Genomic DNA, 144179 nt, shown 5'->3' with positions numbered 1-144179 from the left:
CATGCATCAAAGGAAAGTGATCACAATAGTGCAGCAACTTTAAGTTTTGAATATTTTTTGAATCTAAGCAAATTCATGTAACTAGTATCTCCAGACATTTCCCACATGTCCCCTTTTAGTCATTATTTTCCATATCCCTGCCAAGGATAACCTTTATCATTATTTCCAGAACCATAGATCACCTGGTTTTGAGCTTATGGAAAGGACCTAATACTGTGTATATTTTTCTCTCACCACACAGCAGTTCACTTTCACACAGCAGCAAAGAGATTCCTATCCTTCTGCCATACAACTCACATAAGGTAACAACCAGGGTCATGATTATCCCATCACCCTTGTCATATGATATGATCTAATTAAGAGAGTGACAATGTTCATTGTATTCACAGTTCCTGCTGACACTGAAGTGGAGGGGATTGTATTGGATATGTATATTAGGGTACAAGAATATTGGGAGGCATCTGAGAATTTGACTTATCACAAGAAGAGTACCACTGTTTTACAGTTTTGCAAATTAATTTAATAGCTAGTAAATTATAAGACATCTGGAGTCACATCAATCTGTTACAGTATGCTATTTTGGTTGATTGTATGAAGAAAAAATGGGTTCGAAGTTGAGAAATAATGAGATTGTTTTCAACATCTTAGTATTGTGAGCATCACCTATGAGAATGACATATATTAAAATGACCCCCAATAAGTACTAAGGAGGTTGTAGAGAAAAAAGAATCATAACATATTTTGTTGGGAATAGAAACTGGTACAGTTTTAGATCATCCTTAGAAAACTAAAAATGGAAATGCTGTATGATCCAGCAATCCCACTTTTGGTAATCTATTTGAGGAACATGAAACAATCAACTAAAAAAATGATATGCTCAACAATGTTTATTACAACACTATGTGTAATATCAGAATTTGGAAGCAACCTAATTACACACTGACAGAGGATTATGTCAAGACAATGTGGCATATCCACACAAGGAATACTACATAGCTAAAATGAAAGAAGAATTGTTGCCATTTATATCAAAATGGAAGAAGTTTGAGGAAATTATGTATGGTAAATTAAATCAGGACAATAAAGGTAAATATTGGACATTTTATATATACATGTGTGTAAAACAAGGAATACTACTGGATGAACTGACAAAGTGAGGTTTCTGAGTTAAAAAGGAAGGAGGAATGATCAAAGGAGTTGGAGGGATAAAGATCAATTAATGGTTAAATTTTTCCATTGAATTAACTGTTTATTACATATTATGCTGTTCCTCCTTTTCCTATGTATATGGAAAATACAGTTTCTAAAATATATAGAGATGTTCATTTATTGGTAGGATTTTTTATTCATATGTAACATTTTCTCATTAAAATACATTTCTCTTTCTGAAAAGCAAATAGTTATTGGTTAAAAGTAAAATTTTATTAACTATCTGAAGATTTACTTAAAATACATTTTCAATTAGTTTCATATTATGTTAGAAATAATTTAAATAAGTTATTTCTATACAGTTCTGTAAATAGTCTTAAAATTCTACTTCATGTCTCAAGCTACATAAGTCTAATGAGCCACGTGTAGGCCACCATTCTCTATGTGATTATGTGGTAATTTCCTGATTAATACTAATTAATGACATGTCACTGTTCATTTAAAATGAATGATTAAAATGATTATTCAGCCCTGATATTAAAATCACTCAGCAACTTGGCACCAGATCTCTATGTCAGGAGGCAGTACCAGGCTTATGATGCCTTTATGTTATTTCTACTTTCTGCTACAGTAAACTGAAATTAAATGATGTTTGTTTTTAGGTAGAGTAGGGCTCTAAAGGCATGATAGATGATTTAGCTTGCTTTCATAGCTTCTGTTTGATTTATTTATAAATGACTTTGGGTGGTAAATTAGGTAAGCTGCATAGCCTCAGAACAGCTAAGGAGTACTTGCTTAACAAAGGAGTTCAGAAGTACAGACCTTTATTGAACATCACTACCACCTGTCTCTGTCATCTTATTGGACTTTCATGCCTCCTAGGATTCTCTTTACTGGAAGGGAGATAAGGAAAACTCAGATGAGAGTTTTCACCACTTAGACTGCCTAATGTCTCTTTTCCCTATGGTTACTAATTTAGTAACAATCAAGTTAACTATACAATAATTTGCCAATTTGGAAAATATCATGTGTGTATGTGTGTGTGGCAAGTTTATAGAGAAAATAGTAATGTTTGTTTAGTAATAGTATAGTTTGGGTAAAAGGACAACCAACTTCAGCAAATTTAACATTTTATCTCTAAGACTTCTGCTTTTAAATTGCTGACAGTAGGCACACATCAGCTAAATAAACTAAAAAGAAGGATAGCATCTAGATTCCTACAAAGGTCACCAACAAAGCATGTGCCAATAAATAAACAGGATTTATTCATATTCTTTCTGGCAATGGAACATGCTATTAAGAAGAGAGTTTCATGCTCTGTTTTCCACCAGGTGAGGATGCAAGGAGAAGTTTGCATCCCATAAGAAAACCCTCACCAGATCCTGACCCACTCGCACCTTGATCACCAGTTCCGTATCCAGAACTGTGAGGATAGATTTCTGTTTTTCATAAGCTATCCACTCTACTGTGCTTTGTTGTAATATCTTGGACTTACTGAAGTAGAAATTGGTACTGAGACTGGGGTGCTGCTGTAAAAAATACCTGAAAATACATAAGTGGCTTTAGAAATGGGTAATGAACAGAGGCTAGAAGAGTTTTGAATGGCATGTTAGAAATTAATTGAGGCACATGCTTTAAATTGAATATTAATATTTATGTTTAGCTCAAGAGTTTTCTGAGCAAAGTGTTGAAAGTGTTGTTTGATTCTAAGGTGCATGCTAGAAATAGGTATATTAAGGATGATTCTGGTCTTAGAAAGAAAAGAGGAGAACTAAGGAAAGCCTTAACTTTTTAGGAAATACATAAGTGATCAAGAACAGAATTTGGTAGAAACATGGACATCAAAGGCCATTCTGATGATATCTCAGGCATAAATGTGGGACATTTGAAACTAGAGGAAAGGCAATCCTTATTATACAATGACAAAAAATATGACTCAACTGTGTTTGAGTTCTAGTGTTTTTGAAAAGTAGAACTTGTGAGCAGTGAAATTGAATATATAACTGAAGAGATTTCTAAGCAAAGTGTTGAAAGTGTTTGATTAGTTTGATTGCTCTTGACTGCTTATAGTAAAATGCAAGAAGAGAGAAATGACTTAAAGATGGAATTGCTAAGCAAATAGGAAACAGAACATAAAGATTTGGAAATTTCACAGCCTATCCATATTTGAAATAAATGAGAGCACTAAAGATATGGCCAAGTGAGTTTGATAAGATCAGTTAGAATCAGCAGTATCCATAGCAACCAGGCACTATGCTACAACACAATGGAAAAATGGCCTTGAAGGTGTTTCAAACTCATCAGGACTGCCACTGTCATTCCAGGGCAGTGTACTTGGATATGTGCAGCATGGATGCTTTCATCTAGTTTTCAAAGACTGGCTACCCAGCAAAGCCAAACGCTCAGAAACCCAACCCAGATAGCCAGAGGACTCTAGCAGAGAACGGATACATGGCCATCCTACCAAATCATGGGAGAGATGTTGTACCATCAGTGACCCAAAAGAGTGGGTCCCATGCCCTTTAGAGAAAGAATTCACTAGAGAGTGTTAGGTGTAACTGAACAAGGCAAGGCTGTATTAGAGACGTGCATTCTGAACCAGGGCCAGTAAGAATAATTTAGCGTGGTTCCATGTAAGTAGTTCCGATGAGGCACTTAAAGGGTAGACCCATGAGATGGGCAGGAGGAGAATAGCACCACAGTTGCTCTGGATTGGCTATGCCCACACATGAATAGACTACAGGACTACATGCTTTTGATATTCTCCCTCAAGGAAATTATGAGATAATAATTAGTCAGGATCTAATATTCTTTGTCTAAGCTGACACCTATGATCAGTGTGGGTGTTCAAATTATTTGGAAAGGATGTTGGGTTAAGGCTGACCAGTCCATTATTTAGTCTACCTGTTTAAACAAGACTGGGGCAACCCTTAACTTACCAACTCATAATTACTTTACTAAACTCTCTAAATATTGCCACTCCAGTGGGTCTTAAAGGAAAAACATGAAAGCAAAAATTATTCTCCAGCCTTACATAGCATGGAATTTGCCTTGCTTGGTTTTGCACTGGGTTAGGACCTGTCACTCTTTACTTCTTCCGTACTTCTTTCTTTTGATATGGGAGAGTTTACACCATCATTGTATTTTTAAAACCTATAACTTGTCTGGTCTCTTTTTTCAATATTTACACACACATATACACACATGTATTTTACATCGTTGTTCATTTTTGTACAATGTTTGATTTCTCCTTTCAGGTATAGTCCCCATATAATTCCCACCACCAAGTGACCTGTGAACCATCACCATAGTCTTTTATGCTCTTTCCACCCCAGTTTTAACCCTTCTCCTCCCCTTCCCATGCTGAATGTTGCCAATATAGTTACTGCTAGTTTTGTCTTTCCCCAACCCTTACACCTTATTTGGTTCCCCTATATTCCTCCTATAAGTGAATCCAATATATTTCTTTTTTTCCCTTCTGACTTACTTCACTGAGCATAATCCCTTCCAGCTTCATCCATGGTGCTGCAAAGGGCATGAATTTATCTTTTTGATTGATGAATAATATTCCACTGTATGCGTGTGTGTCTATATATACTCCCCACATCTTCTTTATCCAGTCATCTATTATTGGGCATTTAGTTATTTTCATATCTTAGCTATTGTAAATTGTGCTGCAGCAAACATAGCAGTGCAGTTTTCCTTTTGAATTAATTTTTTTTGTGTCCTTTGGGTAGATTCCCACTTGTCTGGTTTCATAGGTTCACAACTAGAGGAAAATTTTACCACAAGACGAGTCATACCTTGATTCTCACTCATGTTTGCTTTAGGATGCTATTTAGGTAAAACTGTGGAGTTTGTAATTAATGCTTGGCATGAGTTAAGACTGAGATTTTCAAGATGAAATGAATGTATTTTTATGCAAGAAGGACATAAATTTTTGACAGCTAAGGACAGAATATTAAGGATTGAATGTTTCTTCCTAAAATTCATACATTGAAACACTACATCCCAATATGATGATATTAGGAAATGATACCTTTGGGGTATAATTAAAATAAAGAGATCATGAAAGTGAAAGCCCCTTGAATGAAATTAGTACCCTTATAAAATCACTATAGAACTTTCTTCTTCTATCTTCCATGTGAAAATAATGACTATTTCACCAATCCAGAACCTGAAAGTTGCCCCTCATCATAATAGACCATGATGACATGTTGATGTTAGACTTTTAGCCTTCAGAACTATGATAAATACATTTCTGTTGTATATCCACTCTATGGTAATTTGCTATAGCAATCAGAACTAAGTGTGTTCCTTCAAATGTTATTGTTAGAAAACCAAATGGGGTAGTTGTCTTATGCATTTTACTGTGATGAAAGGAAGTTCAGAAATCTTTGGCAAATATTGAAAATAGACTTACTAGAAAAATATGAGGAACAAATAAAATTTCAAAGGCACATGGAAAATAATATATCAATTGAGCTATCTGAGACTGAAGGCAAAAGACCTGTGTGGTGAAAGGTAGAAAATGTATCTGGGCATCTCAAAGTATCAGCTGAGGTCTAAATCTGCTAATTTGTTATCAGGAAGCAAGTCAGACAGCAGCCAGATCAGTCCAAGAATAACTCATTCCATATTATTTTAGTAAGTTGCCTTCAGAAACCTGTATGTTTCTATTATTAAGGTTTCTATCTCCACGAATTGAGACTGTGGTGGATTTTAAGCCAGGAGCCAGTGTGCCAAATTAAGCCAAGAGAACAGATTTCAACCCCCATGTGTAGGTTTTGCTGAGCTAGATAAAGTGGTTGGTATTAAGCAAATTACCTAATATTCTGATTACTTTTTATCTCAGAAAATTTTGGTTATATTAAAAATCCTAGAAATACTTATTAGAAATAAAGGTATAGTATCTTCCCATGACACGCCATGTGCACTAACTTGAGAGGACAGTATACTATATAGGACTTCTGTGTTTTGAAACATACTTGTAAATTTCTTGAATTAGGAAATATATGACTTAAAGGGATGTCTAGCTCCTCTGCTGATTGCTGAACTATAGTAATTAGGATTTCCAAGGCTTTGAGAGTCTCTTGGAAAATATGAGATGACTACATCAGACAAAGAGTATATGCCCAGAATTTCCATTGGTGAATAGATTTGGTTCTTAATCAAAACTCATTCATCCTTTTCTTGAATAAAGTTATTGGATGATCTCTCTTTTTTTCCTTAAATTAACTTTTATTGACTTACAAGTTTATGACAAAACTTTATTGGCTTACAATATTACATACATTTTAATAATACAGTTTCACACCTTAATATATGTATTTATCACACCACACACAACACTGAAGTTCCAGTGCTATTCAGACTATCACATTTACTCCCTCTCCCCACTCCTCCCTGCCTTTTTCTCTTCTGTTAATGTGAAATACACACTAGGATTCATTACTTAATAAAGAAGAAATTAGCATAATATCATATCGGTTATATATTAAAATTATTTTATTGGGGGCGCATTTACTTAAAGTATATTATTAGAATTAATTGAACTGATCAAACATTTTGTTTCATGTTTTTATGTGGCAGTAGGAAAATTTAAAAAATACATATTTGATTAATTTTTGTAATTTGATTATAATTTCACTGAACAGTCATATTTCAACAGTTTATACTTTATATTAGAAGTTTTGAACTAAATAATTATGTACTTGCTATCCAGCCTGGTATTTTCTTTGATCAACCTTTAAGTTAATGCCACCATAGAATTATTAAGTCAGGAATTGTGTTTATGAATATTGTACAGAATTTTTTTTAAAGATTTATTTTATTTATTGATGCATGCAAGAGCTGAGATATAGACCAGAGATGTAGGGGGTGAGAGGATTCACCAAGGACAGAGTGGGGAGCAGAACAGGTAGCCCTACTGAAATACACTGCTCAGGGGAGCAGCAGGCAAGACAGGAGAGTTCTGCTCTGCCATGTTGGGTCAGTTCCCTGGCTAGTGATGAGGGCTAGAACTCATGCTGCAGGGGCTGGTGATAGCTTGATATTGCTGGGACTTTAACTCTGCACCATCAGGTTGGCCCTGTATGGAATTTTTGAGGTAAATGTGTTCCCACACCTTATGGAAAAATACCTCAAGGGAGGCTGCTGGGTCACATGGTAAATGCATGTTTATCATTATGAGAAGTTGCCAAAGTATTTTCTCAAATGGTGAGCTATTTTGTATTCTCAATTGTAGTATAAAAGATTACCACTTGCTGTACTTCCTTACCAAAATTTGATATTTTCAGTCTCTAACTTTTAAAATTTATTCTAGTGGTTAAAAATTGGTGTCTTTGGGCCTCCCCGGTGGCGCAGCAGTTGCATGCTGGGCTGCGAAGCTGCCCACAGCCTCTACAGCGCCAGTTCGATCCCTGGCTGCTGGGTGAGGGTCCCACATGGTGCGCAGACCTCTCCTGCCGCCCACTGCTTCCCTCAGCAGTGTGCTTCGGTCCTTCTGCCTGCTCTGCTCCCCGCTCTGGCTCTGGTGAATTCTCTCACCCTTCCGTGCTTCTGACTGTACCCAATGCTTGTATAAATAAATAAATGAATCTTTAAAAAAATAAAAAAAATAAAAAATGAAAACTGTACATTTAAAAAAAAAGAATTGGTGTCTTACTGTGTTTTTTTTAATTTATTTTATATATATTTTTACATCATTTTTCATTTTTTGCACAATGTATGCATTTTTGTCTTGGTTATATTCCCCATAAAATTCCCATCCCTCTCTCCTTATTTTGACCCTAATCGTTCTCCCCCCCGCAATAGTGTGTCTCTGGTTTATAGTTGCTTGTTGATTTTGATTTTTACTGTGGTTCTAATCTGTATTTCCTGAAGAGCTATGTTGTTGTGGATCTTTCAAAGTGCTTAGGTCTCATCCATATCTCTTCTCTGATGAAATGTTGTTTAACTCTTTTACTCATTTTCATTTGGTTGTCACCTTATTATTGAGTTGAACATTTAAAAATATATATTATGGATTAAGTACTCTATCAGACATGTTTTCCATTAGTCAGTGGTTTATAATTTCATTTCCTTAACTGTCTTCAAAAACATTTTTTTTACATTTCTTTGTCTTTCAAAAAATTTTTTTGCATTTTGATAAAACAGATTATCAATTATTTTACTTTAGTATTTGCTGTTTTGTCCTGTTTAAGAAATCTTTATTGACTTTATGACTGCAGAAGAATTTCTACTACATTTAATTTGGAACATTTTATAGCTTTCCCTTCTATATTTATGTCTGTGATTAAATTTGAGTTAATTTTCATGTATGATGTGAGGGAAAGATCAAAGTTCATTTCCCACCAGATATATTCACTTATTCTAGACTATTTACTGACAAAAGTATTCTTTCTCCACTGAATTTTCTTGTATACAATTTGATGACAAAATGTTAATTTATTTATTCTATGTTTAGTTCCATTATTCTATGTACCTAGTCTTGTCCCAATACCATATTAACATTATTGCCATATTTCTAGAGTGAGTGTTAAAATCAAATGGGATTCCCCACTTTTACTTACTCAAAATTTTGTTTTTTGTCAGTTCTTTAACTTCATGTAAAAAAATAACCAATTTATTTACACACACACAAAACTAGAATTTCGATAGTGTTTGAGTTGCATTAATAGATTAATTTTATGGAGAATTTCCATCATAATAATATTGAGTCTTCCAATTTTGAACATAGCATAGTTCTCCAATTTTGTTTTCTTCATTGTTCAGGTCTAGCACACATGTTACTAAATTTATCTCAAAGTAATTGTTTTTAATGCAATTTTAAATATGGTTCTTTAATACTTGATTATTCTTTTATTTTTTTTTATAAATTTTATTGTTATATTCCCCATACAATTGCAGCCCCCCCATTCTGACCCCAGTCCCTCCCCTCCCGCCCCCGCCCCCCTAAAAGTGTCTCTGGATCATAGTTTTTTGTTGATTTTGATTTTCACTTTCTTATATTCATTTTCCTGGTCCCTTATTTAAGTTTTCTAGATTCCTGCTATGAGTGAGACCATCCGGTATTTTTCTTTTTCTTTTTGGCTTATTTCGCTGAGCATGATCCCTTCCAGCGCCATCCATGTTGATGCAAATTGCATGTGTTTATCTTTTTTGAATGCTGAGTAATATTCCATGGTATATATGTACCACATCTTCTTGATCCAGTCATCTGTTTTTGGGCATTTGGGTTGTTTCCAAAGCTTAGCTATTGTAAACAGTGCTGCTATAAACATAGGGGTGCAGGTGCTCTTTGGAATTGATGTTTCTGTGTCCTTTGGGTAAATACCTAGGAGTGGAATTGCTGGATCATATGGAAGCTCTATGTTTAGTAGGTCCAGAAATCTCCACACAGCTTTCCACAGTGGTTGGACCAGTTTGCACTCCCACCAACAGTGCAGAAGAGTTCCTTTTTCTCCACACCCTCGCCAACATTTGTTGTTGCTAGTTGTTTAAATATGTGCCATTCTCACTGGTGTAAGATGGTATCTCATGGTAGTTTTGATTTGCATTTCCCTGATGGCAAGTGATGTTGAACATTTTATCATATGCCTGTTGGCCATTTGCACTTCCTCTTCAGAGAAGTTTCTTTTTAGCTCTTCTGCCCATTTTTTGAGTGGATTATTTTCTTTGTTGTTGTTGAGTCTCATCAGCTCTTTGCAGATTTTTGTGATCAGTCCTTTATCATTAGTGTTGGGTGCAAAAATGTTCTCCCAGTTGGTGGGGTTTCTCTTTGTTTTTGTTATTGTCTCTTTTGTTGTGCAGAAGCTCTTTAATTTGATGTAGTCCCAGCTGTTTATCTTTGCTTTCACTATCACTGCTTTGGGTGATGTGTCTGTAAAGATGTCTTTGATGTGCAAATCCCGTAGTGTTTTGCCTATATTTCCTTCTATATATTTTATGGTTTCAGGTCTTATGTCTAGTTCTTTAATCCATTTTGAGTTGATTTTTGTGTATGGTGTGAGGTAGTGGTCAAGCTTCATTCTTTTGCATGTAGCGACCCAGTTTTCCCAGCACCATTTATTGAACAAACTTTCTTTGCTCCAATGCATATTCTTTGCTCCTTTGTCAAAGATTAGTTGACCATAAATCTGTGGGTTTATTTCTGGATTTTCTATTCGATTCCATTGGTCTGTATGTCTGTTCTTGTTCCAATACCATGCAGTTTTGATGATTATGGCTTTGTAGTATAGTTTGAAGTCTGGGAGTGTGATGCCTCCATTCCCTTCTTTTTTTTTCAGGAGAGCTTTGGCTATTCGGGGTTTTTTGTGATTCCATATGAATTTCATCAATAATTGTTCTATTTCTTTGAGGAATGACATTGAAATTTTGATTGGAATAGCATTGAATCTGTATATTGCTTTTGGAAGGATGGCCATTTTAATAATGTTTATTCTTCCAATCCATGAGCAGGGATGTCTCTCCATTTCTTTGTGTCTTCTTCTATTTCTTTTAACAGTGTTTTATAGTTTTCTTTGTATAGGTCCTTTACCTCTTTTGTTAGATTTATTCCCAAATATTTGATTATTTTGTTTCAATAACAAAAGGCATGTTTTTTTTGATTTCTTCTTCTTCAGATTTATTGTTTGTGTATAGGAAGGCTACTGACTTTTGCGTGTTGATTTTGTATCCTGCCACTTTACTGAACTGATTGATGAGTTGAATTAGCTTTTCTGTGGAGTTTTTGGGGTTCTCTATGTATAATATCATATCGTCTGCAAATAGTGATAGTTTGACTTCTTCTTTTCCTATTTGGATTCCTTGGATGTCTTTCTCTTGTCTTATTGCCCTGGCTAGGACTTCCAGTATTATATTGAAAAGCAGTGGTGAGAGTGGACATCCTTGTCTTGTTCCAGATCTTAATGGAATTGCTTTCAGCTTTTCACCATTGAGAATGATACTGGCTGTTGGCTTGTCATAGATGGCCTTCATGATGTTGAGGTATGTTCCTTGTATCCCAAGAATTTCAAGGGCTTTTATCATGAATGGGTGTTGCACTTTGTCGAAAGATTTCTCAGCATCTATTGATATTATCATATGGTTTTTATATTTCTTTTTGTTGATATGTTGGATAACATTGATTGATTTTCGGATGTTAAACCATCCTTGTGTCCCTGGAATGAATCCTACTTGGTCGTGGTGAATTATCTTATGGATACATTGTTGGATTCTGATAGCTAAAATTTTATTGAGGATTTTTGCATCAGTGTTCATTAGGGAGATTGGCCTGTAGTTTTCCTTTTTTGTGTTGTCCTTGTTCGGTTTTGGTATTAGTGTAATGTTGGCTTCATAGAACGTGTTTGGTATTGTCCCTTCCTTCTCAATTTTTTGGAAGAGTTTGTGAAGGATAGGCACTAATTCGTCTCTGAATGTTTGGTAGAATTCATTTGTAAATCCATCAGGTCCTGGGCTTTTGTTTTTGGGGAGGTTTTTGATTACCATTTCAATTTCGCTAATTGTAATTGGTCTGTTTAGGTGTTCTATTTCTTCTTTATCTAGCTTTGGGTGATTGTAGAGTTGTAGGAATTTGTCCATCTCCTCTAGATTGTTGAACTTGTTTCCATATATCTGTTCATAGTAGTTACTGATTATTCTTTTGATTTCTGCTGTGTCCGTTGTGATTTCTCCTCTTTCATTGATGATCCTGTTTATTTGTGCTTTCTCCCTTTTTTCCTTTGTGAGCCTGGCTAGGGGTTTGTCTATTTTATTGATTTTTTCAAAGAACCAGCTCTTGGTTTCATTGATCTTTTGGATTGTTTTTTTAGTTTCAATTTCATTTATTTCTGCTTTGGTTTTTATTATTTCTTTTCTTCTACTGGTTTTGGGGTTTTTTTATTGTTCTTTTTCTAGATCTTTGAGCTTCGAGATAAGGTTGTTTCTTTGAGTTCTTTCTTGTTTCTTGATGTGAGCTTCTATTGCTATATATTTTCCTCTTATTATTGCTTTTGCTGCATCCCATACATTTAGGATATTGGTGTCCTCCTTGTCGTTCAATTCAAAAAATTTTTTAATTTCTTCTTTGATCTCCTCATTAGTCCAATGGTCTTCCAGTAGTGTGGCTTTTAATCTCCATGAGGTAGGAAAGTTCCTTGCCTTCTTTTTATGGTTTATTTCTAGTTTGATGCCTTCATGGTCAGAAAAGATGGTTGATATGATTTCAATCTTGGTGTATCTGTTGATCTTTGTCTTGTGCCCCAGTATGTGATCGATCCTGGAGAATGATCCGTGTGCGCTTGAGAAAAATGTGTATTCTGTTTTTTTGGGGTTTAGTGTTCTATAGATGTCTGTTAAGCCCAATAGCTCTAGGTCCTTATTTAGAGCTTTGGTTTCTTTACTTATTTTTTGTCTTGTTGATCTATCCATTGTTGATAGTGGTGTGTTGAAGTCTCCCACTACGTATGTGTTTTCTTCGATGTCTGTTTTCAGAGAGGACAACAGTTGTCTGATATATTTTGGTGCTCCTTCGTTTGGTGAGTATATGTTAATGAGTGTTATTTCTTCTTGAAGTATTGTCCCCTTGATCATAATGTAGTGACCTTTGGGGTCTCTTTTTATCTTTTTGAGTTTGAAATCTGTTTTATCTGATATAAGTATAGCTGTTCCTGCTTTCTTTTTTGGTCCATTTGCTTGTAGGATTGTTTTCCATCCTTTAACTTTGAGCCTATTTTTATCTTTTGTAGCTAAATGTGTTTCCTGGAGACAGCAAAAGGTTGGGTTTTGTTTCCTAATCCAGGCTGCAACTCTGTGTCTTTTTATTGAAGAGTTTAGTCCATTTACATTTAGAGTTAATATTGATATGTTAACATCTGTATTTGCCATTGTGTTTGTCTTTCCTTTGATTTTATTTATTCTTTTAATAACTTTTTTTTTTTTGGCCTTCTTTCATTGTTATTCGTCCCTCTGAGGTTCTGGCTTTAGGACTCCTTGTAGTATTTTTTGGAGTGGGGGTTTAGTTGCAATGAAATTCCGGAGTTTCTGTTTGTCTGGGAAGGTCCATATTCTTTCTTCAAAGAGGAAGGAGAGCTTTGCGGGATAGAGTATTCTTGGTTGGCATCTGTTTTCTTGGAGTCTGTTGACTATGTCCCTCCACTCTCTCCTTGCCCGTAGTGTTTCTTCGGAGAAGTCTGATGTCAGCCTGATTGGTTTTCCTTTGAATGTTATCTGTTTCTTCCCTCTTGCCAGCTTCATTATTTTTTCCTTGTCCTGGATTCTTGGGAGCTTTACTATTATGTGTCTTGCTGTATTTTTCCTTTCGTCGTGGAAGTTTGGTGTTCTTCTTGCTTCTTGTATATTAATTTTCAGCTCCTTCTTCACATTTGGGAAGTTCTCTTCAATTATCTCTTTGAATATTTTGTCTGTTCCTACATCTCTCTCCTCTCCTTCTGGTATTCCTATAACTCTTATATTTCCTTTCCTCATGGAGTCAGATAGTTCCCGAAGTCTTTCCTCGTTCTTTTTCCTTCGTACTTCTCTTTCATTTTCTGTTTTGGTTCCTTTTATTTCTGTGTCTTCAAGATTACTTATTCGTTCTTCCATTTCATCTATTCTGCTTTCATTGCTTTCCCCAGAATTCTTTAGTTCTTCCATTAATTCTTTGATCTCCTGCATTTCTTTTACTTCCCTCTTTAGGGACTAAATTTCTTTCTTCTGACCATTGTTTTCCCTCTCTAGGGACTCAATTGCATTCTTCTGATCGTTGATTATTTTTCCCTTATCATTGTTTTCCTTTATGAGTTCTGTCAGTTTTTTAATCACGGCAATTTTAAATTCTCTTTCTGGAAGGCTCAGAAATTCTTCCAAGTTATTGTCGTTGCAATCTGGGGGCTGGTTTTCTTTTTGTGGTGTGCTTTTTCTCTGGAGAGTTGCTAGGTTGCGTGTGGTTCTTCTCCTCCCTACTGTCTGTTTTCTAATTTGCCGTATGCTTTGGGACACTGTGTTGTTGGGACTGGCCGGCATCTTGGGTGGGCTTCTCTGCTCCCCTCTGGTTCCTCCAGGAGTCATCTGTCAGTTTCAAGCAGCCTTTACTGGAGAAAGGTCCCTGTTCTAAAATGCCGCTCTGGGGACACACTCCCCTGTGCGCCTGGTCTGCCCCGGCGGTGGGTTCCTGCTCCCCCTCTGGGCTTGGACTGCAGGCCAGAGGGGGTCTGGTGTGGGCGAACTTCCCCCGCTCACCTCTGGCTCCTGAGGAAGACTTCTGCAGGTAGTCTTTACTGAAGAAGTGTCCCTGTTCTAAAATGGTGATGTGGGACACACTCCCTGCGTGTCTGGTCTCAGGCACACTCTTCTGTGTGCCTGGTCTGCCCCGGCTGTGGGTGCTCGCTCTCCCTGTGTGCTCAGACTTCTTGTTCGGAAGGGGCCCGGTGTGGGCTAACTCCCCAGCTGGCCACTAGCTCCTTCAGGAGCCTGTGCTGGCTTCAAGTCGCTAGGTGGCGCCAGAGATCTCTCCTAGAGCCGTTGGGTAGCTGATTTTCCACCCCGTGGGACAGGGAGCAGAGTGGGGATGGTAGGGTACACCTCAACGGCTTTGGGGTGCTGTGTCTGCCTTGTGCCCCACCGTCGTGGGGAACCCACGCCCCTAATTTCGTGCCCCTGGTCTCAGTTCCAAAGCCCTCAGTTCCAGGACGCGGGCTGTAGCCCAGATCAGTGGCGCGGGAATGGCGCCTTTTGAATCCCGCTTCCCTGCCTGGGCGCCTTGTCCCTGCTCACTCAGGGAGGGCCTCCGCGGTCTCCCTGCAAGCCTAGGTCGCAGGCGTGGGGACCTGGGCAGCTGCGATCCGATCCGGATCAGCGCGCTGCTTTCTGAGCAAGCTTACCAGGCGGGAGGCTGGGGCTGTGTGCTGGTGCTGGTCTCCTCCTGGGGGGCGGGGCTCTCTTTAATGGTGCCTGGAGCTCACCTCCGCGGCGGGTCCTGCAGGGTTCTCCACAGCTCCCATTCACGGGGTGTGGTGGCTGAAATAGTTCCTTTCCACTCACAGTCCCACTTGCTGCGTCCGTTTTTCTTGTTGGCCGTTTTGGTTTGCTGTTTCCCTCCTCTCTGCTGGTCGGAGAGTGCCGAATTTGAGGGCGGGGGAGGGGAGCAGGGTTCTGTGCTTCCCTCCCTTCTGGTCCTCTTTTATGGCAACTTTCTTCTTTGGGTAGTTTGCTGGAGTCGTCAGTTTATCTTCTGTGTCCCCGTTCTCACTGGGACCTGCCGCTTTTCCTCCCTATTAACTTTTTTTAATGGGAGATCTTACTCGCAGCATCTCCTCGCAGCCATGTTGCTCCGCCCCTCCCTAATACTTGATTATTCTTGATATGGAAGTACAATTTTTTGTTTTTTTTGTTTGCCTTTGGTTTTGCAAGATTGCTAAACTCTCTTTTTAGTTTAAGCAGCATTTTTTTGCAGAGTTAATACTCTGCATAATTGATTAATGTACTTGCAAATGTTTTTATTTTTTATTTCTAATTTATATGCCTTCATTCTTTTTATTGCATTCTTTGAATTCTACCTTGAAGAAATCAGTCAGGAAAAGTTTGTAGCTGTTAATATGGCTAGGTTATGAATTATCTGATGTTTTTTAGCCATAGGTATTCTTAAGGACAGTCAAGTCTTCAATTTTGTTTTGAGGCTCACATAGCAGTTATAAAAGATCACTAAGTTGGTTTATATAGGACTGTACATAGGACGTTTTATGGGATTGGGATTGTTAGACTTATAATTTATAATTTCTGAGGTGAGGTTTCTAAAGCAGAGAATGTATAACAACTGCCTAAAATGGCAAACTGAAGTGACTGTTACTTGTCTGGAGGAAGCAGAATAAAACTTTTATGCAGACTGCTTACTGAAACTTTACTCTCTTATCTTTTCAGAACAGTTATGACATGGGGCTAATTCATGCTTGTTTTTCAGTTTGGCAGATTTCCATTTGTTCGATATTCAAGCTCAAATACATTACTCAAATTGAATTGTAAGCTTGTTTCATACTGCATAGACAGGTATAAGACTATCTCCACACCATTTGTAGTATTCAGTTCTTATTAATTCAATTGGGAAAGAATTTTATTGTCTAGACAAAGTGCACTAGATATACATTATGACTAAACATTATTATAAAACTCCTGGAAGACTGAATGAGAAAAAAAATTAAAAATTCACTTTTTTTGTTCTATATATGATGTTGGGGCTGAACTACCAGTGTTAAGAGAGTAGCTGCCATCAAAAGTTGATTAGATGACCCAGAAAGATGACAAAAAAACAAAACAAAATGTTTTATATGATTTAAACAGATATTTTGCATCTCTTGTTTACTGTCATAAAAATTTCTGTTCTGGAAATTATAGGGACTCAACATAAGACATATCTATTATCTAATAGCAATACTCTTTTTAGTTAGAAAATAACCAGCTTCAAATTCAGACAACAGGCATAGCAACATATCTTCAATTCTAAATATTTGTTAAATTTTTGGTTATTGTCATGCTTAAGTCTTTTGAATATCAGAGCCAATATTCTTGGTTATAGTTATTATTCATCAGTTTTATAACCAAAGCTCGGTAAATTAATATATGCTATAGGATTACAGGCTTGTGTCTATCATTTAGACTGTTTTTGTTCTTATGAATGTAAAAGGCCTTAAGCAACAAGATCTTTCTATTTGATTAAGTCCCAGAGGAAATAGAAGTTCAAAATTTTTTCTTTGCACTTGTGTAGAAAGCTGGGTGTTAAAATGAAAAACATAATTTACTGTAAAAGGTTAACTGAAATTATTCACTGGAAGAATATACCGAAATTATTCATTGAAAGAATTAAGGTATATTTACAGTGTCTCTTCTTTCAGGTTTAGTATTCACCTACTTTATTCAGCTATGTTTCTGAGGACAGAATATTATTGTATTTCTACATCTTCTCCTTAAGGAAACAGTGACTTAATGTTCATAATTTGCTGTTATCCTTCTAGTTTTGAAAGCATAATGCAATGCATACTGACCTGAATAGAACAGCTTATATGCATCTGCATTTATTGTTATCTCTTTTATCATCATCCTTTCTTGCCTTTGGAAATATCTTATGGCAGTATTTGAATATGGAAATCTGCCTTCCATGTTTTCAGTGTAACAAAAATGCAATGTCATTTGTGATAGACTCGTAAGAGGAAAGGACTGCATGCTGCCTAAAGCTCTTTGACTCAAGAACAAAATGAGAAGCATGTTCACTGGACAAAGAGAAGAGGAGAATAATCACCTGGCAATAAGAAATCATGTTTTACTTTTGAGTTAATTTTGGATTTATTTTTTCATGTCATTGACTATTAATATAGTTTCATGCATAGAGAAAAGTCACAAGAATAATACAAAACTCATATCAATTGTTCAATATTTAGAAATTTCTTTTTATACATTTTTAATTTTATAATCTTTTTATTGAGGTAACATTGGTTTACAGCAATGTGTATGATTTAGGGGCATAGATTTGTACTTCTTCAGATGTATGCAACTATTCCACAGCCCACATTAAAGCACCACACTCTTCAGCCATATTCCATTGTTCCCTTTTCCCCTTTTGTCCCCCACTCCTACACTATCCTCTGGAAACTTCAAATCTTCAGTCAGGTTTGTAGGGTTTGTTTCGGTTTAGTTTTATCTGTTTCTTGGCTTTGTTTATCTATATTCTATATATGAGTGAAATCATCTAGTATTTATCATGTCTTTTAAATTTTATTAAGATTAGAATAGTTTGTCAACCTTTCATTGTCTTCCTGGATCTTGATATTTTTGAAAAGTTGAAGCATTATTTTCTAGAATAGCCCTGGCAGTAGGTTGAAGGATGGCTCTTCCTTGATGAGATTCAGATTATATATTTTTGGAAAAAATGCTATGTCCTTCTCAGTGCATTGTATCAGCAACACATAGTATCACTTGTCCCAAACTGATAGTCAGTGTTGGTCAGTAGGTTATTTGATGGTCACCTGGTTTCTCCACTGTAAATATACTGTTTTTTACCTTGCAATTTTAAGGAAGATGCTTTGAGACTCTGTACATATCCTGTTCCTAATCAATTTTCCACTCACTGATTTTGAGTCATTATAATTTTCCATCATTTTTTCTGGGTGTGTCTCTAAAGATGTTTCCTGATGAAATTAGCATTTGAATCAAAGAATTCAGTCATGCAGTTTGCCCTCTCAAGTGTGGGTGTACATCACACAATCCACTGATGGCCTGAATAGCACAAAAATGCAGAGGAAGGAACTAGCTAGCCCTTCCTGTTTGATAGTTTGAGCTGGGAATTTGATATCCCCCTGCCTTCCCAACTCCTGGTTCTCAAGCCTTTGTATCCATACTGCAATCCATGTCATCAACTCTCCTGCTTTTTTGACTATTTGGATTCAGAGTAAATTACACCATGGTCTTTCCTTGGTCTCCAGTTTACAGGCAGCATGTGATGGACTTCTCGGCCTTGATTATTACATGAGGTAATTCCTTAGAATAAACCTCTTCATACACTCATGCTTTGTTTTGCTGAAGAACTTTAATAGTTTTATCTATCTTCACTGCCAGAAGCAAGCAAGCACCTTTAGATTCTTTTCACCATAGACTGTTTTACTTGTTCTCATTCATAAAAATGGGCTTATATGGCATAACCACTTTGTTCCCGGCTTCTTTAGCTTGACATAATGTCTCAGAGATTCATCAATTGATTGACCAACAATAAATTTTTTCTACTATTGAGTAATATTCTGTTTTATGACTATCACAAAACTGAAAAAAATAACTGAGTATGTGATCACATAATAGGTTTTTGGCAGATCCTTCAATCCCTAGTATAATTTCTAAAATGATATAAGAAAATTCATTTTTTCTGTCTTAAGAAAAAATAACAATTTTGAAAAAGAAATTATGGAGATTCATAGGGGAAAGTTGTTAATACAAATTCAAGTAAATCTTTTACTGGCAATGGGTCTTAAACTATGTGATGCCTCAGGGAGAATTTTTCAGTGTCATTTGCTATAATTTAGAATGAAAAGAATTGCATCTAAAAGCAAAAAACCTAAATACTTCAAAAGTAGTTCTTAGTAGTCATGATTGATTAACCTATATCCTATCCTCCCCATGACTGACTGATTGATATATTCCCATTCCCTGAGCTTCAATTGTACTATGTGTAAACAGGGTAATAGTAAAATTTCATCATACATAGAAATGATGATCAGATGAGTTTGGTAAACTGTAATGAACTATGCAGTCTTGCAATATTTGCCAAAAATAGAGTTAAATTAGCAATTTTATGAATTGAGCAGCATCAGTCATTTTGCATTCATTTTTTTCCAGCTCTGTGGAGGTATAATTCACAAATAAAAATTGTATACATTTATCCTGAACAGCATGATGTGTCAATGTACATATACATTGTGAAATGATTACTACATCAAGCTAATCAACGTATCTATCACCTCATTAATACATCCATTTTTCTATTTTCTATTTGGATGATGTAATTTCCATTTTGTTTCCCAACATAATAATTTTAAATTTGAGGTCTTCTATAAATTCATGGTTATCATACAGCTTTTTCTTCTTTCAAATTTATAACAATTTGTCTTTTTCATGGATATACCTTTTCTCCTAGAACATGTTATATTTACACCAAGAATTTGTTTTGTTTTTTGTTTTTCCCTGTTTCTGCATGGTTGATGTATTCATCAATTTTTATGAGATTGCAATATGGTAGTGAACAGTCCCCAAATTGCAAAAGTTTATAGCAACACAGCTTTATTTTACATGAAGCATGCAAATGGACTGTGAGATCTTTCCCAATTCTGTCATACTGGGATCCAGGATGAAAGTGAAATTCTTAGGTGTTTATTAATCTCTTGGCAGAGGGAAAAGAGCTAAGATGGAACTGTTTCCTGGCAAAGTGTCTAAAAATTGTCATTAGGTCAGAACCTCTTTCAACAGTTATGGATCCAGCCACCTGCCTCCACAAATGTAAACTAAGGGCTTTTGGTTAAGCAAAAAAGAAAAAAAAAATAACCAATTTATTCTAGCCAAGTAAAAGGAAAGGGAGAACGAGCGGGCTAGAGAAAGAGAGAGAGAAGGTCCAATTATCAATCACTGGTGAGAGACAGAGATTCAGCTAGAGGAGTTGCAGAGTGGGGTTCTGCTACAGAGATGGGGGGCTCCACTGAGAGGGCAGGGGTGATAGTCTGCTATGTGTGGCATCTCTGAGGACAGAGATAATATGACTTGCTCCCTTTGAAAGCTTCCCCCAAAAATGACTCCTGAATTCCATCCCCTTTCCAGCAGTCCTTCCTACACTAGAGGTCAGGGACAGAGTTGCCACTGTGATGCTGCACAGGCATTCTCCAAACTTGGATAGTTTCCAGACACCAGGGGATGGTGTTCGGCCCCTCATTTGCTTTATGCTGCTTCCACAGATGATGATGGAAAAATTATAACTTTTGGTTGGGTGTAGCTTACCTCATTTATACACACATTCCACTGGGAGAAATCAAGTATATTGGGGCAGAAAGCAGACTCCTCCCTATGGTAGAGGTACCAGGAAGAACTTTCTCGAAAGTCTTTATGACTTTCATCTGTGTTTATATTTCAAGTTCAGGCACTCTCTGTAATATCTTATTGGATGTTTTCTCTGTTAAAGGAAACTTGTCAGTTGGTATGCTTCCCAACGGGGTGGTCATTTCAATATGGAGTACTGAAAAAAACGGCATCTGTGTGTATCTCTGCAGGACACCTTTCTTATGTGTGATAGTATAAACTATCCTGTGATAGTATAGTATAAACCACCTGTGATAGTATAAACCAAGCTACCAGCATTTGAGGAAAAGTAGAAAAACTTGGAGGCAGGAGCAACATGCAATGTGCAAACTTCTATTTCACTTGCCTAGTTTCAGAATATTATCCAATTCTATCCAGTTATGTCTCAAGGTTTCAATTCAGATCCTCCATCTTTCAACTTCAGAAAGAAAAACCTCCCATCTTCTGCTAGTGTCAGGTGATAATGGAAAGTGCAGCTGGGGGTACAACTCCTCATTAACTAGGCTTTTAAATAATGCTCCGTCTTACATGCTGCACGTCATATATTTTCGGATGAAAATCAGCTTGTTTTTCTTTATCTTCCCTTCCCACACCTTGTAGGCAATTACAATTTAGATTTTATTCGACTTTGATATTCTAAAATCAGCTACATTGATTAGATTTTATTATATATTGATAAAATGTTATATAGAATACTTTGTTTCAGCTCTTATGGCATGCATGACAGATATATTTCATCTACAATGAGATAACAGGAAAAGGTAGCCCTAATAACTAAATGAATCTGCAGGTGTTTTTTTTATGAGGTCTGTACTATATGCTTATGCATACTTTTCCCTCATCTTTATCTTCTTTCCTTATAGGTTGACCCATTGGTGGACAGCATATTTAGTTACAACTTATCTATTTGTATCTTTATATTTGATTTTTAAAATTGAAACTCAATCTTTTGAAAAGTATTTTGAGTAAGCCCACATCTAAGAATGTTTGATGTTATTCAACTTGAATACCACTGTGTTTCTCTATGGGGGTTGGTGTCCAGAAATGACTAAAGTCATACAAGAAGGGTCAGTGTGAATCACAGTCACTTTTGTACTTGCCATAATTATGTAGGGTAAAATTTTTCCAACAATGTAATACCTAAAGAGAAATATGATTGTGTCAGAAAAGTCATATGGATCATGTACTCAGTTGTAAAAAGAAGAATACAGTACTTCATTAAGAAAAGTAGATATTGTAGCTCACATTTTGTCAAGTAAGTTTTGGGTAAGCAAAGCCTTGATACAATCTATGGATGGGATCTGTATGTGAAATGAACTCTAGCAAATGCAATGAGTAAAGCCATGTGCAAATAGAAGAGTCCTAAAATAAGCAAACAACCTTTCTTAGAGTATGTAATCACAATGTAAAATTATTTGGGATCCTGTCCCTGTCTAACAAACCATCTTCACAGGCTGCATCTTGTATGCAGTAATCTACTTTCCTTGAAGGTGAAGTTAGTCTTTTCAAATAAGAACAAAACAAAACAATAATTTAACAATGGGGCACCCACCTTTGAATCTCTAGAGGGGAGAAGATTGGATCCTGTATCGCCTTCTCTAGCATCATTATATCTCTGGATCTGGATAATTTAGAGCCTGAAGCACTTCCAATCAAGAATAGTTATGATCTCGCTGTCCATGAGTCACTGTTTCTGCCTATATAAATTAGATTCAGCCTTGTGTTTGACTAGGCAGCTCTCACACAGCTGACAGTGTCCTGCTCACTTTGATGATCTAATAAACTCTTTGTCTAACTATACCTGATACTTTATTTTTCAGTAGCAAATAAATCGGTTATAAGAATAGCAGTGGATATAAAAATTTGGTTCTGTAAAATCTGGAAGAAGAATCTAGAATGAAAAAAAAATCCTATGGAGTAATTAGATCCTTAGTGAAGAGGAACTGTATCCTATGTGCACACACACATATACATAAATGCATGTATACACCAGGGGTCATGTATCTCTATTGTGGTTGCATATATGTCTATGTGCTAATTCATAATCAATACTTCAATTAGTATCTGGAATACAACTTAGTCTTAATAAATCATTTTGCTGTCCTCTTAAATTCTAAGGTAAAACTAACTCTATTAGCACTGTCTTTCTTGAGTAATCTCTTACTATCATTATACAGACATTTTTCTGAACAAAAGATATATCTCTGATAAAAGTCATAAATGCCAGTCTGATTTCCAGTCCTAAAGCCCTTATCTCTGCCAGGTCTGTAAAATTGGGGTCATTTAGTTCATACCTGTCAGCTCACCTGGGACTAACTCTATCTGAGAGAAATCCATTTCTCTTTTAGGAAAATTGAAACTCTACCTGATGAAGCTGAGAAGCATGAGTTTTACAATTGATCTGAGGATGGTTTTAGTGTGTTGAGATAGGTTTTGGTATATTTTACTCACACAGTGCAAACAGTACAATAAAACTGATATTTGCCTGGCTAATTTGCTCTCCTAAATACCAGCAACAGGTACATAATTTGTGAAGCCATAGGGTGATTATAATTTGTAATTAGCAAAGTTTTCTTTTGTTTTTGTTTTTGTTTTTTGTGGATGCCTGTTGCTTTAGAACATAAAAGAACATACCACCAGTCCCTTTTCTGATGAAACCCTAGCTGATAGCATGGAAGTTTGCAATCATTGACAAAACAATTTCATCAACATTGTAAACTCATTCAGGTAATAAATAGTATACAGAAATGGCTTCTCTGGGGGTAAGGGGAGAGGGGAACAATTGCAGCTACATGGTTTGCTGATTGCTTTTTAAATAGATTCCTCAAGAGATCTAATGTCATATGTCATTTTGAAACACTATAGCCACTATTCAGGAAAACAAAACACTGTACGCAGTTCAGACACTTGCATCAGCTCATGAAAGACCTTTGCATTTTCCATTGACACTGCCTAGAGAGGATATATTTTGACCTTTTCGTGGAAAATTATTTACTAAAAGCACATTCTAAGGTTTTATATTTATTCAAATTTATTTCATTGAGTTTTGTATCTGGTTGCTCTGTGATGGGATCTTTTGACCTATCCAAGCTTATTGTTCTGGTTTACATGTTGATATGTTTCTGCTTCTAGGCCATTTTCTCACACTTCCTTTGCAACTTCAAAAATACTTATTTCAGGAAACTTTTCTAATTGGTCTCATTTGATCATTTCTGCCACCAGACTTAGTCACATACATAATTAATAATCTGTTCATTTGTGTTCTTGAATGCATCACTTTGTAATTATTCTTCAACTTTTTATTATTCATATGATAATTTCAACTTATTTCAATATTTATCATACTTCTATTACATCTTAATGATAAGATGTAGAGAGAAATCTAGTGACTGAACTAAGATTAGATGGAGTAGACATGATTAGATAAGATGGTATATCTAGACCTACATTGTTAATTTCAGTTCTCAGATTTATGCATGAGCTCTGAAACTGATCACTTTAACAGTTGATATTTGAAGTCTGATACTTTGGCATTGATTGAATCTCAGATCTCTTAAGTGGTGCAGCAATACATAGCTGATTTTCCCAAATAAAGGTATTTGTTATGTAGTTTCTGGAAAATAGATAATCAATAGATTATAAAAACAGAATAGGATCCTTCTATAAACTGAGACCAATGAAAAATATGAGATGTGTTTGAAAATAAATTTTAAAAATAGAGCAAAATTTAAAAAAGAAAATAAATTTTAAAATGATCTAAAAAATAGGAAGTGCCAATATCAAATACTTAGACTTTGCAACATAAATCTAGATGGGAAAAAAAACATTCTCTGACTTATTTAGTAAGCAGGTGCTTATGAATAGACATTATTTCATATCCTACTTCTATAGGATCCTTTGAGAAAAAGCTCATTGCAGATGGTTACCTAGAAGACCCTAAAGGAAACACAAGTTCTTTAGAAGTATCTTAAAGAAAAAAGATTTCTTTTTTAGCCAAAGAATGGAAAAAGTATAAACAGGGTATCCATTGTAATAATATATACCTGCTCTGCTTGGAAAACATACAAAGAAAATATAACAAATTTGTTGTAGTTTCATTAGCATTAGATATTATATGTAGTCAAAGGCAACATAATTGATATTATTAGCAACTTCGAGTAATTGAACATTTGTGTGCATTATTCTATAGTATCTTTATTTTTTAAGATTTATTTATTTTATTTATTTATACAAGCACTGGGTATAGTCAGAAGCACGGGAGGGTGAGAGAATTCACCAGAGCCAGAGCAGGGAGCAGAACAGGCAGAAGGACCGAACTACACTGCTGAGGGGAGCAGCGGGCAGCAGGAGAGGTCTGCTCGTCATGTGGGACCCACCTCCGGTGGCCCGGGAGCAGCTGGGGATCAAACAGGCGCTGCAGAAGCTGCGGGCAGCTTCACAACCCAGCGCTCAACCGCTGCACCACCGGGGAGGCCCAGTATCTTTATTTTTTTAAAGATTTATTTATCTATGCATACAAGAACTGGGGTACAGCCCAGAGGTGTGGGAGGTGAGAGGATTCACCAGAGACAGAGTGGGGAACAGAACAGGCAGATTGACTGAAGTACACTGCTGAGGGGAGCAATGGGCGAGAAAGGAGAGGTCTGCTGCACCATGTGGGTAGCTCCCTGGCTGGGAATCAAACTCATGCTGCAATGGCTGCAGATAGCTTCATAAGTTGTATCTTAACCCCTTGCACCACCAGGGAGGCCCCTATTCTGTAGTACCTTTATATATAATTTCCTTTCGTACACAGAATTGTTCTTTAAGTTAGTTTTATGTTATCCCTATTTTGCAGATGATTAAATAAATTGCCCAAATCACCAAGCTAGAAAGCCATAGAGCAAGAAATCTTATCTTTTTCATCTGATCTAAACCCAAAGCTCTATAACTTTTGTGCAATATTACCTTGTAGTTTTTTTTTTTTTAATATTTATTTATTTATTTATTTATTTATTGTTTATTTATACAAGCACTGGGTACATTCAGAAGCACAGGAGGGTGAGAGAATTAACCAGAGCCAGAGGGGAGAGCAGAGCAGACAGACTGACGAAATACACTGCTGAGAGGAGCAGCGGGCAGCAAGAGAGGTCTGTGTGCCATGTGGGACCCTCGCCTGGCGGCCGGGGATCGAACCAGCACTGCAGAGGCTGCAGGCAGCTTTGCAACCCAGCGCTCAACCGCTGCACCATCGGGGAGGCCCTATTACCTTGTAGTTTTATTAGCAGTTTGGAATATCCCATTAACACATTACAATTGGGTCACAGGATGTTTTAAAGAATAAAATTTACAGAATGAGTTTAAACCCTTTCCAAGAAATTTCTATTCTACCTTAACAAATAGGTAGTTTTTCTCTGAGAAATGTCTTGAAGAAAATTATTCTAGACAGAATTTTTGACACCTAAGTTTTGGACTTTACTGATTGTATGACTAGCTAAGAGTAACTAAGTAGCTAAGATTCTTATAATTTATACAATTCACATGTATTTGTAGGTGATTATGTGTACTTTGGTCATTTAATATTGTATTGCATTTAGCTTTTTAATTGCTAGGCAATTTACTGCCCCTTCTAAGATTGTCAATGCTAGAATAAAATAGAAACAGTAGTTGTACTGCCTTAACATGATTCTTGCTGTGATTAAAAAAGCAATTACGTTCTTTAGTGGACAACATAACCTAAAACTAATAGGATTACTACATATTACTGCCTCTTTCTTAGATTATATCTTGTTTAAAACAGGTTAATAAAAAAAATAGGGTGAATTGTTTAAAAAATATGTCGTCATTCAGTTGTATGACTCACCTGTCAGTGGCAATCATCTGGTTAAACACTAGGTGACAATTTTAAAATGAGAGTTTTGTTGGAATATTGTACACATAATTGTATATGTTCATACTTTTTCATTCAGCAAAGACATCTATATTCTACTCTCAAGATAAACTACTTAAACTAAGATTTGAAAGCAGAATTGAGCATGGGTTTTGGGAATGTCTACCTGGGTTTCTATCAAGTTCCAATTTATTAGCCAGGTGACATTGGCTAACTCAGTACATGCCTCTGTGGCCAACTTTCCTTAGTTAATTGGAAAAAAATAGCAGTAAGGTAGTATAATAGTTTAATTCTGTATTTCAGTCTATTCCATTACATAGAATAATGCCTGCCTTATAGTCCATGTTAATAAGTGCTTGGTATTATACATGTATAATGATTATTGCTATTGTTAATGTTACAACATTCTGATGGAGTTTATAGTGAATTTATAGTGAATTTTTAGTGAATTGACATAAGTCATTGGACTAGCAATGATTGATTGTCCATTGCTTACGGTTTCAGTTATCCCTTTGAAAATTTCCATGCTAACAAAAATAAATGTACACATATTATGTGCTAAATAAATATTATGCAAAGATTTTTAACATAAGCATTCTAATATTCATATAATTCGTCTTACTCTGATTAGGTTGCTGTAATGGAACACCATAGACTGGGTAGATTATAAGAGAAGTTTATTTCTTATAATTCTGGAGGCTGATAAGTTTAAGATCCAGGAGACAGCAGATTCTGAGCTCAATTTCTAGTCCATAGACATCTGACTTCTAACTGTGTTCTGTTCTCTCATATGGCAAAAGAGTGTGAGAACTCTCAAGGCTCTCTTTTATAAGGTCACGAATCCCATTCATGAGGACCCCACCCTTATGATCTAATCACACCTCAAATATCTTATGTCTTTATACCATCACATTAGGGGGTAGGATTTCAACCTATGAACTTTGGGAATATACAGGCATTTAGTTCCATAGCACAATACTAAGAAGAAAGTGATATTTAGGAATTTTTTTCATGAAGAAGCAGAAACTGCAATTGAGAAAACTAATAACTTTTCCCAAATCATATTGCTATGAATGTTGGAAGCTATACATGAATTGAGGACTCTTGAAACCAAAACCCAAGCCTATAATCAGTTATTTTTTTTACTAGAAAGTAGTCATCTTTTTCTTCCAAAGGATTTATATCATAACAAATATCATTTTAACCTTTTTCCCTAAAGGACAGAATTTATATCAACCACAGAATGAGTTTTTCCAATAAATTTATTTAATATTGGAAACACGAAGAGAAGATGTGAGAGAGTGAAATCATTTCTCTCAAATGTGTATATATATATTTATATATACACTATATATATATATTGCAATACACTCTAGACTTTGAGTTTCTTTTCTTTTTTTTTTTTTTTTTAAAGATTTATTTATTTATACAAGCACTGGGTACAGTCAGAAGCGCGGGAGGGTAAGAGAATTCACCAGAGCTAGAGCAGGGAGCAGAACAGGCAGACTGACGAAGTACACTGCTGAGGGGAGCAGTGGTCATGGCACAAGAGGTCTGCGCGCCATGTGGGACCCTCACCCGGTGACCGGGAATTGAACCAGCGCTGCAGACGCTGCGGGCAGCTTCACAACACAACGCTCAACCGCTGCACCACTGGGGAGTCCCGGCTTTGAGTTTCTTATAACCACAGGCATTTACTACAGAGTAGAATGAATTGGTTCAAAATATTTCTTTTAAAAAAAAAATATTTTGTGTGTAGAAATCCGGGGTGTTGGCCAGAGGTTCAGGGGGTGAGAGGAGCCACCAGAGACCGAGTGGGGAGCAGAACAGGTGGATCTACTGAAAAATACTGCTGAGGGGAACACTGGGAGAGACAGGAGAGGTCTGCTGCACTAATATGGATTAGCTCCCTGGTTGGGCATCGAACTTAGGCCGCAGTGGTGACAGCACTGAGAGTTAACCCTTAGCTACCAGGGAGGCCCTCTATTTCATGTAAAGATAAATTAGAAAATTGGAAAAGAAAATCACAATTTTCCTTTGTTCTTAAATTTCCCTTTTTAATGACAATGAGTAAAGTTACCACAACTCTTATCATCAGCTGACAGGGGCAAACCTGAGGAGAAAAATGAACATGTACTGATTGTACTCTATTGGTTATTTTAATTTTCAGTATAATAGGGGAAGGGAGTTCCTTTCTGAAATGTGAGTTTTTTTTTTTTCCTTTCCTTTCTTTTGTTTCTCAGTTAACAAAGAAGCAAGCTGACTGACTTTTGTTGGTTCCGACAAAAACATAACCACCAACCAAAACTACAATAACTTCAGAGTTTGGACCTCTTTTGTTTGTTTGAAATTATTTGCTTCAAAAACAATAAATGTTTCAATAACTTGACAGCAAAAAATACTTAATAGAAATTTTGATTTTCATCTTCTGATCTAATTCATTTCACAGTGAGGTGTGGGCTTAATATAGGAACCTTTTCTTTTGTTTATGACATTTTCACACCTACAGATATTTGCAGGCACACGGAGGGACTGCAAGCAGCTGATTGTTTCTGAAATTAGCTCAGAACAGACACAGAGCAGTGCCTGAGAATAACTTGTGTTGTAAAAGTGAAAATTCCAAAGAGTAAGGCTTTTTTGTAAAGGAAATCTTGATAGTCCTTTTTAATGAATTTTAACTTTTATATTTATGGATTTATTTATAAAATCTACTTGATAGTTCATTTAAGGTTTAAATTTAAGTATCTTTAATTTTAAGAGAGTTGTTTTAGCCTTGGTTGAAGAAGAGACATGAAATTAATAGGATTGACAGTTTCTAATTTAAAAATATATGTACCCAATATACATTTAATAAGAAGTAAACATTTTTCTTTAAGTATTTTGCATTTAGTCATTGTGAAATTTGCTTCTAGATTCTGGGTTCTCAGCAAGAACAGAACACAGTTTAGCACATAAAAAGCAAATTATGAGCTACTTTTTTGCTTAGCATAGATGAACTGGGGTGTAGGCCAGAGGTGTGGGGTGTGAGAGGATTCACCAGAGACAGAGTGGGGATCAGAACAGTCTGATTGACTGAAATACACTACTGAGGGAAGCAGTGGGTGAGGTAGGAGAGGTCTGCTGCATCATATGTGGGTTCACTCCCTGACCAGGGATTAAACTGAGGCTATAGAAGTGATATCCCTGAAACTTAACCCCTAGGCCTTATAAGTTACTTTGTAATAATACTGTCTAGAATGACTTACATCCCTAGACATACTCAAGAGGAAACTTATTTCTCTAGCATAAAATTTACTCCACTTGTATTTTACAGCTCTGTGCTATTTTAAATATTACTATTAAATTTGAAATTTTTAATTTTTAACACAATGATTTGTGTTACCTAAGGGCTAGAGATGTGGAATAACAAAGTATTGTTCCTAGTGGAAAATACCTACAGATCATAAAATAAGCTTCTTTTCCCATCATGCTGTACTTACAGAATAAATAGATGATTAAATATTAAAGGTTATCATATGCTTTAAATGAGTAAATAGTAGTTATTATCCTTTATTACATATATGATTTGAAAACCACAGTTTACATACAGAAAGCACATTCACTCCATTCAATATTCAGTTAATCAATAATTCTTATTTTAATGCTGAATCTTTCAAATAATTTACCTCCTTCTAACTTTAATTTTAGAGAGTCTCTTTCCTAAAGTCAGACCAAATGTTTAAAGCTGGCAATAAACTTAACAACTATGTACCCTCCACAAGGAGAGATCTTTGGAAATGATCTGTCCATTATTTGTCCTAAATTCATAATGAATAATTAATTTTATATAAAATGTTTTTAACATGGTTTTAATCATGCAACAATGACATGCCACATTTACAAAGGAATATGGAGATAGTTCCTTGTTTTCCTGCTCTATTCTGTCAAGTGAACATTGAAGTTGTCTTCAACAACTTACTCACTTTTATTTTTAGCTTGTTAGTTTCCAGAAAGCATGGAATTAAAGTTGCAAAAGTCACATTTGACATAATTTCCTTGAAGAATTCAAGAAATATTATTATTAGGCAAAAATAATATTTTGCTTATGTGTGTTGTTATATATTATTGTCTCAGCTGACTTGAGTTACTTTCTGACACACAATATCAATGTGAATTTTTTAATGTATCTGATGTGATCTTGCAGTATAACAATGTTAAAGAAAAGCAGATAGATGATAGATGTATGATTGACAGGTTAGATAGAGAGGTAGAGAGGTAGATAGGCAGATAGATAGATAGAAACATACTCACTTATGAAACTAAATTTAGTCTCTTATGGTATTTGTCTCTTTTAAATAAGGCATCTTGAAGATTTCCTCTTCCTTGCTTTTTCCCAAGTGATGTTTATGTGGCGGGGAACTATGTGACCTGTCAGCAAGGAAGGCAGTTCACTTCTCAATATATCTAAGATTTTTGCTGGGTTTTCTGGCATACCTGGTAGTTGAATGCTCTGCTAACATCTCTGACTATAACAGGAAACTCTTGCCTTGTAGTTAGTAGGTTAGATAAGGGTCCTTCCTTCTGACTTGTCTCCTCCTCAATCCCCTATGAAATAATACTGAAACTTCTCTTTGATCCCCAACCTTGAATCTCCCATGAAGACTTTAGATACTGGTTAATTATCTCTTATTGTTGTGACCCCTCTTCCCCCACCCAACACACAAACTTGTCAATAGTTTTGGTGCCAAATGGGAGTCTAGGGAGAATAGAGTAGGGGAGGCTAGCACTCCATCCCCATGACCCCGGGGTTACCCTGGTTTTAAAATACTCTATGAAACTGGTTTCCCTAATTGTTACAAGTGGAAAGCAGCACAGGACCCTTTATTCAATACTATTCTTCTTAATCTGTTAAACACTGCCCCCATCTTTATGTTTTTATTGCTAGAGGAGGGATCAGGAACTCCATGACTTCTTAACTATTTTCCATCAACTTTCTCATCTTCATCTCACAAACACCAAGGGAAGACTTGAGCTTTCCTCTCGCTTTTCTTTGATTCAATAATGACAGATGGAACATAGGTATTTCAAAAATATTTTCCCTCTTACCCTTCAGTTAGATGTTGAATACAAGAATGTGGTACATGTGCTGTGAATTCGACTTATTTGTGAGATCACCATCCTTTTCTGGTTCTTGTTAACAAAATGGAAATGCTATTTTAACTTTTCCTAAAGTCGCCCTAGGAAATCTGGACACTATCAATAGAACTGAGTTTGTTATATCCTAGTGATCCATACCACATGGCCATCAGAGTCTTCATTTAACTTATATTTTACATATTTACATAGTTTTTTGTACAGGAGTGGCATTTAGTAGCCCAAATGTCACTAAGCCATTTTAGTTTGAGTCTGTATTTTATTTCCCTTCCAATCTGTTGTCCATCACTAGCATATGACCCCTACTTAGTGATAGCCACAACTGGTTGTGAATGACACTTGGACACTAGACTACAACTCTTTGCCCTGAAATTCATTTGACCAAAAATGAACAGGAAATGAGTCTCACATAGTGCAATTTCATCAGTAAAGTGTAGTCTTGAACTATTGGAACTCCCTGCTTTTATTTATCTCTCCCCTTAACATGCTCCTACTAGGTATGCTTAGTCCTCACTTCCTATGAGACTCTGTAATACAGGGATTGAGTAACTCCCTTCACATTTTATGGGATAGAAATTCAGGATTATAGTCTCCCTGAAGTAGCTGACTGACAGAATTTTCCTTAAGTTCTTTACATAGGTAGCAAAACTGGGATTGTTATCTCTGTCTCTTCCTGCCAAAATGGGACTTGGTGAAAACAAAATTTGAGTTCTCCTCTCATGAAACCTTTCTCTGTAGGTGAGCTGATGGAGACAGATTCTTGTCTGACAGTAGACTAGCTTCTAATGGTGCTACAGCCCCTTACTTATCAAAGGAAAGAGAAGCAACTTGCTGAAACTAGAGGATCCCCACCTCCACCTCTGCCCATTAAAGTTGATGAATTGGTACACCACAGTTGAATTGCTGGAGTCAAATATGAGATAGTGGAGGGACTGTACAAAGTATGCCTCAGGGCAGAACTATTCCAACATGAAGAGAGAAGACTTATCTACTGTGGCATCTGAGCTGAGAAATGTTGAACGTGGATATCTTTTAGGAACAGAGAAAACATCTAATCTCTGACAAGCCACCTACAGAAGGATCTGAACAAATTTCATGTTGGCTAGGTGGCTGTGACCTGCTGCTTTAGAGAAAGGGTCTGGAAGTCTGACATGTGCAGCCAGTACTGGGATACTAACTTGGATTCCATGGCAGCTTTGGACAAATACATGAGAGGTAAACCCCAGATCAAGTTGTTCAGTAGCATAGTGCCAGTGGACCCTGGACTCTTTTAAATGTAGGCTGGTGTCTTCTTAACACTCTCTTCTCAATGAAGTGGCAGGACATTTTGGCTCTCTGCCATTTGACAGGAAGAGGAATCTTGGAATATGTGCATAAACAAGAAGAATACAGTATTGGTTTCCAAGATTTCTATAACAAAGTTTCACCACTGGATGGTTTAAAACAATAAAAATGTATCTTTTTATATTCCAGAGATTTGAAGTCTGAAATTAAGATGTCAACAGCACCATGTTCCCTTTTTAGTTTCTGGGGAAAAAGTCTCCCTCATCTTTACTTAATTTCTGACAATCCTTAGCATTCTTTGGCATGTAGATGTGTGGTTTTTTCACATCATCTTCTCTGTGTCTCTATGTGTTCAGATGATCTTGTGTCCTTGTAAGGACACTAGTTATCAGATTAAGGCCCATATAGTTCAGTATGGCCTCAGATCATAGAACCATATCTACAAAGATCCTTTTTCCAAATAAGATCACATTTTTAGGTTTTGATTGGACATGAATTGGTGGGAGGGGCAGGGACACAAATGCGACCCAAAATAATCTCCATTCCATAATATAGATAATTATTTGAAAATTATTGATTTTCAATCTCAGTAAAGTCTCTTGTTCTCTCCTAGTAAAATTAAATTCTAACCTTGGGACCAAAAGATAAGTATTTAACTGCCAACAGTGTATGGCAAACACTGTGTTTCTCAGTGACTACTTTTGTAGTCACACTAATTCCTACAAATCTCTTGTCATAGTTCTTTTCTATCAGTTCTTCTGAATCCTTGATCTTCTAAAAATGATGTCACACTCACCTCTTATACTTACCTTCCTTCCTCTTTTTTCCCCTACATAGCTACCATCTTTCTCTGACATATTTTGTAGTCATTTTAGAAATTATTTTCCATAACCTAAATGGCCAATAACACCTGAATGGATTAGGTTGTGATACATATACACAACAGAATACTACCCAGCTGTTTACAAAACATGATATTTTGGGGCCTCCCTGGTGGCACAGTGGGTTGAGCGCAGCACTGTGAAGCTGTCTGCAGCCTCTGCATCACGCGTTTGATTCCCGGCCAGCCAGGGAGCTACCCACATGGTGCAGCAGACCTCTCCTATCATGCCCGCTGTTCCCCTCAGCGGTGCTTTCCATCCGTCTGCCTGTTCCACTCCCCCCTCTGTCTCTGGTGAATCCTCTCACCCTTCCATGCCTCTGGCCTGTGCCCCAGCTATTGTATAAATAAAAAATAAATCTAAAAAAAAAACGTGAAATTTTGCAATTTGCAACAACATGCAGGGAACTGGAGGGAGTTATGTTAAGCAAAATAAGTGCGAGGAAGAAAGACAAATGTCAGATGCTTTCACTTGTATGGGGAATATAAAATAACTCTATTAAACAAAACAAAAAAACATACAGAAAAAAACTACAACAACCCCTTGAAATCTGACTGTAGAACTGAGGCCACCAGTGCGCCCAGAGGGAGTGAGAACAAAAGAAGTGGCCTGTGGTGGAGGCTTAGTGGTGCCACACGTGTAGAGGTGTAAAATTATATCCCTAAAACATACACAGGCTGTAAATCAACATTACCTGAATAATAATTATAAAAAAAATTCTCCTCCCCTATACTAAATGAATTTTCTTGAACACAACAAGCTTGAGTCCATATCCCTAATAGCTAGGACAGTGACTGACATATAGGAAGAACCCTTAAAGTCTCTGTTGAATATATTTGTGTGTTGTAGGAAAAAATCATGACCAGGGCCTGCTGGGAGGCATGCTTGCCCCTGTGCAAGGAGACTGTCCGGGGAGGAGAGAATGAGTATCATGTAAAGAGAAAGGCGAAGTGAGATGAACTATGAGCATGGGCAGATAGGGACAGTATTGCTGGTGATGGATCCATTGATTTTTTTTTTTTTTGGTGGGACCCTCGTCAGTGGCCTGGGATGGAACTGGCGCTGCAGAGGCTGTGGGCAGTCTCGCAACCCAATGCTCAACCGCTACGCCACCAGGGGAGGCCCCCACTGATTTTGTTTCTAAAGCCATTCGAGTCTGTTTTTGCCTTGGGCACTCTAGCCAGTAAACTGCGGCTTTGCTTTTGAGTTTTATTTCTGAAGCTTTTGATAGAAGACTGATAAACCAGTCACCACTTGACATTGAAGCCGTCATTTCATTCATCTACATGAAATCCCTTTTTTGGATATTCAAATAGGAGGCTTATTATAAAAAGGGAAGGAAAGTTAAGGATGTTTGCACAGACACAAGCAGGCAGAAAGAGCTGCCTTGGATAGGGACAGGTTTGTTAAAAGAGAGGCCTGCATGGGCATGGGTGGGCAGCCAGGGCGGAGAGGTCCTCTGCTGCTATGCAAAGGGAGACGGTTGGTAAAGAGAAACACCTGTACAGTCACAGGTGGGCAGGAGAGCTGCTTCCATGAAGTTCCTTTCTTGATGATGAACAAACCACCAGGAACTTTCTGTTTTGTGACGCCCACTCTAAGCATAGAAAATTTGATTTAAAATGGACCAGAAATAATGTAGCAGTTCATAGCTATATCCCAGAAACTCAAGGAACCCACTTTGAAAATGATCAACATTTCACTGGTACAAAGAACACTCAGAGAGATTGTGAAGGGAATGGTCCTCCTTAAACTTTGAAACACCAGGGCAGCAGCAGTTTGAAAATGACCACATTTTTCTAGGTAATTTGAGGAGGAAGGAGGGGCAGCCGAGTGAAGCATGAAGGGCACTCAGTAAGACTGCAAAAGCCCATTTTCAGATTTCACACAATCTGAGAGGCACATGAGCTCTGAATCTCTTTCTTCCCCACCAGAGGTGTGGATTTGTAGTGAACCTGAGACAAATTAAACATTTTTAACACCCTGAAGTTCACAGTGCTGGCTGACATTGAGGTCCTTCCGTCTTTGTGCCTTGAGATTCTCACAGAACATGTTTTTAATCTTCCAAACATTTTCTCTGATGCAAATAAATGTGACTTTAACCAAATTAGGGAAATTGTTGTGAGCTATGAAGAGAAAAATAAAGTCAGTAGGAGCAGAAAATGAAGCACTATTTATGATGTTATCTTTGCGATGTCAAGAGTGATATAAACATAAATCTTTGTTATTTTACTGCAGACTGTTTTAAACATTTTTTTTTTTTTGATAACAGAAGACAATGCAGAGATTAAAGGGTCATTATTTTGAGTGGTACTTAATAGGAACATTTTCTGTTAGAGTTTGTTTGCTACCCTAGGGATTGATTTCCCCTATAATGGAGTCAAGAAGGAAATGCACAGATAGTTACAGTTATTAGGAACATGGGGAAGCAAATATGGGCCACCCTGTAATGCTTCTTAGCGTCTTGGGAAGAATGTAGAAAGTCCATTATTGTGTCTTCAAAAGTAATTTTAAAATGCAAATACAGGTGCTAACAGGTTCTTGTCTCCATAAGATTGTCAATTTTCTTGCCCTACACTCATTTATTTTTCATAAAGAGTGAAATATGGGGCAGACATTTATTTGTTGACAGTTACCAGGACTAACTCAGTCTCAACTCTGACCTAAATTCTTCCCGCATAGAAGCAGTGAAGTAGAAAATAATGAGAACTGAGTTATTTCTGAAAAGTAAAACCTGAAATTACCAGAAATTATTCAAGTTCCTTGAAAGTAGAGAGTTCAGAGGTTTTTTTTTTTTTGGTTGAACTACTCTTTAATGGTCGGTGATGCTTGGTGTTTTAGTTTATTCTGCTTTAATGTTAAATCCAGGCTTATCACTAATACTCCTAAATTAAATTGCATGTTCCAAATTCTGTTTTCTGTTTTTATTTTCACTCTGTTTTCAAGAATGTTACTGCACAATATACTTTTTTCTCCTGCAATTAACTTGGAAATGCTAAAACTTAGAATGCTCTGAGGTTAGTTTCTATAATACTCAGATGTCTGATCTAATTTCTAAGAGATGCTGAATTTGAAAGAACTATTTATTTAAAATCTTATTTATTGATTGATTTAAATGATATTAACATTAGAAAGCAAAATTAAAAAGTGAGCCAGGCAGAAAATATGATAGATCACATAATGAATTTACATTTACCTTATTAAGTTGCCTAAATCTTATCAGCTGTTATAATCTCATAGATTGTTAAGAGTAATGTTAAACTACAGTTCTCATATCTATGCTCAGTGTATACTTTTTGGTAATGTCAAGACTCCTATATAAGGAGGAAAAGTCAATACTTGATATATATATATATATGAGATACATTATATCCATCTATTCTAAATAATAATTAATATTTTGGATATTTTAGATAAATTTTCCAAGGAAAGGAATCTATGATAAGTCAATGAATTTTGAATTTAGGTGACTCAGTTCTTTTTTCTGTTTCTTAGACTAGTAATTAGATTCCTTACCCCTTCTCAATCTGCTTTACCCCTCATCCCTCATCCAGCAGATCTCAGAATCCCAACTTCCTGTGTTTTCTGTTTTATTGCTTCATTTATTTTCTCCATCCATTTTTTTCTTTTTAAGAAATGATTTGACTCTTAATTGAATAATGTGTAGAGCACCATTTTCCAAACACTGCTATAGATTTGAGAGATGTCAGGCAAGTTTGATCTGGTAACATTGTAATCCATACTCCCAAATGCTTGGGGAGGATGCATTCTAAATCCTCCCCTTGGAATTTCAAAATGCATGCTATGTGTGAAAGTTTCTGAAAGTAAAAAAGGAAACTTATTCCATTTTGATTTATAATTAAACACACAAAGTCATTTGCTAAAGGCAGACTAATCTAGCTTTATCTATTACTAACACTGAATATCTACATCTCTGAACAATTTAAGAGGGGCTAACATCTGTCAAGAAGGAAAGGTAAAGTATATCCCTGAAAACATAGCTTAGCAATAGCCTTCTAATTTCATCTAAGCTGTCATAAATTCATGCCTAAATCGGAAAATATTCCCTGAGATGGGAGTGTGTTCATTTGATACAGATAAACATGTTGTTAGAGATGTGATTGGGGTCAGATCATAAGCAGCAGCAGCAGTAACAGTAACAACAACAACACAATCTTATAAATAGTTCAGCATTATTCCATTCGAACTGGGCAACCATCAAAGGTGCATATAAAGATCAGTGTTATCAAAAATAATTGGATGACAAAGTAAATAAATTATGGGAGGGGGAATATGACTCAGACAGCCAATTTTAGGTTGTTTTAGTAATTCTGGTAGGATTGTTGAGGTCCAGAACTGACATCACACAAATGAGAAGTTGAGAAACACACTTGAAGAAGAATTCAAATAAGAAAACAGAGAAAAAAAAATATGCATGATGACTCAGTGTTCTGACTTGGGTTGATAATGGCAATGTGATTAAGTGTACAGAAAATAAAGTAGAAGAAAAGGTTGGGAGAATGGAGGGTAAGAGTTAATAAGTTTGGTTCTGTCATACATAAGTAATGAAAACCATGAGATACCATCTTACACCAGTGAGAATGGCACATATTAAAAAAACTAGCAACAACAAATGTTGGCGAGGGTGTGGAGAAAAAGGAACTCTTCTGCACTGTTGGTGGGAGTGCAAACTGGTCCAACCACTGTGGAAAGCTGTATGGAGATTTCTGGACCTACTAAACATAGAGCTTCCATATGATCCAGCAATTCCACTCCTAGGTATTTACCCAAAGGACACAGAAACATCAATTCCAAAGAACACCTGCACCCCTATGTTTATAGCAGCACTGTTTACAATAGCTAAGCTTTGGAAACAACCCAAATGCCCAAAAATAGATGACTGGATCAAGAAGATGTGGTACATATATACCATGGAATATTACTCAGCATTCAAAAAAAGATAAACACATGCAATTTGCAGCAACATGGATGGCGCTGGAAGGGATCATGCTCAGCGAAATAAGCCAAAAAGAAAAAGAAAAATACCGGATGGTCTCACTCATAGCAGGAATCTAGAAAACTTAAATAAGGGACCAGGAAAATGAATAACTATAAGAAAGTGAAAATCAAAATCAACAAAAAACTATGAACCAGAGACACTTTTAGGGGGGCGGGGGTGGGAGGGGAGGGATTGGGGTCAGAATGGGGGGGCTGCAATTGTATGGGGAATATAACAACAAAATTTATTAAAAAAAAAAATAAGTAATGAGAACAAGCCACTTTATGTGAAACTATACTTTCTAGAAAGGTTGAAATGGGCAGTGAAATATTCTTGCTAGGCATCTCACTAGTGTCAGTGGACCCCAGTCTTATTGATTGCCTAGGTAACACTAAGACAAAACACTTCCAGGCTTTGCCTTATAGGGTTCTGTCTATCGGTTAAAGTTTTCTTTCAGTCATAGTGAGGGAAAGACCAGAACAACATTATTTAAAGGGGAAAAAATATCTTACAGAAACACAGCTTTAACTTCAATCCATAAATAAAAATAACAAGGCTGTTGGTGCAATCAAAACTTATACTGTTTCTTTGAAAACAGGTTTGGTTTTTAAGGCTAAAACTATCAGAGAGCAAATGTGTAGTCCTTTCTAAATGGGGTAATTGTTAAGAAGACTCTTAAATATGAACTTACATGACGCCTCTTTGAGACAGAGACAGAAAGTGAACACAAGTGCAACAGTGCAGTTTGACAAGGAGGCTGCTTATTTAATGTAATGTGAAGTACTAACCAAAGGGCTCTCGAAAACATAGATCTTCAGCTTGTTCCAGAAGCAAAATCATAAATCCTAGTTTTAGATGTAGAGTGGCAGGTATAAAATTGTCCCCACTAAGACATAAAGAGATAAAATGAGTTTTAGTGTTGGTTGTATCAAGGACTCTGTGACTTCAAATAAGTCAATTAACTTTTGAAGTTCATTACCTTCATTTAAAAAAAATGGCATACTAATAGTTTCCTTGCTTTTATCACAAGACGATTATAACTATCAACTGAGATTATATGTAGAAGTATTTTATAGTCTACACAGGGATAAACTCCTGAACAGGATTAATATTGAACTGAAGCACCAAAGGTCTCTATTAGAAATGAAAGATGCCCTTTTAAGGAGATAACACTGTTATTAGTTCATATTAATTTAAGAGATTAGCTGATAAGGTCAATGAATAATTTAGAAGGGGAAGTGGGTTGAAGTTTTTAGGGAGGGAACTAACATGAAAATATTTGTCCTCTTGGAAGAAGAAAATACTTTTAGAATAAGAGCAGGTACATGGCATGGAATGAAAGTCACCAAATGAGGCTTTACTTATGTTGGCATAGAACTAATCCTGTTGAAATTTATATCCATCTGAAATCTGATAATTTGAATTCTGAGGAATAAAGGAATAAGTGCACCAATGTATTTAAGAGTAAGAAGTTCACTGGCTAGCACCCTACACTTCGATAGCATCATAGGAAAATTGATATTTATAAGAATTACTTGTTTTTCTAGTAATTCTTAGAACATCCACCTTCTTTGCTCTCATCCTAAATATGTGTGCATGCGTGCACACACACACACACTATTTCTGTATACTATACCATTTCCCCTATCTTGAAATGTCTGTGCCTCTTCTAACCATCACTTAGATAATATATAATGATGCTTCAGAACTTAATTCAATTATCACCCCCATATCCATACCACCAAATTGGGTTAAGTAATCCTCCTTTTCACTCATCATGCATCCTGTACATAATTTTATCATGGTACCAACTCTATTACATTGCCATAGATAACATTATATAGGCCATACTCATACACACAAATGATGTGTTTTCATGTTTACCTCCCCTGAGGCTGTGAGCTCTCTGAATTTAGGATCATAGTGAATTAATCTTGATTTCCACTGGATATAGTGCAATGTCTTTCTCAAACATGCCCAATAAATGTTTAGAGTCAACTGAATATGAGACTTTTAGAGAACTGAATGATGCAAAGAAAACTACTTTGTCAGCTTTTGAAAGATGTCTTGGGGGTGTGGCAGTAGTGCCAGTGGCAGTAGGGAAGAAGCAGCTTTAGAAGCAGACATGGGATCCTTAAATGATAAACTTTTGGATTCTTCTCATTAATTGTTAGGGTTCATGTGTCCATTCATTTGTGTATTCAACAATACTGTCCAACACTTACTATGTCCCTGACACTGGGGGAAAAATATGGGTCTGATATAGGACTAACAGGAAATAGAAGGTATATCACGTAATGCAAAAGCATTGAAATAATATATATATATATATATCAGAAGATAATAACTTAATGTTATAGAGTGCAGGCTCTCAGTTCAAACTGCCCATTTTCTAATCTTTACCACTTATTAATATGCAATTTTAAGAAAGTAATTTGACCTTTCTGTGCGTCAGTTTGCTCATCAGAAAAATGAGGATAATAGCACTACATACATTATTGCTTGCTGTAAACATTACATGAGTCAGTCTTCAAGAAAATGATTTCTATGTATTGCTGTTTAGGGGTTTCTAAATTATTTTCATGCAGCAGTGGTACATAGAATTCATTTTCAGACTTTTAATATGTATTATGAAAATTGTCTTTTAAAATTACTGCATTTATTATTTTAGCAAATATTAATACATTTAATATTGTATATAGTTTTCTTGCGACCTTCCTAATTTTTGCTAATATCATTGCAAAGTATCATGTAATAGTACAAAAATTGTATAAAGTTGATATGATTGAGATTCTTTATTACACTGATTCTATTTGTATTCTTCTTATGTGAATCATTTGTGGATTTTTTTTTTCCATTGACAGAATGTGTAGTGAATATAGAGATGATTCCATTATTCTTTTGCAACTCCATAATGGATGCCAAACATTTCCTTCTTCCAAAACAATTTCTTCCCTTGGTTTGCAATACTCTTATAATACTGTTCTGTTTTTCCTCTAGCTTTTGCTGGCTGCTGCTTCTGAGCTTGCTTTGCTGGCTCATCTTGTGACTGCTTTAAATATTGGTCCTTGATATTCTCCCCACAGATGACCAAGTAGGTTCATACTGACTGTCTATATACTTGCTCTGACCTCACATTTATATTCCTAGTCTAGACTTCTCTAATTTCAACTTTGTTTACCAAATGTTGAAGGTTACAAGGCAACTAACATCAGCAAGTTCCAGTACCCACTCTGGATTCCTCCTGCTCACCAATCCTTGTTCTTTTATAATATCTAAAATGTTTAATGAATAGGATCACCACTATTCCTGTTACACAATTATAAAAAAATTAGGGTCATTTTTATATCTGCTTCATCCAAATGGTCATTGTCTTTACAGATTGCCCCTTATTGTCTTTACAGATCATTCCTTATCTTTGTCAAATCTGTTCCATTCTCTTCTCTAATGTCAATGAAACTCAAGAAAATACCATTTGTTTAAACTACTACAATAAATTCATGTGGGAGATCCTTGTATCCCACATTATAACCACAGTGATGCATTTAACATTCAAAATTAACATGCAAATTTTAATGCTTGAAACTATTTATGACATCCTATTGGCATTAGAATTAAGATCACAGTCCTGCATAATCCACAAAATTCTGTATTATGTATTCTGTATTCTCACCCCTCCTATAAACACCATGTTCCAATTGCTCTCTGTTCTATTACATCAGCATATCATGTTCCTTTCATCTCAAAGTGATTTCTCCATATCATTTCCCTTCATTAGATAATTCTAGCCTTTATCAATCAATTCAGAAGTCATTTAAATAGGAAGACTTCCCTGAGGTCACCATTAGATAAGGTCCCCCTTCCTAGCTTTACTTACTACAGTCTGAACTTCCACTCCATAGCAATCATCATAAGCATAATTAAGTAACTGATTAAGAAATTAGCTAAATAATTCACTCTTCCTATAGACCTTAAGCTCAGCAAGAACGAGATTAATATGGAGGAGAAACAACTGGTACTGATTATATACACGTGTGTATACATATGTGCGTGTGTCTGCTTAATCTTTCTGAACTTCGTATTTTAAATTTTTAAAATGGAAATTCCTATTCTGAGTGTCTCACAAGGTTACTGTAAATCTTATGTGTAATTATAGATAAAAACTCACTTGTGAACTTGAAGGTAGATATAGATTTTTCTCCAGCTTTATTCAAATAGACCATTTGAAATCTGAGGGATTTGAAACATGTATTTGAAAAATATTTGGGGGCTTAAGCTAGACTTCAAGTAAGCTCTATTGGTACCCAAATTCTAAAATAGACCAGCTGTTAAATTTGTCCTCTCTCATTTCCTGGCAGGCATCTGGCAATATGTCTTTATTAAAGGTCAACTAACCTTGATTGGCTCTGGATTACACAGTAGCTTCCTTCTGTATGGAATAAAAGAAAGAAAAAGAAAAAGTTTACATGCTTGTAATCTTGAGACTGGTTATAAACACTAATTTGTTTTCTTGTTTGATATATAACATTTGTATTATTTAGAACTCTCAAGATGTGAGGCTGAAATCACATGATTTGATCATAGAATGTCAAAGAAGCTTCTCAAAGCAAGCAATAGAGTGTTTTCTTCCTGCCTCTTTTGTTCTGCATATGGGGAGCAGAAGCACATGATATTTAGAAAAAAAAGTTCTGAGAGGTTACTATAAGCTGCATTATTGGGTCAGATGACTTTCACAAACTAAGATAAATTAGGTGTGATTTAGTGAGCCTGGTGATATATTTATTTACCAAGAAATGTTGGGATCCTAAGAGGTTATCCCAATAGGATGACATGGTGTCAGATACCACAGTAATGCATGGAGGGGATAGAGTATAAATCGGGTGAAAGGACATTCCTAGATTAACTTTTTACTCTACAGGTAAGAGCAATGCTAAAGAGATGAATAACAAATGAACTTAATGTTGTCAAAGAAAAACACTTCTATTTTGTAAGTTTAGCCAGTATTTTAACTCAAATGCAAGTTGAGTGCCTAGAACTTCCTAATTGTGCCTGACTATAATTATATAAGAAAAAATATAAAATTTGGTAGAAATATTCTTTTTCATACAACATAATATTAATTATGTATGTATATGTAGTATGTATATCATATATTACAATAATGGTTATTTCTTATGCTACAATGTTTATTTCCTATTTAATGAGTATAAACCAACCTTTAAATACATTAGGATTTCTGTTGTTATATGTGCATGTATATATATGTATGTGTGTGTGTGCATATGTGTGAATATTCTTTCCGTCAGCTATTAATCTATATCTTTGTGAGGAGATAGCATATTATATTAATTTGCTTTAGAAATTAGAAAGAATTTAGAAGATCAGAGCTTTAGTATCTTTTCCTTTTGTTAGCATGTTAATACTTGATAGACTAGGCTCAATGTATAAAATGAATTTATATCAATGTTTTAATAAATGCTAAGAACAACAACAACAGCAACAATGACAACATATTCCTTGGGAGGGAGGTAGTCTAAATTTACTTTAACTTATTTTGACGCCTGTTAATTTTGAACTAATTTTAAAGATTAATCCAATATTCTGAAAATAAAGAATATCAATTTATGATTGAATTTTCTAGATTGATCTTTTTATGATTTTGGTAAATTTTATTAAAAAGACATGAATATATTTATATTTTATAACAATGAATATATTTTAAAATTATATAATAAAACATACATAATTTTAAATCTGCAATGTAATAAGGATTAAAGATAGCTAAATTGATACACCTGATAATTTCTGAGTTCTTGACAGATGACTTAAGGGTTGTTTATACACCATGGAGAGAGAATGAATGTGTCAAGTATGATATTGATTTTATTAACCTGTGTAGAAAGACAATCCTTAGAATTTTCCTTATATATATTATTTTTATCTTTATTTCCTTGTTTGCCAAACTTTGTGCCCCAGTTAATTTAGAGAAATGAAACTTCTTAAGTTTGTGTTGCTGGAGCCCAATATAAATATAAAGCATTTTGCAAATGGATGTTACTTCACTACTATAAATTATACTGAAAATATAATTAATTTTGTCATATAACAAATTAGACACAATGTTAATCTATGTCAGTATATGCTCTTTTGCTTAACCCCTTGCATATTCTAGAATATTTATTTGATGGTAACTCAAAATATCTGTCCTATCTCCATTTATTTTATATATATATTTATATACATCATATTATATATTTAATATTCTATTGTTTACTTATTTTACATTATTACTGGATTTTAACAAGAAGAAATGCAGAATGAGTATTCTGCCATTTGTTCAGTATGATTATAGAGTTCATATAAAATTATTTGTTTTTAAATTTTAATATTTATTGTGAAATATGCTTTGTCTTAGTATTTTTAATTATTCATACTCAGTTTAGCATAATCACATCTCTTTTATTGCAGTTTCTTCATTTCTCACTTCATCTTTCTTCCTGTAGTCACACTCATCCTGGAATTTTACTTTTTTCCTTTTCTTTTTTTCTTACATCACAGTAGTGAATGCGGTTGTTCTTTTTTTATGAATAAGTCTTCTAACTTTTGCTGCATTTTGCTGATGTTCTCTCAGGTTTCCTCTCAATTTTCTGCAACAGTGGATACATTGCCCCTGGATATATAGTAATGGCTTAAAAAAGCAGGACAATGCTAAGAGTCAGAATACAGATCTGAAAAAATAAAATGACAGGAGTTATCTGTACACCATGAGGAGCAAAGCTGTGATAGAACTTTCCAGGTTTTATGAAAGTTAAGTCATAATTAACAAGAGATTAAAATAACAAGAGATAAAAATAAAACACTCTTTATTGAGTGTTTATATCCTGTATCCCAGACTTCTCTGGATATTTTAAAGAATTGCCAGGTTTTTCATCTTGCAGTGTTGTGGAGCATTATGTCAGGCATATCTGAAAGTTCAATTAATGACTACATTAGAATATCTATCTTCCTGATTAGTATCCTAAAATATTTTTGCAATTTTGAGAGTGACAAATCTCAAGGAACTAGTTTATATACTGTATTAATCTAAGGATGCTTAAGGAATAATATGGCACCTGCACTTGATGAAAAGTCTTTCATATTATAGAAGGGAAAATATTTTAATTTGAAATATATATTATCTAATCAAATCAAATAGAAATAAGTGAATAAGCATGTGCTTATTCAGTTGACTGTGTAATATTTATACGTTAATTTTTCTTAAATTGAGATAATTTCAGTTGGACCTCAACTGCCTCCCTATGTTTATTTATCTGTATATTTGTTTATCATCATATGTATGCCTCAGTTTTTTTATTTTAATTTTTTGTTGATATCTTTGGTGAAATATGTTTTTATAACTTAGAATTGTACAAAGGGCACAGAGAATAGTTCTTAGCATTTTACCTATTTTTAAAGATTTAATGTTGATATATATTTCAATATTTTAGAAATTGAAATAAGAATATATCATATTTGATATGCCTCATTAAAAATGAATGACCACCAGTAAGAACAAAAACATCCATGAACAAGAAATAAAACAATATAACATATATAATATATTTGAAATTGTCTCTTATGTCAGAACAATCATTAGATTGTCATATTAATTTAATTATTTGTTTTTATAATTGCCGGGGACCAGCCTCCGGCAAAATGTCGTGTCAGGGTTCCTGAAAGGATGAGACGGCGTCGGCGAATACGAATGATCTGAAACTTAGGGGCTGAGGGGAAGGGGATGAGGTAGAATGAGAAGACACTGACACTTGGTGAGGTGCTAGTATCTTCTGCGGAGAGACTCAGCAGGTCTTTTTTTATTCATTATTAGTAATAATAATAAGGAAATACATTATCATGTGTAAAGCAAAAACAATTAGTATATTATGTTTCCCATAGACCACTGGCCCCTACAGGTCTCAGCTAGACGGCAGCTTTCAAGGTTAATAGATAATAAACCAGACCTAACATTAAAGCTACTTATTTTTTCATTTAGACAATTATTTAAAACAGTGAATAACCGCCAGTGCATCCCTATCAGCTAAAGCCTAAGCATCAAAGGACTATTCTATTCACATGACCTTCAGCCGGAGACCAGCTGCTGCTCAGTTATCAGAACTTTTGCTACCTACAAACTTCTTAACACAGTTAACTTCATTTAAAAACTTTCCTAAGAAACTGAGCATGATCCTGCTCAGCGAAATAAGCCAAAAAGAAAAAGAAAAATACCGGATGGTCTCACTCATAGCAGGAATCTAGAGAACTTAAATAAGGGACCAGGAAAATGAATATAAGAAAGTGAAAATCAAAATCAACAGAAAACTATGAACCAGAGACACTTTTTGGGGGGTGGGGGGCGGGAGGGGAAGGATTGGGGTCAGAATGGGGCGTTTGCAATTGTATGGGGGAATATAAAAATAAAATTTATTATTTAAAAAAATAAATAAAAACTTTGTAACATTGCATTATAATATTATGCTTCAAGTGAGCATCATTATAAATCAACATAAGTGTGTATTACATTGTTTGCCACTGAAAGTCCAATTCTATCCTTTAACATACAGCTAATATCTTTTATCTGACTTACCCATCCCTGCCATTCCTTCCCTTTTGATAACCACTAAAATTCTTTTTTTGTTGTTTTACTTCATGCATTTTGTCTTTTCTATACACCACATTTGAGTGAAATCAAATGTTTGTCTTTTTCCATCTGACTTATTTCACCAAGCATGGCATCCTTTATATAATTTCATTTAGAAATATTTCTGCATGTATAGTTAAAAGATGATTATTTTTTAAAATAAAATAAAGCTTCCAAAAAAAATAAAAAAAATAAAAACTTTCCTAAGAAACTTCTAAATAAAAAGGAAACTTCTAAAAATCAAAACAAGGATATACTATAATTGTTATGCTGGATTGCTTGTCAGATATATACAATAAATTGTCTCCCATTGTTAATTGGGCCGAATTGTGTAGTAACTAATTTCTAAACAGGTAATTTTCTGTGCCAATTGCTTGCAGTCTGCTGATACATATAATTTATAGCCTAATGTACTTTTTTGATAAATTTTTTTCTCTCTATGACCAAGAACAAAAAGCAAAGGAATGCCAGATCTTCAGCCCCACAGTGTGAGGCCTTTTCTCTTAGCTGCTTGTCAGTATCCTATCTGGCTGGAGCAACAAGGCCTCCTGCAGCATCTCCCCCTTTTTTGTTTTTGACCATCATTTTTATGGCGATGAAGATTGAATATATGGATGTTGGAATGCAGTCTCAGATGAAAATTTTACCGGGTTCCAGTGTGAAAGAAAATCAGTCCCTCCAGGTATTGTCCATTGTGGAAAGCAAAAGTCCTCCATTTCTGGAAAAACAGTTCATCAGTCCAAGAAAAAAAAAAAAAAATCGGAGGCATTAGCCAAAACAAGACAGTAAATATGTCAAAATCTCAGAAAAAAAAAATCTTAAAATGGTTCAATTTATGTAAAACACAAATTCTCCCAACCTTGATCCCAAACTTTAACAGCATAGCAAAAGTTTGTAAACTAAATCTACTTTTAAACCATATTACCTATTTTTGCATACAATCACAGGGCAGAATAACTAAACAACAATTTCAGCTGGCTTTGTTGGAATACTCCATATACGATCAGAGCAAACTGTTGGCATCCGGTCCATGTAGGCTTCAGGAACAAAGTTGGTCTCATCAGACTCCACCTGGGCTTTCCTCTCCATGAGGGTACCAGGGACTTTTCGTTGGCTGGGTTATCCAGTCCTGCCAATGGAGGCAAGCTTCCTCACCTTCTCTGGAGGTTTCTGGAACCCTACAAACAAAGCAAACAGGTTCTCCTCTTCTTGGTTCAGCTCTGTTTTAACTTTTTGGAAGAACTCCACACAAAGCCACACAATCAAACTCATGTCCAAATTTGTTTGTTTAAACAGACAAAATCCCTATGGAAGTTATGCAAAAACAGACTCTGAGCTAAGTAGTAAAAGATTACTACTACTATTTTTATGCTGTGTTGGTATCAAGGGGAGAGAAAATGCAAACACAAGTTAGCTTTTCTGAAAAAAAATTGCAACCTTGCTGCAGATCCTGATCACCAAAACAAGAAAACTTTGTGGATTCAGAACAAAATGCAAAAAAATTACCAGTATTATGTCAAAAAAACACTTAGAAAATATCAGGTATATTCAGTCCTGTGTAGGAAATTTGTACTCTCAACAGTTTCATCAATAGGAATCCATTGAGGTCTTTTTTCCCCTATTTTTCCAGAAACAATTTCTGTAATAACAATCAGTAAACAATAAATAATAAATAATCAATAAACAATGGAAATATACAATATTACAAGGTGACAATCACCACTGACAATTTGCATACATATCAGGTACTGAGAGGTTTTATACACATTTTAGAAAACCAGTGTTAACATTTCTGTACATGCCAAAGTTTTATTATTTTTCCCAAATGACAATGCTTCCTTTCCAGTTTTACTACACTAGGTAAGCCAAATAGAACAAATATATTTAACACCTTTCCCCAGAGGAAAGGGAGAAACCCTGTGGAGTGTCTCAGGAGCTCTACTGAGGTTCCACAAAATTTCCTTGCATCAGCCAAATGACAGGCTACCAGATTTGAAATTGAATTTAGATTTTTAGGAAGCTTTGCCATAAGCATCAGAAAAACAACAGAAACAACAACACAAAATTTCCATGAAGGCACCGGTTTAGTCCAGCACCACAATGTTGACAACTTCACTGAAATGGCCTGTGTGGCCACACGAAAGCAAGATTTAGTATTAATTAGTCTTTTTTTCATCAAATGAATAAATTGATTAAATAATGTAACACAGCCAAATTTCCAACACATATCATTGTTTTTCTTCAAACCCATTATTTGGGTTTTATAAAGCAAGCAAATAAAATTTACTTTCCTCAAACCTTCTACAACTTACTACATATAATAACTTATATAACTTCATTTTAACATAATTGCAGAGTCCTAATTTTTGCTGTTTTCAGAGATAATGCATGTTAGAAAGTACAAACAAAAAGTTACTGTATAATCAGAATACTATCTGTCCACATGCCAATCAACATAATTAAAGACAATAGAAACAGTTGAATTTCTCAAGGTGGCAGAAAAAGGAGTGACAGATATATGTTTTAAAGGACTGTGATTCAGATAAAAAAAAAAATTGAAGCCTCTGACTCACTTTCAAGGTAAATAGTCTAAATTCCAGTACTCTTAAGAGTGTGGTGAATGATACTAGACAAGACAATGTTTTGAAGAAATTGAAGATTACCTACTTCAATTTTCTTAATTATACTCTCAGGGAAAGGAATTTTCCTCTGACCTTCCAAGAAGAGGTTATTTTTACTATGTGTTCTCATTATTGTGCATGGTAGTACTTGTCACATGTGATTATTATAGCCTATTTAGTTGTTTGCATTTTCATTAATTGACAAATTTTTTGAGCACAGTTCCATGCCATGGGTTCTGGGTCCTTAGAGCTTAGTGCTCTTCCTAGAAAAGAGTAGAAAACATTACTGAATAAATGAATGATTGATTTCCTCCTACAATAAGTGACTATTAATACATGCATTTGAAAACATCAGGGCCTGAAAACTCAAAAACAATACATGGTTTTTATAATTTGAATTTTTAGGGATTTCTAAACTTGATAAAAGATTTTGGTAAATACTACTCATTAACTAATTCTGTACTATTGGAATCATAAAAAAAAAAAAATGGTGTGTGCTGTCTTCTCTACGAGTAATCTCTCAGATACCTAAAGGTAGTTATCATATGTCCTACATCATGTCCATTTTACACTTGCTCTGATTCACTCATACCATCTTTTTACTCTTTTGAAATTGTTTGTTGTTGTATATTAAATTATATTAAGTTTTACCTCTGTAAAAATTTATCACTGTACTAGGCACTCTGCCAGATGACTTCAGGTGTTAGAATGAATAGACAGGTATTGTTCAGACTGGAAATAGCATATAAACTTTAATTTCAAAATACTGGAAAATTTTTATAACAATAAATTAATACTGTAATGTGGTTTATGAGACTCCAGTGTGTATAAGGTGCTTTATGAGCACACAGAATAAACTTGGCACACTAAAAAGATCAGTCATGATCAATCGTTTTATCCTCTTAGATGAAGATGACCTTGTTATTCACATCTATTAAGAGCTAATTTTTTTTTTTTTGCAGTTGAACTCATTTACTTATTATAGTTGTGTTTATTGAGGTAACACTGGTTTAAAACACTGTGTATGTTATCAGACTATACCTACCATCTGATCTCCACCAGATTTCTTTAGGCCCCCTGCCCCCTTTTTTCACACACCCCCATCCCCTCTTCTCTGGTATCCTTACTTCTGCAGTCTGTTTTCAGTGTTTTGTGTGATCTGTTTTTGTCTGTGACTTGCTTTGTTTCTTTATATTCCACATCTGAGTGAATCATCTGATATTTGTCTTTCTCCTTCTGACTTATTTTGAATAGCATAACCCCCTCTAATTCTATCCAAGTTGTTGCAAACGGCAAGAATTCATTTTCTTTTCATAGCTGAGTGCTATTTTGTTGTATATATATATATATATATATATATATATATATATATATATATATATAAACCATGTCTTCTTTATCTGCTCATCTGTCCTTGAGTACTCAGTTGTTTCCATAACTTGACTATTGTAAATAGTGCTACAATGAAATAAGAGTGCATACATCCTTTTGAATTTTTTTTTTTTAATATTCTTTGGGTACATACCTAGAAGAGGGATTGCTGGATCTTATGAAGATCTAATTTTAATATTTTTGAAATACCTCTTCATATTGTTTTCCATGGAAGCTAGATGAGTCTCAATTTCTAACCACAGTGTATGAGGATTCCTTTTCCTCTGTATCCTTACCTATCTATATCCTATTCTTTTTGACATGGGCCACTCCTATAGGTATGAGGTGGCATCTCATTTTGGTTTTGATTTGCACTTCCCTGATGATAAGTGATGGTGAGAATCTTTTCATGGACTGTTGGCCCTCTGTAGTTCTTATTTGTTGGAGAATTGTGCATTTAAATCTTCTGACCATTTTTAGATTCTTTTTTCTTGTTTTTGAGTTTTATGCATTCATTGTAGAATTTGGACATTAGCCTCTTGTCAGATGTATGATGTGTGGATATTTTCTCCCATTTGGTAAGGTTTTTTTTTTTTTAAGATTTATTTATTTATTTATTTATTTACACAAGTACTGGGTACAGTCAGAAGCACGGGAGGGTGAGAGAATTCACCAGAGCCAGAGGGGAGAGCAGGGCAGGCAGACTGACAAAGTACACTGCTGAGGGGAGCAGCGGGCGGCAGGAGAGGTCTGCGCGCCATGTGGGACCCTCGCCTGGTGGCCGGGGATGGAAATAGTGCTGCAGAGGCTGTGGGCAGCTTCGCACCCAGAGCTCAACTGCTGTGCCACCGGGTAGGCTCATGGTAAGGTATCTTTTTTTAAATGATCACTTCTTACACCGTGCAGAAGCTTTTCAGTTGTCTCTATGATTCTCTGTATTTCTGACATATCTGTTGTAACTTCTTTTATTTCTGATTCTATTTATTTATTAGAATTTTCTGCCTCTCCATTCACCTTTTTGTTAGTAAGCTGGCTATAATGTCTAATTTATTTATCTTTTCAGTGAAACAGGTTTTTATTTCATTTATCCATTGGATTTTTTTATCTATATTTTAACATGGAGACAGTTGTTAACTCAAGGAACACCTAAGTGAATATTCCTTATTAACTATTATCATAATTGCTACAAAAAATCAGTTTTATATAATTCAACTTAATGGTTTTGTCTTTATATATATGCATTAGAACCATTAGAAAACATGATAATAAAAAACTGATATTAATATAGGATTTATTCTCGCAAGGCACTTTTTACATATTTTCTCATTTGATACTAAAACCCTATGTGGTAGACACTATTATTATCCCTTTTTTTCAGGTAAGATAAATGAAGCACAGAGAGGTTGAGTGACTTGGTCAAGATCACACAGCAGATGTCCTGGGTGTATGTTTACTGACTGAATTATAAGTTCCACAGAGACAGAGATCATTATGTTGTTCACTGTTGTATTTCAAGTGCCTGGAACAGTGACTGGAAAATACAGAAAGTTAATATTTTCAGTCAGAAGAAAGGAAAGGAAGGAAGGAAGGGGTAGGGAAAGAGAATATTTTATTTTTTAGTAAAATGTGTGAGATTCAAATTTATTGGGATTATTTATAATTTAAGATTTTCCTCTAATATTTTCATGAAAACATTTTTGATGAATAGGAAATACTTTTCTTGATTTTAAGTAAGGAAACTGAGAAATGGAAAGTTACTTTGATTTAGCTCAGAAAAATCTATAACTTGGTTGATAAAACATTTAAATTCACATTTTATTTTCAGTCTGAGTTTGCAATTATATGGTGATTTATTCAAGTTTACTCCAGTCTGTGTATTGTTACTGTGTAGTTGTAGGATCTTGTACAGTGTGTGTTCTTACACTTATTTAGGGGACTCTGAGTGATAAAGCAACTTTAAAACTATCAAATCTTTTATTGGATAATTTCAAGGAAAGGGCCTTTTAAATCTCCTCACCTTGACAAGACAACCACCTATACTGCTTACATGTAGTGAATGCTGAAGAACCACTATCAAATGTCATATCCACAAACAGTAGGAAGATAAAGCATTATCTTTTTTTTCTTATGTGTGCATTATCAACAATACAGAAAATAAATATTTCTTATTTTATGTTGTGAACTAAAGCTATTACCATATTTGAAATAAAATTCCATACATGGGACAATTGACATAATAAATTAGTTGTAATTAAAAAAAGATATATATATATATATAGTAAATGTATATAAGAATACAGAGTATTTGTGTGTGTATGTGTGTAGAAAAACTGGGGTATAAGCCAGAGGTGTGGGGTGTGAGAGGATTCACCAGAGCCAGAGTAGGGAACAGAAAAGCGGACTGACTGAAATACACTGCTGAGGGGAGCAGTGGGCGAGACAGGAGAGGTCTGCTGCACCTTGTGGGTCAAATCCCTGGCCAGGGATCGAACTCAGGCTTCAGAGTTGCTATCACTGAAACTTAACCCTAGGCCAACAGGCAGGCCCCCAAGGTATTTGTAAGAATAAAGTCTGTTGAGGTTATACAGCAGCACACTAAATCCTTCTTGTATACTCTAAGATCAGGTGATGGGCATCGATGGTTATGTGTGTGAGCTTCCAAGGATAGAAACCTAATTCAAGCATTTTCTGTTTAGGGAGAGATAAAGGCTTTTTTGTCTTTGGAGTACTGAAGTGGAGGCACAATATAGGCCAGCTTGCTGCTTGCCAGATTGCTTGTGAGTCATTTGGTTCTTTTATTAGCACTCTTACATTTCCATCTTGTCTCCTTCTTCCTTGCTGCTCTTCCTATGTTTTGGACAGCAAAATTGGGAAATATGTTGCAGTTGGTGAGTGGTGGAAATCAGCAGTGAGTGACTGCCTAGTTCCCGTGTAGTAATGTTAGCTCTGCTGCACATCTGATATTTAAGTGCATGTGTCTCAGCACTGCCAGATGGGCATGAATCTGGGCTATCAGGACCCGAAGTCCTAAATTGATCAAGACACATTGTGAAAATAGTCACTGCTTTCCACGGAGCTGTCTATTCACTAGGAACACTGCTGCTATTCCCTGATATATACTACCCAGAGACTTTTAGGCTTTTAATTTAATTCTTGTTTAGGAGAGCTTTGGGGGAGGGTCTGACATAACTGCTTTGGGAGATAGAGGTTCACATGTGGCAAAATATATAAAATGCTATCTAGTAGAAGAAAAGCTAGTTTTAGTGAGAACAAAATCTGTTCTATAATTAGATTTAAGCCTTGGTAACTGAATCAGTCTTTATTCTCAGAAGCACTGCAAGATATCTACTTTTATATAATGCAATTTACATATAATTGTTGCTATTTATTAATTACTATTCCTGGACTGCTTGCTACGGTACATAAGACATCATTTAAATAACAGCTGAAAGCCTCCTACAGATTTGAAAGGATGCATACTTTTTCCTCATGGGCCTGTTGTGTGCCGCAGTATACAGGGACCATCAATCAGTTTACTACCTTGTTCCTTCCAAATTCTTGATTGCTTCTATAAACCCCAGAAGGCCTCATTAGGCATGTCTCCTTTCCATTTTGAAGTCCCAATGCTTAGAGCACTTTTGCAAATAATGATTTGAACTTGGGTGAAAATTCCTGAGACATAGTGATGATCAAACCAGTCATCTAATATCAGGCATTTCAAATGACAGTACCTGAAATTAAATCTATATCTAAAATATCTGTCATGAAATTGTTAAGAGATTATGTGATAATTGTACCCCAGATAATACATCTAGATGAAAGAATTCAGGAGTAATAGGGGAAAACAAGTCCATTGGTATTAGTAAGTCTGTACAGGTATGTGCATCAAGAAAGGGGGTGTGAGGAAAGGGACAAAAAGAACATGATCAAAATAATGTCCTGTTTACACTTTGTTTTGCAAACTATTAGCACATCAAATAAAACTGATTGATCTGCTCATGAATATAATTGGAATGAACTTTTATATCTTTTTTTTTTTTTTAGTAGGATTTTTTTTTTTTTTTTTTAGAGGCATGTTTTATTTATTTATTTGTTTGTTTGTTCGCTTTTTGTTTATACATGCACTGGGTACAGTCAGAAGCGCGGGAGGGTGAGAGAATTCACCAGAGCCAGAGCGGGGAGCAGAGCAGGCAGAAGGACCGAAGTACACTGCTGAGGGGAGCAGCGGGCGGCAGGAGAGGTCTGCGCGCCATGTGGGACCCTCCTTCGGTGGCCGGGGAGCAGCTGGGGATCGAACCGGCACCGCAGAGGCCGCGGGCAGCTTCGCAACCCAGCGCTCAACCGCTGCGCCACCGGGGAGGCCCTGAACTTTTATATCTTACTATGTTAATTTATTCAAGTATTATATTGCATACCTAGAAAACATGGCCAACTACCACTTTAGGGGTTGCACATTCAGAGATAGGGAGACATACCCAGGCAGCAGGCTTATACACCAGGAGATGGTTTAAATGAATATCCTGAAGAGGCACATTCTTTTTTATTAACGCTAGCTCACTCTATTGGCACTATTGGATATATTATGACATTAACTAATTCATTTCTGTGGCTTCATGTAGATTCTACATAGATACAGAGAGACATACAAGATGATTAGAAAATAGTCATGGGAACTGGGTGATATATACGGCACTCATTCAAGAGCAAGTCATAAATGAAAGTTTACTCTCATAAGGAATGGAATTATTAACATTAATTAAAAAATTTGTAAATTTCATTTTATAGGAAAATACTTTTGAGTGTTTTTAATTATTTTGTTTAGTTTATTGCTGCTATTTTCATTTTCTCCATTTATGGAAGCTTTTACCTTACCCACAGATTTTTATTTTATTTTATATATATTTTTACATCATTTTTTCATTTTTGCACAATGTATGCATTTTCATCTTGGTTATATTCCCCATACAATTCCTACCGCCCTTATTTTGACCCTACTCCCCCCACCCCAGTGTGTCTCTGGTTTATAGTTGCCTGTTGATTTTGATTTTTACTTTATTATAATTAGTCTTTTCTTACCCACAGATTTTTGCTCTTGATTTGAGTTTAAAAATTCATGAAAATAAGAAAGAACATGACATTAGTAAACTAAAACAAAATATCAAAACATCTACAAGAAAGTTACAAATGGTTTCCTTGCTGGTGCAATAGTTTCCTTCAGTATTGAAATTTTTGAAGACACAGGAACAGGAAGGAGCTTTTGTATGTAAGTTAATCATCTCCTTGTTAACCTTTTGCCGTCAGCCACAATGAGATTCATTCTTCATATCACAGTAGACTTCATCAGCAGGAATATACTTTTATCTTTGCTGCCTGGTTTTACAGGACTGGAGGGAATTGGCACCACTAGGGAATTATTAAAAAGATAATGGACAAATTATTTTCTCATAAATTCACTCACACTTCTTTCTCACTGGTGCCCTCATTCTCAGTGAGCATCAATCAGAATTATTCATTAAGAACTGAGGGATAGAATAGTGCCCTAAGGAAGAAGGGTGAGGGGGTAAAAAACTTGGAAGCGAGTAGGACTCAGACCCATATGTCAAAAAGAAATGTTGGTATTATTTTGTATGTGTTCAAGAGCTTGGAACAGTACTGAACTGACTCATCTTAGAATCATAAAACATAGGTGTCTTGAAACCTTTAAACATATCTCTCACAAAAGAAGTTACAGCAGTAGCTGAATAAGCTGAATTATTTTGTAGAATAAAAGTTTCCTTTTTTTCAGCTGTTCGTGCAGTGAATGACTGGTTGCTTGTAATTAGGTTTGAGTATCTGTCTCACTCTTGTTGAGAAAAACTGAGTACTGTAAAAGAAAAATTGCACCAGATTAAATATTCAAGGAAGATCTTACTCAAGAATATTTCAGTGGGGGAAAGAAATAGTTAAAACAGAGGAGAGAGACTGAACTCAACTCTGCTAAAAAATGGTGCAAAGATGTCTGTATTCTGGACTAAGCCTGTGAAAAAGAAGGGATAGCATAGTGAGTATTATTAGACTTCTGTATTTACCAATTGTTGCTTATTCAAATTAGATTCCTACCTGGCCACAGAAATTGGGATTTAAGGATAATATCTCCTTTGATAATCACATTTGAAAGAGATAGCTTCCAGGATCTAAGAGAGCATTTTGGCCTTGTGGAAGAATTACATTTTGAAAGGGCTGAGAAAGAAGGTAGGATCTTATAGTCAGACAAAAACTTGTCTAAAGTTTGCTTGTCTAAAGTTTGGTCAAGCTGAGAGGAATGCTAATCTTGGTCAATAGTTAATACTTCTTTGTCTCAATGTAGGACGCTTCCTCCTTCCACAGGTGGAAGTTGGGCAGTCAGACTAGAACTGCGATCAAATGCCTTGGTGGGTCATGCCAGGTTTCATCTCCCAGAGTAAGCTGATGCGGTCTTGCCTAAATCAGGATAGGTTACAGAGAGAATAGCTTCATGAAAACTCTTAACTAGAATAAAACAAGAAACTTATACATTTTAAGGGCTACACCAAATGTGTAGGCTGCAGAGAAGTATCCCTTTACAAGAGAAATGATTTAGCTTGTTTTCTTCAGGTGTGATGACTTAGCTTGAACTCCGTTATTCTCTGGGCTGAATTCATACCTGCAGGCTGCGAGGGAAGTAGGATTTGATTTGTCAGCCTCCTTCATCATGTAGTAATGATTATCAGATGCCAAGCAGATTTCTAGACACACAGCCATCACAAAAATTCTTTCAGATTTTGTTGTAAGTGACAAGATGTTATTATCTACTCACCTTAATATCCATAGAAGTGACACTTCTTAGTTGTAGAAAGAGTGGAGTATATTTTTCCTATTGGAAACATTCTTGTTTTTCAATTTTAATTTCCTATACTTAATCAAGATAGTATAATATTGTGTATTTTTACATGGAAGGAGAAAAACATCGTAAATTCTTTCCATGGGTGATGAATAGAAAAATTACAAATTCTATTTGCAGTTTTAATGCAGCTTTTCTGGAAACTATCCCATCATTTTCTGTTCCAGATTTAGCAGGTGGATGCACTGTATTTAACTTAAAATTGTTGTAGGTTACTACATAAAACATGAGCAAACTGAGCTACAAATTGAATTTTGAGTTTGACATATTAAAAAATATAAAGAGGGGAAATGATGGCATCACTAATGGCCCAAATTAAGAATGTTTTAAATAAACTGCTCACTATTCTCATGTATTTTTAGTAAAGAGAATTGGGATTAGTCCAACTAATCCCCAATGCCCAATTAAAGTCTCTTAACTAATTTAACAAATGTATTGTGAATTTGTAGCTGGAGATACTTTAAATAAACATACATTGCATGGGAAGAAATTCAATAGCTAAACATATAGAAAAGTGCTGCAACATTAGCTAATTTAATAGTTTTAGCTTGCTCAAAGTTCTTAGTAAAATAGTTATAAGAAAAAAGCTTAATTAATAGGCAAAACATCAGTATTTCATTTTTAAGCAAAGCTAAGTTAATAAGACATTTGTTTTCCCAATAGTAAAAAAAATACCAACTCTTTTTCTATTTGTTTCATGTTCTATGTGATCTTACTATTCATATATTTTGTTTTAAAGATGGGTGAGGATACACATACAGAAATTGATTAGATACCATAGCATTCAGCATAAAGGGATATATATTGATTACTACTGATTTAAAACTGATGTGAGATTCACAGGCAGGGTGCCTCTTCTCTTTGGCATTACTCTTATAGAAACTTCCAAAAGCATAAAGCCTATGAATTTTGGGGGAAGCTGGTCCTCTGAATTTTCTGCACAGATTTTATCCTTCTGGAGTTCTTCCGAAGTGTGTAAGCTGTACTTCAGTTAAAGAAGTCTGCAGCAGTAGTAACTGACCTATGAACTTGCCAATGCATCCTTTTTGTTTTCTGGGGACAGTGTCCTGAGGACAGTGTCCAGAGTTCAACATACCATCATAGGCTATCCTACAATACGACCTTTAACAAAACTAGGCTGTTCCAAACCCCTGGTCATAGAATTGTTTACCTTTATACCAAGAAGGTTTGGGAAGCACTAAAGTCCACATGTAATATGTGCTCAGGCTGACTTGTGGGAGTTCTTATGAGGCTGTTTAAAACAAAACATATCAGCCAGCCCTGTGGTGGCCCCATGTGTGCTAAATGTGTCCAGGACAATGGGCTTTTCTTATTGAGGAGTGAAAATCGTTCTGAAAGTGTTGAAGGCACAAGCACAGAGTCAGACATCTAAATAAAAAAATGAAGTTTTTTGAGTAATAAAAAAATCAAAAGGCAAAAAAAAAAATCTATCAAGGTGTCAGTACCAGGCTTACACCAGCAGGGGGACCTGGGGTGGTGGTCGCTTCCGCCCAAAGATGAGTCACTTCCGCCCAAAGCGGAAGCTGATGCAACAGTAACCGGATGTTGCAAATCCACGTAAAGTGCATGCGCAGGCTTTCCGAGATATAGCCCCTCCCCTAAAATAAACAGAGTTCCTGCTTCCAGCCAAGAGAGTGCATGCGTCTTTTCATCCCCAGCCCCTCCGCTGTGTTCCTGAACCCCGTCGGCCTGTAGGCAGGACCGACAAGTGGCGCCCAACATGGGGCCTTTTTTGCAACGAGGACAGGGACCAGGAGGTCGAGGACGTATAAGGGCACCTCCCTGTGGCCAGGAAGTGGAACTATTAGGACGGGAGGGGCATTCATTGCGGAAATGGCCCGTTTGACCACACCCAAAACAGGTACCGCCTCGTGTAGGGTGCTGGGCTGATGGCTGCAGAGCCGCCGCCATGATGGTGCCTGTAACGGTAGCCCCGTCAATATCCTTACACAAGCGTATGTACCCAGAAATATCCTGTTTATCCTTCCATGGGTGAATGGCCTCCTGGCACCATTTGTTAGCATTTTCAAACGCCAATTGTTTGACTAGTATAGAGGTAGGCTCGCCCTCACCCATAATTCGAGAGGCTGCTGTTAGAAGGCGAGCTACAAAGTCAGCAAATGGCTCTGAGGGGCCCTGAAGGATTTTTGTAAGGGATTGGTGAGGCTGTCCCCTGGATCCCAGTGCCTTCCAAGCTGATTTTGCAGCCAAGGCTACTTGTGCAAAAACAGCAGGATTATATAAACATTGTTGATGATTGGTACTAAAATTGGGACCCTCCCCGGTTAACATTTCTTTAGTTTGTTGGGGAAAACCTCTTTGAATATTGGTTTGAGCATACTGGTCACAGAGTTCTGTAAACTGACCCTTCCACAAAAGATAATCCCCTGGGCTCAAAACTGCGCCGAAAGTGTCCTTCCAGTCATTTGGGGTCATAATAAAGGTTTCAAAGGTGTCTAACATTTGGTGAACAAAGGGGCTCTGAAGTCCATAGTCTTTGATAGATTCTTTTAAGAGCTTGCGGTCTCGGAAAGGCAGTGCCGAATGTTGCCGGACCTGCTGTCCCTGATCATTTTGAACAACTGAGACTGGGCAGGCCAGAAGGGATTCCCGAGAATTTTCAGAGTTGGAGGGTACAAATCTTGAAAGAACAGAAGTTAGGGACTGTATAAGCCCAGGAAGGTCTGGGTCAGAGCCATGGGAGTTGAGTGGAGGGGCAGAGGGGAGAGTGGTGGGGGAGGGATGCCACCGATTTTTGGTTGATGGGGGTGGTCTATCATGGGGAGGTGGATAGTCTGTATTGTCCTCCACATTCCCCTCATCTGAAGAGGAATCTACCCCCGGATTTGAGGATTGAGAAGGGAGGGTTTCTGTGGCTGAGCTTGCTGCAGCCGAGTATGTGGCAGGCTTTTTGCTTTCGGACTGAGCTGCAGAGTGCAATACCTCAGCCACTAGTTCATAAGCAGCTGCTCCCCCATCACTAAGGGCATCATGGACTAGCTGCCACACAGAAAAAATACGGGGGGGAACAGTTTGGGGTCCATAAAGGTCCCTGTAAAGAAGGAAGTCTGCTTTGACCTTTTCCCAGTTTCTTACTGAGACGGTGTCCTGCTGAAAGAACCATTTGCTGGTATTTGCGAGGACTGAGACTAGATCATTAAGGGTCTGAACCTTAATGGGAGTTCCATAATGTTTAAGCAGAAGTTGTAGGGCTCTAACAAGTTGGCCCTTGGACATGGTATTGCCCATGATGCCGATCACTTACCTAATCCTTACCTTACTGATTGATCGGTCCCTCAGAGGATCCCTCGTACTCGTGTCCCACAGGGACAAGCTCTCGTAGAACGTGCCCATCAACACTTAAAAAATCAAATACAAAAACAATCTAATTCCACCCCACCAGACCCTCGCATTCGCCTGTCCAAGGCTCTGTTTACTATTAATTTTGCCTCCTTGGACACCCAAACTAAATTAACAAGAGCGCAGGTCCATTGGCAGACACAGACCAGTCATTCTATCTGCTCAGTTGTTTGGAAAGAGCCCCACTCCCTTAAATGGCAACCACCGGCTCCGGTCCTCGCCGAGGCGCCCGGATCCCTTTGTATCTTTCCTCCAGGTCAACCTCAGCCTCTTTGGATCCCTCTTCAGCTGACTCGCTTACTTCATAGTCCGCCCTCCAATCTGCCCAATGAAGAGGCGCTTTCCAAACCTTCTGAAAATGATCCTCCACCTGCTACTACTCTTCCACCTCCAACTGCAAGCACCCCCCCTCCTTTGCAACATGATTCATTGGACAATAGTTAATAATCCCCCTTTCCTTCTGTCGGTTTCCAGAAAGGGGGGTATTCTGCTGTCATTCTTGTCTACCAATTCCACCTCTGGACTCCCTTCTATAGTGTTTTTCAATCTATCATTCAACAATCAATCCTCCCTCAATTGTACCTGTCACCTTTCCTCTTGTTGGTCCAGAACCCTCAGCAATTCCTTTGTTGTCATGCATTTCCCTAAGGTCGTTATTATGCCTGTCAATGTGTCTGAGTCTACTTCTCAGGTAATCATCTGAAATTAACAAGCAGGTCCGGCATTGGTTGTTGGCACCTTGATCTCCGTCTTCTCGATGCTGGCAGCTGCGGCCGCAGTGGTCGGCGGCCTAGATTTATCCAACTTCGTACTCAACGCAGATATCAACAGCCATCTCCAGTCGGACTACTCCAGAGTCTCCAGCACCTTTCTCACACAAAATTCCATCAACAACGATCTCGCAATTGGACTACTCCCGTTGAATCCACAAGTTTCCTTAATACAGGAAGAAATTGACTTATTGACTTTAACTGCTCATGTTCCTTGTATTCCTACCTATGCCTTCACGTGTGTTACAACTGCCATCCTTTTCAACTATTCCTTTCAAGTTCACACCCTTAATGCCTACCTGCGCGGTCTGTGGAACCAAACCTTTCTCAATTTTACTGCACAATTGGCTAATCAAATTCTAACCATTAACAACATCTGTGCTTCAGTACATGGACATTGTGAACATGAGTATTTCACGTAACTTTTATTATTTTGAAAAATTTGTAGCACAGAGTACTTTATAAACTAAAAGAAATTGAATGACAGTTCAATTCTGTTGGATAGGAATGCTATTCCTCCTCTTATTTAATTTATTACTTAAGATGTACTAGGAAATCTCTGAGTATTATATGAACATTAATATAGAAAGTCCTAACATCAGTCTAATAAATACACCTTATCCTCATTTTATAGATATGGAATTGAGGCTTAGCAGGCTAAGTCAACTTAATGATGCATGTGCCACGCTGCTAGCAAGAGGTGAACTAAGAACCAAGAATCATCTGAAAGCAATTTCATGCTATCTAGTCTCCGCCTTGTTAATAAAATTAAAGTCTTGGTTTATTTAGATGCTACTTACTGTGTTTTATTCCTGTCCAAAGTAAATATTATATTTCTGCATGTTAAATGTGAAGGAGATGAGAACATGTTAGTCAAACTTGTGTTCTCTATATTGGTAGTGGAAAACTTTTTTTGTTTTAGGGGGATAAGTCATCTACACAATTATCTAATTAGTAAAGAAAAAATGACCTGCCAGATTTCAGAATCAATATAACCTAATCAAATATGTAATTTTTGATAGAAATTAAAGGAGCACTGCAGAAGGGCTAACTGAAATGCATTTGGAGAAGCTCATCTTGTTAGAGCCAATTTTTTTATATAGATCATGAGTATATTAACTGAAACATGCTTCATAAATCCAATTCACCATTAAAGAAGTATTTAGATAAGCAAATCCACGCCTGCTGGTTTTGCATGCAAGAAAAGAAGTCAGTGGGCTCACGAGAGGGTGGTCCATGGGGCGTCTGGTGTAGACCTCTAATACAGACTTGTGGACATTGAGGGACTTTTGCCTTTGTTGGTCTTCTCCATTTAAGCGTAAGTGCTTTGAAAGCAGAGACTGGATTTATTTATGACCAATATGTCAATTTCTTGCATAATATCTCATTCATGGATAGTGGAAAAGAGAGAGGAAAGGGAAGAAGGAAGGAGAGAGGGAGGGATGAAAGGAGGGAGGGAAGGCATCAAATTTATCTGTCCCAGTAGACATTGTTTAAGTTCTTTAAACATCCCTGGCATCATTTCCTCATGTTTAAAATGGAGATAATGTTGGGCCTCCCTGATAGCACAAGGGGTTAAGTCTCAGCACTATAAAGCTATTGGCACCCACTGCAACATGAGTTTGATCCCCAGCCAGGGAGCTGCCCACATGGCGAGGCAGACCTCTCCTGTCTCCCCCGCTGCTCCACTCAGCAGTGTATTTCATTTGATCCACCTGTTCTGCTCACACTCTGTCTCTGGTGAATCCTCTCCTCCCCCGCAACCTCTGGCCGAAACCCCAGCTCTTGTATGCACAAATAAATAAATCTTTTAAAAAAGTGGAGATAATAGAATTGTGTTGTTGTGGGTTATGTAAAGATTGCAGTAGATTACATAAACTTGAGAGGTTATTTAAATCTAATAATGAATATCATAGTTACCTAAAATCAAGTTGGATATAATAAATATGGAAAATTAATGACTATATAAAACTTGCCAAGAATGTTAGCTCTGCTAATTTAACATCAAAACTGATTAATGTTCATTAAGGCCTTTAGCTAGGCAAATTAGATAAGAATTTATTTTCCTGGCATTTGAGTCATATTTTGATTTGTCTAATATCAATGACTTTAAAAGATTTCTTTGCTTTAATCATCTTTAAGTGAGTTCAAAAACAAATGCTAAATGATCCTTGAAGTGTAAAACAATTGAAAATGCTAAATTGTGTAGTGATGGCCTTTAAAATGTTTTATTTGTGTGTGTGTGTGTGTGTGTGTGTGAGGAAGAGAGATGGATGGATGTTGGGATAAATAACATTTATAAATTTTTAAGGTAGACAGGTATATTACACAGAGTCATGTTTGCCATTCATATTCCTCCCAAAGAATAGTATTAATTATCTTACTGAACCTCATTGGCAAAATGTCAGATCTTCAGTGACCATGATCAAACAATAATAATATCAGAAACTGAGAGAGAGGTGTGAGCTTAGAATCAGCAATTATTTTTAGGTACTTTGTACCAGCTGTTCCTTATAGGTAGAATTTTCCCCACATATCTTTACAAAGCTGACTGGATGTTTTGAGCCACTCAGGACTCAGCTTAAACATGTCCTCAGAGAAGCTGAAAGACCTCCTCTGGAGGCTCTCCATTTAATCATTCACTTTTTTGTTTCGCTCATACTACTACTTATTGCTATTTGAAAAATGCTTATTTATTCATTGCTTCTTCCCATTGCCTCCCTTAGTCAAAGAATTTAAAGTAGGGACCATTGAAGTAGGGACTTAGGTTCTGCTGTGTACTTACAGTACTTACAGTATAACTTGTAAGTTAAATGAATAAACCCCTCATGTTATATGTGAAGAACCAGAGGATAAAGCCAAGTAGGACTCTACAAAGGGTAAACACAAATGGTTACAAGCAGAGACATGGGTTGAGCCATTTTTCCAGGCACACAATTCAATGTTCTCTTTACTGCACTCTCTTAGAAAACCAAGTTTAATATGCTCAAACAAAGGAACACAAAACATAGAAGCTATTTCTAGTCACCCTCCATTTTCCTTTAAACAATATGCTTTCTCCAACAGTATTTTTCTCCAAAGCAGTAGCACTAGTCATCATTGGAATCTGATCCAGCTCTTAATTCCAATTCTATTATTGCCCATTTTGTCCTGTACTTCTGAAGAGTTAATAAAACAAATATACTCATTTGTTATTGGTGAGAGAGTAAAATGTTGCTTAGGAAGACATGATGACTATTTCTTACAAAACCAAACACACTCTTACCATATGATACATAATCACATTCCTTGATATTTACCAAAGTATGTTAAACAAAACCTGCATATGAATGTTTATAGCATCTTTTATTTATAATAGTCAAAATTCACAGACAACCTAGATGTCCTAGGTGAGTGATTAAACAAACTTGGTACTTCCATACAAAGTAGTATTAGTCAGTGATGAGAAGAATAAGCTCTCAAACTATAAAAAGAAATCAGAGAAATTTAAATGAATAATTGCTAAATGAAAGAAGCCAGTTGGAAATGCTACTGATCATATGATTTCAAGACATTCTAGAGAAGGTAAACTGTGAGAAAGTAAAAAGATCAGTTCTGCCAGGAGTTTGGTGGTGAGGGAAGAATGAAGGAATAGCAAGAGCAGAGGGCAATTTTAGGACACTGAAACAATTCTTTATGATACACTTTTAGTGGATACATGTCATTATATACTTGTTGAATCTTTCAGAATTTTAGAACCATAGACTTCAGTTAATAATCCTATACCAATATTGATACATTAATTATAGCAATTGTACCATACTCATACAAAAGTTAATAATAGGAGAAATTGAATAGAGTAGTGAATGGCTACTTGGAAACTATTTGTACTTTCTCAGTTTTTCTTTAAATCTAAAACTATTTTTTTAAAGATTTATTTATTTTTATACAAGAACCAGGGTACAGGCCAGATGCGCGGGAGGGTGAGAAGATTCACTGGAGACAGAGCGGAGAACAGAACAGGCAGACTGAAGAAATACACTGCTGAGAGGAGCAGCGGATGAGACAGGAGAGGTCTGCTTCACCATATGGGATTCTCACCGGCCAGCTGGGATCAAACCCATGCTACAGAGGCTGCGGCAGCTTCACAGTGTGGCGCTCAACTGCCTGCGCCACCAGGGAGGCCCTAAAACTATATTTTTTAAAAGCCTATATTTTTAAAGGGAGAACATTTCTTACCAAGGCTTATGAAATTTTTGTTATTTCTCAAAATAATAATTTATTGATTAACATAGGAGACATATTACTAAATGCATGCTTGACACTCATTTCTTTGCCAGGTGCTGACATCATTAATAAAATATGTTCTTTGCTGTTGGGGAGTTGTACTGTCATAGAGGGATGTAGTTATCCAAACAAGGCAAATAAAGTAGGATAAGAGTTTGGGATGAATTACAATAGGTAGTAAAATGGGTGGATTTACCTGTTTGGGGCAGAGGTTCAGGAAAGCCTTTCCATAGTTGTTAAATCTAGAGCCAACTGTTTATTGATAAATACAAAAAGGATAATGTGAGTTGGTTTATAAAATTCTAAAGAGAGATGGTTAAAGCTAATACCATGGATTGCGTACTTGTTATTGAATAAAACTAAGATCTTTTGAGACCAATCTTATAAAATAAATGGAAGCAGTGAAGGGCCTAACTTAAATAAAGCTGAAGAATATAAGCCCAGGAGGTAATGTGTAAGAGAAGTGAAAAAATGATGACTAAGATTCATAGACTGACTTATAAGAGCTTACAAATAGATCCAGTTAAGAAAAACAGCTCTTGAACAATTTATGTCTAATTTGGCTGAAGTTTTGGGTTGAATTCTTTGCATGTTTTACTTTAACATTCTGAGATTCCAAGAAAATTTATGGCTTTAATCATCACCAACTCTCATCTGTATTTTGGGTGTGTTGCTTCAGTATCTCTATTCTATTAGAAGGCCAGAAACATAGAGAGAGAGAGAATGGGAAAGGGATGTTCATAAAGACTATGAGTAAATTTTGTTGACATTGAAGAGGCTGAGGTTTTTAGAAGGGTACTGATGGATAATAAAAGTCGGAACAGGTAGGAAAGAAAACTAATGAGCAGGGACACAAGTTCTGGGAAATTATGGAGGCATAACCATAAGGTCAGAAGAAGATAGCAATATTAAAGAGTAGAAAGAGCACATAACCAACTGCCATCACATTAAGTTTAGTATTATCGTCTGCTTTTGTATAGATGTCAAGGTCTTATGGTTTAAAACCTTTACTATGGTGCTTGGGTAATATCAGTGCAGCCCAAGATACTGGGGAATAAACATCTTTACTCAGAGGACTTAGCATGAATGAAGAGATGGTCTTGAAGAAGGGTTGAGGTTGAGTTAGGTGCTAACAGTTAAAACAATATTGAAGAAAGCTTTGCAAACAGATATTACATCTTAAGAAGATACAAATTGCAGGCTTTAGTATTTTAACCAGTCACTTTGAAAGATGGAGGTGAGAGGCACAGGAACTGGTAGAGTTGAATTTTTGTATGCAGTGTGTTTCAGGCATTTTGATACATTTTTGGTTAAAAGTCTTAGAGGTAGATACTCAAAAGTACATGAGTTATAGATATCACACTTGATCAAAGGAATTACACTTCATAGGAGTTTCCTTGATTGTGTTTGGAGGTCCCTGCTGATTTTTTTTTGCTTATCAAGTCTGCAATTTACAGTAGATTGAAATCTGTTGGCTCAGGGAAGTGTAATTGCTGCAAATTTCTACTCACAGATGAACTGTTCTTCTGCAGTCATCCTTGAAGGATACACAGTGACACTGGAAGCTCCACCCACTATCCCAGGGCCTGGATATTTACCTCTGTCAGCTTAAGTGCTGAATTGTAGATGGGAAAGAAGTAAAAGGTGGAGAAAAATGGTTAGAGGTTAGGATAGGTTGGATATAAGAGCTATCAGTGCGCACTGGGTGGGACCTGAGAGTTAAGGTTAACCAGAGGAAATACAGTAAGAGAGTCTTCCAGGACTTTTAGACAGACTAGTGAATTATTTTTGGAAAGAAATACATTTTCAATATAAATTATAGAAACAGAAGCTTAGTTTTGAAATGTCTAATGAAACAGTTATGATTTTCACATTGTCGTGACAATAGAAATTTATTTATAGAGATTGCACTGGACTCAAAATGTGTCATAAACACACAAAAATGTGTTTCTTACAATTAATCAATTCTGAGGGTGTTTGCAATTATATTTTGAAAGAAGTTTGTTTCTAGAAGTAGATTTTTTTTATTTCATGGTAGAGACTATCCTACTAAAAAAGTGTAGATTTCAAAGAAATTAAGTTCTACAAAGAACAAATTATGAAGTTTCAACTAGTGTACCCTTAAGAAAAGTCAGGCTAAGAATGACAGCTGTATGCACAAAGCAGTTGAAGTTTGGGGTAGAGATAAAAACCTCCAAGGGTAGAGATAAAAACCAGGTAGCCTCGAGGGGCATAACTGCATATCTTGTGTCCACCCTGAACAATTATATTCTGTCAGTAATTACTAAGTAACCCAATGGATCCAAACAATTTGAATTATAATATAACCATCATATGAGCTATTGGAATTCCAGTCTTCTCAAATACATTCTGCTCCAAAAGGTTGTTGTAGAGTAAAATAGTATTATACTTGGAATATAGGGTGAGGCTTCAATGATTATTTTTAAAGGACTAGATGCAGTGAATGAATATTACCAAATATTTTTACTAGAGTTCTCATCTATAAAGTGGGACTATTAATAGTCTCTTCTCTAATGTTGGTAAGATACTATGTTAACAAAATATTTGTCAGGCATTTAAAGCAGTCCAAGTCCATAGGAAGCAATCAGTGGGTGATACTTTTTATCACTCATCTTCTTTAATTTGCTCTTTACTACTTTCTAGGTTGGAGTGTTTAAAACAGAGGTTGAAAAATAGCAATCCATATATGGATCTAGATTTTGCTGTATTTTTTTTTTGCTCACGCACTATTTGGGTAATGCATTTGGATGCATACGGATATAACTAGCACATGTTTTCTTGTTTGCCACCGTCCCAGACTGTCTTTTGTCTTCTGTGTGGTATTATAGACAAGCCACCTGCTTGATATATAACTATTTATTCTAAATTACTTGGCCTTCAATTTTTTCTTTGTGCTTTCATTCTCATTTTTTCTAAATTCACTTTAATATATGAAGGATAAAAATAGTTTATACTCTTGCAAAAACTGACAGTAACACTTCATTGACTTTCAATAGGAAAATGAATACTGGGTCAATATGCCATCTCAAAAGTTGCTTTGAAGAGAATTCAATTAATTACATTTAGCTGGTTTTTCTTCAATGTAACAAATGAAAATGAATAATATAGATTTTCATTTCCTCACTTTGCTTTATGGGATGTTTCATTCTTGAATTCTGTATTGTTAGTTGTTCACAAAAGGTATTTTAAATCTCATTTTTTGTAAAGTACATAACATATGCCTAACATAAAAAAGCTTACAAAAATATTAATATATTTTAATATATTTAATGAATGCAAAATAATGGAAGCATCCTCAGGTCAAAGAGAGTCTTTACCAGAGATACATTATTACATTCTTTCACAGGAGATGATATTTAATGGCCCAGTATTTATGCTAATTGGATCAGTAGTGTCTATGATAATCACTTTGTGACAGAATTATTTTTTGGAATGCAGAAGTTTTATCCACTGAAATAAAATATTTCTTTGAATACATCAAACAGATAACTTTGAATTGAAGGGAACTTTTTTCAAGTAAATGATACAAATTAAAATAATTTTACACTTTATGTGAACTATGTTCCTATTTATTATTTGTTATGGGTCAAAAGGTTTGTGTGACTGTTAGGGATATCTGATAATCAAAAAAGTAGTATAGGCCAACCTGTCTGCATGTAAGTACTCCTAGCATCTCAACAACCTAAATTATTCTATTTTTATTGTGATACTTCCAACTCCTTCACTCTCTGGCCAACCAATCTGCTGTATGTTGAACTACTTTTGCATCCTGCTAATAGTTGTTTATTTTTTCTACTGTATATTTTTAGTTTATTTTCTGCATTAAATTTTAATTTTCCATATGTTCTTAAATTTTGTCCAGTATCACCTAAATTCCAGGTTTTCACAATTCTGTGATGAAAGCATCCCCTCGTTCATACCATTTGGGAGAAGGGTATATAATATATTTAGTAGATTCATATAGCACTTTATTATATTGAGTGTTCTGATTATTTCTATATTTAAAAACCTGTTTGATTTTATTTGACTTAATGCCTGATAATGGTTTTTGTGTTACAGAAGTCTTTATTGTTGGATATCAAATTTGCAAGAACAAAATTTAGTGGATGCTGCTGTAGGCTTTATATCATTTTCTTATTTTACTATATTATTCTTTTTTATATAACTTTGAATAACATATTTATCTAAACTTTGTCTCCAATTATGTGTCCTTACAGTCTTAGTATCCATGGCTTAATTAGATAATATTGCTTACTTTTGATTTCTTTTCTTAAGTCAAATTTGGAGAGAGGAATTTCAGCTTATAGTGATGATGGCACAGTTTGTGGTTGACCTGTGCTCTTACTGAGGAAAATTTGGATAATCAGTTGAAAAAACTAAATGTTTGAAGACTAAGGATAATCTTGGCTGCAATTTAACTTTAATGGTACAAAACCCTGATAAAGCAAATTCTGAGCAGAGAAGTGAGAAGATATTCACTATTTTTCCCATTCAGGGCATGTTTGATTCTCAGAAAGAGGAGTGTTGATATTACCCAGAGACAGAGAAATTAGTAGAATTGTTAATATGTTCAAGGGGCCTTAGAGGTAAAAAATTGAGATAATAAGAAGCAGAGCAGACATTTTTGCACTCTCATAAAAGTAAGGTCTCAAGGATTGGCATTTATTGGAGAGGTTTTGTGGATCCCCAAGTCACCTCCTTTAGTTAGAGCTTTTGAATGGGTACACTGTAGGATCAGCAATAAAAAGGAAATTGACAGACAACAGCAGTCTATAGCCCAGTTTCAGGTCCGCGTGGGCCCTGGTTGGAAGCAGGTGATCATCTTCCACTCTACCTGCCTGTCAAAGGAAGGGTGAACATTTTTTATATAAAAGGAATATACGGTGTTTGACTTGCATTTTAAAATCCAAGGAAAGAAAACAGACAGGAAATGACAACATATTGCATTAATCACCCAGAGCTTTAAAATGGCAATACTGAATATATTCAAGAAAATAGAATTTATATTCAATATATTCAAGAAAATAGAGACTGTCAGGGCACAATTCTCATAAGGGTGAGTTACAGATTATGAATATAATGAGAGAGTTAAAATATTTTTTTTTCTTAAAGAAAAAACATTGAGTTCATGCTCTTGTGCCATTGCCTATGTAACCAGTATTAGCAAGTCAGTAGATTGGTAGATTAATTACTTAAGTCAGAAGATAATACACTCCAGTTTCCCCTGGCTGGGCAAAAGAACTGATCATGTAGCAATTTGTTTATATAAGTCTGCTGCCTTAGCCACAGCTTGGCTTGCAGGTAGTGAGGCAACATGAAGTGCCACCCCCCATAGAGTGTCTCTGGTTCATAGTTGTTTGTTGATTTTGATATTTTCTTTCTTATAGTTATTCTTTTTCCTGGTCCCTTATTTAAGTTTTCTAGATTCCTGCTATGAGTGAGACCATTCTTTCTGGCTTATTTCACTGAGCATGATCCCTTCCAGCGCCATCCATGTTGCTGCAAATTGCATGTGTTTATCTTTTTTGAATGCTGAGTAATAGTCCATGGTATATATGTACCACATCTTCTTGATCCAGTCCTCTATTTTTGGGCATTTGGGTTGTTTCCAAAGTTTAGCTATTGTAAATAGTGCTGCTATAAACATAGGGGTGCAGGTGCTCTTTGGAATTGATGTTTCTGTGTCTTTTGGGTAAATACCTAGGAGTATAATTGCTGGATCATATGGAAGCTCTATGTTTAGTAGGTCAAGAAATCTCCCACCCTAAATGTGCCCGATCTCGTCTAGTTAAAATCTTTTTAAAACATGGCCTTAGTAAAGCTTGGGTTGTTCATGGTAGCAGTCACATTTATAATGCAGAGATAGAGAAATGAAAATCAAGGCCTTTCCTCCAGACATGGTTCTAAATCGTTACCATCCACAACCAGAAACCAAGGTTATTTGATGATTGGGGTTCTTAGGGATAGTTCTTATCCATATTCATACTAAGTGACAGTGTGGGCACTTTTAATTGATTTTAGGGTGAATATGCCAACACTGAAGAGTTCAAGTCTAAATCATTTCTTAGGCTAATTATGGCATACTTGCCATAGATTAAAATTATGATAAAAAATTTGGAATTTTTTTTTCACATTTGTTTTTCAGAATTCTTGTCTTCTGGGAAGTTTACTGTAACTCTTATAAATTTTCACTTTTGATTTCAGCTAGTTATTTTATACTCTAGCTCTACTAGTTTAAATATGCCCTTTATTTTATTTTTTGATAATATTCTAATGCCTAATGAGAACTATTGCTAGAAGATGATATTATTAATGGGAAAATCTAATAGAATATAATTGGAGGCTTGTATTAAATTAACATTTTGTATTTCTGATGGTGTCCTCATTAACTAGTGTTTTTTTTTTTACAAATTTAAAACAAACTCTGAAAGTAATTTTACTAACTCCAACTTCATTTTTCATATACTTATTCATTCTACAATGTGGTGATTCAATCAGACTCCCTGTAACCTTGTTTGGCTTTCAAGTTATACTAAAATACATACATATTTGAGCGAAGGTCAGAAGGATCATAAATTTCAAGGATATCTATTGAATCAAGAAAAGGTTGATGTTTTAATTAATGTGTCCAAAAGAGCAGTAATGTTTCTTGTGACTCATAATACTCTGAGGAAGCTGATAGAATATAACTTTGGTATTATTTTTTAGCTTTTAGGTTTTACTTAAATTTGTCTTGAAAAAATACTTTTTACACTTATATTTCCTTTTTTTTTTAAAGATTTATTTATTTTTATACAAGAGCTGGGGTATGGGCGATCAGGAGGGTGAGAGGATTCACCAGAGACAGAGCAGGAAACAGAACAGGCAGATTGACTGAAGTACACTGCTGAGGGGAGCAGCAGGGGAGTCAGGAGAGGTCTGCTGTGCCATGTAGGCTTCTCCTTGCCTGGCTGGGGATGCAACTCATGCTGCAGAGGCTGCAGACAGCTTCATAGGTTGCGTCTTAACCCCTTGCACGACCAGAGAGGTCCTAAACAATTACTTTTATTAGGTATCTATTTTCTTGATTTGGATCTGCAATCATATTCCATGCTTAATTTTTTTAACATTTTATTTTATATAATTCTTACATCATTTTTCATTTTTGCATAATGTATCTATTTTCATTTTGGTTATATTCCCCATAAGATTGCTCCCCCCTTATTTTGACCCTAATCCTTCCTCTCCCCCGCCCCCCCAGTATGGCTCTGGTTTATAGTTGCTTGTTGATTTTGATTTTAACTTTGTATCAATTAGTCTTTTTCCTGGTCCTTTATTTAGGTTTTCTAAATTCCTGCTATGAGTGAGACCATCCGGTATTTTTCTTTTCTTTCTGGCTTATTTCGCTGAGTGTGATCCCTTCTAGCCCCGTCCATGTTGCTGCAAACTGCATGTGTTTATCTTTTTTGATTGCTGAGTAATATTCTCTCCTGTACTGCTGGTGGGAGTGCAGACTGGTCCAACCACTATGGAGAGCTCTGTGGAGATTTCTTGACCTACTAAAGATAGAGCTTCCATATGATCCAGCAATTCCACTCCTAGGTATCTACCCAAATGACACAGAAACATTAATTCCAAAGGGCACCTGCACCCCTAATGATTATAGCAGCGCTATTTACAATAGCTAAGCTATGGAAACAACCCAAATGCCCAAAAATAGATGACTGGATCAAGAAGATGTGGTCCATGCTTAATCTTACTGTGAACATGAATCATGCAGATAGGTTGGTATTTTATATTTCTCTCCACGTCACTCTCTTTTTTTGTTTATTACCCAATACTATTTGCTAACACTCAAAAGAGAGAATAAAACTTTATGTTGAATACTATTCTATATTGCATCTGGGTAGAGCTTTTGGTTCACAGATGTGCTTTGCAAAAGTGTCATGGAATCTGTCGGGGAATTATCAGTATGCATTTTAAACATAAAAATGGGAATTTCTATATGGTTTTCACTATAATGTGTTCCTGAAATTAGATCAAAGCAATAGAACAACCAGGGACACAGGCAGATTTGTGGTATAGACCTTGGTCTAGCACTTCTGTTTTCTACCCATTCCAGGGTTTTCCTGTGGGGACAGACAAAACTGACAAAACTATTGCTTATACCAAGTGATCCATCATATATATATGTATATAATAACCATCATCTATTCATGGTAGAATATCTAAACAGAGGGATATTGCCTGAATCTCACTCTCTCCTTAGCTTTAGTCTTAGTTCTTGGGTAAGCAATATGAAAAATGTTTTCATCAAAGTCTAAGATAGTCTATCTGTGTAACACAAAAGTTAATTTTGTCCAAAGAGATATCTGCTTTTTGTCTTTAGCTTCTAAAAAATGACTTATGTCACATCTAAAGTGCTTTTGCTTTCAGGTGGGCACTTGTCATTGCAGATATTGAGGGAAGGGGCAGTCATCACTCCTAACAGTCTTAAAATGGGGGTCAACTATGCCAACATGAGCAACATTGTGACTTAGGGTAAGAGCTTGGAGTCATAACAGTCAATTTAAAAACAGAGTTCAACCATGTGGACGATCAATAAAATCAGCCATTATGCCCACATAATGAAGCCCCAATTAAAACTCTATGCAACACAGCTTGGGTGAGCTTTCCAGGTTGATCACACTCCACATGCCTTAAACATTGATACTAGAGGAGGATTATGATGATAGAGGACACCAGAAACTGTTGGGAAATTACTGTATATACTTTGGCTAATATTAATCTTATCCTATCTGTGTAATAAACTATAACCAAGCCATGAGGTTTAGATTTTCTTGCATTATGTGAGTCTCCTAAATTAATTGAACTGAGTGTCATCTTAGGGGCCCATCAGCCCTATAGTTTTCTTGTAGAAGTCTGTGTCCTCAACCTTTGTCATTTTACTACTCTAGGTACCTTGTCATCAAATGGGTAGTTCATTCATTTATTTGTTTACTTTGTTTATTTGGAGGGTAATTTGAATTATTTGTTTGTGCTTCTTATTTTATATTAGTCCTGTTTATCAGCTCTATAAGGAAAGATGTTTTTCCTTTGTGTGTTTTATAACTGAAAGAAATGATAGATATATGGTAACAATGAATTGTGGGATAAGTCAGATATGCAAATAGATTCTATACCTGGGCTTCCTGACTATAGAGTCAAGTTATTCCCCAAGATTTTTCCTATCCTTGGATTATGAGCTACTGTTTGCATGTGTGTTGATAGCTTTCTTTCAAAGTAAGCAAAGTTAGATATTGCAAAAGCATTCTGTTCTCTAGTGTCTAATCTAAAAATACTCTTTGTATTTATAGTTAATGAGGATTTTTAAATATCTCAGATCTAACTACATTTTTCAGAATTATTATATGTAGTCACAACCCAAAATTATTAAGGTAAATAAGGTTGAATAGTAAACTTTTGCCATTAGCATCTGTCTTTAAACTTATATTCTTCTCAGCTAAACCTAATATCATCCCTTAATTCAGAGTCTGCACCTTTTTGTAGCAAGAAAGTATTCCTTAGAAAAAAAGAGATTATGATTTTTTTCAAACACTTTAAATATCCTTCTTAAACATGATGGTAATAAGATTTTTAAAAATAGAATGAATTAATAGAAATATTTTACCAGCTTCCTTTCTGTTTGATGGATATAATTTAACTATGCCAGTGACAGTAGACAAAATGCCTTCTCTTTCTATTATGTTGAATTTTCTAACCATTTTCTAATGCTTATTTATTTAGAACAAAAGATATCTAACATCCCAAAAGGATTTTCAGGAAAACATATTCAATTTATTAATTTAATGGCAATAGGGTCCATATCCTTTTGTCATCTAAGGTGATCTTTTTTTCTTGCTACAGTGACCATGTCACTATGATCTGGTCATGATGCTTTCTGACAGGACAACTGAAAGATTTTTTTTAATGGTTGGATTTAACACACTTTATGAAAATTCTGTAGATTAATGAGACATTATGGAGAAGGATTGGTCTTAAAATTTCTTTCGTTAAACTGATTTTAGCATGGTGTGTCTGTTCTCTAGAAAGTGAGGCAAGGGAATGAGAAAGACCACGTAAAATTCATTTGAAGAGCTGTTATATTATTCACTGAATCCATGCAAGGCCTTCTCTTTCTTGTCCTGCCACTTGATAATTCTTTGCCTAAATAATACTTGTGCAAAGGTAGTAGAGCATTTTCCTTGAATTTTTAAAGTTCCTCAATATTCTTCAATATAGGAAGCCTACAAAATTAATTAATTCAAGAGACATTTGCGTTTTGCCTTAGTTACCATAATAATTTTACCCCCTGCTATTATTATACTTTGTAACCTGCATATAGCTGTCTGTAATGGTGTAGAGTCGCAGCAATTTAATGACATTTCTAAAACCTTCTTATCTTTAGTATACACAGTAAAAATGATTAAGTGGCAACCAAGAGAGTCTGGGAAACAATAGCATCCATTAATTATAGTACTACTCAAGAGGAAGAAACAGGAAGCTAGCAACAAATAGACTTAATAGGAAGAAACCAGAAGATAGAGACTATAGCACTCAAAAGCTAGAATGAGAAATTAGATTCCATTGAGCAGTGGTGACACAAACCACTCTACATTTAATTGATAGATTGAGGGACTTAGCCAGACAGGTAAGCCTTCCAGGCTTCTAGGCTTCTTTCCAATTCTGCACCTGAGGAAGCTGAAAAGCCTTTATTTTAATAGCTTAGTAAATGATAGTTATCTGATATCTTAGGCTCACAGGAGAGAGTTGCTATGGAGCTAAAAAGGATTATAATGGCACCCTAGAGGAGGTTGGGGCTTATACTCTGATACCTGAGGAGTTGGATATGAGTCTGCCCTACAGGGATGTGCTTGAGAGAGAACTATTTAAACAAGATCAGGTAAAAGTCACATCTGACCAGATTCATCTGACCAGAGAACTTTTGAGCTTTCTTTGGTTGTATAACACATTTTTTGACCTCAAAAACATTAGAAGACATACTATTCATGAGGTACTTTTGTGTATACTTTTTAAAAATCAAGGCTACAATTAAAGAATCTTAACTCAGAGAGTTGCTTTTATATTTATATATTTGTATTTTTACATATATTTAAAATTTTATATGTAAAGTCTATTTCATATTAGGATCCTAGATCAAAATTTAGACATATTCTATAATATGTTATTCAAGAAAAAGAAACAGGAAACATTCAAACATCATTATTTAGGCCTATAATTAATTATATATCACTATATAATTTGTTGAAAATTACAGCATATATATTGGGAACATAATTTATAGATATAGTAATTGCTAATCACTGGTGGACAGCTCACTTGGTTATCCCAAGCAGAAATGAGCAAATAAAGAATGAAAATTTTCTTTTAAAGATTTATTTATTTTTGTACAGAGCTGGGGTATAGGCCAGAGGCACAGGAGGGTGAGAGGATTCACTGGAGACAGAGCTGGGAGTGGAACAGGCAGAAGGACTGAAGGCAATGCTGAGGGGAGCAGCAGGTAAGGCAGGAGAGGACTGCTGCACCATGTGGGTTGCTTCCTGGCCTGCCGGAGATCGAATTTGTGTTGCAGAGGCTGCGGACAGCTTAAAAGCAGGGCATTCAACCCACTGCACCACAAGGGAGGCCCAGGAATAAGAGTTTTTAACTGTCTCATGATTTAAGACAGTCTGGCTTGGCATTTGTAGTGATGCAGGTAGGTAGGAACTTAGCTCTTAGAACAGAGATACTTGATAAAATGGGAGAGGTTTTAAGGGAAACAAGTAACTGCTAGAGCTAAACGGTGAGGCACAGACTAATGGAGAAATACGCTGATCAGAGAAACAAATTATGTGGGTTCTTTCCAAGTCAGAAGTGCTAAGATATGGATGACCCCAAAGCTGAATAACTGTGTTTCAATAGACAGGATGCAAAAGGGAAGAGGACATGAGTAACAAACTCCCTCCTTAACCAAACTTTAGTCAGGCTCTTCTGAACTCTTTCTCAGCTAACTCCAACCTTGGCCTCTGAATACTTGAACAGAGCATTTAAATAGTTTCTAACAGTTCAAAGATGCATCTGTAGAATAGCCTAGCCCAGGCCTTCCCTGTGGCACAGTGGTTGAGTGCTGGGCTGCAAAGCTGCCTGCAGCCTCTGCAGGGCCGGTTTGATCTCTGGCCACTGGTGAGGGTCCCACATGGCACACAGACCTCTCCTGCCGCGCCTGCTGCTCCCCTCAGCAGTGTATTTTGTCGGTCTGTCTATTCTGCTCCCTGCTCTGGCTCTGGTGAATTCTCTCACCCTCCTGTGCTTCTGACTGTACCCAGTGCTTGTGTAAATAAGTAAATAAATCTTAAAAAAAAAAATAGCCTAGCCCCTCTGAAGAAGTTCCCCTGAGAAAACTCAGTCCTACTAAAAGAACTTGGTTTATTCCACTTCACACCTAAGAGATAGCCCTGTCTCTCAGTCTGCTAGAGGGTATGAACCTAATTTTGATAAATATCATTAACAAAAGGACATGAATTTTACTTGAACCTTATTATTTCCTTCCTATTTTTTGGGTAATTTTTTACTTCTCTTACTCTGCTGAACTTCCACTTTCCCCCTTAGTTTCCTTTTCTTTTAAAAATTCCTTATCACAAACTGACTGAAAACTAATACTGTTTTTCTTACCATGAAAACTGGAAATGAAGTACTTTGTCATTTTCAGACAAATCACCAAGATGGCTGCTCCTAAATGTGAAGGTTGTTATTTTCCTACAGTTAACTAATGACTTCAAACAATGAAACCACTGTCTGCACTCACCCCACTTGAAGGTGCGTCAACCACTGACTTATAGAAATCTTCTCAACTGTCTTCCCTTATGAGTCCCTACTGGACTTGTACTTTACTTCAGTCTCTAACCTCTTTTTCTTTTGTTTCCATAGAAATACCTCTTATTGCTTGCACAATATAGTCTTAATTTTCAGTCCACCTATAACCATGTACCCAGATACAATGGGTACAATTCTTTAATTGGTCCATCCTATTCTTAGGACAGAAAGACTGGTTCTCTGAAATAATTGGACAACTCCTATATTTTAGAATTTTATGAGACTTTCTGAATTCTGGATTAAGAGAGCAAAAATTTGCCACCCCAATGTATGTCTTTTTGTGAAAAGCTTGATTATAGCGAGGGGCTCTGAAGGCTATGTAAGCATATCTTTGATATTTATATCTAACCTCCTCTCTATCATAGTTTATTTCAGAAAGACCTTTCACTGGAGAAGGCGGAAATCCCTTTGTTTTCCCCAATAAATGCTCTAATTAAACTTCCGGTCTGTCCTCCAATCTCCCTTGTTGTAGATAAGCTATTTAAGAAGACATCTAAAGCCATGAGGGAAGGTTTTTAGATCATATTGGATCTCTCCAGGAATACATGTATATGCATGTTATTATTAAACATCTACATGATTTTCTCAGAAAAAAGTAAGTCACTTCTGTAGAAATCAAACTTGAGTTTAGTTTATGCTGGACTCTTTTTCTAGTTGCAATGGCGTATGGTGCATTACTGTCCTTGTCACTTTAATTAGTGTGTGATTTTGTTTATTTTTGACAAAGGAAAAAGGAAAAACACTCTGAAATCTGTGCATTCAGTATTAGGGACACTTATCCATGCACAGTGGTGATCTAGCCATCCAGTTATCTAAGAGAAGTTGTTATGATAAGGAGTTACAGAGAGGGAACACTTTTTTTTTTTTTGCACCAAGTGTTAACTTTTAGTACCGAGTCTGGAACATAAAACACGTATCAATGAATTTAATCATAGTAGCACTTCTGTAAAGAAATAAGGCCCAGAAAAATTCAAACATTTGCTTAAATTCACATGACCAGTGCTGACTGACTAGCCCTCTAGGTATGTCTGATGCAAAAGGTCATATCTGTCCTTCTCCAGACTACTTGTGGAGATGACAGCTATATGACTTACTGAAATTTCACTGAGGATAAGAAATAATAAAACAGATATACATTGGAAAAGTCCAAAGGAAAAGAAGGGCAGTTGGCACCAGACAGCAAGACAGGAGCCTAATTAGCAGGTCTGGAGCAGCTCCTTGAGATTAACAAACTATTTTGGAAGATGTCATGAAAATGGGTCTTGAAATTCAGTACTAGAATTGGTTTATTCCTCATGTCAGGACTCCTTGACAATAGAGTGGAAGGCTTAGGTCTCAGGTGACTGATTGAAGGTGGAAAAGTTGTTCGGTTTGGTATCTGGAAGCTGAGAGAACATAATAGTGCTGTAAGAGTCTCTCAGATAAGGACTGATATTATTACCAAAGGAACAGTGAAAATTATGCATAAGTAAATTGACTACAAAGCTTGTTTTCACATCATCAGTTCCAAGGAGTGATTACAGTTCATAGTTTAAAAGATCATATATTTGTGTATAGATAACTACCTATAGTATATCATCTCCTGTGAATATTCTGGCTGCTAAGATTTATGACCACGACTGCTAACAAGCCACCACATACGAGTGGTTATATTGCAGATATAATGCTATAGAGATAATGTTTTTAGGCTAAAATCTTCCCATTGATTTATTTTCCTTGTTTCCTTTTCACTATTAAATTGCTCAATAAACTTGCAATGAATTCTGAAGCATGTGCTTTTAAAATTGTTAAAGAGTTTTGAGGAAATTTGAAATTGCTCAGGTGGAAAGAGTCCATTAAGTTGTCTTTTAACTTCATTAAGGCAAGGAAAACCTAGCATCTTATAGCAAGTCACTGGGTTTTTAAAAAAATTTTCCTTTCATGCAACATTTATAGACCCTTTTGTCTTACCCCAAACCTACACCCTCAATGTTATCACTCTTTATTTCTTAAAACTTTCTTTAAATAACTTTTTGGAAATGACTTCATTGAACAATGTTTTGGAGGCAGAACTTGAGAGACTGTGATGAGGATGAAACACTTCTGCTTGAATTCAAGTTGTTCAAAGAAACCTGGCCTGGATTATCACTGGGTTGTATTATTATGAGCAGTTCTTTTTCAATTCCTCTCAATTAGTACCATTCAGGTTCTCAAGGGAAGGGAAACAATGGCAGGTGATCTTGTGATGGCCGGAGCTGTCTTTTTTTTGTTTGTTTGTTTTTCAGTCCAGAAGAGCCTGGTCCTAATCTCCAGGGCACTGCTGCTTCAACAGTCTCACATGGCAGATGGCATAGCTACATTTGTAAGCTTGTCTATAACAATGTGAGGGAGGGTGGAAGCCTCACAACATTTTTCCAGAGTTAATAGAACCAACACAAAGCAAAAAGTCCCTTTGAAATCTTTCTCTTTTTCTCCACAGACCCCTGTCTCCTTGGTATAAACCAACCAAGATTGCCCATAAATGCAGTGATAATGAAAATTCTCATGGGATATGAGCATTGAGAGAAAAACCCTAAATTTAGTTTGAAATAATTTTATTGGAAAAAAAAACAAGAAAAATTGCAGCTCTAATTATAAAAACAATAATTTTAATTTCTTGTTTGTATGTTGTCCATATTGGAAAAAAGGAAGTGAAGAATTTTACATAGAATTTGGTCAGGACCAAATTAGAGCATTAGCGTCATCGTGCTTGCCCAGACTTGACCAAATTCTGTCATTACAGAGAATATCAATGCTCCTTTTGTTTCCATCAATATAATGCATAGCGCTATTGAGTTAGGTAAAATATGGGCACCAACACTTGCTTAGTAGTTTAGATGTGATATTTTTTAACCCACATGGCAACTTCATTGGTAGGTACTACTGTTATTCCCACTTGACAGATTAGAAAAATGAGTTCTAAAGCTAACATTTCTACAGGGCAGAGTAGAGCATATATATCCAGCATAAAATTTGTGCCTTTGTTATTGTGATACAACCTCGAAGTGGGCTTACTCTTCTCTATCTGGAAGTAACACACCCTCTTCTGAACTCTATCTAAATTTCCTTTTACCCCTTAACACTTTGTGTCTTGCATTACAGTAATGTATGTGCACATTTTATCTCCTTGACAGCAGGAATAACACCTCAATCATGTTTTTAACTCTTCTACTGTCATTCACATGTCATTTATTCAACACTTGTTGATGAATGAATAATGAAGCATTTCATTTCATGAGAAAGTTTCTGAAAAAAAGAAAGTGTAAGAAGAAAATCACAGCCAAAGTCAAAGGAAATTCTTGAAAATATGAAATAGTAACAGTAAAATAATTCTGACTCAGTTTATTCTTCATATAAGACATAGTTACCTTGAAAGAAGAATCAAATTTGACCAAAACATCAACACAAGCAGTGTGGATATTTTAGTTTGGATGTACAAATAATATTAATCCTAACTGTTTATATATTAATTAATGAAAATTATTATACAGAATAGTGTTTTAGTGAAATGGGTAAAACTGTGGAAGTCCAGAAATTATTGTTAAATTTCCTTAGTGATATGGAAGGAATTACAAAAATGATCACAATTAAGGTAATTGTTCCTAAATCCTGATTATTCTTGACATGTATTATTTTGGATAACCCAGTAGAGACATGTCTGGAGAGAAAAAAGGCAAATGATAATTATGTATTTGCATTTTTTCTGTCTTCTTGCATATATATATACATATATATACACACACATATATATGCACATTTTAGGAAAAATGTTAAACTCAGAAAACTTTTAACAAATTAAAATTACCTACGAATTGCATGCTTGTAAAAACTGGTGATAAATTTGACTAAGGTCTGCAGTTTAAAGTTTTTGTTAATATTTACTGCCTGGTTTTGAAAATATAGCATAGTTTTGTAAAATGTTTCATTCAGGATAGTGGAGTGGGGTGGAAAGTACACATGGACTCTGTATTATTTTTGCAATTTCATTTCAGTCAAATTATTTCAAAATAAAAAGCAAAAAAATCACATGCAAACCTACCTATTAACATTTTAAAACTACCCTTCTAATATTTATAAGTTTCCAACACCACTTTCTCAGAAATAAAGAAGTTTGAATGTCATTCCAGAATCTCATTTTAAATGTCTGTCTATACAGCTACCAATGTCTATATCTGTCAGTCTGTCTATCCATCCTCTATAGTGCAATAAGTAAAATTATGATCTATGACAAAGAATGACTTATAATAATGAAATAAACTGTATTTTCATCAAGTATTTTTGCATTCCATGGTGAACATCCCTGGGGAAATGACAGGGGAGAGATGAACACAGATATTCCCATTTATTGTTTTTTTTTTTAAGTTCATGTTTCTCCAAGATGATTTATGTTTCTTTTATTTTCTAGGAACATATCTGCAAATCTTTCAGTATATTTCCCCACTCCATTCTGCTTAATAGTTTATACCCAAATCTGTGAAATAAAATGTGAATATCTTAATGGAATATCCATAGTTTTCTTGTTTTTGTCCATCTCTATGCCAAAGGATGGTAACTGTAGGAAGAGATGGTTATGATTTGCTTTTACATAATTCCTCCACTCCCTCTGTTTTGTGTGAGCCAAATAACTCAGTGGAATGGAAATGGTGAGGAGTTAAGGATGAAATGAATTCTGTAACCCAATCTTTTAGAAAAATAATATTCTTTTTAAGAGGTTCTCTTGGAAAATATTTTTCTTCTTACTTGAAAATACATGTCTATTGTTCATAATTAAGACATTCTGTTATCACTGTTCTACTTTGTAGATAACTATCTTCTGCACAGAGGGATATTGAGTTATATTCATGTGTCTTAAAAGTAACATTGGATAGTGTGTGGGGATGCTAGATCGAACACTTGGTTTTCTGGAATCACAATGAAATCCAGACTTGTGAAATGATGACAAATCAGGTAGTGCTGGATATGAAATATGAGATGGAAGATGAGGATGATAAACCTGATAAACTGAAGATCCAAGGACCTTTTCTAATTTTACACTCAGTCAAGATCTTCTCCCTGATTAAATTTTTCATTAGCCTGGCTACCCAGACCTCAGATTTGTATTTACTGGACAGTTCTTACATAACTGAGTTCATAGAATGAAGACCCATACTTATTACACATTTAAAGTAATTATATATGTCATACATAGATATGTCAGTAATTATATATGTCATACATACAAGTTATATATACATATACATACACACACATGACTTACTGCAGTGAAGCACTAAATAAATATAAGTATTCCAGTATTCCAGTTGTTTATTGTCAGTGGTACTGTTTGGGTCAAAGGTATGAAAATATTGAAACAATTGACAAATCAGATAGTGCTGGATTTCAAATATGAGATGGAAGATGAGGATGATAAATGGTTGACATAATTTGTTTTTCTTTTGTGAACCCCATTGTTCTGCATTCTCTTGATAAAACTGAAAGTTTTTGTACTTCTCTTGTTTATGGTAAAGGTTGTTTAGTGCAATTTGGTATTATATATTATCAAGGTGTACTTTTCATCTATTAACTTCAACCTGAATATTTGTCACCAGCTGTTTTTGTCAATGAGACAAAATATTTTAGATGTTTTTGTGTCAGTGATGACACTATATTATCTAAGGTGCTGACACTGACTGTGAAAGTCTTAAGTAGGTGTTCTTTAGAGTTCTGAGTCTGTTATAGTAATGTAAATACATTTTCCCCAAAAGGAAAACAAAATAGGACCAAAGCACCAGGGAGGCCCCTATATTTGAGTTCTTAAGATGTTACTGATTGAAAAGAAGTAATAGGAATCATTAAAGTGTTGATTCAGTCAATTATATATAAATATTATATATAATATTAAGGCATAAGTCATTCCATATCATTATTCAAATACTTGTTTATTGCTATTAATAAGAATTTAGCATTTGAAAATATTATGTTGAATCTTTCCATACGTTTAAATTTGGACTACTCAAGATGACATAATTCATTGACTTAGGTATCCTGTTTAGTTTATCAGATGTCTCACATTTCATGGAGAACTAGTCCTCTACCATCAGAAAAACAATACAGCCCTAGGAGGTAAAAGATTCCCTGTTTACCTTCCCAGGCCTGCTGTGGGGAGGAGTTTGTGGCAAAAGAGGAAGAAACGCTGATATTCTTACCAACTGTTGTCAAATTAAAAAAAGAAGAAAAAAAAAAAAAACCAGAAATGTAGACACCCAAAATCCTTTAATTTTTAAATGCTGAATTTTGATTTTCAAAAATTCATTGTGTAGAACAAACAGAACACTTCTAGGTACTGAATTCTATCTGTGTTTCAGTTTATGAAAAATAAGATAGAGAATATAATGCCTAGGTGTTTCATGGTTATACTCTTGGGACTTATAAACTTGATTCTTATTTGAGAAGAAAAGTGAACAGTAGCACAAAGATTATTATTTTACACTGATTATGATAAATGTTCATGATATTTTTTCTTATAATTCTACAAAAAGATGAGGAAGAGTATCAGATTTTTTTTGCCATTTAGTTAATAATCAGGGTTTCTCTGTTTGTTGTAAATCTCTCCAGTACCAGTGGTTTCCAAAATTCTGATTTCAACTGCTTGGCTCTGATTACTCCCATTTCCTATGCTTATAGAGATTATTTGGATGAATGGATTCAATGTATCTTAACTAAAAGCATTTACAAAATTCAGGTCATAAATTAACTCACAGTTACTAAATGAATTTTGACTTGGGCATTTAACCTACCTGTGAATTTCATAATGTTTTCCTATTAAAAAGGGAAAAATATAAACCGTTGGAAGATGATTGCTAGTTATTCAGCCACACGTGGTAGTACGCTTAAAGATTTTATTTTCCTCCAAAACTACTACTACTTATAAAGCTCATCCATCATATGTAATGAGAGCTGTCAGGAATATTTAGTGAGAAATAGCTGCTTGATATGCTAATAGCAGCCCCTCAGTGAATTCATTTTGTTCTGCTTCTTGACATTAATGGTTTTCATAATCTAATGAATGATGTGTGCAATAGAAGCAAGGCCACAGGGAAAGATCATATAAAGTTAAAGTAGAGAAAAATCTTTATCAGTATTTGCATTCATTTAGCAAAATGCATTATGTAAATATATATATGTACAGTGAAGGTAAATATATATATATTTATATATCACTTTTACTGATTTCCATTTTAAGATATCATTTGGAATTAGGGATTCGAGTTTACTTACTGCCACTTTACTTTCCCTAATGATACAGTTTATTCTTCATATAAGACATAGTTACCTTGACTTCACTCATGATCTGGTTAGTAAAATATTAGGAAGGGGTGATTTCTCATATTCTCAGAAGTAAATGAGAATTTTGAGTCCTTAAGATGCTACCTATTTACAAGCAAAAAGCAGGTGAAACTATGGAAGTACTGTCAATAATAATTTATTGTAATAAGTACAGTCAATAATAATTTGGTTAAATCAAGAGTGCCATTCTGAGTTCTCTGTTCTCAAGAGCCATCTATATGATTAATTTATATCAACTTCCTTTGCAGCTTAGCTTTAAAAATAGGACAGATGCACATTTGTCAGGGACAGTTAAGTAGGGTGCTGTCTGTGAGTGAAGATGTAAATGACCTTTCAAGCTTCCTTCCTGTCTTGTAATTTTATGAGTCTTAAGTAATCAAAATGGAGTCACCCAATTCAGCACCGATGAAAGGGCATTTTATGTGCTTATAGTTATAGATACAAAAATCCTAAATCAAAAGTCTTAGAAGGTTTTAATTCCATATCAAAACAAGATAATTTTAAAGAGCTATTACAATTCCTTAATTATTAATATACTATAAACTGACAATAAATTGTAGTTCTTGAGCTAATGAAGGATTGGCATATTTGAAGAATTTTTTTTTTTTGGTAGATTGATTTGTATAAGCTCTATTGTTGTGAAAGAACAGCACACTTTAGAAAACGGGTATAAGAGGGGTCTAAATTATTTTGTTAGAGAAAAGGGACTTTTTTTCAAGAAAAAATAAACTTCTAATTGTATTTTTCTTAAAGCAAATGAGTAGGATTCATAGGCACCAATGAGCTAATTAATTTATTAATTGATCTTGCTTTTTTGGCCAATCAGTATTTTTCTTTTCTCATTTTTCAGGCAGACTTTGTATTTGTATACAGCAGTTTTAAGATTGGGGAGTATATGACTTTAGTAAATAGTAAAGAGGACATAATTTTATGTCCTCTGCTGCATTGTGTGTGGCTATGTTTTCTGTGACCAGCTGTTGTAAGCACCTAAGAAAATGGCATCATCCCTAGTGCTTTCGCATCAGACTGTTTAGGTTAGAACCCACACTTGTCAGCTGTGTGATCCTGTCCAAATAAGTTAAATTCTTTGCACTGTAGTTTCCTCAAGTGTGAAGTAGTGATTATACTGGCACCTCTATGAAAATGTTGCTGTGAGATTTAACAAGATAAAAGACTTTGAACAGGGCCTTACATATTAATGCTCTATGTATAATGATTATTTTTATTCATTTAACATTAACAAAGTATCTGCTACAGTGTCATTCCAGACATAAGAACCCTATGATATAAGATAAAAATCTATGATTTTTATGACTGAATGAATAAATTAATTTATGACCTATTAATTCCCTCTCTGTAAAGGCAGAGTGAATAAAGGTAAAATGTATGTGAACTTAGAGTAGGGAAAATAGATGCAGAAATGGGCTACTGATTTGCAGACATGTTTATTCAGGGATGTTGTATCCAGAGCATAAAGAAACCACATTAAGGAAGAAAGATTTGTGAGCACATCACAAAGTCTTTTTAATGTATAGAGAAGTGTATAAATATGTACAGATGGCTGCATGTCCATTTTTTTTAAATATTCATTTATGCATACAAGAACAGGGGTACAGGCCAGAGGTGTGAGGGGTGAGAGGATTCACCAGACACAGAGTGGGGAATAGAAAGGCAGACTGACTGAAAAACACTGCTGAGGGGAGCAGCAGGCGAGACAGAAGAGGTCTGCTGCACCATGTGGGTAGCTCCCTGGCCGGGGATCGAACTCATGCTGCAGAGGCTGTGGACAACTTTGTAGGTTGCGTCTTAACCCTTTGTGCCACCAGGGAGGCCCTGCATGTCCATTCTTTAAGCTTACTAGTGAGTGAGTTATCAGGGGAAGATTCTATGAAGCTTTTGATCCAAAAATAATCTTTCCTCATGAATATGTACAAACTCCTGATCAGCAAATCATTCCTTGGTTTTACATGTAGATGCACAGTTGTTCTGACATCATTTGCTGAAAGAAAAAGTTCTTTCTCCAGTGAATTATCTTGGCACTCTAGCAAAAAAATAAATGTAAAGATTTAGTTCTAGACTGTCAGTTCTATTCAATGATCTATGTTTATTTCTGTGCAGTACAGGATCTTGAATACTACAGTTTGTAGAAAGTTTTCAATTTTGGAAATAGGATTCATCAAAATGTGTTCTTTTTAATGCTTCTTTGCCTATTCTAGTTCCCTTGCATTTCCATGTGAATGTTAAGTTCAGCTTGTAAATTTCTGCAAAAATGCCAACTCCAGCTTTCATGGGAATTGTGTTTTATCTATAATATTGTGATGTTAATGATATAATCTGTCCCAATCCATGAACATGGGTGTATTTCTGTTGTTTTAAAGTTTTCCTTCATTTCTTTCAACAATGTCTTGTAGTTCTCAGTATGCAAACCTTACATTCTTTTTTTTGTTAATCTTATTCCTAATATTAATCTTATTCCTAGTATTAGTTTTAATACTAATTAAGTAGTTTAATACATTTTTGGATTGTTTGTTAATAACATGCAGCTAATCAGTTGATTTTTATATATTTAGCTTGTATTCTTTTAATCTTAATGAACTTATTCCATAGTTCCGGATTTTGTGTTTGTGCATTTCTTAGGCTTTTTTAAATACAGGACAATATATAGTTTAATTTTTTCCTTTTAAATTTGAATACTTTTTATTTCTCTATTAATCTTTCAAAATATAAATATCACCAAACTTTCTGTGAGATTTGACATATCCAGTCACCAATGACATCGGTTTTATAAGTTCTAAATTATAAGAAGTGTATAGGCAAGAAATATTTTCAAAACATATGGTGAAAAAGTCTCAACAGAAGAAAAAACAAAGGTATAGGTAGCCTAATTAGCTTCACTTGGCTCTCTCACCAGGAATGCACCCAGTTTCTTGATTTCCTTTTCTCCATTCTGTCTTCACAGAACTTGGATGTTATCACAAATTTAGAGTATCATCTTTTACTACATGTTCATAAGAGAAGTTTATTTTAGTAGTTATAATTACTGATTTGTAGATCTTATCATTCCATTAACAGATTTAATTGGTGTTTCCATTTTCGATAAGAAATGCCAGCTCATGTAAGACAATTAAATGTATTTTTCAAATCATAATTCTGAGTCATTACATCAACTCCACGAAATATAAATCTATCACATCTACCACATTCACTTCATCCATAACTTATGTATTTCAATTGAGGAAGTAATTAAGTTTGCTTGACATGATTTACTTTTTTACAAATGCAAGTGGCTCATTGCTCACATTTCATTATATTTTACTCATTTGTAGTTATTTTGGTTATTGCTTTATGAATGATGCCACAGAGATTGAAACTTGGGTTACAGGCTGCCTAAGAATTCTCAGATAAAGTTAGCAATGGGATTCTTCTAGCTCATAAATTAGTTTTCTTAACTAAATTATTTCTGAAGTAATAGATCATAAGTCAATTCTGAAAATTACATTAATTGATTATTCTTACAGACTGAGTAGAACATATTTAACATTCATTATTACATAAATATAATTTTTTCTGGGTATATGAATGCCCACTTTCATCATTATGTCTGTACTTCTAAATCCTAAGTGGAAAATACATTCTTGAGTTTTCACAGATTATATCTAACTCATGAATCATTTAATTCTTGTTCATACTCCAATATGACAAAGCAAAACCAAATATTTAAGGCCTGTTATTGATTGATTATTATATGCCAGGATTTGTGAGGTTTACAGAGGTATGTAGGACTTAATTTCTGCTTTTGAAGAGGTTAAATTATCAGTTTAACCTTTAAAACTTCTTAATATTTTTTATTCCTTTATAAAGGAATTCGCCCCTTCAAATTATTTTTAAAACAATTTCCTTACCACATGCTCATTTTTAATAAATATTTTTATTAAAAACAATAATTTTATAAATATTAATAAATACTTCATAGAAATAGAGTACTTTGAAAATAACACCATTGTAGGCCTTTAATAGTTATTTTATATTACCTAATATTTAATACATGATAAGATTTCTAAATTTTCTTTAATTATTCAATTGTTCCATACATTTTTAGTATTTGTTTGCTGAGGATTTATACAAAGCCCACATGTTGTGATTCTCTATTCCTGTCTCTCTTAAACTGTGGATTTCAACTGCACCTCTTTTTTCCTGTTACAATTTTTTTTGTTGAAATAACGATTAGATGGCCTGCAGTGTTTTCTGTAGTCTGGATGTTGCTAGTAATGTCTTAATCTTATGATTAATAGGTTTTATCATTAATATGTTCTATTGTTTATATTTACTCTGTATTGATAGTTGAATTTATTGAACTGAAAACATTCAGGAAAGTTTTTTGACATGTCTATTTCAGGTGTATTCTTCCCATGGAAAGTACAAAATTTCCACATGACTTTCTTTTAATGTTGGTATGAACTGTTGATATGCAATGCTTATCCTTTAATTTGCTTAACATATGTGTGTTATTATGTATATGCATTTCATTTCATATATATATATACTCATATATATACACACACACATACACACACACAGAGCCATATTACTACAGACACAAATAGAAACAGGGAGAAATTTCTTTTATCTACTTGTGTAATGTGTAAAGCAAGAATACTATAAATAAGGACCTTGCTTATGTATGAAGAAATATTGTGGTTTTGATTACTTAGAGTAATTTTCGACCTGTAGGGCCAGGCATATGCTATTTTCCTCATTTGCTTCCCCACCCAAATATATGGAGTCATTTTTTAAAAATTCTATCATGGGCCCTTACCTCTCATATGCTTATCCCTCCCCCTAATCTCTTATTCTAAAACCCTCATAAGCCATTAGCTATGAATTACTGCCCACCACTGTGGCTTTGAATTATCTTTTCATTACCCAGAGATACCATGTTCTTTCTTTTGAGCTTAGCAATTAAAAATATGTTATTATATGGTTTGTGTATATTTGAAAGTGGGCATTTTTCCTCCAGCATAGGCACCTGTATTTCTTAGAAACTTTCTAAATGTTTTTTTTGTGTGTGTGTGTGTGTGTGTGTGTGTGAGAGAGAGAGAGAGAGAGAGAGAGCATGTATATACATGTATGTAACACTTTTTCTGAGATCAGATATCTTCAAAATGTGTAAACATATGATTGAGTATAAATAGTCCTTAAAAACTAATGCCAATTATTCCTATGTAACTGTCCCTCATTTGAAGTAATGTGATGGAAGATTGAGTTTATTTAATATTTTGTGTTAAATATTTTAGTTTTATGCAAATTCATAATGTAAGGTGGATCTAAATGATTAAAATACGTAGATTTTAAGAGACATAAAACATGTGTCCTCCATTGAAGATATTTAAGATTATGCCTTCTTTCTTATTATTTTCTTCATATGGATACCTATGTGAATTATTAAGCCAGACTTTCATTATATATTTTTAGTCTTCTGTAATATTGGCTTAATTTCAAAAATTAATTTTCCCAAAATTTAAATGCTATTTTTTTAATAGTGACTAAATTTTGCCATTAGCAGTCTCATCCAACCTACATGGTCTGGAAGTGGTTCTAGATCTCCATTCCCATGAATGTGCTGTTACTTCATTAGTTGTTGATTCCATTATATCATCTGTTCACTCTACTTGTGTCATAACTTTTGGACTTTCTAAATTTCTAAAGTGACAGGCTATGGAGAAATCATTTACAATGAAATTGAATATTTATTACAGCAGTCTGCTAATTTTTAAAGTTCAATAGCTCTCTAGTAGAACCATAAGAGAATGTAACTACCTTTAAATTATTACTTAGTAATAAATATGGAAATGAATGTTCTTATTATATCATTTTCTTCTTACCTGACAGGAAGGAACATTACAGATGGCTTTATATCATCAATAACTAAGAGAAAATTCACTAGATGTCCTATTTCAAGTTCATTTTATGATACCATCAGATACTATTCAGCACTTCATTTAGTGACTTGCGTACTAAGCAAAGTAGTTGAATTGTTTTTCCTTCACCAGTGATCAAAAGCACAATACATGCTATCATATTCAAGTCATTATCCATGTCAGGATGAGTACCCAATTTATTATTAGCAAAATACACAGAAAAGAGAAAACTAGCAGAATTAAACGGGGACTTGAGTTTAGGGAAACGAGATGCCAATTCTTGGGGAAGGGCTGATTGAAAGCAAATTCAAAGAGCTAAAAGGGAACATAGCATGTCTGGTCCAGTTTATTGGGAGGAGAGACCTGAACAGTAGATTAGGGGCATATATCTGAGTTTCTTAGAAATAATAACCATCAGATGAGTATAGTTTTTATTCAGAATGTTTGAATTACCACATACCTATTGCAAAGGTTCACTTTTAATGCCAGAATGCTATCAAGACTGTATGTTGTTGACCTCTATCTACCATGAGAGGCCTGTCTGTCAGCATTCAGTTATACCCTGACTGGCAGCAGAATTCAAAACTCTTGTAAAGTGTTCCACATTGATTTTATCCATCACTATTGGAAAACTTTTATACAGTTTTTATCCAAAACATATTTTATATTCAATTATTTATAATTTCTGTTTAATATTCTCTGTAGATATGAGATGTTTGAAAACTGTTTTAACTATATATACACAAAGACATTCACACCTTATATTTGCAGCTATTCAAATCTATATATTGGTACATTCTTAGGACTATAAATGTTGAAATCCCCTAATAATTTTCTTTTATGCTATGGGAGAGAGATTCAGAAATTTAAAAGGTTTTGCATAAAAAATGACAAGTGAAAAATTTGTGGGAAAATGTAAATTGCCAGTAATAAAGCAAAATATAAGGATCAAACTTTCTAGCTGGGTTCCAGAACTAAATATTTTTTCAATGGTTATTCCTTCTCTCATCCTCTTTGTATTCAATCAAGATCTTTTTTTTTTTTTTGCTTTTTTAAATTGCTTTATTAACATCACAATATATAATGAGCTCTTTCCATGCAATAGGTAAAACGCCCCTGCTGACAGAAACTTACAGACTGGGTGAAAAACACAACATTCAATTAGAAGCTGGTAGTAAGAGACCCAACAAGAAACAAGTAACATCAAAAGGTTTACAGCAAAGGTACATCACAAACATGTAAGTTTAGGAAGCAGGCGTGTCTCCCTATTAGCTTCAGGGGAAACAACAGGATTCAAGGCATAAGGCAAAACTCATCATGATGGTCTTGGCGAGGGGGGTCAGTACTAACTGCGCGCAGACTATGACTGGACTGCTTTTCCCTCAGCTTTTCCATCAGCTGCCTCACCTCCTCCCCAATCCTTTCCATATTCTCCTCTCTCACCCTCGCCTGTGGCTCTCCAAGCTTCTCAATCACTTCCCATCTATACTGCTGGATGGGCTGCCGGATGCGGGACCGCCTATGGCTTCCTCTAGGCAAAGAATATTCACCAGCTTCCAAAGGGAGGGCCAAGGGCTCTCCTTTATTAGCGTCGTGCTCCTTTTCCTCCTTTTTCTCATGCCCCGCGTTGGCATTTTCCATGTTGAGATTTTTTACTACTTGTTCTTCTTTGGACGCCATTGCTCCTGGGCCTATCCTTGCTGTCTCCTCCTCCCGATTCTCGCTCAATCAAGATCTTTACAATGTACCTGCTAAGTGGATTTCACATATGGATGTTTAGTTATATTGCTCTCATCTTAATGCTTGACACTATCTTCTCTCTCAAAGACATCTATCAGCACCTCTTAAATAGCATTTCCATTTGTATTCCTCTCCTTTTTCAGCCTATTATTCTTATTATATATTAATTAATCCTTTACAAAACAAGTTTTGACTTCTGCACTTCCCTGTGTAAAGTCTTTCATTGATTTCTAAATCAGAGTAAAATATAAAAATACTTCAGTTTATGAAAGCCTATAAGACTTGGTCCCTAATTACTGTACTTCTCTTGATTATCTTCCGTTTCCACACTGGTGAAATTAAATGTAGAGTCATTGCAGATGGTGCTTATTTTGCCAGAAGTTTACACACACACACACACACACACACACACACACACACACCCCGATTTTACCTAAGTAAAATTCAAACTTCAAAAGTTATTTTCTCAGAGAAACTTTTGCTTCATGTCCTGTATCAATTAAGTCCTATTTCTCATCAATCTCTTTTCTTCTTTGATTACTTGTTTATTTGTGTTTACTAATAAACACTATTAATTTGTCTTAATTGAAAATTAGTTTCATGAGGTCTGTGTCCCTGGGCTGCGAGAGGATTTTGACCATGTAATGTGCTTGTGTGTAGGAAAGACTTGTTGGATGAATGATTTCTAGACAGGGCAATACACTTGTAGAGGGAGACTTGGATGTTCTTTTTCCTTGAAGATTGAAGGGAAATATGATTCTGTTCTTTATCACTCTTTATCTATGAATGATTCAAAGACTGTTCTTTCCAATTAATAAATTACTTCAGATAGGATTTTATGCCTTTTCTAAAAACAAATGAAAGACCAGTAAGTACAAGTTCTTAGATGCTTTTTTGAATCAGTTAAGATTGATAAAGCAGTATCATTTGACAATGTTTTTCAAGATTGTTATTATTTAAAACCAATTTAAATTTTAACTAATAGAAAAATATTTATAAAGCAAGGTAACATGATAATTGTTCAGATAATAGAAATTGATTCTAACTTTACTTGACCAATAATATTTATTTGACATAGAGAGAGAAACAGCACCACATGTCTTATTAAATTAGACTCCCAGTAAAATTAGACTTTCCTCATTCAAATATGAATGGTTTACAAATATATTGAGATATACAGCCCATAAAATAAAAACTAATTTTGTTATGTAATAAACATACTCTATTAATTTATGAACATAATTATTTGTTGTCATTGGTGAAACAGTAATGCTCTATGTCATAAATGTTGCTATTCTCATTTTGCCATCATGTATTTTCTTATTATGGTTGTATAGAAATAAGAACAAGTAAACATTTGTGAAATGTTGGATTGGTTAGAAAGGTACCTACAGTAAAGTGTTCTGATTATATGTACTATATATAGTATAGTAAATTTGTAAAATAGGTGGTATAATTCTTTTTTTAAGATTTATTTATTTATGATACAAGAACTGGGGTACAGGTCAGAGGATGCAGCAGAGTCAGAGTAGGGAGCCAAGCAGACAAAATGACTGAAATTCACTGCTGAGGGGAGCAGCAGGTGAGGCAGGAAAGGTCTACTGTGCCATGTGAGCCACCTCCTAGCCAAAGATCTAACTCATGCTGCAGTGGTTCAGGATACCTTCATGGTGCTACGTCTTAATCCCTTGCACCCCCAGGGAGGCCCGGTATAATTTTTCATCTATTCTAGACTTCATTTGTCCTTGAGATTTTTACCTTTAATCCATTTACTAATATTTAGTATCATTGAGAACACAGTAGTCATTACCTCTGCTCATTGCTATTTTCGGGTCTTTTCTTCATAAGAGCATAACAGGATTCCATTTCTCTGCTATTGTTCAGAAAAATATGGTCTTATGAATTCACTTGACCAAGTAAGTGTGAATAGAAGCAGCAAGTGTCATTTCTATGAGGAACTATTGAGGACCACATGCTCATTTGTGTCTTGCCGCTGTCCTCTACTACAGTGAGCAGTGATGACCCAGATGATGGAGGCTTCAGATCAGTCTGGGTCCTTGAGCAAGGATGAAATGCAACAAATTAATTGCTGATTCAAGATTATGTGTTATACAAAGAAAAAATAAACCTTTTTGTTTAGGGTTTGATTGAGTTTTAAGAGTTGTTTGTTACTGTAGCCTTATCTTACCTGTGCTGAATGATACAGGATTTGGTACTAGTACGAGGGTACAATATTAAAAAGAAAAACACAATAAATATTCAGCAACCAAAATCAAAACCAGTAACAACAAACCAAAATGGTTTCAGTGAAAAGTGAAAGACAGAAAGGAGAGGTATCAGAAATTGAGATAACAATTTGTGTTAAGATTGGCAGATTATGTAACTCATGAATTTATTGCTGTAGGGAAGAGAGTGAAAAATAGTGGCTGTTAGCTGCTTTTTAGCAAGCTAAGAACAAAAAGAGGAGTTCAGAAAATAACTGCTTTGTTTGTAAATTATATGAAATGGAATATAGTTAACAAATTCAAGAAGTTATGGATTGATTTAGACAACTACTTTACAACCCAACAATAAAAGATGAAATGAGAGAGTCTCCAAAAGAAGAAAACCAATTAAAACCCTGTGCTGCAGTCAGGGTAAAATTAATAGAACAGCTGTCACCCACTATGAATACCTCTAAACAGATAAAGTAATAACTGGGCTAAATAATATGTTTGTTGCTCTCCATCATTAGAAGAAAAATGCTGTTTCCAGTTTTCTTTCTCCCAGATTTTTCCAGAAATATTTCATATTTTCATATCATCATTAGCATTACATTGAGTATATGTCTCCATGATACACAAATTTAGAATGATTCTTCTCAAGCTTCCCTTTTGACCCCTATTGGACTGATGACTTGGATTTGGGGTACTCCAGAGCCACTCTGACTTGGGATTGTCATCAATTCTTCATCTATTGCTCTATCATTTCCTTAGTTTGTCTCACTATCATTCTGATCCTGTGTTCTTTTACTTACTCTTAAACGACTGACACTAAAAAAAAAAAAAAAAAGATATTTTTATACCCGGGCACTGTTGCTAAATCATTCTTAATAAATATTAGGGGAACAGTGAAGACTATTATAAACTATGGACTTTAGGTGATTATGATATGTCAGTATAAGGTTATTCTTGGTAATAGATATACCTCTGGTGAAATATGTAAATAATGGGAGGAACTATGCATGTGTGGGGATAAGGATATATGGAGTATCTCTAAACTTTCAATTTTGCTAAGGTTGAGCCTAAAATTGCCCTACAAAATTTAAGTCTTTATCAAAAACATCTCAGAGGAAATTTTTAGGAGGAAAAGAAGTTCTCAGTCTGCAGACACTGTATATGGATAGTTTCTCCAATGCTATTTAATATGGAATTTGTAAAGACTTTAACTTCATTCATGAATATCAAGATCAATTTTAGTTGCATTTCCCATTTTACAGTCTTCAATATTTCCCCTGAAATTTGGCATTGGATAGATTAAACTGCTTCAATTTTTTTTTTTTTAGCTGATTGGTAATTTTTTTTTGTGTGTGTGGTAGGATCTTCCTTTCAATCAATAATAAGAATGTTTATTATGTTTGATTTGTATATTTAATTTCTAATACCTATACAAAGTATTTCAAAAGGTTTTTTAAAGTTAATTTTCTTTTACTTTAAAATCTAGCAAAATTTTTCTCAATTTTTATTTTCTTGATTTTAGTAAAATAAATTTCAGGGAAAGTAAAGCTACCTTGATCATTCCATAATCTTTTCCACTGCATGTTTCCTATGGTATGGCTATATAGTGTCAGCACTTCTAAAAGAGGACCATAGACCCAAATTTAGATAAAGTTCATTATATGTCTCACTTGGGGAAGTTATCTGGGCTAGAACTTCATGAGTAGTAAAATGAAAGTGTGTGATCCAGAGCAGTGTTTCTCAGGATCAGTGCATTTGATTTTCTGGACCAGCTAACTCCTCATTGTGGGGAGTTGTTCTGGAGATTGTGGAACAATTCCATATGCCTTACCTTGACCCATTAGAGCTTCTGCTGTCCAGTAGAATTTTCCCTAGTTGTAGCAACCAAGATGATTTTCAGAAAGTGTCAAAATTTTGACAATTGAGAAATGTTGTGCTAGATAATAAATATTATAGAAATTCCACATACTAAATGGTAATAATTTATTATTTATTATATATAGGTATGTATCTATAGACAATATAATAATGCAAAATATAGATATTAATATTAAAATGTTTATCAATATACAATTAGAATACTATTGTTTACAAATTACAGAATATTCTTCAAGCTCAACTATAAACATATTTTAACCTAGAAGAATTAAGTGTATATTACATGAAAATTAAGAAAAGATTAAACTAATTTTGTTTAAATGAATAAGTAAAAATTATTGTTTGGAGTTTTTTTCTCATTATCAAAACTGTATAAATAGAAATTAAGGACTAGGAAAACATTATTAGTGTTCAGAATCAGTGTGCTGGGATAAAGTGAACACACATAGGTATGGATTTACAATCTATAAGTGGATGCTGTGCACACAAATCTTTAAATTTATGAGCATTTTGCTCTTAGTGTTTTATAAATGGGCAAGGAACAGCTGGATACATAGTCTCTCATTAATCAACAAACATTTTGTAGGAGCCCTAATAAATTAAAAAGAACTTGCCGGTATATCCCACTATTTCCTGAATCACACTGAATTTGATTCTATTCCTTAATCACAATTACTCCCCTCTCATTTGAAATGAGTTATTTCTCTGAATTTACAACATAAGACAGAAATTTTGTTTCCTTCAGTGAGTGACAAAAATGTTCCTCTTGTACTTTGGAAACTTCAAGCTTCCTCCCGGTATGCTGCTGCAGAGTTCTCTAGTTCTGAGATCTAAGACAAATAAGATTTTCACAAGAAGAATAGCATTGGATAGCAATAACACGTCAAGGACTAGTTTGGACTTGAATGACATGATATATCTGAGTGAAGAAATGCGTATTTGATACAAAAGAAGTGTCATATATGGTTTCAGAAAACAAACAAAAAACAAAGCTAACAGCAGGGCTATGAGCTGGTTATCACAATCACAGCATTGTAGTATGGCTTCCTAAACTAATTTGTTGTTACCTGATGAAAAAGAACAAAACAAAACAAAAAAGAATCTCTAGCATGTCACCTTTCATTAAAATTGTGTTTGTCTGAGATTTTGTTATTTGCAATTGCTCATCTGTTAAATTAGAAGTTTTAATTCTTCACAGTTTGTCACCTTTTTAATTCTGTTCTGTTGACATTCACTTCTTTTTATAAATCAAAGAAAGTTGAAAATGCAATTTGAAAGCAAATTAATAGTCATGTTGGCTTGCAAAAAAAAAAAGCCTCATGCTTCATCTGTGTTTTTTAAGTATGCTCTAAAAAATGAACCAGCCTTGTAAAGTGGTTGTTAATCTTTTTTTTTTTTACCTAAACAGCAGCAACATTAGCTAATATAATGGGATTTATTCAATGTGAAGTTCTCTCCTCTGTGATTTTCCCCCTTCCATAATATGCTAGAGGACATTGTTGTTTTAAAATAATTATTTAAAATAAAAATGAACAACAAAGAAATATTATTTAATATATTAAGTATAGGACAAGGAAATATAAAATAACAAGGATATATAATAAATTAGCAATATAAAATAAAAATTGTATAATATATTGTGAACCAAAACACAAAAAAGAAAAGTAGTAATAGACACTTCTAAGGAGTTTAGAAACTTAACAAAATTACAAATGCTGAAGATGCATGAACGATATTCAACACTGATAATAATGAAATAAAAGCAAATTAAAGCCACATGCTCAAATTTTGACAGCATGGCAAAACCTTAAAGAGTTAAAGGACTCTATTGCCAAGAAAATGGAAAAATGAACTGTCATAAAACATTGAAGAGAATCTGGGCAGATGAAATATTTTGGCAAAGTTTTCAGCACATAGGAATATATTTAATGAGGTTAATCTGTGTGTACCTTTTAGAGAAATGCCCATGATCAAAGAAGTATAACAGCAAGGAAGTATAAAAGCAAGGTATAGACCTATTTGCATAGCCTTTCCCATAGATTGCAATGAAAAGAAGAAAAATAGTGCCAACCCAGACCACAAAGGCACTGAGACCTCCCATGAGACCATGCCATTGCAAGCAAGACACTGGACCCACACCAGGGAAAGTGCCTGAACATCCAGAGATCTCCTTACCTCCCATATGATCCCGCCAGCACTTGCACAGACTAGGAGACCCCAAGACCCCTGACACCAGGGAATATTACAAACTAGCCAGAGGCCTTATGAACTCTTGTGAGACCCCAACAGATGCTTGCCCAAACGGGTGAGACCTCATAACCATGAGAGGGGAGGTACCGCAACCAGAGGAAGACCCGCATGTAGCAGCTTGGCCCTAAGCTAATAATGGAGAGAAGAAAATCCCCAACAAATAGCAACATGTGTTCAATGCAGTGGCTATCACCAGCCACTGCAGCATATGTTTGGTCCCTGGCCAGGTTGCTAACCCACATGGCACAGCAGACCTCTCCTGTCTCGCCTATTGTTTCCCTCAGCAGTGTATTTCAGTAGAACCACCTGTTCTGCTCCCCACTCTGTCTGTGGTGAATCCTCTCAGCCCGCCTCCTGCCCCTCCTGGCCTACACCCCAGTTCTCATATGTATAAATAAATAAATCTTTAAAAATATTGGTTTGGTTTCCTACATATTGAGTAATTAGAGTAATCAAGGAAGATCTTTAGAGCTGTGAAGTGATGGGATAAGGAAAATTGCAAGACTCTTTTTCTTCTACATCTATAAAATTAAAAGGAAAAGAAGTGCCATTACTCCTTTGCCTTATTAAAGAAAGAGAAAGCTTATATTACAATTTTGTAATACAAGTACATTTTATTCAACAGGAGAATCAAGGTATATTAACCACTCCCACAAATATGGCTAGTGCTGCTCCCCCAGTGCAGCCTCTCATGTCACCCAACATCACCTGATGACCTGGGGATGTGATACATGTACCTAATACAGGCACCAGGGCAGGAGCTGCTATAGGAATTACTAAACAGTAGAAAATTTTGTGTTTAGGTCATATACAGAGACAGAGGGCCCAGAAAGAGTGTGTGGGAGAGAGCTCAGGGACTAAATGTTCAGTGCACTCTACTATGCCTGAGAGAGAGATTATTTTAACTCCTCTGTGCAGTCTCTTTTACATTCTCTGGGCTTTCCTGTTTGTATGGAAACTGCTTATGGCTTCTCGCCAGACCTTTCCGAGGTATTCACTGTACCCAAGGGATAGACAATCAAGAAATCGGTTTGGTTTGAAACATAAATAGTCCAAGTCTTCTCCCAGAAAATGATTCACGAAGTTCCTTCGAACCTGTTCTGATTCTCTAATACAGCCTTCAGTGAAATGGGAGAAATTGAGTCCTTCCTGATGTACTCAGCAAGAAAGTAAGCATTCCACAATGAGAAGCTGTGTTTCCATTAAAGAAAGTTACTGATTTTGAGATTTTTTTAAAGAGACTCTGAATCTTGGCCCTAGGTATGAGCCTTACCTCCCTTGCTCTCCATCTCTTTCTTGGTTGTGATATGCAGAGTGGTAGAAGGTAACTTTGCACTTTCCTATTTTAATCTTTCTTCCATGATAAGTCAACACCAGACAAGATGTTCTTTCAATGACCAAAGCTTGTGGAATTTGTTTTTTCATCCACAAATATAACTCAATTCCTAATCTTGGGGTTTTTCCCTTGCCAGTTTTCTTAATCCTAGGAGGAACATTTGTTTTCTCCCTTCTATTATATCTTTATTGATATATTATACATTTAAAATAAATTGAATATGCTTTTTAAAAATGTTTGTATTTTTTCAAATGGCTCTAATTTCCCAACAATAAGTAAGACACAACTGATAAAGGGAAAGATAGGATCCTGCAATTTGTGTTGTCAGGTTTCCAAGTAAGAAAAATGATTGATTGTGAAGTCAAGTATTGAGTTCCATATTTAAACATTTGATATGTCTTGAAATTAAGGTATTTTGTTCATTCATGGTGGCTGCATGTAGAAAAGAGTTTCTTAAACTTCTTTCCTTTCAAACCACATTGAGTTATTTCAGTTTTCTTTTCTCTGACTTAAACTTTTCTATTTTTATCTGTAAGCGAATCTTTTGAGCATGTTGCTGAAGTCTAGCGCAGTTGGGCACAGGACATGCCAAAGAGACATATTAACTCTTTTATATTAAAGAAACAATCGGATGTGCCAAAGAGACATATTAACTCTTTTCCATTAAAGAAACAATCTATATGAATGATATTCTAAGCTTCCCTTTGTCCTAAAAACAGGAAATAAAATTTCAATGTGAAAGACACTCTTTTTGCACTGGAGATGGAACAATTTCCTTATCACCACATCATTTCAAGGCCTATTTCCCTATGTCAATAAACTGCAAAATTCCTTTACAAATTAATATCTAAACCTAAAAGTTTTTTTTTATGTTGTATGCTGTAAAACTTTAAAAATTATTTTTTTATCTACAAAAAATACGTTTTTTTTTTTTCAGATGATAGAAACCCCACATTTCTATGTGGCATCCATGTACATGAATTATATTGGTCTTTTTCTCCCACTAATCTGTCTTGTGTCAATTTAATTATTAGACCAGTCAGAAGAAAGTAATTGGGCTGGTGGAAATTTTCCCCTTCATTGGCAAAGTTAAGGACCCAACCAACAAATTATACTGATAGACCAAATTATAAAAAGTGTACATACATATTTCTATTTTTTAAAGATTTATTTATTTATGCATACAAGAGCTGGGGTACAGGCCAGAGATGTGGGGTGGTGAAAGGATTCACCAGAGACAGAGTGGGGAACATAACAGGCAGATCAACTGAAATACACTGCTGAGGGGGGCAGCAGGTGAGTCAGGAGAGGTCTGCTGCACCATGTGGGTTTCTCCCCGGCCAGCAGGGGATCGAACTCATTCTATAGAGGCTGTGGATTGCTTTATAGTGCGGTGCTTAACCCCTTGTGCCACGAGAGAGGCCCTTGAATCTCTAATTTTTTCCTTGATTTTACCTTTTGCCAGATTTTCAAGTTAATTCCTATTAAGAGTACTACAGTCTATTTATTTTATTTTCTTAAGGTGGGGCAAGAGCAAAATGAGTAACAGGCAATATTTCCTTTTTAGAGAGGGCCTCCCACACTGTACACCAACTCAACTTGGAAAAGGGTGACTTGGAGAACAATAACTCTGAACCTGAAGCTTTTGAAAGCATTGACACAAGATTGAAGGACTTGGGGGAAAGAGAAAATTGGACTCTGAGAATCTGTCCTGCTTTTGTTCAAACAATCAATAAGAAAGATACCAGCCTTTTATGTTCTCAGCAGTCTCCTTTGAGCAAACAGAAGCTGTCAGACTTCTGATATTTTTAACTTGTTGATTTCTTCCCTCTATAAAAAAATTGTAAGGAGGTTAGAGTGTATATGTAAGGGAAAATTCTCAAAGACAAGTTAGGATATTGTAGTCAGTACTGCCATCAAGGCACTGATGTCAAGGCTCTCTATGACTGGCTCAGTGTTTCAGAAAAAAGAGAAAATGAAAGTACTTGAATTTGACCTTCCAGAATAAACACAAACAAATTTGAATTATTTTTGGCAAAATAAATTTCACCTATATAATAATGCATGTATAGTTAATACTGAATAGAAATGTTTCATTTTGCTGTCAATTGCTTTGCTTACAAAACTGTAGTTCAGCAGTTTGCAAAGTATCTATCCATGAATTGATGTACCTGACATTGAATTGCCCTTTCTTTACTTTTTTCCTTTTTTCAGTTCAAGAATTGAACAAGGAAAACAAATCAGTTATGGTTGCCTCACTAACTTAGGATATGACAAGTTTAGTAAACTTAGTTCAAGATAAAATTTTTATCAATGATATTACACTTTTGAGGTCTATAGTCATTCTAGTGGAAAATTGGTTGCAGTAAGCTCAATATTTATAGGCTACTAGACTTTTAAGAACTAATATTTATGATTACCTTTCTGACTCCTAACATATTCCATATATACCATTTTTTATATTTTGTCTTCATTCCTAGATAGATAGATAATAGATAGATAGATAGATAGATAGATAGATAGATAGATAGATAGATATCTCTGAGTTAAAAACTTAAATGCATGTATGACCATTATCTAAATTGCTTTATAGGCTAATAGCTTCACTAAAGAATCTGTTCTATCATCTAAAAAATAGAGTACATAAAAATTTAGACATAAAAATAAAGTAATACATAAAAAGCTTTTAATACAAAAAAATGGAATACACCATTTTTAAGAGAGCTAAGACTGGAAAAACATATATACTTATTCAAAGGGCCAATAGGTGAAAGTCAACATTTTATGTGTATGTCTGTGCATGTATATATATACACATACACAGATAATAGATAGATAACACTGTATAGCTGCATGTAATTTATGCTTTTCTGTATATTCATGCATATTTAAGAAAAAATACATGTATTATGTATATGTGATGCTAACTCCATTTGTGCTTACTTATATTGAGAAGTATGTATCTATTCTTTTACTCTTGGGACTGTTTTTCTCTGAATCTTTCACTATATATTGGTACTTAGAATGTTGTAATCTATGCTTTTTGGTGATGGATTTTATCAAGGTTAGGCATTGAGATGTATGGTAAAATGGTGCTTGATGTGAAGTCAGAATAACTACTTCTGAGTCGTTACTAGTTCAAATACTCTGCAACATATAAAAACTTCAATTACTTTTCTGCAAAATGGTAAATATATTAAAAAGGAAATATTGGAAACTTTAAATGTTATAATAAAGGAAATTAATAAGATCAAAAAAAGACCATAAAGTTACCATTTCTAAACCATTATGTCTATGTCAAGTTTTAGAAATGGTGAGTCAAAGAACAAATTAATGTATGTGGAGGAAAGTGGTATACAGGTGTTAATAGTTAAAGGAGTGGGTATTTATATGAACCTTCCCCTTGAAAATGAAGACTTTATATAAATTAATTTTTAACTCCTCTTTACAGGAGACTTTTTTCCCCCTCTGATTTATTTATTCCAATATGGACTGTAGGATATTTGTTTTATTTGGTCTATATGCAATGCAATTTATTTTCTTGTTCCAGTTGTTTCACTCTGAACATTGGGATCTCTTTCAGATAGCTCTTCTGTTCCTTTGGCATATACATCCATTATTGTGTTATTTCTTTTTTGCTTTAGCATTCTGTACTTTCTGGCAATATGAGAATGCTTGTCTTTCATTTTCCCTGACCCAGCCCTAGAATATGCCATGTATCCAAAACCTGTCTTCTTTTATTTTTTATTCAAAAAATAAAATTGAATAGCATCTGTATGGGGAAATTACATGATTGTGATTTCTGAAGAATAATGGATTAGACTCGGGGACATTTATCCTGTGTTTAGGGAGCTGGGACATCAAGGAGAGAGAAGGTCAGATTTCCATGATAAGGAGGGGATGACCTTAATCATTTTACTCTGAGAGTAAAATAAGTTCTCAGTAGGGAGTATATGTTCAGTCATATAACTACACCTGAATGATATACCCCAAACTAAATTCTTCTAGGTCATAAAAAGGGGGGAGCAGTGATTGCTTCTTTGATTGGGAAAAGGGCAAATGACTGACAAGGACAATGTCATTCTTAGCCTCTAGGACCTTCACTGCTTTTAACTTAAAATAATTATCATGAAGTAATGGTTGCAGACTTCCCAAGGCCCATTGTGTTTTGATTGACCTTCAGTTCCTCATATTAAGTTGACACTTATTGGATGAGGCCTATTCTGGGCATATTGAGAAAAACCTATCTGACCCTTTGGGGAGACCCATTTCACAAGTTATGAATTGAAATATAATTTTATAATTATTTTCTGGATTAAAGTAAATCATGCTGTCTCTGAACTACACTGCCAGTCTTATCAAATTGTTTACAGTGATTCCAACTTTTGTTGAACACACATGTACACACATAGGACATGTACAAAAATATCCCACTTCAAAGAGTGGGAATAGGAAGATTTTATAGGATTAGAAATATATTTAAAGAAATTTATTTAAAAATCATTTATATTAATGTGCTAATTATAACATTCAATAATATATTCTAATATGTTAATATAATAATATTGTTTTAACAGTATAACAATATTGTAAATTAATATAATTCAACTGAAAATTTACTAAAATTGTTTAAAATATTTAGGAATAGTAAGTGGAGGAAATATATGTGATCATATTAGCAGTACTTATCATCCAAATGTGAAACTTTGAAAAACTTGCAGTTTCTTATTTGCATTTCATTTTTTTCTGTAATATACATAACTGTTACTTTTAATTCTCATACAATAGCATTGATTAATTTTTAAATATATGGTACACAAATATATTTGAAAGTTAAAAATATTAAAAATATGCATATAATGAAATTAAATATTCTGCCAACCTGTACCTCAATTCACCGGTCTGATTCTCAAAGAGAACTACTTGTACCTGCTTTTGTGTTTGTGCACCTGTGCATTTATCTGCATATTGTTATATATAAATTATGTATATAATTAGATTGTGTGTGTATATATATAAACATATATACCTGTGTGTATATATAGCTATATATACATATTCCTCTTTCCTTCTTTGACGTATTTTTATACAAATTCTAATACCATATTTTACTCATTCTTTAGTATGTTTGCACATATGTACTTATATTTTAAATATGTGTACTTTATATGTGTGTGTGTTAATTTAATATTGTACCATGGAGATCTTTTCTTATCAATCCTTGGATATATCCCACATGCTTTTTTAAAGACTATATAGCATTGTTGTATGAATGTATCATAATAGGCATACTTGAGTAGTTTGATGAAACTTTGTTTCCAGTATTTCCAATAGTGTTCCAATTATCATAGCTAATAAGTCACTAAATATACTTCACATACTCATTTTTGGATAATATTCAATAAAAAATGACAGGTTTTTTATCTGCATTTTTATAATTTTCTTCTAGAAACACATATTTAATACAAATTTTAAGTGACATTATTTAAGAAAGGAAAAAAACTGATATTATTCCTTTTATATAGAATGATCACTGTAATGATTTAGTAAAGAAAAGGTAGTTAAATGCCTTCTATGCAGATGTGTACATTTTACAAAGGTCTTAATCTTTAGTTACTAAAGTCTTTACCATAGTCTTTACATGTAAATAGGAACCCATTGGAAGTGTTTTTTTTTTTTTTTTCTCATGGAAGCTTTTATATTATATGTATAGTGGTTGGAACATTATCCAGTCATCAAATGCTGCTTTTGTCCTGATGTTGGTAGTATAAAATTCAGCAAATTAATAAAACTGGTATTAGCTTATTCTCTCTCATGTTAACATATTTCGTGTATATGTAATTTGATATCTTAATGAATTTATATTTCATTCTTAATTAAGGAATAAAAGACATTTTCAAACCTATCTATATGAATACATTATCTTATGTAGGCCTAACCATTATGTATGTATAAAAATTTTCATATTTTTGTAGTGTTGGTGAGTTCTTGTCTTGTGCCACAGAATGTGAGGAATGAGTTTTAGAAAGTTTATTTAGCAATAGGAAAGCAGAAACTCTCCCTGTGTTGACAGGGTCGGAGCACTTGAATAGGTTCTCCTGAAATGCCGTATCTAGGCTCATTATGCCAAATACAGCTTGCCAGGGGCCTCTATATGTTGAACATACTGCTTGGGAGGTCGCTTACTAAAGATGGGTGCATGGACAGCTAGAAATCCTAGAAGCTTGCTAGATATTAACTCTCATAGCACAAAATGCAGGGTCATCACATCCTTCTTATGGTGCATTTTTGGCTGTCTCCTACCCAAGGACACATGGACTGTAAATTTCCATTCTTCTATAATTTTTCTTCTGCCACTTTCATTCTCCATGGGACCTCTACCCTGTCTACCTAGCCAGAAACTGTACCAATATCTTGTTACTTCTATTATATTCAAAAATATTTTTTCTTCTGCTTAGGATTACTATTTTAGAATGAGACTTTCCAGAAAATTAAATCACTATATCTAAAGCAGAGGAAGATGTCCATTTTTTTCAAACTTTGAAAAATAGTAACCTTGTCTTAGTAACTTTTAAATTCCAGTGTTATTCTTTTCTAGCAATTTCATTAAAGCTTTATTGCACATCCAGTTTTGGAGTTCAGGAGTACTTCACTTGGGTCTATCCCTTTTACTTACTCCATATTTCTCCAAACTATAATCTTCTGCACTCAAAAACTGAATCATCTGAATGTGATCCTTGATGTTGAGAACCTAGTTTCTACAGGCTATAAGTGCCATTGGTGTTTGTCGCTGACATTCACTAACCTATACGCATTCAATAAAGAATTCTTTTAAACTTTAATATACAACCCACCTAAAATGACAATTTAAACAAATCAATTATCAAAACACATAATCAATAACATACTAAAATTGCATTTGGTCTAATTTGGAGCAGTTTGTACTAATCATACATGTGGCTCTTTTTTTCCTGAAAGAGTTAATCATACTGGGGCCTGCCTAGTGGTGCAGAGGTTGAGTGCTGGGTTGCGAAGCTGCCCGCAGCCCCTGCAGCGCCGGTTCTATCCCTGGCCGCTGGGCAAGGGTCCCACATGGCACGCAGACCTCTCCTGCCGCCCGCTGTTCCCCTCAGCAGTGTACCTCGTCATTCTGCCTGCTCTGCTCTCTGCTCTGACTCTGGTGAACTCTTTCGCCCTCCCGCACTTCTGACTGTACCCAGTGCTTGTATAAGTAAGTGAATAAATACATAAATAAATAAATAAATAAATCTTTAAAAAAAAAAAGAAGAGTTAATCATACTGAACCTGCTCTGACAACTTTGATCCCAAACTAAACTGTTTATACATATGAAGAAATAAGAGGAAACATTTGACATTCCTCTCAGCAGTTCTTTATTGCAATGTTTAATTTCTATAGAAAAGTTAATAATTACTATTGAGTATTCAATCTACTTTTAAAAACTCCTAGCTTTTTTTTTTCTTTTTTAATTGCAAGTTTGTGACTTGCTTAAGACATTTGCAAATCTACTTTATTGATATTTGTGGATTTTTTGGTCACAAATGGTATTTCACTGAAATTATTTATATATTAGTTCAGTGAAATTCTAATTTCACTGTATATATATATATATATATATACACACACATATATATATATATATATCAAACTTAAGATCCTCAGTATCTAGATTCACTCTGCTTCTACCAAAAGAAAGAAAATGCATGAGTGGAAGGGCCATTTAGGAGATACTGTGATGTAAATGCAAAATGATCAAAAACCACTATAACAAACCAAAGCAATATAGTTTCTGATTGATGCATTGTCATTCAAAATTTGGGAATGGCTACATTTATAAGTACTGCAATTTTATTTGACAGATACATTTTTGAAACTATAATGAATGTACAAAAAATTGATTGCTGTTCTCTTTTAACAGATATAATTTTGTTACCACATTTAACAGAATCTCATTAATGAATGCCATTGGGGAGGGGATGGGGCAGATATGAATAAAATATAGAAAACAAGAACAGTTTTTTTTTAAAGCAATACAAGGAATGCATCTTAAAGGTTTATCACTTTTAATTCTATTAAAACACTACATTTTAGGGTATCTACAACATTTGTGACATACATATTTATATTTCTTTTGGATAAAATATTGAGCAAGTTGTTTTAGCCATTACTAAATTACATACATCAAGCCATTATTCTAATTTTATAGTGATAATGTAAAGCCAGAAGCAAAAAACAGTTTATATTCCTAAGATTTTAAGTATTTAAAGAACTTATGATTGTCTAGAAGCAAAAGGATAATTTTGATGATGGGGAATCACATTACATTTTAAAAAGTTATATTTATAAGCTGAATACTAACGTATGCATTATAAAATACTTTAACAAAATTACATAAAAGTATCCTTACTGAGAACCTAGTAGTGAGTTTTTTTTTAAATAATAAATTATGTGTTGTGTAATTATTGAATTGTTTGGACTTACTAGGTTACACATAATTAAATAGGGCTGTTTTACAAAATAGATAAATTAAAATTTGTCTGAACAGTACAATAATAATAGTAAACATGTAACAAGCAAATCTTTACAAATCAACAGCAAATTGTATTCAACTTGCATAAGGCCTAATATTGTGCTGCAGTATTTAGAGAAAAATATAATGCAGATTATTAACATATTCTAAACTGTGTGTCACATAGAGTAAATATTTATGTTTATGATGGAAGAAATCCAGAGTGAAAACATACTTTGGAAAAGTTGAGAAATTCGTTTCTTAATGTTTCTTAGTCGGCAACATACAAGTCAGGAATACAGAAATATGAGACTCTTCCAGTTTATATTGTAAAATGTCTTGACCATATCAAATGTAGCACATGTGCATGAGAACACAGCAATCCTAAAGCATGTTGTTAATTAAGGTAAATAAATTATTTGAGAGCAGATTATTTGACATGTGCCCTGTATGTATATAGAAATGGATTGCTGAATTGTAAGTTAAATATCAGCTGTTAAATAAAGTAATATGCTATAATTCTGAAAATACACTTTAATCATTAGAGAGTAACAGATTTTTATAGGTGTCCTTTATAGAAGTCCCTTTTATAGGTGCCCTTCTCTATGGTAAAGGGAACACTGGTTGCAGTAAGTAATAAATACCACAATTTCAACATCTGAGCACAATGGAGCACCATTTCTCACACATGTAATAGCAGGTGAAGTTATTTATTGCCAGCATCAGTTTCTGTCTAATGATCGGACCTTCTCTACTTCTCAATTGATAAAATATATGGGAATAGTAGGGTGAGAAGTCACATCTGCTTTTTATTTGCTCCTCCCAGAAACACTTATCACTGTCTTTGTAATCCCTTTGGTAGAGTTTGGAAATGTAGCTCTAGTTTGGGCAGTATTACAAATACTCTTTGTTATGGAAGAGGAAGCACCAATTTTGGTAGGAAGTTAGTCATTCCACCAGAGAATTAAATATAACCAGGTTTATTTTCTACTAGATAAAATTAGGATATAAATTTATTATTTTAAGAAAAGTGATGTAAAAATTTATTCATTTAGAACACACACACACACTACGTGCCTTTCCTGGTAGGCTTAATTTCAGTAAGCCAGGAGATAGCCAGCACTGTTCCACTGAATGCCTGTGCATGACAGTAATCCCTAGGATTGAGATACAATTTATTGATAATAGTGGCTGGTAACCATGGATCTCAGGAGTTTCAAGGCAATTTGTTATAGTTTATCAGCATTGTTCATTGATAAAATTGATTTCTCTAGGTGTTCCATTTTGGGCTTCCTGGTTCTGAGCTATTCTCTACACATATCAGTGGTTTCTCATCTAAAACTGACCAGATCACTCTTAGAGTAGGAGGACAATGATTCTCAGGACTGGTCTTGGATATCCTGACTTTGATGCTGTTGCATTTCCTTTCCTAGTAATCAAACTGTGGATTTGTAATTATTGTGATTTTGGTTTGTATAAATCCAGTCACTCAAGTGTGTTTAGCTATCACCCATTAGTGAACCACCATATAATTCTAGTCACTAGAGAAAGAGTGATGAGTGAAAAAGAGGGGAAAAAATTAAGACCTGCCATTTTATTGAACATGATAAGATAATCATTTCAGAGAGTGGTAAAATAAAATAGGAAAATGGAGTTAAGAGTTATTGGAAATAAGGAGAAGGTAAATAGAGTGGCAAGTAAAAGCCTCTGGGAGGAAAAATTATTACCAAAATATAAAAATTGTTAAGACAACAATGTTAAGGTCTGATGTAAATGTGTTCCTGATGCAGAAAATTGCAGAAGCAAAAACTATTTTGTAGCTGTGCTTAATGCTCTAAAACTTAATAATTTAAAAACAAGTTCATGTTATAATATCAGATTAATTTATAAAGAGAGTCAGTGTGGCCTAGGAAAAGGGAACAGAGGAAGTGAGGTGAGAGCCCAGGGTAGAAAGCCTTGTAGTGTCCATAATTTGTCTTATAAACTAGGTTAAAGATTTGCACAATATTCTAATTACTATGGGAAGATTTGGGTGGATTTAATCCTTGAGTAATAAAATAATTTATATTTTGCAAGGAGATCAGAGTAACTTATTACTGCCATTTCAATATTAAATATTCTGAATGTTAAGAAGAAAGACAACAGTTTGACTTTGGTGTTATATCTGTTGTTATTTTAAGATTGTATTTATAGTTTTTCCTAGCAAACAAGAGGCACTGTAATTCAAATTTTTAAGAATTAGGTATTCATGTATTTTAAAGGTAATTGTTTCACTTTTCCCTTTCTAAATAATAGAGTCTAGAAATCTCAGCTGAGCATAAATGTTTCAAGCTTGGTACTGAGGAGTATTTGACCTTCTTATTTATAGGAATGTTGTTAAAGGATTTTACAAAGACTTTGAGATCGTGACTTTGCCAAAAAGTGTTTTATAAAAGGTGTTAGAAAGTTAAAAAAAAGTTGTTTAAATTTTTCTTCCTCCAAATACATATATATTAATATATACATTTACACAAAAACATACAAACATATTTATATATCACTTGTTAGCCTCTGTGAATAAAATATATATCTTTCAGTCAATTATATGGTATTAATTTAACTAGAGATTATACAAAAAAGAAGTTGTTTCTGACATTCGTGTCTGAAATATGAGGAAACTTAGTTTCCATTTCAGAGGAAAATGGCAAATTTGAAAAAGTCTTAAGGAAAACCAACAGCTTGATATATAGCTTAATAGAAAACTTTATTTTTAAGCATCAAATAATTTTTATGATCAGTAGAATTTTATTGTGGTTTTGCTTCTTTTAGTATCTTAGAGATGAAAAGTTGTAGAATTTATTTTGTTGAACACTCATTATATTAGGTGGGAAATTTGCTTTATATAAAAATTTGATGATTAATTGCAATTTTTCCTTCCTTTTTTTGTTTTGTTTTATACTTTAATAGAATGATAGTAGTGGAAAAGTTTTGTGTCATTAGCTAGATATCATTTTACTTGAAGTCCCCAAATTTCTATTTAACAAATAGCTGAATTAAGTTCATGTAAGTGTGATTTGTCTAAAAACCAGTTTGTCTAAAGGTTGATGGTCAGGCCATATTTCTAAATGCTTTTCCCTGAAAGCATTTGTAATCTTTTGCAGAAATATCCTGCAAAAGCTAGTGAGCATAGATATTAATGAAAACATGCCTATACTTAAAAAAAATCAGAATATCTCAAATTACATGCCATGAAATATCAACACCTATTGAGATGCTAATAGGCAATCTGAAAAATTAAATTCTGTGATCAAATGCATTTGATGATACTGACATTTTAAATTTGATTAGTAATATCTTTAATGAGACTAAAATTTCATTTTGTTATTGCTGTCTATACTTTTGTCATTTTTTTTGTCATAATCTCTCCCAAATTTGAATTATATATCTCAAAAAGATAAGATGGATCAGAAAATTTGGAAGCAGAGAATAAGAGAAAATGGTTTTCATTCAACAGAGGTAGAAGTGTCTTAATGTGAGTTTACTTTGGATCTGACTAGTTATTAGGTCAGGCTTGTTGTTTGTTGTGACTGTGCCTCAGAGCCTAACATTTCTTGTAGTGTCCTTGTTTTTGACTCTTCTGTTATCTTTGAGTTTTTCTAGACATTTCTGATAGAATCTGAGACAGGTCTTTTTGTTTTAAACTCTTAATCCGTTATTATATTATCCTGGAGTCTTACTGATGCAATGGTGAGGTGTGGAAGAAGGGAAAGTATTCTACTTTCCTGTAATTGGATGTCAGTCTGTAAGTGAGGCTGGATTGGGTATTTCTCTTACCCTAAGTTGAAGGCTTGAAGGGACTGCAGTTGGAGGTTTCCCATCCCCTCATTTGGTTAATCATTGGTGAAAAACTCCAGTAGACTGGACTCTGGTAAAATTGATTCCCTTGAGAGTAAGCCTGGAGAGCTCTGAGTATATTTAGAATATTTTCCATACTCCTCCTGCCTGTAGTTCAAAGGGATTTTCCTTCTGTTTTTAGAGTGAGAGCTATGGACTTCTTAAAGGTCAAACCTATAAAAAATGTGGGGGTCCCCTCATAGTTAGCCCCCTCAGATTTTTTAACTCCTAAATTAATCTATCTTGAATCTGCAGACATTCATCAATTGTAGTCTAATGTCTTTCTACTGATAATGGCTTCAGTAGTGATACTGGTTCCAGCTGGAAGTTATTGCTTCCATGCTCCAGCACCTGGTAAACTGAGACCGTCCATATCTTCTTGTTTGTCTCTGGATTTTGGGCAGTAGGTTGCTTATGACTTCAAGTCTTTGATGGTTCTAAATAGAGTTGTTGACTTTCAGTTTGTTTGTCTTTTTTTTTTTATTTTTTTATTTTTTATTTTAATTTTTTTTTTTAATAGAGGCATGCTTTATTTATTTGTTTACTGGTTTGTTTGTTTGTTTTGTTTATACATGCACTGGGTACAGTCAGAAGTGCGGGAGGGAGGGTGAGAGAATTCACCAGAGCCAGAGCGGGGAGCAGAGCAGGCAGAAGGACCGAAGTACACTGCTGAGGGGAGCAGCGGGCGGCAGGAGAGGTCTGCGCGCCATGTGGGACCCTCCTCCGGTGGCTGGGGAGCAGCCGGGGATCGAACCGGCGCCACAGAGGCCACGCGCAGTTTCGCAACCCAGCGCTCAACCGCTGCGCCACTGGGGAGGCCCGTCTTTTTTTTTTTTTTTTATTGTGAGGATATGTTTACATGTTAGAACAGAAGTTAGAAATATTTAACAACTTACCTTTATGATAATAAATTTTTACTAATTTTCAGAAATTATGAAGTATATTGAAATTGTATTTCAATGTCTTACAAATACCACAATTATTTAAAATCTTCTCTAGTTAGCATTTACTTCATATTCATATATTCATATTTAATCAAATTAATTAATTTTTAGTGTGTACTTTGTATTTATTCTCTCAACATACAGATATAACAGACAAGAAGCATTGTTATTCACATTTCACAAAGTGAGACTGAGGTCCATGGAATTATTTCTAAGATATTAAACTACAATTTTTAATATAATGAAATGTAATCACTTCACTGATAATGAAAAACACAGTTTCTCAGTTTCTCTCTCTCCCTCTCTCAGACAGAGTGGACAGAGAATCCATATAATATGACTTTATTTTCAGAGTTTTAGATATCTAAAGCATCATGTAATTTTATGGTTAAAGGACTGTTTAATGTCATCAGGACCAGCCATCCCACTGATTCCCATTTTGAGATAATAGCCAGGAAGCTTTTTAATCCTACTATTGCCAAAGTAATCCAGTAGCAGGGGAAGAGTTTCTCTGGAGAACTACACTCATAAAGAATGATAAAAAGTAGCATATGTAGAATTTGTTGCCCCCCCCCAAACATACTTAGAACCAATCCAATCTAGCTATCCATCTACTGGACACTCAGCATTTCTTTGCATGTTAAGCCTAAGGCATCAACTGTGTTTTCCACTAGGATACATGTTTCCTCCTAATAAGAAAATTCTCAGAGTAGATAATATCCTTTGGTGTTTCTTCTAGGCAAAAGGAGCATATCACAAGCGAAACTGCTGCAAAACTAACAGAAAAGTAAATACTAATGTATGGGAAATATGATAAAAAGAATCCTTTGTTTTGTTAGCATACTCAACTTGCTTTTCCTCTTTCAGACAGCTCTTAATATTCCACATTTTTCCAATAAGTCTGTTCTACATTTATAAGATGATAAAACATATCATGTTTACCTGTCAAATTATGTCTTCTTACTTACTGTGTTCCATATCTTCTCTTAACAACTATAAAGTGTGAATATAATCACATCTGTGTATTTACTCATTCATGCTCAATTACTTTTATTCCCTTTGAGCCTGTCAGCAGTGGTATTTTTTTTTTTTTTGAAAATTTTAAACATTTTTAGGTTAAGAGTTGGGGAGCCTATCCTATGATAGCTACACAGAATAAAATATTCATGTGGCCCGGGGACAAGAAATGTGGACAGAGTTTAGGAAAAGCCTCAAACTTGACTGCTGTAACTATTTGATTCTTATATGATAAATAATAATACCATTACTTCTCAGAGAGTGGAGTACTAGTGGTAAGCTAACTGTGAAAAAGCAAGAACCAGGCCGAGGTGAGATAAACAACCCTCTTATAGCATTATCTGTCTTAGAAAAGGCTAGTTTACACAAATTGTTTACTTATCTGACTTCTCACCTCTCAGACCTTTAAAGCTATATATGTCCTAGCACTCAGACTTTGGAAACTTCATTTCTATCAGTATACCTTTCATTGATGATCTCTCATTCATTCTCATTTTTTTTTAAGATTATTTATATAAGAACTGGGGTAGAGGTCAGAGGTGTGGGAGGGTGAGAGACTTCACCAGAGAGAGTGGGGAGCAGAGCAGGCAGACAGATCGAAGACACAGCGGGTGAGGCAGGAGAGGTCTGTCATGCCATGTGGGTTTCTCCCTGGCCGGCCAGGAATTGAACCCATGCTGCAGAGGCTGTGGACAGCTTCACAGCGTGGTGCTCAACCTGCTATGAGGCCTCATTCTCAATTTGATGATTTCCCAATTCATATATATTACCGACTCTCATTTTGAACTCCAAAATCAGGTTGATATATTACTTGATTGTTTAATAGTCCTCTTAAGCAAGATATTCCAATCAGAAATCTTGTCATCACCCCCAAAACTTAAAAACTTAGGTTTTTTTTTTCCATTTCCATAATGACTCTTCCATCTATCCTGTTGGTGAAGCAAAACAAAACAAAACAAAAACCTTAATCATCTTTGATTTCTCCCTTTTATTACCACTTTCATAGTCTAGCCAGACAAATCCTATTAATTTCATCTTTAAAATACATCTTAAGTTTATAGTTTATAAGTTAACGAACTCACAAAGGGAGTAGTTGTAGATAGAAGGATATAATGTTGGTATTTATTAAGTTTTTACTGGAACCACAATGAACTTATATTAAACAATCTTAATTATCCAATACACATAATGCTAATTAAATGCGTCCAGTGCGGCTTCCTTCCAAGAAAGGAAACTTGGGTGTCTTAATGTCTCTGAAAAAGTTGATGTACCTCTTCAGTGCACACCAATTTGAGTTCTGCATTTTAGTGCTGTTGACATGTAGGGGTTATCTGATCCCACTAAAGTAAGAATAATTCTCTCTTACTTCATTTACTTAACATTACACCCTAAGAACTGTTGCCTTTTGCCTTAACATTGTAGAAAAATGAAACACCCTTTTCTATTTTTATTTTTACCTCCTCTTGCTCAAGAGTCACATATACATGTCACTGATTTTGGCATCCAGCAGTTCAGTAAAGGTCCCCTAACAACCCTACTGCCATTCATCTAACATGGCTTCTTTTCAAGGAGGTAATCAAATCTTTTAGTGAAATACACCTTTGTGGAACTCCAGATTTATATGGCCTAATGATTGCGGCTGTATTTACTAAGAACCAACTATATAACAGGTGTAAGTTTGCACAGCTTGGGTTTGTACAGAGACCTTTATTCTGATCTAAGCACCTGAATTGTCAACTATGCTTGAAAAGAGCTCTCTGGCCTAATTCTAAATTTAAACCTTGAATTTACCATTTCTAAATCTCCATGTGTTCTCTTTTATTTCTTAATTTTCCTGCTGACCACTTGATATTCCCTTCATGACACTTGATTTCTTTTCCCCTCAGTTGTTAGGCAAGATACATGAATATTCTCTGTATCTCAGCTTGAGTTTAGTATTAGTGGTTTGCTTTGCTCGTGTGTCCTTTGGTATTGACATGCCACCACAGGGATGGCATTAATGATAAACCCCAATTTATTACTATTTTAAGTCATTTTATTCATTTAGTATAGTCTGAAAAGCTAAAAGGCATACTTTAAAAAAAATGACAACCAGTAATTTATCTTCACTGCAGCCTTTAGAGAGTCACATCAATATCAGTGTTCTGGGGCTGGCTGAGAGAATGGCTGTCTCTACCACAGAGTCTCCAGGGATATTTGGGCAATTTTTTAGATTATTATTTTCTCATACAATGATGAAGATGGTCTCTGATAAAAGGGAAAAATTGGGATGAAAAAATCATTTATTGCATATAAAATGTGAATAACACACTTATGAGCATTGCCTTTATGCATATAAAGATAGACTTTAAAGTATTACACAATTTGAATTCTTATTTTATTTTGGTACAATAAGCAGCCAAAGTCCTTTTGTCTGTGGCATATATGTATATGATTTCATACCTTATGTCCTTGCCAATTTGCTTATCATCTTCTAATTTAATCCGAAATAGAAATGAAATAGAAAATTTATGATTATCTTGATTATTAATTTTTAATGCTAAGCCTATTTTCTTATGAAAAGTTGATTACTTTTTTATATATTGATTAGGTATGAAATTAATTCAAATCTGCACTAATGTTTCCTCCAATATTTTAACCTTAAACATGGATGAGATAATTAAAGCTGTGTAATGATTCATAAATGCTGGGGGATGACATTCACATTAAGGATTTTCTATTTTCAAGTTTCAGATCTTAGACTTGAGCATTTTTATCTGGTAGGAGAAGTATTGTTCATTTTATCTTATTTTCATATTTATTGAAAAATAATTATTATCTGAAACTATTAACTAAAACTGAAAATCTAACATTGAAGATAAGAAATGCAAAGCTTCATAGAGATTAAATTTTAATAGAGAAGTATAGAGAGAAAAAATTGTTTGGCTCATACCTCTATAGGTGGAAAATGGTACTGAGGATATAGAAAATTTATCTAATACAATTTTCAGTATTGTATTAGGGGAATATTTCTTAAGTATTAACACCTACTCAGAAACAAGGCTTCACTAGAAAATATTCAAAGGAGACAGTCAAATCTGTTTTTAAAAGGAAGAGTTATGTGTGTAAATATCCAAAAGCTAAATAAAATATGACATATTTTATGAACTAAACAAAAATTCAGGATGGCTAGTGTGATGAGTATAGCATGCAAAGGGAAAGTAGCCAGACAGAAAATAAGAGAGTCAAGCAAGTGTATCATGTTAAATTGATCTGTGTGCCATATTAGAGTTAATCCTCATGTCATATTAGAGTTAATTCCAGAGAAAATTTGAAACAAGGGAAGAGTGCTAAGTATTGGAGTGATATCACGTATAATTTGTTTTCTAGGAAAAGGACTTCTACAAATGGGTAGAAATTAGTTTGAAAAGGCGCAGACTAGAGGTCGTAAAGCCTGCTGGGAGACCTTATCAGTAATCCAGGCAAGATTTAATGTTGTCTTGCATGATTTTTCTATATGTTTTGATATTTAATTTGATTATATAAATCCCTCAGTTGTTTATTTATTTATTTATTTTATTTGGTTGTTTGTTTTTGTTTATACATGCACTGGGCACAGTCAGAAGCGCGGGAGGGTGAGAGAACTCACCAGAGCCAGAGCGGGGAGCAGAGCAGGCAGAAGGACCGAAGTACACTGCTGAGGGGAGCAGCGGGCGGCAGGAGAGGCCTGCGCGCCATATGGGACCCTCCTCTGGTGGCCCGGGAGCAGCTGGGGATCGAACCGGCGCCGCAGAGGCCGCGGGCAGCCTCACAACCCAGCGCTCAACCGCTGCCCCACCGGGGAGGCCCTAAATCCCTCAGTTTTGTGAAGAACATTTTTTCCCTAGGAAGTATTATTTCTCCCCTAGGAAGTATTCTGGTATTAATAACATTCTATCTCCTACCAGGATTTCTTGCATTCATTCATTCCTACAATTTCTCTAATATTTGCTGAGATTTTGAAACTATCATTAATATCTGAATGTATAGTTATGTATTAGACAAATATCTGTAAAATGTCTATAAAATTTTAACAAATGTTATAATTTTACCAAGTATATTAAAATGCATGTTGTATCAATTGGGTAAATGAGTATTTATGAATGAGCTATGGCATATAGCATTATGTATGTCTAATCCAATCAAAAGTTTAGGCATCTTTTGGGCTTGCTCTAGTCATAAATAATCCAGTAATGGATTAGGGCACTTTAGGGTGAATGTCTTCCCAAATATGTATGGGACAAATAAGCCCAAGAACTTTGGTTGTTTCTATCACCCGGAGAAGCCACTGCCATATTAGAAATGTATAAATAAAGGCTCCAGAATAAATTCTAATGTAATTTAAATGTTTCAAAACAATTGGAATCTTCCAGTAATGTTAAGGCCCTGCATTTCTTTGGATACTCTCAGTACTTGCTACCTAATAGATGAGAAACTCTTTTTAATGACTTAAATTCCTTATATTCAAAATAATGTTAAGATTGAGTGCTTTATAGGAAGGACTGATATAAATTCAATGGTTATCACAAGATAATTTGAACATATAAAATTTTTAGATGTAGGAATAATCTTAGGGAAATTTGCAGGCCTATAAAAAAGATACTGTAGAAAAGCAAGAATAGATATATAACAAATTGTTAAACAGACTTCTTCTGTGGACTAGTGTTTACTCTATAAGGGTAGTGGGATTTATAGTGAGAAATGTTTATTCTTTATGTTTGGAAATACACAGAACCATAAAAATGTAATGGTTAGTTTAACCTATAAAGAGTTTTCTAATCATTTAGTTCCTGACAGAAGGTGGAAATTGTATCCTATGAGAGATTTATTTTATTCCCCTACCTTTAATTTTCAGAGCTCTGGAATGCTTTGAAGATGCTAGAGAGAAGCTGATAAATTTTCACACCATCATATAGTAGCTGTGTGATGTGAATAGAAAACATATCAAGAAAATACTAACTTGCTTGCACATGTTTCCCAGTTCCATTATTTATTCTACATTCATATTGATAAAGATTGATATTATAAAAGAACTGATTTATAGATTGAGTTAGCAATTCAATCTCCATGGTAACATACAAAAATGATAAAGTAATTATAACATTTATAGTTTTCTGAATAATTTAGTTTTCTATTAATTATTAGCATGATTATAAAAGACATGAGCAATTGTGTGGCTTAAATGTGTGATTACGTACAATATATGCCAAACTGGCACTTACTGAACACATTTTGCTGGTTTTACAGGCAATTAATAAATACTCACATAGTGCATCTATGCTGAAAATGCTAAATAATTTACCAGAAATCGTGTGTGTGTGTGTTTCCTCTAGATGCACATATGCTAGTACTGAACCAAGTGCTGCTGCTCATTAATAGATCCAGGCCATTTATAAGCCTTCTTTTGATTTTTTTGATAGAGACTATTGATATAGCTATCATAATAAGTATCCTGCATTTTAATTTTTTTTACCAAAATATGATCCAAACTAATGTTTTAGGTTTTTGTCAAAATGGCAGTTATTTTGACCATTTAGAAAATTATAAATGGAAGTCTATACAAAATTCATTTCAGTCCTGTGTCCTATGCCACTATGCATTCAGATACCCAGGTGAGACCATGGGGTAGAGGATCTCAGTGCCTAGGTTTTGCGTTGGACATGCAGTGATACCTGCCTTATGACTGTAGTTGAACAGAGCTCAACAGGTTACAAGTAACCTAAATGTGACAATTAAAATATGGAGTACAGATCAAAGCAATTTACTAGTCTGAAAGTGATTAGTTCGAATATGAAAATGAAAAAAAAAAAACCATGAAGTCCATAGAACAGACAAAGGGAATATTTACTCAAGTCATACATGGTGTTTATGTAAACAGAAGGTGAGCAGGAGACCTAAAGCAATTTCTGCACAGAGCAGTGAATAAATTCAGTAATGTCTTGTTTGATATTTATGACAATATCAAGATAAGAGAGAAGACTGGATAGATGATATTAGAGTAGCCGTTTTGGGAGGAAAAAAAAAACTGATAGCTCTGGACAGAGTTGAGTGATGTCATGGTTCTCAAGTGGACTTATGCCTAAGCATGGGAAATATAATCCTGAACGTTCTATATGTTCATCAATTTTTCAAACCAGTAGTAACAATAATAGTGATGATAACAATGGTACCAATTACAGTGATTTATAACCCCCTTGCACCAACTCATAAATTCACCCTCATTTCTTCTACTGTTCATCATCTTTGAGTGGCTATGCCAGGCCTCAAGTAATTGAAACTATACTCCTAGGAGTAATGTCTGCCACTTCCTCAACAAACCCTATCCCAATCTCATCATTATCCATCTTACATTCTATTTGTATTACTTCCTAAGTATCCTTAATCTTACAATTCTCTTCATATGGGCCCATTTTACCTACTGCAAGACACAATCCTGACAATCCTGGAATGCAATATAGTCCCCCTTTGATTAGATTATTGTTAAAAAAAATATTCAATCACTCTCCTCTCACTTTCCAAGAGGAGTATAATTCTGTTATATAACCTCTGGGGAGTTAAATATAGAGTGGAAATTCTTTTGTCAGTGTTTGGAGTACTTTGATAGTGGGTGTAGTGGTGTAGTGTGGTATTATATGTTTGAAGAAGTGTAAGCCTGTACTCCTAAAACATAGACAGTGTTGTAAACTAGCATGATCTCCATGATCTCAGTAAAAGAAAGGAGATGGAGGGAGAGAGAGACAGAGAGGGAGAAGCAGAGGGGGGAGAGAGAGAGAGAGAGAGAGAAAGAGAGAGAGTAGAAATAAAGTAAAGCTCTATCGATGTCTTGCTGATAGGCCCGGTGCATAAGAGCCCCTGGGTGGGGGGATGCTATGCTTCTAATATTCAAACAACTTGTAAACCAATGTTACTGTATAAAAAAAGGAAGTGAGGGAAAAATAACAAATGAATTAGTAAAATGTTTTAGCAAAAAAAAAAAAAGTCTTGTGTAGTTGGGTGCCCTCTTGTGTTTTAGCATTCCTGTGAGGAAAAAAATGTATGTTTCATTATAATGATTTAAAAAATATTTCCAGTTATGGGATGATGCATTGGAAGTGGTACATAGTTGATGCCTGGGGAGATATTATGGTGTTAGAAAATTATGTTAGAAAATTATACAAAATGATAAGAATGTTGAAAAGGAAATAAAACTTTCAGATCAATAATAAAACTCCAAGCAAAGTATTTTCATGGACTCAAATATACAACATACTATGGGATACCTGTCATCACTTGACTTTATTTAATAAAGTGTGATTAGAATTATAGTAAATGGACTAAATGTTTATTTTATTCAACGAAGGAGACCTATTCTGCAAAGTGATACCAGTGCAGCAAGCCAACCATGGTGATAATATTTATCTTCAAGTACCTTTCTATAGTGACTTTCCACAGATAGACACAGAGGCAGAAAGAGACCTGGTATGCTTGTGAGGACTTTAGCTCACAGAAAATTTTATGTACTTATGTAAAGTCTCTTAAAAGTTCCCAAAATATTCTCAAATACTTGATGAGGACTGAATTATTCCTTAGACTTCATTCCATTCACATATAAGCTTAAATATAAACCTCCTTCTTTCTTTAAGTCAAAATCAGAAGACTGGGTAACTTCTGCATTTCCTAAAGCATTGGGTAGAATTAAATGGTCATACCTATTGTTTTTGTTAGTATACAGACAGAAACAGATATCACAAAGAATTTGTTTACAATAAACATGTCTACTATTCTATATAAAAACTTGCTTTCATGTTTCCACTACCTCTCAAACTTGTTCATCCTTCTGTGATATTACATCACTTGTGTTATATCTTGTGTCATATTGTGTGTTTTTTTCTGAATAATTCTGGAAAATTGGCTAACCATTATTTAGAATGATGCTCTCTGGAAAATTGTTACCATGAGTTCATGAGAAGTATATACAGTAAAAGCCTTATGCTGAAGTGTATACTTGTTTGTGATTCTTAAAAGCAGTTTTCTACCTCCTGCTGCTGTTTGGTTAGACATGGTTTCATTTGAGAGCACTTACAATTCTTAGTAATTGGTGTGGAGATATACATGAGAGGAATGAAACCAATAATATCATATCAATTCTTTATCTGCTATACAGTATTAAATAAAATAACAACATTTGTAAAAATCATTTGAAATTAAAGGGGTTCAATGTAGCTTAGTTTTTGAAATCTAATGTATGCCTAGTGATAGAAACTTGTATTTCTGTTTTTTTTTTGTGAAAGAACAACAGTCAATTTCTACACATATAAAAAAAAGCACTTATTAATTTATTAATCCTAAAGTATGCATATTTTTTGCCAAATAAAAACTGGATATAAAAAGTATATGCTGTAGATAAATGTAAATGAAAGTGATAAGTGGAAAAGAGAGTAAAAAGAATGACTGGTAATGAAAAGAAAAAAATAAATTTTTAAAATAAGGAAAAACAGTAATTCCAGATGAACTCTTTTTATACTGATTCTAGGTTGTCCACTTTGGAGATTTGGAAGAAATGGAAAAATTCAAGGGTGGTACAGAAGGAGCTAGACAAACATTTATGTCCCAAGTTCTTTCATTATTATTGGGGAATTATCATTATTTATCATTGTCCCTTAATTTGAATCACTGGTCATTCACTGCACAAAGACTCACAATGTTGAAAATACTGGTTGTTCCATGACACTCAGATTAGTAGACAGCTCCAATGACATATCTCTTAGCAGATGTCTTTTCCTTGAAACACTCATAAAATTTGTTTCTATAAAATCATGATATGCATATGATCTCAAGGCAGAAGCATTTTTGTGATTTTTTGAACAAAGCAATAAATCAACTATTTCATGGCCTCTGTGTTCTCTGCATGGGATTGAGGTCTTCTGTAAAAACAGCTTTAACAAAGTCAAGGAATGACCTATTTCTGCATGGAAAGATCATTAAGACTTCAAAAGCTAATTTAACATTTGAGTGAATAATTGATGAAAATGTGTCTAGATAATTCTGCATTAATTTAGAATTCCAATAATCAGGCATTATTGTGTCTACTACTCTAAGAACACTTATGCAAAGAGAGTACTATTCTCTGCACTTGGTTAATTAGCATTACCAAGGTGAAATAGGCATCAGTGCCTTACAGGTAACTGAACATTAATCATTGACTAGATTTTAGATGTTCTAGCTGCTTGGGTATAGTTAGATCTTCAGGGAGAACTAAGGAATCTACTATGCTATGAGATTATGACCTCTGTATTTGTTACTCATAGACAATACATGTGGCAAAAGATTGAATAGCATTAGAGTTACTCCAAATTTAGATTAAATTTTTTTGTTTACTAAATTTTCTTATAATATTGCTGTCAAAGTTAAGGAAACACTTGATTAACTGAAGTCTGGGCTATGGGTTTCTTTTAATCAAATTTTTATTCTATCTTTCTAATTCACCTTTGATATTAATCAGAGTTTTAATTTTTAATCTCATACCTTTGTGACTATCCTCTTTAGATATTGATGTACTTTCAATTTTTAAATATGTCATTAAAAGATCATATGCTACAAAATATTATTCTTGACATGGGAATATCTTAATGAGGGAAGAAAAACTTTAAGTAGTATTAAAGTTATTACTATAAATAGTTTGATTTTTTAGTATTATAAATAGCCTAATAATAAGTGAATCTTAATAAATTATGCTACATTTTATTTTTATTATGCTTAAATTTAATCTCTAGTATTATTATCACAAATAAACTTAAATTTTAGAAATATGTTTATTTTTTCCCCTAAATATCATATCTGAAAAGACTATTAGAACTTCAAACACAAAACTGGCCATCAGTTAAGTAAAGAGAATAGAGACCATGAAATAAGTAAAATTACTTTGTCTCTTATCCTCAATTTATCCATCTTCTCCTTGAGACATATTTCTTCATAATTATTCTCTGTAAGGGTAAATTTGCTGACGTAAAACCTTTGTCTAACTTATAGCATATTTTCTACTTTAGCAAATAATGCGTTTTTTCCAGTTAATCCTACTGAAAGGAATACATTATCAAGTGACTTTGGCATAACTTACTGAATTTCTAAAATGATCAGATAAAAAATACATTTCTATGTGCCAGAAACCATGCACTGAAATGCCAGGTAGTGCTTTATGTAAGCTGCAAGATTGTCCAAGCTCTAAATTCTGAAATCAAGTCATGACATGACTTTGAGTGGCCCTGATGGGCCATTTACTTGCTCTCAACGTTGAATGCACATTCAACTTCTCTGAAAGCAAAGGATGTAAAAATTTGGTACATCCACCTATTTGGTAGTGTTTCTATATTGTTAATGATTTAGCTGATTTCTACAGAGAAAATCTATCTCATAAACCATCTTGTTTTGTATTAGGGTTCTTAACCATTGGAAGAATTCAGTTGTTTTTTTTTTTCCCTTCTGGTAGAAATAAAGAACCAAAAAATTATCAATGAAGAAAACAAAATAAAATTACAGTGCTCAACTGTGGCAGTTTTAAACATATTTCTGCTATATTTTTAGATATCTAGATATCACTCCATATTCACAAAATGGATATATTAGCTTCTTTGAGTCATAATGAAATTATGACACCCACTAATTTTTTAAGGCAGACCATTCCTTTAAGAACTAAGAATTTTAAAAATTGAGGGTCAGTGTAGCATTTATTGAATGAAGAGTTAAAATAAAGGTGAAAAATATAAATTAGGTTAAAAAATGTAGAGGGGGAAACTAGATTACTAATGTCTAATTTCATATTTAGAAGTTAGACAAGTTTATAGTAGTAGATAGGATCATCTTAAATGTTCCTCAATAAAAACACTAAGGATAACTTAGACAAATAAATAATGAATAAAGTAGGAATCATACAATGAATTTTTGCCAGTAGAGCTTAGCTCAGAAGTGCGCAGATTGTGCCTATGTCAAACACATGGATTGATGCTTTGTGTACTAAGTCATTTCTATAAAAATGGACAAATCATTGTTTAGTTACTTAACAAAATTTCTCCTGGACAAAGCAGTTTTTCCAGAATCAATTATTAATTCACCACACTGTTCATTCTGTGAAGTAAATACAAGAGTCAGAAGCTAGGATTTTTAAAGACTTCTTAAATTAGGTAAGCATAATATGTATATGAAATAAGAGATGATGAAAGTTGAAAAAGAAATAGAAAAATCCCCGTACAAGTTGTCTTATTAAAATCATGAAAGGCAGATGTGATACTAATAACCAAGCTAATAATCAAGTTAACTAATAGGTATAATTTTAACCAGTTTCTTAAAAGAAAAGGTGTTATAAATAGTATATCTTTGATGCCATTGTGGAAACAACCTCTGGGAGCAATGGTTAAAAAAGCAAAAATGCAGTATTAAGATTTTAACTCCATCATTTAAAAAATTCAGAATTTCTATATATGTATGTATGTATGTGCATACACATGTATGTGTATATATAGAGAGAAACAGGGATATTCAATTTTATTTGATTCACAGATTATTAATTGTTTTAAAGCTACTCAAGGTTGTGAGCAAAACAACATTTAGCACCACCCCAGTGCCAGTGTTCCAGCTGTATTGCATTCTAGACAGATTGGGGGTGTGTCAGCAGTGCTTAACGTTCAGCTGTTCACCATAACCCCACTGCCAAAATGAAGGGTCGTCAGATACACATGGCATCTCTGCACCATTTGCTAATATACTCAGGCAAAAAGCACTGCCATGCTTGTATCCAAGGTTCGAAAAAATGCAAAACACACTTTTCATTCTTTTGAGTTAAGTTTTTATGACCCATGTTTGTTTTAAAAAATTTTTAAATCATTAACATATACAAATTTTAATTCAGCCACTAAAATAATTATGTATCCACATAAGCATAATGAAATTGGTCAAAACTCCCTTCATTCCTTTTTCACAGACATAAGCATTGCTATTTACTGTCTTTTGTGTTTTATATACTGGATTGATTCAATAATTAATAAGCTATTCTATTCAGAAACAATAGAATGTAAATATTTTTAGTTTGTAATTTCTTTTGTCCCATCACTTTGCACTACTTCTGAGATCATTTTAATTTTTAAGCTTATATAGTATCTCTTCAAAAGATAACTTGAAAGGCATCCACTGGGGAATTTATTTTGGCCCTGCAAAATGGGCAGTATATAAAACGTTTTTCCTTTTCCTGAAAATGACTTCATAGAACAGTACCTGCTTCTTCCTACAACCCCAGCAAATTGTGTAAACCTCAATTCTGGATTTCTGGAAGGTGATGTCTCTAATGACAAAATGTTTTCTGTATTCAGGGTCAATTAAAGGCATTGCTGTACCAAGTTTCAATATCTTGGTAGAATGCTACTCACTTTTGATTTTCAGGCAGCACTTTAAAAAAAGATATGTCATTTTGAATATATAATTTTCTTCTGTTTCCATCTCTTCCATAGTGTACCTATTAGAATTCTGTGGGATGAAGTAAGATGCATACAGTTGAGTTCAGAAAGCAAAGGAATAAAAATTAACTGTTTTTAATATTCCTCATAAATATGTCAGTGGAAAAAGACCTTTGAAATATAACTCTATAGAATGGAAGAAATTATAATTTTCTTTTGTTTTAGATTTATTTATTTATGCATACAAGAACTAGGGTGTTGGCCAGAGGGGTGGGGGGAGGTTTGAGAGGATTCACCAGAGACAGAGTAGGGAGCAGAACAGGCAGATCTACTGAAATACACTGCTGAGGGGAGCAGCAGTTGAGACAAGAGAGGTCTGCTGGACCATGTGGGTCAGCTCCCTGGCTGGGGATTGAACTTGTTGCAGTGACTGGCAATAGCTTGATAGCACTCTGTCTTTAACCCTTGCACCACCAGGGAGGCCCAGTAATCATAATTTTATAATATTAAATTAACATTAAAAGAACATTTTGTGTCACCAAAATGATTATTCCATTTGCTATTAATATTATTTAAACAAAATAGCTATTTAAATCTGGCTGTTTTCCACATTTAGAAAATAAAATGTATTACAATTTTTTTTATTTCATAGATGAAGACAAGAGATAGATGATTATGACTAAGTAATTTAGGTAAATTTTCTTAACTGGGGAATATTCCAAGTTGTGACTTAACTCACTGAAGCACAGTGTGACTCATATTAAAGAAAGTAGATTTTTGTTGATTAATGTGCTACTGTTTATGTGATAAGATGAACAATAATATGGAGAGACAGATTCTTACATGCGCTAAGCAAACCTAATCCAGTGATGAACTTGAGGTGAAAAGAGAATTAACTTTAAAATTTATTTTATCAGAGGATCGTGTTCAGATCTTTTAGCTAAGCCAAGAAACATAGTTTTTACATAACTGTAAGTAAAATGTTAATTCACTAGTCTTTTACAAAAGACAAATTGGATTTGCTACCGTGGTAAAAAACATTCAAGGTTATTTTCTACCATTCTACAACCCACTGGTTTCCGTTCCATCCAAGTTATCATGGTTGTGACTGATGTGTAATTGAGTATTTGACTAACAGTTCACATACTGAGCTTGGTGACGTGTGTGTGATAATTTCAGTATATTTGAGATAAAGTGTTATTTTCTGCACTCAGAGTCACTGTTTTCAGAGAGAACACCCGTGGTGTTGGACAGTTAGGGTATCTATAGTTTTGGAAAAGAGTTGTTGAAAACTAAATTACATGGAAACATTACTTCTCATGAAAGTATTATGTTTCTTAGTTAAGATCTGTGTAAATAGCTGCTATTTTCTATTTATCTCTTTTGGGCCTTTTAAAAAAATTGTCTCCACTACTTGTCACATTTCTGAGAAGTGCTTTTGAATTTCAGAGTTAATGAAAAGAAGGGAAAATATCATTATATTTTGAAATAAAGCATTAAATAACTCAAAACATTCTTTTCAAATTTCTGCTATAGGCAAGAGAAAGACAGAGTGTGCTATTAAAACACAGATGATTTGAAAAAGTATGTTAGTATATATACTATTTATTTTCCCTGTGTGTGTGTGTGTGTGTGTTTGTGTATATGTGGGGGTGTTGTATATGCTATGTACTTATATAGTAAGACATTACTTAGCATTATGGATATGATCTTGAAAACTGCAACTTTAAGCAAAATGATCTCTAAAAGATCAATTTTACCATATGCTAATTGTTACAACCAAGAGTTAAGTTCCTTTGACATTTCTTGTCATGTAAACATCACTAAACTTCTAAATAAAAGTTCAGAACTCCTAATATTAAACAATGGTTTTCATTCGTTCATTCATTCATTCATTTTCCAGCACACTTAGAAACTCACGTGAGACTGGAGTTTATCTCAGCAGCTCAGGTTGCAAGAAAATAACCCATCTAGCACATGGCACTCTTCTATTACAGGACACCCTCACACACACCTAACCTCACTCAGATCAAGACAATTTAGAAACACAAACTCACTCAGTGTGCACACTTTGGGATGTGGAAGAAAACCCACACAGAAATTAGCAGAATGTACAGACCCTCATAACAGCAGGGCGGGTCAGAAATCGGTTTTTATTTCCTCATTAACATCATGCACTGATGTTACTAGAGGAACAGTTACATATGCATGGCTTATCCTGCTTAGTCATTTAAGGAGAATGTATTTTATCTCCATTTCATTGGTGTGATGTCAAGATAAATAGAAAAAAAATATTTCCTCCCTCCATAATTCCTACCCATTACACTTTAGAAAATGGGTATTTATAATTTATTGTAAACATTTCTGATCTTAATAAAGTTATGTGTCTCCTGTTACAGATACACATTCACATTGATTCATTTTTTTTTTTTTGGAAAAAAATACTATAAATAAGGAAGCTAGCAATTGGATTGTTTTATCTTTGAGATGTGCTTTATTAATCTTGAAAATTGTACCATTAAAATCCCATTGCATTTTTATGTTTTCCTGGGTTAACTCATTGTTTTTGGTAACCGAATAAATTTATAGCTGGAATTTATTTAGAGCTGTGTTCTAGAATGCTCTTACTTTTCCCGACAATTTTCTCCCTTCTTGATATATGGTACATATTTTTGCCATAACTTGAAACTACTTGAGGAGGTATACTTCTCTTCTCCCATCAAATGGTTGAATAAAAATGACTATTATTTCATTCTCTTGTGAAAATTATCTGCCATTTAGTTCACATTCTCTATTTGTATCTTATTACCTTCAGGTCGATGACTAACTAAAAGCAAAAGTCTTATTATCCCTGTTGCCTACTTCTGTGAATCCAAGTAAAGAGCTACAGTATAACATCTCAGATTGCTCCTTCATTGTTCAAGTTCTCTTGCAATATGTTTCTCTTTATGTGGAGTGCTTTTGCTGCTACCCGCAATTTTATGTTAAAAAATGACTTGATTCCTTTTTGTTCTAACTAACAGGCCTATAACTTGAAGCCAGTGTAGCTGTTGAGTTGAATGTATATCTGAATTACAAGGATAATGGTAACGATAACCTAACACTTGCATTTTTAATTTTTTTTAAAGATTTATTTATTTTTATACAAGAACCAGGGTACAGGCCAGATGTGTGGGAGGGTGAGAGACAGAGCGGATGACAGAACAGGCAGACTGACAAAATACACTGCTGAGGGGAGCAATGGGCAAGACAGGAGAGGTCTGCAGTGCCATGTGGGATTCTCGCCGCCTGGCCGGGATTGAACTCGCGCTGCAGAGGCTGCCGACAGCTTCACAGTGCTGCGCTTAACCACCTGCACCACCAGGGAGGCCCATGATTTCTTAATACATCTCAATTTCAGATTGATCGCCTCGTTCTTTGAATTATTGTTGAAATGGTTTCTACCTACTTGAAGACAAAGATCACATTTTGTTTTTCTTTAAATGTCCTGCCCTGCTTAAGCACAAAATATGCGCCCTTATATCATCATTCTATAAATGACTGGTTAGAACAAAGTGATGTGAAAATGAAGAATTTTTTGTACTGTCTTGGACTTCTCTTCACTGCAGATGCTCAGTGTCCATTCAGATAATCACTACAGTTTTGATAATATTAACTGGGGAGATAAATATCTTTCTCTACCTTAGCTCCACTTTAACCTTCCATCTTTGGCATAAGCTTATATTTCTTTATCTATAGGAGAATAAGGAAAGGAATATTAATATCCTGATCCCAGCTTCTTTGTCATTACAACTTTGTAAAAGTACGATCTTAGAGGAAGACAGACACTGGGGTCAGAACAGATTTAATGAGAGTTAGAAAAGAAAGATTTAATGCCACACACAGACTTTGATTCTAACACAAACTCCTATATCCATGTCAGAATTTTTCTACTCATCTTCTTATGATTAAGCTTAATTAACAGACTTGTCCATTCTTGACCTAACATCAAAATAGGGCATTAGTTTCAACATTTTTTAGGTCTTTTAGTCCACAATTTATCTTGGAATTTTGATTTTTTTTTCTCATTAAGGAACACACTGAGAATAAAATAGTATTTTGAGGACCTCCCCTGGTGGTGCAGGCAGTTGAGCACAGCACTGTAAAGCTGTCCACAGCCTCTGCAGTGTGGGTTCGAGCCCAGCTGGCTGGCGAGATACCCACATGGCAGGGCAGACCTCTCCTGTCTCTCCCGCTGCTCCCCTCAGCAGTGTATTTCAGTCAGTCTGCCTGTTATGTTCCCCACTCTGTCTCTAGTGAATCCTCTCACCCTCCCATGCATCTGTCCTGTACCCTGGTTCTTGTATGCATAAATAAATAAATCTTAAAAAAATAAAATAGTATTTTCAAAACTTTCTGTTAAAGAGAAAGCGGATTAGAATTGTAATCTTGGTTGACCATCTCAAATTGGTCTCTTTCCTAAGTTTACAAGTAAGACAACCAGGTTTACTTTGTGCAATTTAATAGCATAACTTTCTTGAAAGCATGTAGAGGGGCACTTTCTTCTTTCCTCTGTCATGTTTTTTTTTCATTCTTTTATTTTTTCTTAACTATTTTCTTCCGTTCTAATTTTTTTTCCCTTTAAGTCTTCCTCTTCCCTCCCTTTCTTCTTTCTGTCCCTTTCTCCCCCCCTCCCTCCCTCATTCCCTCCTACTTTGTATTTTTTTTTAGTGGATTTTTTCCTACTTTTTAGTTATACTATGTATGTATGCCCTGGGCTGCAAGCACTTCATATATATTTATAACATGAAGAATAGGATCATGTTTCTGGGTGTAAACCTTCAGATGTATATAGGAGCAACAAATCTACCAACAAAGCACCAATAATTCTACATCATAGTTCACTGGGGTTCCTTCCTGCTTTGCTCCGTAACCCACACCCTCAGCCTCTGATAGCCTCAAGGGTACAATACAATTTCTAGGGTGTGTTTTGCCTATTCTTTTGTTTTCTTTCTTGAAATTCTACATGAATGAAATTATGCCTTATTTGTACATTTGTATAATCCCTTCTAGTTCCATCCATGTTGCTGCAAATGACAAGATTTCATGTTTTTATAGCTGAGTATTGTTCCATTGCATGTGTGTAAAATGTCCTTTTTTAAAAATTGAGATACTGGTTTACAACATTGCATGTGATTCAAAGGTGTATGATCACACCTTTCAGATGTATGCCCCACATCACACCCTCAGCCCTCCACCATAATCCACCATAATCATTTGTTGTGTCCCCTCTCTTCTTTTCTTCCTCTTGTCCCTCTCCCCATATTGTAGCCTCAACTTCACAGTGAGATTTGTAGAATTTTTCATTGGTTTGGTTTTGTCTGATACTTTATATTGTTTCTTCATCTTTTACATATAAGTATAAACAGCTAGTATTTGTGTTTCCTTCTGATTTATTTCATTAAGCATTATCCCCTCCAGTTCCATCCATGTTGTCACAAATGGCAAGCATTCTTTTTTTTTTTTTTTTTTTGGGTAATATGTATCACACTTTTCTAGTCCATTCCTCTATTCTTGGAAACAGGTTGTTTTCATAATTTGGCTAATATGAATAGGACTGCAGTGAACTTAGGAATGCATATATCCTTTCAAATTAGAGTTGCTGCATTTTGGGGGTAGATACCAAGGAGTAGAACTGCTAGACTCCATTATACATGTGTTATTAATATTATGAGAAACCTTCACATTGTTTTCCACAGCAACTGGACCAGTCTATTTTCCTACCAAGTTTCCTTTCTCTTTCTCTTCATATCTTCATCAATGTTTTCTGATATAGGCCATTCTCACAGTTGTGAGATGTTATTTCTTTTTTTTTTAAAGATATATTTATTCTTCCATACAAGAACCAGAGTACAGGCCAGATGTGGAGGAAGGTGAGAGGATCCACCAGAGACAGAACGGGGAACAGAACAGTCAGACTGACCAAAATACACTGCTGAGGGGGGCAGCGGGCAAGACAGGAGAGGTCTGCTGTGACTATATGGGTATCTCCCCGGCCAGCCGGGATCAAACCAGCACTGTAGAGGATGTGGACAGCTTTATAGCACAGTGTTCAACAGCCTGCACCACCAGGGGGAGGCCCTGTGAGATGATATTTCATTGCAGTTTTGATTTACATTTCCTGGATGATAATTGGTGATGAGCATTTTTTCATATGCCTGTTGCCCATTTGTATGTCTTCTTTGGAAAAGTGTCTAATTTAGCTCATCTGCCCATATTTTGATTGAGCTATGTATTTTTCTTTCTCAGTGGTATTTGTTCTTTGTAGATCTTGAGCCTTAACCCTTTGTTGGCTATGCGATGTGTAAATATCCCATAGGACATGTTTCCTTTAATGATACTTTCTTTTGCTTTTTAGTTTGGCGTAGTCCCGTTTATTTATCTTTTTTGTTTGTTCATTTGTTTCCTTTGCTGTTGGAGTTCAATCTCCAAAGACATCACTGAAGCCAGTGTCCTGGAGTATTTCTTCTATGTATTTTGTGGTTTCAGGATTATATCCAACTCTTTGATCCATATGCAGTGCTTTCTTATTTTAAGCCCTTAGTGTGATTTTACGTAACATTAAAATATGTGTGATAATGTATGGTTGGAACAGAAAAGGAATTCATTTTTTTTAAAGATTTATTTATTTATTTTATACAAGCACTGGGTACAGTCAGGAGCACGGGAGGGTGAGAGAATTCACCAGAGCCAGAGCAGGGAGCAGAACAGGCAGAAGGACTGAAGTACACTGCTGAGGGGAGCAGCGGGTGGCGGGAGAGGTCTGCGCTCCATGTGGGACCCTCACCCGGTGGCTGGGGATCAAACCGGCGCTGTGGAGGTTGCAGGCAGCTTCGCAACCCAGCGCTCAACTGCTGCGCCACCAGGGAGGCCCTCATTTTGTTTTTGAATTTGTTCATAAAATTGAGAAACAAATCTTTAAAATATATAAACAGGAACTCCTATTATGCTATCTATGTATAGTTACACAGAAGTAATTTGTTTAACACATTGTTAAAACCTTTTTGTACAAACAACAAACCTTTTATCTTCATGAAAATATTAAAATATGTAATCAGAATTCTGTTATGCAAGAAGGAAACTTACTAAACAAGAATAAAAATCATATTTTGCTGAACTTGTGCCCTATGTGACTATCATATAAATTGTGGTAAGATCAAATCTCAACTTGGTATTTCATAAATATTACTGTTACTAGATAATTTCTTTTCAAATGAAGATGAGATTGGAACATTCCTTCAATAAGTTATGCTAATATTTACAGCACTTTTTCATACTTCAATCAATAATCCTTCTTGTATCTGTTTTTATGTTAGAACAACTGTTTAAAACATACAAATAAATAAATTTATATTTTTATATTTTTTATGTAAAAATAAAATTTGTGGCAAAATAGCAAGTGAAGATGTAAAATAAAATTACAGAAATTGGGAGATTGAATTGAAGAAGTTTTTTCCAGACTTTTCATTTTTATTTTCCTTCTTTGTTCCCTACATCTTGTCATATACACTGGGCCTTCAGTCAATGAGGCTTAGAAGGGATTTTTTAGATGAAAAAGAGATCTACGCATTAGCTTTAATTTTATCTCTAGTGCTCACTGATCCCCAGAACAAATATTAACTCCTCTGGAGATACCAAGCATATGAAAAGAAAGCCCTTCTAAATTATATTATGTACTCACACAATTTTTAATAAGATTGTGTGAAAAATTAGAAACACATCACGCTATAGAATGATCAGCATATTTAGACTAGTATCCTTGGGAGATTCTCTCATTTTAAAGTGGCCTTGGTTGTTTAGATTTTAGTTACTACTCTTGAAATTCACATACATACTTTGAATTTGACACAAATATCACACAAGCAGAACATTATTTTATAGAAATATATCTGAAATTACTATTTTCTGACACTATAAAATCATGGCCTCTGCTCCATTGAATACAGTATTTTGTGCAAATGTTCACATGTAAACTCATATTGAGATTATAAGAATATATTTTTGTATTGATTTTAGATAAAATGTGTTCTATTTTATTAAAATTTAGAAACAACTATGTCAGCAATTATTCAACTTTCTGAATTTTTGCATATGCTGCTTGCCTTTTCATGGATCTGGAAACACCAATATTGAATAGATTGAGAAGAAATGGAGTTGGATGTTATATTTATTTAGTGTTTTTTTGCATTCATTTCAAATTATCATAGGTGTTTAGATTTATAATTTATATCATTTTAACTGCATTAAAATAATCATGAAGTTAAAATATGCATTAAATATGCATTAATTTTTTCAACTTTCTGTATTTTCAGCATTTTACTAACTCATTTAAAGATTCTTATTATAGAAGGTCTATATTAGGCCTTCTTGCTATGCTTTTGTGTCTGTGTCTGTAAGCAGGTAAAGTTAATGAACTAAGCTTTTAATTCTGAACTTTAACTTTTACTAGCAACTCTATTTTGCAGTGAACTATGTTCAGTCTAGAGAAATGACTGAAATTCACGTGACTCTCCTACAGGTCTCTACTCACCTTCTAAAAGTATGTTTCCTTATTTGCATTTTTTCCCATAGAAAAGACATTTTTCCTTTTTCTTTTCCAAATTGGATCTGTCTAGGACTTCTAAATATATTAAATAGTAATGGGTGAAAGGAACAGCACTCTTTTTAATATATTAAATCTATAGACAAATTTTGCCCTGAATCGTAAGAATGACATGTGTTTTTAGGATGACAGAAATATAATATTTTCCCAAACAGCTTAAGGAATTTCAATTTACAGATACAATTCTACTTAACCTTGTTAAAAACAAGAACACACACCAAAACTGGAGTCCATTATGGTATGCCCCAGGTCACCAAAAGAAACAGAATTTAATTAAAGTTCTGGGTTTCTCTAAAATGCAATCTTAGACCACCCAATCAGGAATTACCTGATTTCTACTAGTTAGGCAATCTGCCTGACAAAACTCTGCCATTCTCTATCAAAAGTAATTTTGCAATAACCAACCTGCTTCTTTTGCCTAGAATAAATTTGTTCTTTACCCCTTCTCTTTGTAAGTCTTTCAAAGAGTTCCTTTCTAATTGTCAGATTGGATGCTGACTGATTTGAATAGAATTTTACTCAAATGAACTCTTAAAACTGTGACTATACCTCACTTTATCTTTTAGCAATAGAAGTAGTAATACTGTTAGAAAAACCATAAGGTCGTGCTTTTTTCTTAATGAATGAATGCTAAATTCTTTTTAAAAATATCCAAATAATTAGCCAACAGAATAAAGTATAACTAATTTCTGCTCTTTTCAAACCACATGAAGATATAGTTGATAGATACTCTTTTTTACCAACAAAGAAATGAAGCCATGAAGAAAATATGACATCTGAAGTCTAGTAATTATTAGATATTACTGCAAAATCTTGTAGTTGATAATAAAATGAGTATCAGTTAGCATTCTCACCACATACCATTTTGTTTTCATTCATTCTTTATTTTTTTCTTTTGCTGTTTATTTATCCCATCTATGTCTAGTTCCTGACTAAGGCTCCAGTTGGGAAGGTAAGACATCACTAAAAGTCATTAAAAACAATAAATAGTACAGTGAATTAGCAGGCTAAAAGTCAATATGCAAAAAATTGTTGCATTCCTTTATCAAGCAAATTACTAGAGAAAAAAAAATCCATTTATACTCCCAGCAAAAAGAAATACCTGGGAATAAATGTAACAATGAAGGTCAAAGAACCTGCACAATTAAAACTCTAGGACATTGTTAAAAGAAATAGAAAAAGAAAGAAAAATTGAGAAGCTAATCTTTGCTCATGGATTAGAAGAATTGATATTTTTTAAATGGTCAAAACAATATATAGATTTAATGCATTCTCTATCAAATTGCAGTGGTGTTCTTCAAAGAAGTTGAGGAAACATTACTGAAATTTATATGGAACCACAAAGAACCCTGAATAGCCAAAAAAATTCTGATAAAAAAAAATGGAGATCTCATACGCCTAGATTTCAAGCTATATTACAAGACTACAATATTCAAAACAATTTGGTGTTGGAATAAAAATAGACGTATATCAATGGAATTGAATTGTGAGACCAGCTATAAACCCATACTTACATGATAATATATAGCAAAGGAGTCAAAAGTATGTGGAGAAAGATATTCTCTTTGACAAATAGTGTTGGGGAAACTGAACAGCCATCTGTAAAAGAATGAAACTAGACTACTCTCTCACACCATATGCAAATATTAATTCAAAAATGAATTAAAAACTTGGATGTAAGACCTGAAACCATAAAATAAATAGAAGATTACACAGGCAAAATACTCCATAACATTGACTTCATGTCTTTGGGGCTTTGACTCCAAAAGCAAAGAAACAAAAGTAAAAATAAATAAATGGGACTAAATCAAACTAAACCCTAAGTCCCCAAGAATTTAAACATGTAGATTAAGAAGATGTCTTATATTTACACAATGAAAAACTACTCTGCTATAAAAATACATATAATTAGTGATAACATGGATGAAACTGAAGGAATTTATGCTAAGGAAATAAATCAGGTGAAAAACAAATACAGAATGATTTCACTCAAATGTGAACTGCAAAGAACCAAAACAAAAAAACAGTCAAAATCTAAGCAAAACAAACCCTAGTAATGTGACTGTAGAATTGAGGCTACCAGAAGGATAAGAGGTGAGGTGGGGGTGAAGAGAGAGATGGGGCCAAACAACATATGATGGAGATTTATGGATGCATTGGTGGTAGGGTGTAATATACATCTGATGTGGTGTGGACCTGTACCCCTAGATCAATGGTACCTCAATTAATGATACAATTGAAAAAGAAAGTGCAGTATCTGTTTTGTGTTCTCAAAGTCTACTGACACAGAATCTCAGTGCTATGTAAGTAAATCAAAGTCCCAACAATAAAAAATGAAAAAAATTATAATTCTTTTTTCCATTTCAACAGGCTAAAAATCAAAGGCAATAGAAAAATTGTTATTGAATATGCATTAGTCAAGATGAATCAACTCTCTGATTTGGGGATAATGTTTCCTTTAATAGGTTACCATTATTCCTTTTTATTGTGTTCCATGTGTCACATTAAGCATGAATTTAACAGGAACTGTGAGGGGGAAAAAATTCTAAGGGAGCTAGAATTTAAATAGGTGGCTCATTTCCTAGCAGCTTTTCTCCTCATTGAAAAGTGAAATTTGATAGCTACTCTTTTAGAAAGGGCAAGATTTAATTACTTTTATATATTTTCTCTATACAACCCTATATCTGGAAAGTGAGAGAACTAAAATAAGTTTGCAATACCCAGTTTCACCCATATTCTTCAAAATGTTAATGGTGCTGGTGAGAGTTTTTTTACTCCATTAAAGAGCCATTTCATATTGGACACTTAGTTCTCACGCCCTATAAAGAAACCTCTTAGATCTTAGTCTAGATTTTTTGACAGACAAAGCAAATTATGAAAGTGTATAATCTGGTGTCTGATATCAGAATCGGCCTTAAATATATTTCAGTAATAGTCTTATCAAACCAATAGGGATAGGAAACAGAATCAGTGGAAACTTTCTAGGAGGATATTGGTTTCTAGAGGGAGGAGACAAGATAATTCTATCATGTAGAGAAGGGGACTTAATAAAGACAAAGCCTTTTGAGGGTGGCTCAGCTTGTATTTCTTTGAGTCATACTTTAATTTTAGAAGCCCATAATACAGAGTCAGAAAAAGACCTAAGAGTATGTTTATGGTAATGTATTTCCTCATATAAATGATAACACTACTTGAGCTACTCTTTTGATTCTAACAGGTTTCTTTATGAAACTGTTTTTTGAACAATAACAATACCTCAGCAGGCTCCAAGCAATTTTTACAAAAGAAAAGAAAAGGAAGTTTCAAGATTTTAAGCACTGTTTTATTATGAATCAAGGTACTTTAAAAAAACCCATGGAGTGTACTCAACTTGCTTCTGTATTTGCTTGGCATTTGGTAACAGCAGGCCTGTGGAGTCATTCTTACAATGAAACCCCAGCTTCTCAAGGCTGTTGTTTATCTTGTCTAAGTCTTAAAAAGCACCTTCCTCTTTAAGATCATAGAATTTTACCACTATCATCAAATTTTACCACCACTTGCCTAATCTTTCTCTATATGGTGACACTGTTTGTTTTAAGAAATCCAAAGATTTTTGAAAAACAGAAAGTAAAAGCAGATTCACATGGAAATATGAACACACATGCTTAAGCACACATACATTCATATATGTATCAAAAAGAAAGACAATTACCCCCTCAAATTCTATGTGCTTTCACTAATTGCACAAAATATTGACAGTCCATTTTCTTTATTTTTAGTGGCAAACTAAATTCAAATTATCATTTTTATTCACATTTATTTTAATACAATTTTCTTTTTTTGCTATCTATAAATTTGCTACCTCTTAACCTCAAAATAATTATTATTAAACTAGTGCAACCTGATCGTTTTATCTTATTTACATAACCAAGCCAAATTGCTGATAAGATTATTTTAACATTAAGGTGCTTATTTTTATTTAAATGCTATTAAATGCCAAAAAAATTCTTGTTGTTAATTTTTTCTATTTGCTGTAGATAACACTTAATAGGTTGCTAGATTAGTAGCTTCTTTGTTTATTTGAGTAATAGATCTTTATCAGATGGCTAACGGTGTTGCTAACATTTCTTCAGAGTCTCTGGTTTTCCTTCTCGCTATCTAGACATTGTCTTTAGCAAAGTAATTTTAATGAAGAGCAGCTTGTCAAGGATTTCTTTCATTTTTTGGTATTGTATCTAAAATTTCATTGCCATGTTCACCTAAGTTTTCTCCTATATTATCTTCTAGGAGAATTATAGGTTTATGTTTTACATTTTGTCTATGATTCTTGTCGAGTCAATTTTATAATGTATATGTTGGGGTAACAGTATGTCCTGAATGAACTCTATCCAGTAATGTTTTAGGGACTCCAGCCCCACTTCATGCCAAAGATATTTCAAGGTCTGAGAAATACAACTCTCATCATGCCATAGATCTGCCATGGCACTTGACTTCTTGAAGATGGAATTGCTGGAAACTAAGGGTGGAGTGGAGCAACCATGCTTGGAGCAAAATGGGACACTTAGAGGCCTGGAAGAGGGCTTGGTTTTATCTTTCTTCTTTGTTTACCTGGTACTTGGCTGATAATGCTGTATGAGCAGGAACTCCAGGTGTACACTGAACACAGGTGAAACTAAGATTCCTGCAGGCCCATATGTTTGATTTTGTTTTAAGCATGGACTTAACTCCACCTTGGTTCCCAGAAACTCCCCCTTCAAGAAATCAAGAGTCATGGCAGATTCATGGCATGATGGAGGTTGTAATCCTTGGCACCAGGGATATGTTTGGCATGGAAATGGGGGTGGAGTCCATAAAACATTAGTGGGTGGAGTTCTTTGGGACATACTGTTCCCCAACAAATATACAGCATTTGACTATATTCATTTTTTTTTTAATATGTGGATGTCCAGTTGTTACAGCACCATTTGCTAAAAACACTGCCTTTATCTTTACTCTACCATATTGCCTTTGCCTCTTTTTCAAAGATCAGTTGACTCTTATGTGGGTCAATTTCTGCATTCTCTAGTCTCCTTCATTGATTTGTCCATTGTTTTGCCAATACCACACTTTCTTGATGACTGTAACATTCTGTAAATCTTGAAGACAAGTAGTATTCATTCTCTAACTTCATCTTCCTTCTTCAATATTGTGTCAATTATTTTGGTTCATTCGCCAATGTGCTAATTATAATAGCTGACTCTAGAATCTCTGTGACATGTACATCATTATGAGCTAGAAGACAGTTTGAGAACAGAGGAGATTTAAATGTTTCAGAAAAGACAAATATTTTAATATGATAAATATATATATTAAGTCTAATATGGTAAATACATATTCTTTATTGACATATGATGTTTTTGGACTAAATTCAATAAAACTAATAATAGTACTTCTACTAATAGTATCATTTCCTCTTAGAAAACATTTGAATTAAATCCTATGTTATTAGGGAATGCTATAACTTTGGGAGAATTAGGTCATGCAAGAGAATTGCATCTTAATACACTATAATTTGCAACCAATTTAGAATGTGTCAAGAGTCATATACTTCTCTGAAATAATTCTATCATGTAGTGTTCCCTTTATATTTTTAAAAATCTTGCAGTATGTATTTCTGTCATTCAAATGAACATTATTAGAAGTCTTATAGAAGGCTAATTCTTATAATATCAGATGAAATAATAACGGAAATACTTTATAATTTAGAAATAATTTGCAAATGCAATAATTACTTTTATGTTAATTTTATATTTAAAATGTGCAATACTGGTGCATATTAAAATTAGAATATTTGTTATTAGGATCTGTACTGCATAATCATTTTATGTTTAGTTTAACATGTTAAATATATTACATTTATCTTATAAATTAATTTTATCTGTCCTCTTTGACACATAGATTAGTTTTGATGTATATTATTCAACTTCTATGTATTTAAGGATTATTTCTGTGTGTCTAGAGATTTGCCTGTTGATTTTTCATTGACTTGTAATTTAATTCCATTAATGTCAGAGAACACTTTTTGTATAGTTTCAGTCATTTAGTTGAAATTTGCTTGAGAGTTCATATTGTGGTCTTTTTTCATGAATGTTCCATGTGATTAAAATGATCTCCTTTCCTTTGTGAGACCAAATGTTCTTATATGCCATTTAGATTCTGCTGCTTTCTTTACATTGTTCGGATCTTCTAAGTGCTTCTTCATTTTCTTTGTTAATTTCATCTGTTGCTGAGGCTTTCAGAAATT

General features: G+C 34.7%; 1 protein-coding gene across 1 annotated transcript; it reads right to left on the bottom strand.

Moving 5' to 3' along the window:
• Window positions 1–94347: 94347 nt before the first annotated feature.
• On the bottom strand, window positions 94348–94734 carry LOC311185262 (protein BEX1-like; the record flags this gene model as incomplete). Its single annotated transcript, XM_084255837.1, has 1 exon — window positions 94348–94734. The coding sequence occupies one exon, from the start codon at window positions 94732–94734 to the stop codon at window positions 94348–94350; it is 387 nt and encodes a 128-aa protein (XP_084111963.1).
• Between the last annotated feature and the right edge of the window lie 49445 nt (window positions 94735–144179).

Source organism: Talpa europaea (genome assembly GCF_964194135.1).
Source record: "Talpa europaea genome assembly, chromosome: 1".
NCBI classification, from domain to species: domain Eukaryota; kingdom Metazoa; phylum Chordata; class Mammalia; order Eulipotyphla; family Talpidae; genus Talpa; species Talpa europaea.
The sequence above is the reverse complement of the archived record's forward strand: the minus strand, read 5'-3'. Positions and strand labels throughout refer to the sequence as shown.